Source organism: Cupressus sempervirens, chromosome 10, assembly GCF_028749045.1.
Source record: "Cupressus sempervirens isolate cs-2001-9-10 chromosome 10, ASM2874904v1, whole genome shotgun sequence".
NCBI classification, from domain to species: Eukaryota; Viridiplantae; Streptophyta; class Pinopsida; order Cupressales; family Cupressaceae; genus Cupressus; species Cupressus sempervirens.
Genome location: NC_143127.1, coordinates 341,990,445 through 342,099,246, shown reverse-complemented (window position 1 = coordinate 342,099,246; position 108,802 = coordinate 341,990,445). Strand labels below are relative to the sequence as shown.

The following is a 108,802-nucleotide window of genomic DNA, read 5'->3' as shown; positions in this document are numbered from 1 at the left end:
CTGTGTTTGTCAAGCATTCCAGAGTTTGCCTAGTTCAGAAAACACTATCTATCGAGTTCACTCGGGTGACAAAGGAAAGTTTGCAGAAGTTGAGTGTTAACCGAGCTCACTCGGTTAACAAAGAAAATGTTGGATGGAACTAGTGTTAACTGAGCTCACTTGGTTACCAAAGGAATTTTGTGAATATGTATTGTTAACCGAGTTCATCGGGTTAACATGGAAAAATCATTTTGAGAAAATATCTACCGAGTAGGGTTAGCTATTGAAGAATTTTCTTGTTTTGGCATATTGAGCTTAATTGAATTGTTTGTTGGTTCTAGCCCTCTGAGAAGATGAATATTAATTATTCTAAGTTGTATTTCAGCTGACTTGACAATATGTATGATATAAATATAAGGTCAAGTTGAGGATTGAATGTGTGGAACATAATTGAAGATTTGATGATGCTAAGAGGAAGAAAATTAGAAGAAGAAGCAGGATATCCTTATTGAGATGCAAAGATACATTCGATCAGGAAGGATCAAGTGTACAAGCAAAAATTCAAATCTGTAATCAAAATTTTAGTTGCATCAGAAATTAGGTCATCTCATTATTACTCTCCAACCATTGTAACAGTGATCTAAGCCTCTAAACAGAGTTGGCTTAACAACTATTTGTAAATCCTCTAACAAGGTGGCATTTCTATTGAATTGTCTAAAGACCTCTAACAAGACCACTCCTAACAAGGTGATTAAATCCTCTAACAAGGTCATACATAATAGTGTGTTTTGTAACATTTAATAGGGTTAGCTCCTAATAGAGCTTACTTTAGAAGAGTGAAAATCAGTAACTAGTGCAATTGGTGATTTTTCCCAAATTGGGTTTTCCCGTTAAATCTTGGTGTCAACTGTGTTCATGCTATTTTTCTTATGTGTTTGCAATTAAGTTAAGTAAGATTAACCTCAGATAATATCTTGAATATTTTCATGTTAAGCATTTACAGAGCAATTTCATTGTTTACCGAGTTACAACATTTTTTTTGTGTGTTATTGAGTTATAACAGAGTTTAATTTTGATCTATATTGACATCAAAGGGATCTAGGATTTATTTTAGTGGTAACTGATTCACCCCTCCCCTCTCAGTTACTCCTCTTATATTTCCAACAGATCTATATTGGAATGAAAATAGTTAAGGATAGGGGGATGATGAAGGTATGGTTAAAAGTGCATATATTAACATTGATGATGGTTTAAATGGAAATGTCCCACAAGGTAGACAATTATTACTATTTTATTAAAGATTACAAATTAATGTTGCTTATATTTAAAGAATATAAAATCTACCAAATGTTGCAAGAAGCTAACTATGTGACAAGAAGGCTAGTGAATATTGACATTAAATTTTAAACAAATGATGAATTAGGATATTAACAACAATATCCCTATATCATGCGTAATGATCTTGGAAAGGATGATCTTATAGATGCCTTACTTATTATGAAATGGTTGAGTATTTTGGAAGTGACAATTTTGGTGTTTTGATTTACTTGTCCTATTTTCAAGAGTATGGATGCTTATTCTTATGGAAGAATGAGGCACCATAATAAAATAGAACCCATTGTTTGTGACAAAAAAAAAGAGGACTTAGTCTAGAGTGAGATTTTAGTGGGAGGCCTAAATGGCTACATGGAAAGGCTTCATGGGGTTGATGTATAGGCCACCAAAACATTTATTGAAGGATGGAAGGAGGGTACTCTTAGAGTATATGCCATTGAATCATAAATCAATAAAACATTAATTGCAAATATCTCATGCCCACTAGTAGAGGGTAGGAAGTTTTACATAGATAAGAAGCGTGTCAATGAAATAGTGGATTTTTTTTTAGAATGCTAAAACAGACAATGTAGAAAATAATACTGGTAAGGATTATCATTGATATTCCCCTAAAAGACCATGGGCAAATGTTGTTGAGGTAATTATGCATTATCTCACCCTCGTTTATAAATTTTGTAGTACTTTTATCTTTCATTTTGTTATCCTTAACCATTTCATGCACAACAAGTGTATTTCCTTTTTGTTCTATTTGTTTTTGTTTGTAAATCATTGTCTGTACATGTTCATGCAAAATATTTTTTCCTTTCTTTAATTGCAAAGATCTCATGCCCACTGGTGGAGGGTAGGAAGTTTTACATAGATAAGAAGTGTGTCAATGAAGTAGTGGATTTTTTTTTAGCATGGTGAAAGAGACAAATGTCGAAAATAATACTAGTGAGGGTTGTCATAAACATTCTCTTAAAAGGTCCATGAGCAAATATTTCTAATGCAATTGTGCATTATTTCACCCTCATTTATAAATTTTGTAATATTTTTAACTTTCATTTTGTTATCCTTAACCATTTGATGCACAACAAGTGTATTTCTTTTTTGTTCTATTTGTTTCCATTTATAAATTATAGTCTACATGCTTAAGCAATTTGTTTTCCCCTTCTTCTTCATGAGAGGTTGATTTTACTTGTTATGGAATATGTTAGGGTTTTTCATTTAGGGAGAAATAGTCCATCTAAAATGATAATTTTAGTTAAGAAGAATTCTTTAAAGGTACATTATGGGGCAAATTCCTCATATCAAGAGTTGATTCGAATAAAAGGAAACATCCCTCATCTACCTTCTCTATTCATAACAAAGTTGCTATCTCTTATGGTGATGACTCTAACTACACATCATCAAATGATAATGCTTTTGATTCTTTAGAGCCTAGTGTTGTTGTCAAAGAATATGAGAAAGCTAGTTTTATCTTTTCATAAAACCAAATGAAACAAGAAACCCTCCGAGCCACCAAAATGGCTATGTAGCCAACATAATGACATTTTATTGTAATTTATCAATCATTTAAAATTATAAAAAACTTGTTTTGTGATTTTAATGTAATATTATATAATAAATAAATGCCTAATCACAACAATTTTGTCAACTAGATAGACACTTGCAAAACACTCTATGCTAGGCATACAAGGAAGTTGTCCTATCTTAAAGCCTAATGCTAAATCAAACCCTAGTTCGCTTATTCCTCATTCTCAGGGCCTATTTGGTTCATGGATTTGAACTAAAATTTACAGTTGTAATTTCTAAATATTTCTAATCCGTTGTTTATGTGTGCAAAATCAGAACTAGAATTGAAAAAAATAGTATTTGGATTCCCCATTTACCTTCAAATCCATAATTTGGTTTTCCATCTAAATAGGTGGAATTTCTCCAATTCCCATTTTAATTCCAATTTACCAAAAACTTGGATTACATATTGCTCCAATTCCCATTTTAATTCCAATTTACCAAAAAATTGAATTACATATGAATTGAAATGAAAAACTTTTGAGGTCCACCTGACCTATTGGTCACGTTGCTATGTTTGACACTCTACTCAATTGTCGTGAAACAACAAATACACTAAACAAAAAGAGAGATCATATCCCTCCACAAGTGTTCAATAGAAGAAATATTCTCTGATTTTGCTGTTTCTGAGCAAGCTATTACACTGAATGACATCCCTAGAAAGAAGTTAATTTTAGCCTTTGAAAATGGATGCATCCAACTCCTTTATAGACAACCAAATCAAGCAAAGAAAATGAATAACAAACGGTTCCAAATGACTCTGTGACTATTTCTGCAATCAAATTGAACACTTCTACAGTGTATCAAAATCTTTATTGTCCCTTTTTACAATAGTTGATTATACACATGGTCAAAATGATTTTTTTTTCTCAAAAGTTTTTGGAAATCCTCGATCAAATCAATTTTGTGAATATCTCTTATAAAGTTGATGTCACCTTATTGCACACTTTGGTCAATTTGGACAAAACTTGTCCAAGAATAATCCACATAATCCATAATCCTAGGCATGCAGAAAAACACCAGATTGTAATGAAGATATAAAGATATACTGCAACTTGGGATGAAATTCAGAAAGGTAGGTGCAATTTAGTCTGTCTTTCCATTAATTTTATGTCGCTTTCAAGCATGACGATGAATATTTGACTACCACTCGAAAGAATGGTTGAATGTATTTTATGCGAAAAGGTGTTATTGTCTGTTAAGAAAAGGCAATTTTTAATAAATAACTTATATAAATAGTAAAACATCTAACCCACTTGACTTCAATGTAAATAAATTTAATTGATTCCTGCTTGATTTCATTATACTGTAATGAATGGAAATTTCTCTACTTCATCAAATTCTTTCGTTTCTTTTTCATAATGGAATTTACTATTATGTGACTGTAATAATATATTGATAATATATTTCATGTATGTTTATTTTGGTTGGTATTCTAATTTCAGAACTATACAATCAAACAGAGGAAATGTGTATTCTGATAATGAAATCTTGATCAACCAAACGGTGCGGGAGGATGTTTCTTTGAAATGTTCGGATCTGAGCAGATTGGAGCGACTAGGCATGACAACAAGGTTTTTTGATATTTTTTGGTAGAAATTTGAGATTGCTTCGGTCCTAGTTTAGCATTTTTTTGTCGGGCTCTTATGGCTGCAAGTCGGGCCTCCAGGAGTCTCATTCTTGCTGGAGCCTCTAGTTATGATGGATCTTCTCCTGGGGTGAGGTCACAGGAGAAGGAGCCATTTTATGTTAGCGAGTGCTAGAAGTTAAATAAAGTTAATGGCTACTTTATGTGTAGTCAGGATCAACTTGTGCTGGTTATTCCTTTGTAAGTAGTAATGGAAGATGTGGACTATTTGGCCACACATGCATTGATATGCAAGTTTCTTGGTATCTAGATTTCCCTGTCAGCTTTGGAAGCCTAGATTCGCCATTCATGGCAAGTGGAAGGTGATATGGATATTATGCTGGTTGGTACTTGCTACTTTTTGGTGAATTTCTCTTGCATGTCAGATCAGAACTGGGTCTTTGAGGGAGGCCCATATTTTTATGACAATGTAGTTCTTTTTGTCAAACCCTAGCATACAGGGTTCAATTCTACTGAGGATCTTCCTTCAAGGGTTCCTATTTGGGTCTGCTTGCTGCAGCTTCCTTCGAAGTTCTGACGCAAGGATATCCCAAAACAGATTGCTACTGTGCTTGGAAAGCTGACTGCTAATATGCCCGTATTTGTGTTGAAATCAATTTAAATAATCCTTTGCCAAATTCTTTAGAAATTTTCCTAAGCTCTTCTTCTTGGATCCAACAGCTAGACTATGAATCTATTCCCTTTCGTTGTTGCATTTGTCATGTGTATGGTCATTTACAATGTCAATGCCCTCAAGCCTCCAAAGGTAATGGTACCCCTGCTGGGTTCTCTAGCCCAAGGATGGCCAATTATGGTAAGGGGAATAGTCAAACTGTTAGTACTAGAAAAGGAAATGTTCAAACCGATAGTATAGGTAAAGGGAAAGCTCAAATGAACACTTCAAGTCAGGGGCAAGGGCCATCCAGTACTACTAGTCCTAATAAGGATGGTTTTATCCTTACTTGAAACCATGTTAAGGGGTGGGGTCAGAAGCGATCTCATCTAGATTGGCAAGTGGACTCAGGGTTCAATCATTTTGAGGTTCTCGACAACATGGTCATAGAAGAAGGTATTCCTATAGAGGCTCAGTGTGCAGCTACTGGTTTAGAGGGAAGGAGTTCTATTCTTAGTGGCAACCAGGATGTTGTAGTTCAATAGATGCCAGAGACTTCTGTTGGCCCTGATTTTGGTGCCCATGTGGTTTCTCCTACTCCACAAGAAAAGGATGTTCTTTTGGTAAAAGAAAGGGATCTTCTCTTGCTTTGGGCCCGATGCAAACACCATTTAAGAAAGTCTCTTTTGCTACTCCCTCAAGAGTTGGGCGAAAGCAGGATCAGGAAAAATTAAACTTATAGGAGATTTATTAGTAGAGTCTAGAGTTGTCAGGACCTTGGATGAGCATTTTCCCCACTCTACTCAATGATTATTCTCTCATGGAATGTGCGGGGTTGAATAGCATCCCCAAGCAAAAAGCTATTCACGAGCTGGTGGTTGATCATTCTCTGGATATCCTTTGTATCCAGGAGACCAAGCTTTCAGTGGGCTCCATGTTTAGATGTGCTCCTAAAATTTGGTTTCTAGGCCAATGTTAGTGTGTTAATGCTTTGGGGAGCTTTGGTGGTCTTGCCATTTGTTGGGATCCTACGAAAGTTATGCCACTTTACTGGGTCTCTTGTCTCTCGACTCTCTCAATGGTTGCATCCTTTCTAGAAACTGGAGAGATTATTCTTGTTACTAATGTGTATGCTCCTATTGATCTCCCTGGCAAGCTTAAGCTCTAGGAACATATTAGGCATGTCAAAAGCTGTCATCCTTTCTTGCCTTGGATTGTGGTTGGAGATTTCAACTCTATTCTCACTCTGGAGGACAAGAGGGGTGGGATAGCTCGCTTGGGTCCTTCTAAGCTTCTTCAACAAAATGTTGATCTTTTACATCTCTTTGATGTCAAACCTCTCAATAGGCTCTTTACTTGGAACAATCGAAGGGTTGGAAATGATGCTATGTTAGAATGCTTGGATAGGTTCCTTGTTTCTTGCTTTTGGAATTGTGGCTTTCTTTCTCTCTTTTTTGAAATTCTTGATTGGAGAGGTTCTGACCACTGGCCTATTAAGCTTACAGCTAGTTATGTTGCTATCCCCAAGAAGCCTCCTTTTAAGTTCTAGCTAATGTGGCTTCGAGACTCTTCTCTTCATGATTTAATGGCTCACTAGTGGAGACAAGGAGGCCCTGCCTATGCTACTGCTATGTTCTCCTTCTCTAAAAAAACTTCAATATGTTAAAAGAAAGTTGAATCATTGGAACAGGAATTGTTTTGGTAATCTCCACATTATGAAGAAGAGGGTTCAGGATCGTCTTGATGTTATTATCAGGCAGATTTGGGATCTGGGTTTTTTTGAAGCTCTTGGCATAGCATAATCCTGATCTTTTATTGATTTAGCTAAGTGGGATCTTAGAGAAGAAATTTATTGGAAACAGAAGGCTCGAGTTGACTGGCTTTAGGAAGGGGACAAGAACACTGCATTTTTCCATAAATCTGTTCAGGCTTGATGTAACAGGAGTTACATTTCTTCTCTTGTTACTTCTGATGGGACGCGTCTAACCTCCTCTCAAGCTATATCTAGGGAAGCTATTCAGTTTTACTCTGCTCTCTTTTAAGATGATTTACCTCCAGTAGAGATTGAGGAGAATAGAATCCTATCTTGTATTCCCTCTGTTGTGACCAAGGAGATGAATGAATTTCTTATGAGGCCGATTAGTATGTCTAACTTGGAGGGGGTGATCTTCAGCTTGCGGAAAGGCAAAGCTCTAGGGCCTGATGGGTTCCTTGCTGAATTCTTTCAAGAATTTTGGGATATTATCAGTCATGACCTTTTGGATGTGGTTTAGGAGTCCTATTCCAAAAAAGAAATGCTTCAGGCCTTGAATGTTACTTTCTTAGTCCTTATTCCAAAGAAGGAAATGGATAATCAGATGGACTTCTTTAGGCCCATTGCTCTTTGTAATGTGGTCTATAAAATCATTACTAAGTTCCTAGTAGAGAGGCTTTAAGTTTGGCTTCCCATGGTTATCTCTAAGGAACAAGGGGGGTTTTTTGATAGGAAAACAAATTTTGAATGGGGTGCTTGTTGCTTCCAAAGCTATTCACTCTATGTGTACTTCCAAGGAACGAGCCATGCTCATTAAGCTTGATATGGCTAAGGCTTATGATAGAATCAATTGGGATTTCTTTTGGAAAGTTCTTCTAGCTTTTGGCTTCACTCAGGAATGGGTTAGATGGGTTCTTAGCTATGTTACTACTCCTTCCTTCTTGGTCCTTCTCAATGGTGAACTGTTGGAGCCTTTTGGGGCATCTAGAGGTCTTTGCTAGGGGGATCCCCTCTCTCCTTATTTGTTTATCATTATGGATGAGGGACTTGGTAGACTTATCAAGTTTCATGCTTCCCAAAATCTAATTCAAGGATGACAATGGAGAAATGGTTTGCCCACTCTTTCCTACCTCCAATTTATTGATGATACGACCCTTGTTGGGAGAGCTTGAATTCGAGAAGCTAAAGCCTTTCAGCTCACCTTGGATACTTATTTGGTTGCCTCTAGGCAGAAAATTAATGACCACAAGTCCTCTATTTTTTGCTTCAACACTCCTGAGCCTATCCAGTGAAGGATTGCTAGTATCTTGAGATTTTAGATTAAGTCTCTCCCTCTGACTTACTTGGGGGTCCCTATTGTGGTGGGTAGACAGCCTAGGATTTTCTGGAAAACATTGCTCGACAAACTTCGAAAAAAAGTTAATCATTGGACTCATAGGTAGCTCTCCACTGCTGGTAGGGTGACACTCCTACAATCAGTCATTCAGGCCCTTCCTATATATAAAAGCATGGTTCAGGCTACCTCAGTGTATTTTCTTAAAGAATTTGATGCTCTCTCTTGCCAATTTCTTTGGAGTGGCAATTTGCAAAATGCCAAATGGAGCCTCATCAATTGGGATACCATTTGTAGGCCAAAAAAGGAAGGAGGCCTTGGCCTTCATTCTGCTATCTTTTGTAGTCAAGCTTTTGCTACCAAGCTCTATTGGTGCTGGTGTTCTAGTCAGTCTCAGCTTTGGGCCCGTATCCTGTCACACAAGTATTTACCTAGTGTTGAACCTTTAAATATTTTCAGGTTTTCTCTTGAGGGAAGAGGCTGTATGGTGTGGAATACCCTCAAGATTGGTGCTTTCTTGGTGAAGAGAAGTTTATTTTGGATTTGTAACAGAGGCATTGAGGCTCTATTTTGGAGTGATTCTTGGAATGAGCATCCTCCTCTCTGATCCTCTCATCCACACTTGCAGTCTCTTTGTGATTTATTCCCTTTTGTTTGGATGGAATAAGGTGGCTCATTATAAGGAGGCTTATAACCTAGGCCTTGTTGTGGGTTACAGATGGAAGAATTCTTCTGATTGGCCGCTGGGTGGCTCTCTGGGGGATTGGTTGGAACTATCTCAGATATTGGCTTCTAGGGAGTGTAGCTCTCTACAGGAACCTGATGTTTTGGCTTGGGGAGGTGCTTCTTCTAGCAAGTATTCTATTTCTTCAGGGTACCTTGCGCTGACGAAGAAACTTTTTGGCGAGGTGGAGGTCTCTTGGTGGAAAAAAGTTTGGAATAGTTTTTCATGGCCTAAGTGTGATTTTTTCCTCTAGATTATGGATTACAATCATTGTCTTACTTGAGAGAATCTCTGCAAGCGAGGATTCCAGGAGCCTTCCATTTGTGTTTTATGCCACAATAGTGAAAATACTATTTCTCACCTTTTTTTCCAATGCCCCTTTGCCAAACATACTTGTCACTTCTAGTGGAGTATGTGGGGATGCACATACTGGCATGTTTCCCGTTTGTCTAAATTTTGGGACTATTTAGGCCATCCCCCTTCCAAGACTTCTTTTATTCAGGCTGCTTGGACTATTGGCCCTTCCTTTATTTTATGGCATGTTTGGCTTGAGAGGAATATGAGGATCTTTCATGATGCGCAGTTTGAGATCAGGCACCTATGGGGGAAAATTGTTAATTCTCTTCATGAAACACTCCTAGCTAAATGTGACATTGGTGGAGGTTTGAATCCTAGAGATGCTGGTATTTACTCATGCCTTTCTTTTCCTCTTTAGGGTTGCACTCCCTCAATCCCCCACAACTACTTTGGGAATAGAGCTAGGCAACACTCTCAGTGTGTTAATCGTGAGGGGCATTGGTCTCCTCCTGAGGCGAGCATTCTTAAAATTAACACTGATGGTTCTTCTCAGGAAAATCCTGGTCCGGTTAGTATTGGGGGAGATGGGCATGATAGTTCTGGTGATATTCAATTTTTGTTTTCTATATTCAAGGGTTACCATACTAATAACCTCATGGAAGTCTTGACTATCTTGGTTGCAATGGAGCACTGTTGTTAATGTGGCTGGAAAAGAATTATCTATGAGACTAACTCACAGGTGGTTGTGAATTTATTGAATAGAAGGAACCTTGTGCATGTGGATTGGTATTTGGCTCTGGTTATTCAATAGATCATTCAGTTATGCAATTCTCTGGATGCTATGTCTTTTATGCATATCCCTCATGAGTGGAATGGTGTGGCTGATTGTTTGGCTAAATGGGCCTCTAAGCATGGGCCGGCTTGGAACATTATTGATCATAGGATGCTTCCCCTTGGTTTATCTCAACTGCTTGTTCAACTTGTGGACCAGAATAATGCTCTATAGTTCTCTTTGTTTCCTATGTTGTTCTGCTTTCTTTGGTATTCAATAAAATTTTTACCCCTCTTTTAATATTGATCAACCAAATGGTCCAAACCAAATTCTGAAAAACTAAAATATAGATTTCAAATTCTAGAACTCCAGATCAAGAATTTCAAATTCCAATTTCCATATAAATATGGCTATGGTAATTTACATGGACATCCCTATTGACATGGAGAAAGATAATGCAATTAAGAGGGGTTCATATGTTCATGGAAAATCCTAATATAAATAAAAATGTCAAAAATATGATGGAAACTTACGATTCTATATTTCCATGGATAGTAGCCGAAATAAATGGATTGAATGACAGATCTTCTCCTTCAAACCAGAGCCTTGATAACATCATAGCAAGTGACCAAACTTTAGCCAAGGGTAATAGCGATTTGAGGGAAGACCATGAGTAGTCTATTAACATGCTTGAAGATTCTTTGAAGGTGATTCAGGATAAGCTAAGAGCTGAAACTGCAGTTAGTAAAATGCTCACGGATAATATCACCGAGGGTCTTAAAGAAACTGATTGAACAAGAAGAGGCTTTACAAGTAATGTATAAGGATAACTCTGCTTCGTCATCTGTTAGTGTGAATTTGGTCAAGAAAGTTCACCTCATTACGCCGAGAGGCGTTCTATACAATGGCAGCACAAATGCCCAGCACGAGAATAAGCCAAGATTCCTTGTCAATAAAAAAGAATTGGGAGCAGTTACAAACTTCCAAATTAAATATTAAAAAAGAATTCCTGAAATAATAGCTGGCCGAAATAATAGGAAGCCAAATGGAGGCCGAAATAATAGGCTCGAAAAAGTAGGGCCCGAAAAAATAGGGGCGAAATAATTTCAATATGATTTTTTTTTTTGTTAAATATAATTTTGTATGCACATTCATGCTTTTTTTTTGCGGGGAGTGGGGGAATTTGAAACAAATTCGTGGAATGTGAAGAGACGTCTGTTGGGGGATATGAGGAGCCTCTCAGAAGTTATAAAACCAAGGCTCCTCATTTCATTTTCATTTTATGTTTTTGCAGGAAGGAAGAGGTGGAGGTTATTGGAGGATTAGATTGGAGTTTTTGAATAGGAGTAAATTGAAGTTTTGGAGTAACATTTTTGCAGGTGAGATTTCTATTTTTTATTTACATTTTCATTTAGATTTAGATGTAGAAGTAAATTGAAATTCAAAATTAGTTATAATATTCTACTTTGATTTATATTTCAATTTTAATTAATTTCATTTAGATTTAGAATTATGTTCATATGACCAAAATTGAGGCCACTAGAGGACCTGTGCAGAGTTTTTCGTGGGGATAAGCATGTGGGTACTGAATCAAGGCACATTAGGCCTCTTGGAGATGTAATTGCGGTGACTTCCATGGCTTTTTTAATCGAATAGGGCAATCTAAACAATCTCAAATCTGAAATTCTTTTTTTCCTTTTCAGCCGAAGACAGAACAAAGATTGCTTGCAAGAAATTTTGCAGAGTTTAAGATTTGATTGCTTATGGCCGACTATTCTTGGTAACTAATATTTCTATTGTATATTCCCGTGCCCAGCACGGAAAGTTTTAATCTATACAATTTATTTTGTGCATTTAGTGCACAAACTAAAGAATGCATATGCAATCAATTTTTTTATCAATCTTTATGATAGCTTTTTTTTAAAAATAGAAAATAGAAATTATTCTTTTATGTATGTAGAAAAAAATTAGAAAGATTTTATGTATGTAAAAAATTAAAAGAATTCTATATACATCTAGATTTATTGAAAATAATTCTATTTACATCTAGATATTTTGATTGAAATAACCATAATGTAAAAACAAAATATAAAATAGAAATGTTAATATATGTATGTAGAAAAAATTAGAAAGATTGCATGCATCTAAAAAAATTCTATTTACATCTAGATTTTTTTAGAATGGAAAAAAATGGATTATAGAAATATCAGTTGCATGTTTGTAGAAATAAATTAGAAAAACATGTATCTAGAAATTAAAAAGATTCTATATGTGTCTAATTTTTAGATTTTACTTTATTCTAAACTAATTATTGATGGATATATATTTTAAAATATTTATGTAGTTTAAAGTTTAGATTTTAATTAATTTGTATGCAAATAGGAAAAAGAATAAATATTTTATATATATGTAGATTAATTTCTATTTTTAAAATTTACAAGTAAATGAGTACTTTATTCATTTAAAGTAAACAAGTTTTTAAGTAATATATTTTTATTTTAGAAATATATTAATCATAATGTTCATTTATTATTACTTATTTAATATACTTACTCTCAAATCTAAGACAATAGAAATGATATTTTATTAACTTTGAAATAGGGAAGTGTTAAGCAAGTTCGTTTACAAAAATACCAAAAATATATTTGGTCTTTGATCAAATTGGAGTTAATATTAGAAATATAAATATGATCATTAACAATTAAGCTAAATTCAGTTCAAAACAATAATGTTATTTAAATTTAAATAATTTTTTTTGAAAAGAATTCTATTTACATCTACATATTTTGATTGAAATAACCATAATGTAAAAACAAAATATAAAATAGAAATGTTAATATATGTATGTAGAAAAAATTAGAAAGATTGCATGCATCTAAAAAAATTCTATTTACATCTAGATTTTTTTAGAATGGAAAAAAATGGATAATAGAAATATCAGTTGCATGTTTGTAGAAATAAATTAGAAAAACATGTATATAGAAATTAAAAAGATTCTATATGTGCTAATTTTTAGATTTTACTTTATTCTAAACTATTTATTGATGGATATATATTTTAAAAATATTTATGTAGTTTAAAGTTTAGGTTTTAATTAATTTGTATGCAAATAGGAAAAAGAATAAATATTTTATATATATGTAGATTAATTTCTATTTTTAGTATTTACAAGTAAATGAGTACTTTATTCATTTAAAGTAAACAAGTTTTTAAGTAATATATTTTTATTTTAGAAATATATTAATCATAATGTTCATTTATTATTACTTATTTAATATACTTACTCTCAAATCTAAGACAATAGAAATGATATTTTATTAACTTTGAAATAGGGAAGTGTTAAGCAAGTTCGTTTACAAAAATACCAAAAATATATTTGGTCTTTGATCAAATTGGAGTTAATATTAGAAATATAAATATGATCATTAACAATTAAGCTAAATTCAGTTCAAAACAATAATGTTATTTAAATTTAAATAAATTTTTTTGAAAAGAATTCTATTTACATCTACATATTTTGATTGAAATAACCATAATGTAAAAACAAAATATAAAATAGAAATGTTAATATATGTATGTAGAAAAAATTAGAAAGATTGCATGCATCTAAAAAAATTCTATTTACATCTAGATTTTTTTAGAATGGAAAAAAATGGATAATAGAAATATCAATTGCATGTTTGTAGAAATAAATAGAAAAACATGTATATAGAAATTAAAAAGATTCTATATGTGCTAATTTTTAGATTTTACTTTATTCTAAACTATTTATTGATGGATATATATTTTAAAAATATTTATGTAGTTTAAAGTTTAGGTTTTAATTAATTTGTATGCAAACAGGAAAAAGAATAAATATTTTATATATATGTAGATTAATTTCTATTTTTAAAATTTACAAGTAAATGAGTACTTTATTCATTTAAAGTAAACAAGTTTTTAAGTAATATATTTTTATTTTAGAAATATATTAATCATAATGTTCATTTATTATTACTTATTTAATATACTTACTCTCAAATCTAAGACAATAGAAATGATATTTTATTAACTTTGAAATAGGGAAGTGTTAAGCAAGTTCGTTTACAAAAATACCAAAAATATATTTGGTCTTTGATCAAATTGGAGTTAATGTTAGAAATATAAATATGATCATTAACAATTAAGCTAAATTCAATTCAAAACAATAATATTATTTAAATTTAAATAAAATAAGCCATGTTTACTTTGAAACATCAAACAACTAATTAACTAATACAATAATTAAAATAAATGAATCTATTATGACATAGAAAAATATTTTCGAAGTATAATTTCTTTGTTTTTGAATCAATATGAGTTTTTTTTTCTACTTGAAAAGATAAACCATCCTAATTGTCATCCTTAGTTAACCCTAACAACCCCTACCTTAGCCCTAGCCCCAACAATGATGTACAATATAACTATAATCCAACATTAAACTATAATTATATCACTAAAACATATCCCTATTGATATAACGAAAATCTCAGTCCAAACCATAATCTAAACCAAAAACCTACACACTAATATTGGTTATAGTCCTAACCCTAAAATCTAACCCTTAACCATAATGTAAAAAAAAACTCCAAAATATTGATCAAAATCCTAAACCTACCTATATGGATAACCATGATCAAAATTCTAAACCTACCTATATGGATAACCATGATCAAAATCCTAAACCTACCTATATTGATCAAAATTCTAGGCTTTAGAGTGTTTCGAAGACACTAGCATATAAAGAAACGTTAGAATGGGAATGCATGGCAACATCTTGCACTTTTGGGAAGATGGGAAGATAGCTCGCGAAGAAATAAGAGTTATCGAATCTCGCAGCATGAATCAACCTGACCAAGAAAAAATGATCCAGCGTGGTCAATGAAGAAACCGAGCCAACACAAAATGTTAGCCGCCAACTTTAGCGATGTTAACCCTCTGCAAAGAACCTATCCCATTTAAGGTCTCTCAGATCAGACATCAGTGATGGGTTGAATAGGGGGAAAAAATAGCACACAATGCCCTCCTAAATGAAATTCTAAATGTAACACTAATAACCACAGTCCTACTTCTTTCCCTAACCTTATCCATGAGCGTGGGAATATACATATTATTATATAGGGCACCTTATATAATAATAAATATAATCTAAAATCCCAACCCTTACTCCCCTCCTAACTATAACTGTGACCATAAGAAAACTTCTAAATATAACCCTTCCTCTAACTCTAACCCTAACCCTAACCCTAACTATAATTGTAACCCTATCCCTACCACTAACTGTAACCCTGAATCTAACTCTACCATAATTGGACTTTAACCCTAACTATAACTATAACCCTAAACCTAACTCTAACCTTAACCGTAACCATAATCGTAACCCAAAACCTAACCCTAATCGTAGCTAGGATTCTAATACTCTGTCTACCCGTAACTCAAACTATAGCCCTAACTATACCTCAAACTCTAACCGTAACTCATATTCTAATCCTAAACCTAACCCTAACCTTGACCCTAACCCTAACCCTAACCCTAAGCCTAACCCTTTGTCTACCCCTATCTCTAACCCTAACCCTAACCCTAACCCTACCCCTAACTCTAACCCTAAATCTAACTCTTTCTGCAAATCTAACTCTACCATAATTAGACTCTAACCCTAACCCTAACTTTAATCCTGACTGAAACCCTAACCCTAACCCTAACTCTAACCTTAACCCTGACTCAATCCCCTTACCCTAACCTTAGCATTGATATAACTCTCTCTATATATAACCCTAACTCTAAATATAAACCTAACCCTAACCCTAACCCTAACCCTAAATCTAACTCTAACCCTAAGTGTAAGCGTAACCCTACCCCTACCCATAACTCTAACTGTAAATCTAACTCTACCATAATTGGATTTTAATTTTAACCCTAACCCTAACTCTAACCCTAACCTTGACTCAAAACTCTAACCCTAACCCTAACTCTAACATTAACCCAACTGTAAAATTAACTCTATTGGTAACTCAAACCCTAAAACTAACCCTAATTCTAACCCTAACTCTAACTCTAGCTCTAGCTCTAACCCTAACTCTAACCATAACTCAAACTCAAACCCTAAACCTAACCCTAATCCTAACCCAAATTATAATGCTTTGTCTACCCCTAACTCAAACTATAACCCTAACCCTAACTCAAACTCTAACCCTAACTCATACTCTAACCCTAAACCTGACCCTAGCCCTAACCCTAACCTATAACCTTACCCTAACCCTAACCCTATCTATAACCCTAATCCTAACCCTAACTCTAATCCTAATCTTAACCCTAATTCTAATCCTTACACTAACCTTAACCCTACCCCTAACTCTAACCATAAATCTAACGCTACCATAATTAGAATCTAACCCTAACCCTAACCTTAACCCTAGCTCAAACCCTTACCCTAACTTTGTCCCTAACCATATATCTACGTACGACTATAACATTTTACATTACAATATCCCAAAAATAAAATATATATTTTTATCTAAATTAAACTCCTTATATTAAATTAAAAATAATATTTGACTCAAACCTTAACCGTAACCCTAACCTTAACCATGAGCATTACTCTAACCCTAACCTTAACCATAAATATAACTCTACACCTAACTCTAACCCTAATTCTAACTCTGCCATAATTGGACTCTAATCCTATCCCTAACCCCAACTACAAGCATAACTCTAACCCTAGCCTTAACCATGAGCATAACTCTAACGTTAGCCTTACTATAACCCTAACACTAACCCTAATCATAACCATAACCATAACTCTAACCCTAACCTTAACCATGACCATAACATTAACCCTAACCTTAACCATAAACATAACTCTAATCTAAACCATAACCATAACTCTAACAATAACCATAACCATAACTCTATCCCTAACCTTAACCATAGCTCAAACCCTAACCCTAACTCCAACCCTAACTCTAATGCTAACCCTAACCCTAATTCTATCCCTAAGGTTAACATTAACTATAATGGTAACTTTGTCCCTAACCATATATCTATGTATGACTATAACATTTTACATTACAATATCCCAAAAAAAAAAAAAAAATTTTTAATCTATATTAAACTCCTTACATTAAATTTTTAAAAATATTTTGAAGCATAATTTTATACTAACTTCATACAACTCTAATTAAAAATTAATTAACAATTTTATAGTAACCTTATCAAAATAAAAAATAAAAAGTAAATATTTTTCCTATTGCGCCGCGACTGCCACTAGCTATATATACCTCTATATATATTACGCCGAGAGTAATCGTTCTCGAGGCGCCTATTTTTATTTTCATTAATCCCAACTTCGATTAAAATAACTTTGGGATTAAATAAAAATAGGCGCCTCAAGAACGATTACTCTCGGCGTAATATATATAGAGGTATATATAGCTAGTGGATATAGGTACAGTGTTGAGGATTCAGATGATACCAGTGAGAAGACTGAAAAGGCTTTTATGTTGGGACTGTTAAAATGAGAAATCAATTACAAAAATAAGAAAAAAGACACTACAATTTATGGCTACATCTATACTGAGAGTAGAGCAGCTATTTTTTTCAGTCATAGTAGCTTGAACACAGGGCTTTGCCTCCATATTTGTACATTACTGTTCAATAGAAGACAAAGAGACTAATAAGAAGAAACAAACAGTTAAAAGAGTATCACCCCTATTGATAGCATAGTTAAGGTCTATTTCATGAACCCTGAAATTTTAGAAAAGGGGAAAAAAATGATAGTCCGGTAAAGGGTGTACATGTTTATTTTGGGTTTAGTTACAAAGACTTGGATTTCTGATCTTTGTTAAAACAATTTTCCTTTAATTCTAAACATTTTAATCCATAGTATTGCTACTTACCCACATTCATCGAACTACAATAGATCATATTCATACTCGAGAACAGCAATCATAGCTTAAATCACATGTTCATATATAATTACACTGGATTCCAACCCCAGCACAGTCCGACAGAAGTCCGACGCAATTTAGTAATAGCAGTGTCCAGAGACAACATAATGAAAATAGCACCAAAAGAGATAGGACAGCATTTGAAACATACTGAAATAAAAGACACAGTCCAAGCATCTGCCATTTGTTCCAGAGAACAATCACATTCGTAATGAGAGCCCATTTATATGAAAATTTTGCTCTGTACGAATGAATATGAAATCAGATATATGAGAATCTTTGCCACGGAAATACCGTATCCTTATTTTATCATATGATAAAATCAGAATTAAAATTAAAGATTTAAGTATATTATAGTTTTAATATTTGTGGCAAATTATGTTACCATTCATCTTCGAAAACAGGTATATAAAAACGATTGAATCAGCTTCATAACCAGTTATCAATCAACAAGAGATATGATTGAATCAGAAGCGTTACTAACGAGTGTATGCCGTGTTTCGTGAGGGAATACCAAACCAGGCATCAGATGGACAACCTGTGTTGTAATTATCTTATCAACATTTCAATAATGGCCAATGATTCCTATCAAACAGAATATTAAACGTGTAAATAGCTTACCCCAATTGTAATGAAGTGTCTGAAGCCTCATTGTGTTGAATAATGCTTGTTTTGTGTTGTGTATATATACTTTCAGAAGTCTGAGGATGATCAGGAGTTTTCGAAGGCTCAATCAACAAGAATTCCACTGCAGTATTATTCTCCGAATTGGAGCGCTCTTTCAACTGTTGAACCTGTACACTGTCTTTCGTTATAATCAACCAGAAGAACCAAACCACAACGAAATATAGACGCCAATTCGAGAAAAAAGATACCTTCAGGTGAAGTCCCGCATTCTTCTCCTCAATATGGTTTCCCTGGTTCCATTAATTACAATTGAGCCAAGAAAAATGAGTTTGACTCAAAAACTATACGGTTAATTTCTGATAGCAATATCACAAATGCTATATGAGCTGTGTTTAGATACTTCATGGTGAAAGAGTCTTTAGTAGACAATGAAGTGGAAGATATGATGACAAACATGTGCAATCATTTTAGGCTTCTCTTGTACTGAGATCTACTTATGACTTTTTCAGTGGGTGTTTAATCTTGTGTAAGGTGTTATTTGATATTTTTAGTTGGCTAAGATGGTTTAGAAGACTCATGTGTTACTTTTGGGAAAGATTTTTGGTGTTTGGTGTGTCTTCCAAGAAACTTAGAAACAATGTAAAATTATAAGGAGACATCCAATTAACTTTGTTTACCATTATTTATCATTTGAGTCAATCAAATACAATTAATTTTTGTATGACAATATTTGAAAAGACAATATGTTAATGACTTGTCTTAATTATTCCAAATAATTTTTTTTTTAAACATTAAAAAAATTAAATAGCAAAACATTTTCAATATGAACATATATAATAAGGACATTGTAACTAATTTAATGAAAATGTCCTTTCTCAAATGCAGTTTTTACTTAAAAATTTGGATGCATTTGAAAGGGTCATTTGACATTATGCTGAAGAATCCCTTGGAATTTTGACCAGTGTTTGCGAACTTAGATGTCTCAGGTTGTGTAAAGGAGAAGTTTGGAAGAACGGGGAACTGAGCGCATTCTCATTTCTCGGGTATGTTTGGTTTGCAAATAGATATTAAATTTTACAGGCAATACATAAATTTTGTATGCAGTGCGTGCCAGTGCCAAAAAAGAAGTAAATTTAACATTGAAGTGTGATAGAGTGCACTAAAGATTAAATTTTACAGTGCTGTGCGTGACGGTGAGAATAAAAATAAAATATAATTGTTATTAAATAGCCAAGTCTGAAAACCAACTGATTATAAAAAGATTTCCATGATGATGAGCCTCCCAAAAGATGCCGTAGAGGTTAATAGGAGTCGATTAAACTCTTTGTTAGAGATTTCCATGACAAGTTAAAAGTCGATCGAACTCTTTGCTGGGTATAAAAAAGTTTCTATACAGTGATTGTTCATCTAATGGCAAATTATAAATGTTAAAAGGTGATTAGAGCTCTTTTCTGGAAGGAGTTTTGAGGGACAGGTGTGTTGTTTTCATGACGATCAGAAATTATTTCTGTGTATTGTTCTTACTGAAGAAATTAAATAGAATTTTATTAGGTTCTATTTCTTGTTGTAAAATATTGTCAATTTGAAACTCCCGATGACAGAACAGCGAGCTGAGGTCGATTGCATTGCAAATCGGAAATACAAGACTTCATTAGCTAAACTAATAAGCACATGAAGATAACTTCGAATGATGTTTATGCAAACTGTTTGACATAATGTGGAGTTAATGGAAGTGAAAAAAAAATGGTAATAAACAAGGCTGTCTACTACAAAATACGCATGAATTCCTAAACGAAACAAATACAAAGCACTGGTTTAAAGTGTGACCGATATAGAAACTATAAGAATCATATGCCTCAAAAACCAAAAGATAATGTCCGTGTTTAGGGAGATTTGAAGCACCGAATATGAGCCATTAGCAATGTCAAGTGACAGTCTCATGAGATGCCCACAAAAGGGCGGGTGGCTACAATGAAGGAACGAATTATCGACAAGGGATTGAAGGATAAAAAATACCTAACGTTTACATGCCTTCTACAGAGACCTAGCCAGAAAAAGAAAGTGAGAATAGTAATAAATGTTAATGTACAGCATACTTAATAATTTAGGTCATATCATAATATGGCAGTGAGCATGTCCAAACCCTTAACAGTTGGAAGCAAGAAAGTGGACAGTCATAATGTCTTTGATGGACAACAAGGAATAGGAGTACATCTACTAAAATTTAGCATGCATGAGCTTTGTTATCTTTTGAGAGTGCCACAACAACCTCCAAAAGGGCAGCAGTGAGAGTCCATAAAATATTGGCAAGGGCAGCCAATCGAAATTGCATGATAAAACTTTGTATGAAGTGGAAATGAGGAGACATTCATGAGTAAAGTGCTTAATCACCTTTAATATGAAAGAGTAGAGTAGACCACCATGGTTAAAAAAAGGCTAAGGATCTTAGAAGGATATTATGGAAAAGAAAGTTTCATGACAGAGGTAAATAGTAGAAGATAAACAAAGTTTTTGTTCATAAATATATTTTGGGGAGCATAAAAGTCATGAAGATTGTTAAAAGGAACATCTTTCCTAATCCCTTCTTAACGTAGATTCTCGATGGCAAGGACTATAGTGATGGGGAAAGAATGAAAAAAGTCTTAGATATCAAGAGAGACAAGTAGAAGTGGAAGTTTGAGAAAGGAAAAAGGCCCGATACTTTGTCATGAAAGTATGATAGTTATCATTAAGTATAAATATTGCGCGAGTGGATTCTATCAAGAGACTGTGAGAATATAGTGATATGATTGGCCCAAAAAGACAACTTGAATAGAAGAGTGCCATATCCATAGTTAACCTATGACAGATCTATGCCTGCGTTGACAAACATAGTTAAAGGATGATAGGGATCTTGAGAAACAAAAGAGATTTCCTCGGAAAACTGAATGAGGCACAATGAAGATAGTATAATATGGTATCTTGGAAATAATAGAATCCTTAGGAGGGTTAAAGCTGATAGAAAGGATAATGAAAGCTAAGGATATGGTTAACTTTACAAGGTTGATATGATGATAGATCTAATAAGGGAATCCATGATAGGAAGCCAGCGTAGCAGTCAATGACGAAGATGCCAAGATGAAAGATGACAGTTTTTAGTAAGAAGTTAGATCAGTGACTTGAGGATGCATCTTGAGAATGGATGGCTTAAACATCATATGCTAAGGCTTGATTCATAAGTTAAAAGTGTTAAATAGTCAAAGTTGACTTATTTTTCCAAGCTTAATTTCTTCCTTAGTGTGTGATATTTAAGGGTGGCCTCCTGAGAGGCATGAGGGCAACAATGAGACAAAATAGAATAGTCTCTAATAAAAAAAATACATCATAGCCTTATAGATCATAAAAACATTAATACAAGTCGTAACAAGTTGCAATTAAAGAGCCAGTAAGAGCTCCTTGGCCCCTTTAGGGAGTCCAAACTCTTTCAAGGTGCCTACGACATGTCTTATAAAGGTGGAAGGTAGATTTTGTCAGTTTGGATGACTAATGAACAGGTGCACACTTATAGGACCTAGTTGAATGAGTTGGAAGACACAGAAAGGATATAGGGTAGTTTGAGGCCATTCACAAGCTCAAGGATCTCATTAATAGGGTCTTCACAAAGAAAAGTCACGGTCCAGGTCTTCAACATTCTTTGTGTAATAGTCAAAGAGATCAAAGAAGCAAGAGTAGCAGTTGGGCGCCCAATAGTGCTCACTAGGTCAATAGAACAAACATGAAGTGTCTTTTAATCAACTTTTAAAATGCTATATTTTTAAATTTGATTTAATCAAAAAAATAATAAACTTAAAGTATAAGAACATAACAAATTAAAAGTAAAAACATTAAAGAATAAAATTAAAATATGTTATAATTAAGATTTAGTTAAGTTAATGAGGGGTAAAAATGCATGAAATGAGAAGTTGAGTCTCAAACATTAGATTAAAAGAGAAAATAGAAATTAATTTGAAAGGGGGGAAAGGATGAAAGAGAAAAAGAAAGGTGCGATTCAATAAATAATTAATGGAAGAGATAAGGGAATAAGAAGAAAACAAGAAACTCCTTCAAAAGCTAAATTTATTAAAGGTTTCGACTCTTTCAAAGGGTAGCAATTATGAAGGGTAGTGACTCTTTTAGAAAGGTTGTAATTATAAAGAGTAGAAATTGTGAAGGCTAATGTTTATTTCAAAGTGTGGTGATTGTGAAAGGTTGTTACCATTCAAATGGAAGACATGATGAAGATGTGTGACTCTCCTAAACATTGGAAGATATAAAGGGGAGACAATATCATTCAAGTGAGATTAGTACAGGAAGTGATATATTATTTTCAAAGGTAGCAACAAAAATTTAAGGTAAAGGAAAAGATTAGGGTTTTGGGTTTAGAGAAAACTACAGATGGGAGGAGTCCTTCTGGGTCCTATTTAACGAAGGTCAAGTGTAAATACTCTTGCTTGAAAAAGATCAAACAAATGTCTGAGTTAGTCCCCATATCCCTTGTCCATTCTCCAAAGTGCAAGAAGAATGACATGGAACATGGGTATCCATGTTGAGATTACCATTGAGATGGGAAAAGACACCCCTATCGAGAAGGGTTCCTTTGTTTTAGAAATCCTGAACATTGGCAAGTATATTATGAATTTAACAAAGAGCCATAATGTTGCTCTTTCATGCTAATGTAGTCAAGGAAAGATAATACCCAAATGAGATGTTTAAACTTGTAGCTAGATTAAACCACAATAGAAATGCTCAAAAAAGATAACAATCAATGAATACCAAAGGAAGAAATTTCACTAGATTATCATCAAGTTAGCTTGCAAATGCATATATTACATCACCATTGTCAATATGCAATTACAACTAGACATTTTTCATCCTAAATTATGAAACCCCAAACAAATACTAGTTATCCCACTTGTGTCTACCAAATCTCTTCCTATCCTTCTATCTACTAATAACCTAGCACCCTTGCCATCTAACACTACTCAAACAAGGACCACTAGCATGCACATACATATAAGATTACTAGACACAAGTTGTCTGATCTGATCAGTAATTTCCAAGACAAAGGAAATGTATTACAAATAGATAGGTCAAGACCAAAATCCATTAGAACAACCCCAAACAAGTACATTTTGTCATGCAAATATACAAGAGGGTTGTTGAAATGTATTACAACATAGAACAATGCACCATTGGCATCCCATGTCATGAATCTTTTATCACAAGCGGTAACTTGCCATCATGACCATTAGAAGAGGAAAGTTGGTATAGGAAACATTATAACAACATGCAAAGATATACATAGGATCTCCAAGATGTCTAGACCACACCATAGGGATTTCATGACAAAATGAGTTATCTAGATTGATCACAACCTAAAAAAGTAGGAAAACTCAAAAAAAAAATAGTAACTAGATGAACCAAAAAGAAATATTTTTGGGTGATGCAAGATTGCTAATGACCTAAGAATTATCGTGCATTAAACACCTCAGGTGAATAGAAGATTTTTAATAACTGTAACTTATGAACATCTAATAGGATTTGAAACATAAATCCCATGCTCATTCTTGATCCACATATCTTCTTTATCAGAAAGGACATGACTATGCCAACTCTGCAAATCTACAAATCCCAAAGAATACACTCTCCTTAGGTATCTTATTGCTACTACTTCCATAACCTCTATTTTGATCCATCTTTGTACAATAGGTGTCTCGGTCTCGATCACTTTTGCAAATCCATCACCTTATGATATGAAGTAATTTGATCTCCTAAGGTGTAAGTTCTCGACATGGTTAGGTTCTTATCTTTCATTCCTTCCTCCTTCGAAGGAACTAAAGTAAATCTTCTACCATCTTTAAAGAAAAAATAAAATAAAATTCGGTAAACATGAAAAGACCAACATCACATCGCCAAAGTTTACCCAAAAAAATACAGAAAGAACTCCTGGTAACCACATCATACTATACCTCATCCTAGTAAGGTCCATTGTTGAAATTAAGCCAATACTATTATTTCACTTCCTCTGTCCGATCATCTTGAAACCAACTTATTCCATAAGAACAAGATGTTTGAGTCTCCTCAGTCCTAACTTTGGCATCATTTCCTCTAATACAAGGTTATCAGTATTCCACCATCCATTATAAATTTACGACATTTACCTCCATGATTACAAATAGTTCAAAATAAATGCCTTCTTTGCATAGGCTCTGGATCCTTCTTACTCAATATAACTCTCCTGAACATCAAATTTTCTCTCATTTTAGGTGTAACTTCTCTCTTCACTAGTTCATTGCTATTTTTTCCCCTTATGTGCCACAAGGTTATGTTTTTTCTTTCTAGAACCAATTGAACATTAGAGAGTCCTATGTCCAATATTTCGATATTTGAAATAAGTACCTTCTAATTTTCCATTATGTTTGGCCTTTCCTTGAATCAATTGATCATGTTCTTTTTAATTCACAAGTTTAACTTTGCCTTTATCATCAACTGATTTATCCCTACCTTTAGAGGTAACTTGTCTTCTTCCTTCATGGCATACTGATAAGCTTATTAAATTGTACTAATATTCAACATACTTAACTCATCTTGAACATTAAGTCTTAAACCATTAACATACCTAGCCACCTTTTCCTCATATAACTCTCTATATTTAAATCTAATTGTCATCTCTTAGAGCTCCTGTGTGTACTCCTTAACTGTCAAATCCTTTTTCTTTAAGTTCTAGAATTTCTTCAATAGTTCTAGTTTACAGTCCTCTAGTATGAACTTGGCATGATATATACAAACCATAACTCTCCATCTAGTGATCTTAGGTTCACCATTATCATCTCTATCTTTCTCAATTCTTTCTTCCATAAGGCAACATGACCCTTCAACTTAGTTTGTGCTTACCTAACTCTTTGTTGATCTCAATATCTTCAAGATCAAAGTAATCCTATAGTTCGTTAATATAATACATCAATTCTTCTAGATGTAAAGAACCAAAAAAGCATGCACCGTCAATTCTATGATTCTTACCTATTTGTACCATAACTTATAACAATCTTTCTTCCTTGGTAGGAATATCAAATTACATTGCCTCAATATCTTTAACAACTTCTTCAATTTCATCTTCAATATTAGGATTTCTCCTAGTCCTAACCAGAGAATTATGGATCTCAATCCTTATCTCATTCTTGAAATCCTCCATCATTGTCTCTATAATATTCTAGGATTCATTCTTCTAGGTGGTATGTTTATAAGATTTCCATTCTTCAACTCCTTTGTTTTAATGATCTAATCACAAGTTTTGATTTCCCTAATCCACTCTGACAATATACCAACACCAACAATCTACCTCAAGAAAATAGGTCTAATGGGTAATTGAAAAACTATCAACTTATCAATCAACCAATCCTCCTTGTGTAACCTTGTATAATTATAATTTAGATCCAATCTTCTGCCAACCAACAACTCAGGTTCAACAATTGGAGAGTCCTATGCCCAACATTTTGACATTTGAAATAAGTACCTTCTAATTTTCCATTATGTTTGCCCTTTCCTTGAATCAATTGATCATGTTCTTAAATCACAAGTTTAACTTTTCCTGTATCAAAAACCAATTTATCCCTAACTTTAGAGGTAAGTTGTCATTTTCCTTTACGGCATATTGATAAGAATATTAAATTGTACTAATATTCAACATACTTAACTTATCTTGAATGTTAAGTCTCAAACCATTAACATACCTAGCCACCTTTTCTTTAGATAACTCTCTATATCTGGATCTAATTTTTATCTCTTAGAACTTTTGTGTGTACTTCTTAACTATCAAATCCTTTTTCTTTAAGTTCTAGAATCCCTTAAACAATTCTAGTTCACAATCCTCTAGTATGCACTTGGCATGATGTATAGAAACCATAACTCTCCATCTAGTGATCTTAGGTTCACCATTCTCATCTCTATCTTTCTACAATTCTTTCCTCCATATGGAAACATGACCCTTCAACTTAGTTTGTGCTAACCTAACTCTTTGTTGATCTCAATATCTTCAAGATCAAAGTAATCCTCTAGTTTATTAATCTAATACATCAATTCTTCTAGATGTAAAGAACCAAAAAATCATGCACCATCAATTCTACGATTGTTACCTATTTGTGCCATAACTTTTAACAATCTTTCTTCCTTGGTAGGAATATCAACTTACATTGTCTCAATATCTTTAGCAACTTCTTCAATTTCATCTTCAATATTAGGATTTCTCCTAGCCCCAACGAAAACATTACGGATCTCAATCCTTATCTCATTCTTGAAATCCTCCATCATTTTCTCTATAATATTTTAGGATTCATCCTTCTAGTTGGCATATTTACAAGATTTCCATTCTTCAACTCCCTTGTTTCAATGATCTGGTCATAAATATTGATTTCCCTTATCCACTACAAAAATATACCAACACCAACAATCTACCTCAAGCAATTAGTTCTATTTGATAATTGAAAAACTAGATCAACTTATCAACTTACAAGTTAGATCCAATCTTTTGCCAACCAACAACTCAGGTTCACAAGTGCAATTTCCAATCTCCAAAGCACTCAATACTTCTCTTTCCACCTTGCAATATCCTACAGTTGATGTGGATAAGATCCTCAACTTCTTCCACTCCAAAATAGTAGGGAATGCAAGTCTGAGACACTGGATTCCAAGTTGTTCTTGAACTTTGATGTAAACCACACTTTGATACCACTTGATACAATCAAGGAAAGAGAATCTCCAAAGGAGATGTTTGACCTTGCAACTAGATTAAACCATAGAAAGAATGCCAAAACAATCTAACAAGAAATGAACATCAAAGTGTTGGAAATACAATGTGAAAAGTAAACTTTGAGGGGGGGGGGGGGGGGGGTGGTGGTGAATTAGCACTTAAAACTTCAACTTTAAAATCATTCACCACACATCCATCTCACAATCTATGCATGTAAATTGAAATACCAAATTAAGCATATACATACATTGTATGAAAGTAAATAAACATTCAACACATGTATGACACAAGATATTTGGTTATCCAAAAACCCTCCAAGGAGAAGGTAAAACTAGGGTGGGGATGACACCCAAAAATCTCCACTACTGTAGTAATAAAGTGTATCCAATGAAGGTTACAATGTTTGATCATGATCTACCTTGTGAAAGGTTTTCCCTATTAATTGCTTACAAGACTATTAGATCTTATCCTGTTAAAGGATTTCAACATCCTATTAGAAGTGTGCTCTTAGTTAAGGGATTCGCCTGGGAATGGCCGGATCCAGACTCGGGTCCGATTCGGATCCGGATCCACGTATGGATCTGTGAGGATCTAGGCAGGATTCGTAATCCTGCTCGGATCCACGCGCGGATCTGCGTGAATCCGCAACAATGACAGCCGAAACTTGCAAAAACGTGGGCCCATTATCATTTTTTAATTTTTTTTTTGCCCTAAAGGTCCTAAACCCTAAAAATGACCCTCTAAATCACAATGCAAGTTCATTTGCTCTCTATTTTGCTCTCTCATTTTGCTCTCTCATACTTGCTAGTTTGAAGTGAAGTGCTTGGATTTGAAGGAGATCGGTTGTGGAGCTTCAAATACCTTGCAAGAAGTGTTTAAGGTATGCATTTCAACCATATTCTTGAATTCTTTCATAGATTATTGATTTATTTTTAGTTTTCCAAATTTTCAAGTTTTTGTGCAAGTGTGAAGCATGGTTTTCTTTCACTTTTTTTTTCTAGACTGCAAGAATAGAACAATGAGTAGTCAAGGCTCAGTGGGTGGGGGTGGGGCTGCATCACCAAGCTTCAAAATTGATAAGGGGTCTCCTTTATGGAGACACACAACAAGAGTTGCACAATGTCCTGGGGGTGGGGCATACATATGAAAATGTAATTTTTGCAACATACAACACAGAAGCTCCTATTCCCGAGTGAAACTACATTTTTTGGGCCCTGCGGGTGAAGGAATTCACATGTGTCAAGGTAGTGATAAGAAGGGATTACCAGCTGCACAAATAGCAACATTAGCAAAAGAGCAAGATGATGCTAATAGAGCAGTTGCAAAAGCAAAACGTGGTGCTTCCAAAAAAACAAATATACCAACACCATCATCTGATCAAACAAACACAAGAACACATCCTTTTTTGCCTATGCCAACTACAAATGATGAAGATGAAGACCCATCTCCACTCACCCGCAAGAGAGGCCCACTAGATAGGGCATTCCAAATTGAAAAGAGAGACATTGCTGATCACAAAATTGGACGTTGTTTAATTGCAAATGGTGTTTTGTGTAATTTTGCCAGATCACCTTATTTTAGGGAGATGGTAGAAGCAATAAATGATGCACCCTATGGTTACAAACCGCCTGGTTATGAGAAGTTGCGCACTACCATATTACATGATGAGAGGAGAAATGTAGAGGCTCAACTTCAACCAATAAGAGATTTTTGGTTTCAATCGGGTGTGCCTATTATTTCGGATGGTTGGAAAGATTGTAGAAACCGTCCATTGATCAATGTTATTGCTGTATGCCCTAAGGGGGCAATGTTCTTGAAGGCAGTTGATTGTGAAGGGCAAGTGAAAGATGCAGAATTTATTTCACGCATTCTCATTGATGCCATAGAGTCAATGGGTCCTGATAATGTTGTCCAAGTGGTCACGGACAATGCAAAAGTTTGCAGGGCTGCAGGGATAATTGTAGAGTCTAGATATGATCATATCTTTTGGACACCATGCACCGTCCACTCTCTCAATTTAGTCATGAAAGCAATTGGCACCGAAATAGATTGGGTGAAAAGGATATATGAGGAAGCTGAAGAGATTCAAATGTTTGTGACAAATCACCACATGTCGCAAGCAATTTTTAGGAGTTTCTCGGACTTGGAGTTATTGAAGGTAAATTTTTATATTTAATATATAATTGAATATTATTGGATTCCACAATTATTAATTTTTGTTGTTTTTTACATTAACATGTTTTAATTTTTAAATGTTTTACTAACTTGAGTTTAACATGTTCTTAGGTTGCTGAAACCCGCTTTGCCTCTCACACAATCGTCTTGAGACGACTTGTGAAGGTAAAAGAAGCATTGAAGCATATGGTCATTAGCCCCCAATGGGGCATTTGGAAGAATTCCAATACAGCAAGGGCTTTAAATGTGAGAAGAATGATACTAGATGAGGATTGGTGGGGTCTTGTGAGTTATGTGTTGGAAATCACCGATCCAATAATGGCAATGCTTCGCTTCGCAGATAGGTGATATTTATGATTCCATGGATAGTATGCTGGAAAAAATTAAAATGGTAAGTTTTACGCTCTTTTACAACAATTTTTTATTTGAGAGATATCTAGATTCTAAAGTTTAAATTGATATATTCAATAATTATAATTATTATTCATATTTCATATCTTAGGTCATACAGAGGAGGGAGAATGATCCTGAGGACACCCTTTACAAGAAGGTGGAAAAAATTGTTCATCATCAATGGAACAAGATGACCACACCTTTGCACCTCCTTGCATATGCTCTATCCCCGAGGTACTGTAGTTCTTATCAAATGTTTGTGCTTATTTTATCCAATGTTTGTGCTATTGATATTTGATAGTGTTCAATTGTCTTTTGTTATCCCTAGGTACTATAGTGCAGATGTACTTCGCCTTCCAGGTAGAGTGCCACCATTTAGAGATGCAGAGGTTGCAGATGGGTATAAGAGGGCACTAGCTAAGATATTCCAAGATCCAGAGATTGGGGCAATTGTGAGGAGTGAATTCGCTGCTTTCAACTCAGGTGAGGATTTCGACCCTATTGCCATAGCAGACCAAAGTAGGATGGGTGCCATCAAATGGTGGTACCTTCATGGGAAAGCCTTCACGTACCTCCAACCTCTTGCCATAAAGGTCCTATCCCAAGTAAGTTTGTAAAATTAAGCTTAAGGTTAACATTCTCAATTCCTTGAATTTATTATTTAATTTATTGATCTTGATTGTTGTATTGATAATTTTTAATTTCTCTTTAGGTTGCCAGCTCTTTTGCCGCTAAGCGGAATTGGAGTACTTAATCCTTTATCCACTCAATCAAATGCAACCGGTTGGCTCCAAAAAAATCAGAAGACCTTGTGTTCCTTCACAACAATTTGCGCTTGTTGTCACGGAAGGACCCCAAGTACAAGAAGGGGCCCGGAAAGCTTTGGGATGTAGCACCTGAGACTCCTGATTTAGATATGACCATTCGGGATCTTGCTAGATCCACTTTGATTGATGTGGATGATGTGGAGGAGGATTATGAGTTAACAATCCCCTCTACTACTAGTGGTTTGGGTTCCTCTACTGATACAGATGCAGCACTTGCAGCTCACCAGTACCCCTCTGATGCGGATTTTCTTGAAAATCCATTTGATGATTAAATAAAAAACTTTAGTGTTGACTCTTGACTCTTTTATGAGTAAATCATGTTATAAACTTTAAGTTTAATAATCTATATTTTGAATGTTACAAACTTTCACTTTCAGTAATTCAATGTGAATGTGTTGATTTTCTTTATAATCGTGAAAATAGATTAATTATCAATGTCATTGATCAAGTATACTAGATTCATAGATGCATACTAGAATCATAGATTCATACTATGAAATGATTTAGTTTTAGAATTATGTATATTTCTCTTATTTTTTAGTATATATAATGCATATATATATATATATATATATATATATATATATATATGCACGAATCCTCCATGAATCATAATTGGGAAAAAAAAAATCCCGAATCCACAGATCCGATTCACGTGTCCGAATCGGATTCGTGTCACGAATCGGCAACTAAGAGTGTGCTTGGTAAAAGGAATTTAACTTATAATGAAGTAAGAACCCTATTAAAGGATTTTTAATAGCCTATTAAGACTACTCTGTTAAGAGATTTAATTGATTCACCTGTTAAAATGTCTTAGCAATGATCTTTTAGTTAGCACTCTGCTGCTAGATAACAGATCACCTCTTTCCTTATGTGTACTTGATCCTCACTAATAAGATGTATCTCTGCTATCTTATAATTCCTTTTCTCTATTATCCTCTAATCGATTATGCTATGTATCTCAATTCACAACTCCTAAGTCACCATGAATGCTTTGTTTGCACATTCAAACTTCTCTCTTTTCTCCCTTTACATTCATAAAAAGTTTAGGGTCTATCCTTCTTAAGAAGACCTAGGTGACTTAGGGTTAGGTATGAATCAACAATTATGATTCACTCATATTGCCACTTAAACCTTCAATTTTTCTGATTGGCTGCATATACTGCATAGAGATTCTCAATAAAGATTCATGCTTATCATCTAAGATCGTAAAACAATCCTTAAGTTGGCTCCAAAATGGTTTACATAGTAGTTTGTGCCATTACAAAAAACTATGTCAAAACTGTATTACTCAGCACTTGAAGTCCTTGATGCTCGACATCAACTGCAACTTCGATGTTGTAACTTGGCATTTGAATGACTTAGCATCCATTGATCACTCAGCATCTGAATGACTTGACACTTACTATCTACTCAACACTTGAGTGAGTCGACACTTACTAGTGACTCCGCACATACTATCTGACAACTTATGCTCCACATGTATTACTTGTTCAGCATGAACTAAGTAAATGAATTAAGTATATTGTCACTCATATGCCAAAACTAATATGAGATTAATAATCTCCCCCTTTGACATGAGTGGCAAAATACTTGTTCATGCATGAATAACCTTAGCCCTTCAAGCATAACTCATATAATATCCATTTACATACAAAATTTCAAAAGTTCAAAATTTTGCAAAACTTATGACTCATTAGTCATACCTCAAAATTTAATAGCTCCCCCTAAGTTGATTATTCTATTCTGATTTTGAAACTAAATACTCCTCCTAAGTAGATTCTACATATGCTGACTCTATCTTTGTTTGATCTCTACTTATTATGTATTCTCCCCCTTTCTTCATTCATTTATTTTCCCCCTTTTTGACACTTATGTCATGGGTTGTATACAAATAGTGTGTTTTTCCAAGAAATTTTTGTGGACCTCAAGTATTATCTTTAGAGTTGCATCCCAGTTATCACAAGCTACCTCCAATGATTTGAGTTGGATGGCTAACTCAGCAGCAAGATCAACTAAGCCTTCAAGTGTAGAAAGATGGGGATCTTTCTGCAGTAATGTCTCTGCAAAGGCTAGCTCCTTGTGAAGTATTTCCATGTGAGGGGTCAACATGGATTGGATGCTACTCATTGTAGCTTGAATATTTGGATCTTCAACATGTAGAGCTACTAGCTGACCTTGGGAATTCATTAAATTCCTAAAGTGCTTCTGACTTTGAGATGGAGAATTTGGTAGAGTAGTACCTGTTAGCTTCATATCTCCCTCTAGATTTTCAATATGGTGCTGCACTTCTTTTGTGAATAGAGTTGTATCACACAACTTGGTGTAAATTGAGAGATATTCTCTAAGACATTCTTTACACTTTCAATCTTGGTTGCTAACTCAATGTGACTAAGTGCAATAGCACTTGATATCTTTTCATTGACTTTTCCTTGAAATTTTCTCTTAGAACATTCAAGTAATTTTACATTGGAATCTAGGTCTACATCATTGAACTGTTCTACAATGTTTACCAACTACTCCATGATAGACTTGTCTTCTTCAAGTGTTGGTAGGATGAATGCATCAATAAATATATCCTTGATGTCTTGCAATGCTTGCTAATTCCTATGCTCCCTTCTAAGTAGTTCTTGATGCCTTTTCTTTTCAAGTGCATCCTGTAGTATGCTCATTTGGTCAATAGTGATTGTTGCAATGTCAAACTTCGGTAAAATAATCACTTCATCCAAGCTGACATCACCAAATGATGTAACCTCATCTACCTTGGATATATTAGGACTAGGCCTTGATGTCTACAGTGGTGTAGCTTCTACACTCAGCCTGTGAAGTGCTTGACTTGGAGGAGTAGCAGTTGCTGGCAAAGTAACTAGTGTTTATATTACTAATTGCTCCTCAAGATTTGTAGTCAAGTCTAACTCTTCAATCCTCTCCTCATCTTTCCTTATAAATTCAATCGCACATTGAACTTGTGTTCCAATCTATTGATCTATAGCAACTTTTGGTACTGACACATTGTGCACCAATCTATTGATGTTGGTCATGGATGTCTCTTTTCTTTGATACACTACAACGGGTAATGTAAGTTGTATCATAGTAAATTAAGGGGGTTTTGATATGTCTTGTGCTCCCACCTCTGCAGATGTCTTCTCTGCCTTCTTAAGTTCATCTACACTCACCAATATAGGATGAGTACATAGTTGTGCCTTGGTGGTGGTGTCTAGCAATATATTATTCATGTCCTCCTCTATTAGGGGATTGATGTTCTGAGGCACATTGTTAGAAACATCCTTAATCTAGATAATTTAAGTGTTTAATTTTATCCCATGTTGTGGACTAGCACTCGACATCTGTATATCTAGTATACTCTATTCTATTTGCTACTCATTTTCAATTGTTGCCTGTGTATCTGCATTTTTCTTAGTGCCTTCCATATGTGCATCTTTCCCATAATCAACTATAGTAACCTCAGTTACTTCTTTTTCACCTTTTTCATCACCTACCTCAATAGGTGTTTGCTCAATTGCCTTGGGTGTTTTCAACCCATAAGTTGCCTTCCATGCTTGGGTACTCTGTTGAACAACATCTTCAATTTTATTCTACAAAATTTTGAATTCTTGGTACTTTGGAGAAAATCTTCCTACGTACTTCTTAATGGCCTTTGTCATCTTAGATTTATCTAAATCTGGCATCACTCTTGCAAGTGTAGTTTCTCTTATATTTCTCTCTATTGTGAGACTATATTTCCATCTTTGCTCAACTCTATCATATAAGTTATTTGGTAGAGAGTTGGAAATATCAATTGGAGTCATCATAAATGTTGCCATCATGGCATATACTAACTCCTCTACCTTGTCTATTTCTAGCTTTCCAAGCTTATCAAATTCAATATGTGAAAATCAACTTAAATCTACATTAGTCTTTATATTTTCACATAGATTATCCAAATCAAAAGGACTATGACATACCACTTTGAATTGGCTATTATCATCAAATTCTATCCTCTCCTTAGCTAATTTGGTTGGAGCAATGTACTTTTTCCTTTGTCTCTTCTTAGACTCATCATCTTGTATGCTTTCCTGGCCTTTGGTTCTTTTGACTTTGCCACTTCTTGAGCTTTCTTAGCAATACCTCTTGTGTTGGTTCTAGTAGCTAGAACTGTAGGCTTAGGTTTCACAACCTTCTTTGGTTTGTTGGATGCTGGTGCTATAGCTTTCCTCTTCATTTTCTTTGTGGCTATAGGTGCTTCATTGCTTCTTCTCCCTCAACACCTTCTTCAAGCTTGACTTCCTCTTCACCTTGATCTTCTCCTTGACCTTGGGTTAGGGCCAGTGGTGCTTGAGCAGGGACACCTTCTTCTTCACTTCCTCTGCTCCTTCACCAAATTTTTCTTTAAGATTCTTAACTATTTTGTTCTTCTTTCTTAATACTGATGCTATCTTTAAGTCCATAGTTATCTTTCATTTTGCAACATCATAATTAAGAAAGGTAGTAGACTTATTATCTACTTCTTTTGCAAGCAAATCTATAATTGTTGCAGATGCCTCATCTACATTAATCTCATATCCTAGAGGTCTTAACCATCTTACCCTTAGAATTGCAGCATGTACATATGTGAAATCAGTATCATCTAGAATGAAAACATCATTAAAAATTTTCTTAACTAATGACATTGGAATCCTGTGTCTTTGTTTCATTGACTTCTTAAAGTCCTCAAAAGTAACTAGTCATAATAAACTCAAAATTCTCTCCCATTTGCTCAATGAATTCACCTATTTGTACTGCAATAGATTTGTTTGTCTTCCATTCAAATTTATCGAAGGAAGGAAATGTGTTCTACACAGAGAAAAATATACATACAAGTATTGATCCAAACTTGCATTGTGCACTCTTGATTTTCCTTATGGCTCCCAAGCTTTCTGATAATTGTTGCAACTATAGCTTGGTAAAGTCATAAGAATGATCCTTCTTCACTATCTTGTATCCTATGTCAATAAAAATACAAGGTACACTTTTCAACCTGCTTGATTGAAAGAATTGTGTGAAATAATCCTTACTGCAAAAAAAATTAGGGGATTTGTGATGGTGTCAATCGTCATTCCTCTCTTATTCCACACTGCCCCTATGTTTTTCTCAATGACCTCTTTTGCTTCACTTCTTATGGTTTTGGGACTGTCTAGGGTTGGATACCCTATTACCCTATGCACAATCTTCTTAGTAATCTTGATGGGTCCATTTTCTAATCATACAATATTGTCATGAATTTTGCTAAGAACAATCTTAAGCCATTCTATCTTAAAAATGTTTGGAAAATCTAGGGCACGAGTTAACCCTTTTCTCTCTATAATCTTGTATTCCTCCTTCAATACACCATTCTCACACAGCTTTCCATATAGTTCTTTCATTTCCATATCACTTGTGCTACCCACCTTGCATGTGTAATGCCATCTCACATCTTGAATCATTAAGACTTGTGGTGGTATCATGGATAACACACTAGACGGGTCTTGTTTATAAGCAATATCAGGAATTGCCTTGAAATTCAGTTGTCTAATCTCATTGCTGATTAATTGAACAATTAAAACTTCCTTTCCCTCTTTGACCTTAGTAGCAGAAGAACTAGACACCATGTTTAATACCTAGGGTTTGCACAAATTCAAATAGCATAGCTCGACATATGATAAATACTTTCACAAATTTGATGAATGGTATCAAACAGTGGTTGAATTTACTCTGCAAATACTTGGAATGATCTCTTCAAGTCACCTTTATCTCTTCGTGCTCTCTCTATTTTTGAGTGATGTAAAATGAGTCAAAAATAGATAATATAGACCTTAAAACTTTGCAATTCATGCTCAATGCTTACACAGTTGTAAGCTCGGCTCTTATAGAAATTCTGACTCACTTGGCTTCCATGTAGTTTTCTTTAAGCTCAGCAACCATTATGAGCTCGGTCAACACTATCACTTACGATAGCTCGACATTAACTAGATTTCACTTGGCAACTTAAGTAAAACTTTTCGTGCTTGATAGTAACATGAAAAATGACAAAACTTAAAGATTTCTTCCAAATTCTAAACAACAGTTTGCATATTTCTTCATGCAAATATAATCTTTTCAGAGCTAAACCCTTGGAATTGATGTATAGTATATTTATTAAATATCAGTCCCACACACACCTCTTGATTTCTTAATTGGAGGTGGTGTGATCAACTGACCCATTGGGTGAACTGATCCCATCTTAACTTGATGTGCTGCAATCTTCTTTTCTCTTTCATGTCTTGTTCATCTCATCTCTAACATTCTCAACATCTATCTTTCCTTTGCCTTTGTTGAACTCACTGCTTGGTGCTCTTGACATTGTTGGACAATTCCTACTTATGTGACCAGTCTTCAAATAGCTAAAACATGTAGTTTCACTCATCCATCTTTTGTATTCACTTCTCAAATGTGTTCTTATGCAATTTTAATCAACATGTCCATACTCTTGACAATAGTGACAACTATACCTAGTACTATAATCCCAATTATAAGAGTTGCCATTGTGTCTTACCTTTGTCTACTTGTTTGATGACCATTTGGGCTTGGATTTGCATTCATATGCTCTGTGTCAATACTTCTGATAGTTATAGCAGTATCCTTCAACTCTTTGTGTGCTTATAGTCTTGGTTCTACATTCATGTGCCTGATGTCCTTGTTTGTTACATTTGTGGTAGTGACCCATGAACTTCTGCCTAGGATTCTAATTTGCAGTCTTGCTTCTGCAAACATTGGCAGCATGACCTATCTTACCACAATTATAACAAGTAGGTTTGGAGTTCTTACCATTGGCATTCCTTTGTTCACCACTTTTAGATGATTTTCCTTCTTCAGTACTAGTGTAACCTAATCCAGTAGTATCATTGTTGGATCTAGGAGATCTCATCAATTGCTCAAATACTTGATGGATTTACTAGGTTTGTTGAAACTTTCAACAAATTCTTTTTATTTTTTAAGATCATTTCTCAGTTTTTCATTATGCAACATTTGTGTTGTGATCTCAATATCTTTTCCATTCAATTCATTATTTATGTAAGAATTTGGCTTAGGCCACAATTCACCCAAGAACTAAAGAACTCAACACAAGCGCACAATAGACCAAAATAGGCAGAGTATGATCAGAATGATGATATTCATTCAATAATTGGATGCAAGAGTACACTAGGAGTGCTTGAATATAAAGGCCTCAGGAGAGCTTCTAGAATGCATAGAAGTCAACACTATGATATGTCATACAACCAGGCACATGTCTTGTAAGGAAACTTGGCAATAAAGAATATAAACGTTTCCACATAACCCATAATAAATCTGAAATAAACACGGAATTAAAATCCACATGCAAGAGAATAGACAACATACCCACAAAATTGTGACACAAGATATACCCTGGGAAACCCTCATTGAGAGAAAAAACCCAGCCTCCAAAAGCATCCATCATCATGTATTATTCAGCAAAAAATACCATTTCCATACAACCATGGAAGCCTTCATGGCCATAGCCACAACCGAGCAAACTATGTGAACAAGCATGAATCCACACATCCCATGCCATGCTTTCAACCTTCATAAATGCTCCCTTGGCTAACCTGTCAAGCCTTGTCCCGCTCGACTCTTGCCTTTCTTTCTCTTACTCTCTCTACAACAACTACCTTTGTGGCTGCTTATATAGTAGAAAGTCCCACAAAACCACCAAGTGGTATTACATAAACCATGTGCTAAAACCATGTGCTACCTAATCCACTGACCCCACATTTAATATTGGGCATTTAATTCTTTTCCCCAATATTAAATAATTACATGAAATATTATCACAATGTTACAATACAACTCATCAAGAATATTCCATGGGAATCCTTACATGTTGCACATCCATCTAGGTACAACATTACATAATAAAAAATAAAAAAATAAAAAAACTATATTATGCAATGTGTGCAACACCCATTAACTCAACAATCTCCCACTTGTTGTATACATTGCATAGGGTCAATCTGTAGCCACATAAATGAACAAGGGAACAATCCCTCCCAGCACATCCACCATCATGGATCAAAATACACCAAGTGGTCCATCCTGGTACCTGCAACAAAATCAAAGTATCCAGCATCTCAAACATGAATGATCTCACCTCCTATTATGCCACTCCCACTGGACATACATAGAAGCCATCCAAAGAGAAAACCACCCAACCTGTCGCATTAGAAGATCATAAAATCTTCTACCAACTGAAATTCCAAGCACAAAAACCTGATCGAAAGGTAATCACATGTATCCGTAGTTGTCAAAATATCCATAGCTAAAATAGCACCCACAGCAAGTGCCAAACCCATCCAACTATCCATACCTCAAAAGTATAACAAGTGAATCTCATATCACGGACATATCCAATCTATAACTTGCAATCACAAGCCTCAAGAGCAATACCTGCCACATATATACCAAGAAGCTCCCACTGCAAAAGATAATGTCAAATCTATAACCAATCCACTCAACACATCTCAAAGAAGTGAATCCATGTAGTATCAAGGACATCCACAATACATAAACTGATATCCTGCAAGAACAACTCTCATAACAAGTCTCCAATAGTCTTCCAAATTCTCCACAACCAACAGAGGAAAGAGATAAAGGAATAACCATGTCATCTCTCACATGACATACATGAACACAAACCAGTGATCACAATCTCTAAGCAATCTCAAATCCAATGTAGGAAAAACTAAACATCCAAGAAAATAACCAAGACTAGAGAAACCATGCAAATGATAACCTGTATCATGTCCTTCTACACACACCTCTAGATGTAAACTGTGCAAGTATGATCTCCTCCATAAAACCCCAACAAGAAGCCTCAACAACACCCAAACCATAACATATAACTCATCATAGATGTAAGCCTCTCACAAGAAAATCAAACTCAATAAAACCATTCCTAAACCAAATAATAACCATTCCTAATCCAAGGAAAATGCCCAATATAAAACCATCTCCCAAACTCAACCAGCATAACAACATATGCACATGGAGATAACCAATGCTAAACCATCTCTCAAATGAACCCTCTAGAACTAACTCATGTACCATAGCTCAAGATCCATACCCATGAAAGACAAGCATAAATATAATGCAACTGGGAGAAAATAATGGGCTATACCTCTCAAGTAGCAAACCGCCGAGTAGACCAAGAGTGGGGAATGAGAATGCTCATCAAGATACCCAAGTCTCCAACCAAGACTCATCTAAGAACAATCTCCTCTCAAGTCCATATCAAGTGACTGCCCTTCGGACTTCCTGCTGAAACCATCAACCATCCCAACAAATACTTCTCTAATCCAAGAGAAATCAGCGTCACCACCGTCTCTAAGTATCCATGAGCACCTGTAACCAATCAATCCATGCCAACTCCAAATGCAACATAGAAATATCATGAAGTATCCAGCTTATGATCAATGTACTCAATACCAAGAAATTAAACCAAGATCAATGTCAAAGTTCCAACCATGGCCTCAAGAACATAAACATGACAACATGATCTTACCATCTCAACTAAAGAGATAACATGCACCATATGAACACACCATAACTTGTCACAACTCTAAACGTGTATCAAGAGTATACCATGAAATAATAATGAAACCATCCTCATACCAAGGATAACATGCCAAATAAAAGCATAAACCACACCTTTGCCAAGAACCCTGTGAGTCCTCAAGATGCAACCATCTCCACACACCATGAAAAAAAACCATCTCCACATACCAGGAAGAACCATCTCCACATACCATGAAGATAACCAAGAACTCCATGAGTCCTCAAGTTCTAACCATCTTCACACACCATGAAGATAGCAAGTGCACTATGCAAATGTCAAAGACGCTTCTGCAACAACAGGATCTAAGACAAACCTCCAACATCTGCAAACACTCAATAAATATATCAATGCCAACAAAAACTCCCACTCAACCATGGTACCAAGTCACCTATGGCATCATAGAATCCATCCTCTCCAAACCAAGAAGATATAAACCAAACCAGGAACTAATCCTGCACTGTCACCCCATCACTGTCACAAGCTCCCACTAAACCGTGTATCCAAGCTATCCATGACATCATGATGAAAACCCATCCTCTAACCATGAGAATCAACCAAGGCATCAAACCATCAAAGAACTCAAAGTGCACATCATGAGCTCCTCAAAAGAAACCAAATAACCATTATCCTCAACCAAGAAGATATACCACCATAACTGAATCAGAAATCCAAACTAATGAACATCAAGGATGTACCTGTATAACCAATCATGTCATGCCAAAATTCATGACACCATGATCACATCCATGAACTGAGCATCTAGCTCTCAAAGTGTCCAACCTGTTAGCATAAAATAATCAACCACAATCCTCCACCATGACTGTACCTAGTAACAACATCTCATCCCTTCTACATGAAGAATAAAATCAGAAAATAATGTAACTTAGGGCATAGACAACACAAATCCAAGCCACCAATTTGAATATGCATCAATAATGAAAGATCAATGGGGAAAGACAACCCATAACCAAGCTATAAATGCAACCTGTAAGTATAGACCGCTTACAACACTGCACAACTTGTAGACCCAACAAGTCATCATGCATATCCAAACCAAACACTAATAACCATATCATCATGAGACCAATTTGAATATGAACTGAGTATACAATGACATCAAAACTTAAATCTCCAATGTCATAAACTCACAATGTTACCATAGTCAAAATATATACCATAAACTGTTCAGATCAATATATCAACAAACAAATCATGCCAAACCTGCAACAAACCTGAACCAATGTGTAGAGCTCTCGAAGAGCTTTTCGTTGACTACTCGAAGTCCAAAATCTAACTTTGTATGCCCAAGTTATGCCCTAATTCATGCTCCAAATAAACAACATCTGACTTTAGGGCTCTGAAAACCTGACAAAATTTTAAAATCACAGAACCAAACCTACACCATGTTGTAGTGCTCTGAATTAGCTTTCCAACGCCTGTAAGAACTTTGAAATCCGATATTCTGAGAGAAAGTTATGGCCATTTTACTAAGTCTTTTTACCATTTTCAGTATGATTTTTCATTTTTTAATTTTTCAGTGACGAAAATTCCGACGGGATTAAATTTGACGGCCATCATGGGCTGAAACCAAAAAACTCTTTCATTTCCTCTGAACATGGCCAAACTAGGGCATATTATATATCAAAATTTATGGAAATGTCGACCCGGATCCAATGGTGAGGTTTGTTTTTACCCAGGAGGTCATTTATGCAAGCTACCCCCCAAAACCTTCATTTAAATGAAACATCCGAAAAAATATTTTTCTCCAACAATTTCACATGCCCAAATCTTTTAACATCCCATCATAACAGAAAACCCAAAACCCTTAGATCTGCAATAAATCATTCATATATCTTGCCCTTTTCTTTTATCCTCTCATGCATTCCCATGGATTCAATCTAGGGTTACAATAATAAAACCATAGCTCTGATACCACTTGTAAGGAAACTTGGCAATAAAGAATATAACCGTTTCCACATAATCCATAATAAATCTGAAATAAACACGGAATTAAAATCCACATGCAAGAGAATAGACAACATACCCACAAAATTGTGACACAAGATATACCCTGGGAAACCCTCATTGAGGGAAAAAACCCAGCCTCCAAAAGCATCCATCATCATGTATTATTCAGCAAAAAATACCATTGCCATACAACCATGGAAGCCTTCATGGCCATAGCCACAACTGAGCAAACTATGTGAACAAGTATGAATCCACACATCCCATGCCATGCTTTCAACCTTCACAAATGCTCCCTTGGCTAACCTGTCAAGCCTTGTCCCGCTCGACTCTTGCTTTTCTTTCTCTTACTCTCTCTACAACAACTACCCTTGTGGCTGCTTATATAGTAGAAAGTCCCACAAAACCACCAAGTGGTATTACATAAACCATGTGCTACCTAACCCACTGACCCCACATTTAATATTGGGCATTTAATTCTTTTCCCCAATATTAAATAATTACATGAAATATTATCACAATGTGACAATACAACTCATCAAGAATATTCCATGGGAATCTTTACATGTTGCACATCCATCTAGGTACAACATTACATAATAAAAAATAAAATAATAAAATAACTATATTATGCAATGTGTGCAACACCCATTAACTCAACATGTCCACCATATATGGATTATCCTCTATTAGGCATGGGATTAAGTGCGATGATGTGGGGATAAGCCTACAATGGTGTAGCACGTAAATCAATGGAGTAGACAACATGTGCTAAATGAGGAGTGTTGATAACTATGTTCTAGACACCATGCACATAATTAGAGTTGCGTAACTCAATGAGAGTTCACAAACTCCTAAGTGTCTCACCTAAAATAATAATTAAATAATGCAAAATAATTAAATAATGCATTAACCTACGTAAAACTTAAGAAAGTGTAATAAGTAAATAATTATTTACACCAACACCCCCCCTTAAGTGCAAGTTAGGGGAATGCCCTTAAGCTTACGCAATCTAGGATAAAATGCAATATGGGTCCTTGCTACTAGGCCATGTTAGGTACCCATGTACATAATGATATACAATCTCCCATAAAGCGGGGAAAGAGGGAAAACCTCATGGGAAAAACCCTCCCCCAAAATGAGAGATAAAGTAGGATGCATTGATGGATGGAGTAATCAAGACCCCCCCATTATGACATACATCCTGTATATACATAAGAGAATGATGAGAAGAGAAAGAGAGACAGGATGGGCTCCCCCCCCAAAGAAGAATGCCAAAAAATGACTACTCCAATGAAGAAGCTGATCCAAGACTGTAGAATGGTGTTCCTCCCCTTAGGAAAAAACAATGCCAAGGGTACAAATGAGATGCTTCCGCTGTGCGTGGAAAGAATCCCATGGATAAGTGATGTCTCTGAAACCTGCTCAACTGGCTGAAGAACCTGTCCCAAAGAACTGTTTGTCCCTGTAACTGATGAAGAACCCTGCTGCAACTGTTGATCATAAATATCCACAATCACTTCAACCTGTGACGATTGATCAAGTAGAGAATGAACAAGAGAGTTTGGAACCCTCGTGACAACTGAAGAAGGTAATTTTGCATCAAGAAGAAGAGTCAGATCATCAATAATATCCCCAAAATCTGTCATTGAACCTGTATTTGGAAGACTGAATGTACCCTGCTATTTTGGACCTATCACTGTGGCAATGTATGCATGCGGACTGAATTGATAAAGTGACCTCTCACTGTATCTGCCGACAGAACTCCACGTGTCTGAATCTGTTGAAGAATGATCGCTGGTGTCACTATTAGTATCCACACTGTATGATGTGTGAAGAGGAAGAGAGGACAAGCTCAGAGAACTTTCCTCAAAATGTACATCCTTCTCCACAAAAATCTGATGTGTCTCAAGATCTAGAAGTCTATATGCCTTCACACTGTCTTCATAACCAATGAAAGTACAAGGCCGAGATGACTGTGCCTTGCATCCCTTGGAAGATCTCTTTGCCCATGCAGGACAACCAAAGACTCTAAAGTGTGTCACAATAGGTTTTCTGCCACACCATGCCTCAAAAGGAGTTTTGCCATCTAAGGCTGGATGAGGAGAACGATTAAGAATGTGAGTGGCACTAGAGATTGGTTCGACTTCTAATGATGGATCTAGAGACTTGGCATGTATCATGCAACTTGCCATAGACTTAATAGTGTGAATCCTCAAAGCTGTAACATCTGTCTTATGCGGATTGAATGCTAAAGGAGTCTGAAGATCAATTCCCTCATGTCTACAAAAGTCCTTAAGTCTTCTATTCACATCCATGTTTCCATTGTCCATTCAGAGTATTTTGATGGCCTTTCTGGATTTTTGTTCTACTTGAGCCTTGAAGTCTAGAAATATGTCCAACACTTCACTCTTACTATGTAGAAAGTAGACCCAAGTGAACCTTGAAAAGTCATAAACTAAGGTAAGTATATAGCGACCTTGGCTGAATGCAAAAGGACCTGCTAATACCATGTGAACTATTTGAAGAACACTTGTTGCTGTAGAAGACTTACCTCTTAGTAACTTCCCCTCTGAATGCATATCCATTGAATCTGATGAACATTTACCCTTAGAAAAGTTGATTTGAGGTAGACCTTTGACCATTTGGTATGTGCAAAGTTGTTGAAGATAGCGATAGTCAAGATGACCATACCGCTCATGCCATAATTGCATGTTTGAATTTGATTGAGTTAACAAGGCCTTTGAAGGAGACTTGGGTACAAAATGCAAGAAAGAGTACACTTTCCCTACTGCAACCAAGGAATCATCTTTAAGACTGTGCACTTTTACTGAGTCAGGAAGGAACTCAACTCTATGTCCATCTCCAAAGTGAGTGACTTGGTAGATTGATAGGAGATTTGAACTTAGGTTTGGAACATAAAGAATCTCTTGAAACTCTACATTTTCCATTTCCACGTTACCTTTTCCTTCAACTTCCATTTTACTATCATTCCCCATGAAGATGTGTGGTACCTTGGACTGCTTCATTGAAGAAAAATCCTCTCTTGAAGAACCCATGTGATATGAGGCACCTGAGTCAAATATCCATTACTTTGAAGAGTTTGCATTAGCCATGAATGCTTTCCCTTTGCCCTTTGAATCTGAAGAAGATCCCTTCTCCTTATAAGCATTAGGCAATGGAACATTATGCTTCTTCATGATGTTGGTCAATTCATCAATTTGTTTAAGATAGCAATCATGCTCTTCATGACCCATTTTGTTGCAATAAGCACACTTATTCTTCTCCTTATTATTGTTGTCCCCTTTCTTGTTGGAATTCGAGGACTTTCCTTGTTGATTAGATTGAGATGTTGTCTTTTCTGCATCCTCAGATTTGCTCTTCCATTTCTTCTTACCCTTTCCTTTATTTGAAGATTGTCTAGCTGAATGTTGAGAACCCTCATTGGCCACCAATGCTTTGGATTGAGGTGATTTGAGAATCCCCATTGTTTTCAACTTCTTTTCTTCATCATCCAACATTTTAGCGTATTTGTCAAAAGTGACTTTCTTGTAGGTAGACCCTAAGGTAGTCTTTGAGGTGTTAAAAGAAGATACAAATGTGGAATATTCAGATGGCAGCTTGTTATGGATGAGATAGACCAGTCTGTCATCTTTGATAGAATTTCCACAATCAGTAAGCTTTGTCCTTAATTCATTCACCTTAATGATGAAGTCCTATATTGAGTCATATGACTTAGGATCTAAGGAAACTAGCTCATCTTCAATTTTAAACACATCCTCTTCAGACACTGTACCATAAAGGCTTTCGAGGGTATCCCAAGCTTCCTTGGATGTAGTACATTTCTTAATTCCCAAACATATATCACCTAGGGCTTTCCTATCCATGGCTACCCAATCTGAAATTTCACTTATTGATACATTATCACCTGTTGGTTTAGGAAGAGTACCATCTACATATTGTGAAACTCCATTATGCATTAAGTGATACAACATTTTGATAGACCATGTAGCATAGTTATGAGGAGTTAATTTAGGAAACTTAAAGTTGCCCATAATGCAGAAAATGAAAAAAAATTGTAGAAAAGAGAGAACACAACAACAAGAACACCCCCCCTTTTCACTAAATCAAGAAACCCCCTCAAAATAGATGCTTTGGGCACTTTATCAGTAGTGCGATTACAATGGGCCACTTGCCAATTTTGGTCTTTGTGGAATTCTGATTTTGCTTGTTACAACCTCTTAATAGAGTAAAAATCTGAATCTTTACAATGTGCTACAATTCTGAAGCATTAGAAAGCAATGAAAGGCCCTATTGCTGAAAGTGACAATTTTGTCTACACAACACTATAATTTGATGTCAGATCTGGAAAGTAGATGAAAAATAATGCACTTTAAAAAAAAATGGAACCTATTTTGACTCCAGATGTGCCCATACAGAGCATTTGAAGTTGCAAAATGCAGGATTATCAAGGTACAATCACCAAAAAATGCAATTTTTGAACAATCCGTGCACCAAAACCAGAAAATAGCTACACCACTAAAAAATTTGGAAAATTTTACCCAATTTAAAAAAAAAATTGCACATGATTTGGAGTCCCGATGTGCGAGTTATGGCCTCTTGAAGTCGGATTGCAAAAACCAAAATCAATTTGGTGAGGGGTTGCACCAGAAAAAGATAGGGTTAATTTTGATGGTCATTCGGCCCTCGCAGTAGTTCAAAAATGGCCTGGGATGACGTCTAGAAGGGTATCAAATTTAGGCTCGCAGAATGATGACGTCAGCAAAAAAATTGCCCACTGGATGACTTGGTGGTCCGTATTGTACGAATTTGTACGGATCGTACAAAAATTGCTGCTATGTATAGGCCATGTGTGTACGGATTGTTGACGTTTGTTGACACCGTGGATGGCATGGCTGTTACTTAGACGCCACGTGTCGCAAGGGTGACTGTACTGATCGAGCGAATTAATTATCACTACGTGGTAGGATGATGGCCATAGATGGATCACTGGATCTGGGCGAGGTTCCTGGAAATGCTACAGCGACCACCGGTTTTTTGATTTCATCACCTGAGGTTTGGGCGAATGCCAGGTTTTCGTTGTTTAGTCCCACATGCGTGGGCACAGAGCAATATGCGCTCTTTAAAAACAAACTTCTGCGCAATAGAAATCAAAGATTCGAGCCACCGGTGTATGAATCGGCTGCCGAAAACTGACTGCCGGTGGAATGTGGTATGTTCTGCCGGATTGTGATGCCGCTGCTAGATATTGCCGATTAGAATATGTGATGCCTGTGTAAGCTTAGCCTCGGATTTGGTAGCAGAGTTCGCAGATATTAATTAAATAAAACCTATGAATATGTAAAATAATACCACCAAAAAATAATGCACCGAGCTGGGGTGTCACTACCTGGTTTGGCGAAATAAATTTTCTTTGTCTAGGCGATAATTCTGAAAATAATTATAATTTCGAAAATGCCAAATAATGCAAAGAAATAGAAATAATTTAGATTTGAAATTAATGAAATATAGATCCGAAAATGACCATACTCAATTGCAAATCGGTGCCTTCGGGTGCCGGTTTGCAAAAATTTTTTGCCTCACAATCAACTTTCATCCAAGATAGGTGAATTTATAGTCAATCTTCACCGAATCAACGCTTCGGACGTAACAAAGAGGTCAGATCTGGCTCTAGACGCTCCCAATTTCTGCGGATCCTCCGAAATCGAGATGCTGAAGCATGAACGGTCTTGAACGGCTACGTGATGAGAATCCTCCTCAGCTCTGATACCATGTAAGAATTTGGCTTAGGCCAGAATTCACCCAAGAACTAAAGAACTCAACACAACCACACAGTAGACCAAAATAGGCAGAGTATGATCAGAATGATGATATTCATTCAATAATTGGATGCAAGAGTACACTAGGAGTGCCTGAATATAAAGGCCTCAGCAGAGCTTCTAGAATGCATAGAAGTCAGCACTATGATATGTAATACAACTAGGCACATGTCCACCAGATATGGATTATCCTCCATTAAGCACGGGATTAAGTGCGATGATGTGGGGATAAGCCTACAATGGTGTAGCACGTAAATCAGTGGAGTAGACAACATGTGCTAAATGAGGAGTGTTGATAACTGTGTTGTAGACACCATGTTCATAATTAGAGTTGCGTAACTCAATGAGAGTACACAAACTCCTAAGTGTCTCACCTAAAATAATAATTAAATAATGCAAAATAATTAAATAATGCATTAACCTACATAAAACTTAAGTGTAATAAGTAAATACTTATTTACACCAACAATTTACAATCATCATTTGATTCAATGTTTCCAATTGCATGTGAGCAATCATATTCACCTATGACGTCTTTTCTTCTAGTCTGTTGGTTAGTATCCTTTTCTCATCTTCAATCATGACTTTATCTTCTTCAACTTTCTTCTTCTGCTTGGTCACTTCACATAGATATACTGATTGGACTTCTTGTTCTATCTTGAGATTTCTAACCTCTTTAGTTAGGGCTCCATTCTTTTCCATTAGCTCTGCAACTACTACATCAAATTCACTCATGTTTCCATTTGCAAATAATTCAGTAGTGTCAATCTCTTGGCAATGTGTGTCATTCTCTTCAATAGCTATCTCTTCCCTTCTTTTCAATGATCGCTTTAACTCATCTCTTGCTTCATTTAGCTAATGTAGGGCAAGTTATATTTCAATCTTCTGGTTCTCAATAGTCTTTCCCAACTTGTAGACTTCCATCGTCAAGGTCTTTCCTCAAAGCTGCAAAGATTTCCTTTTCCAAAGAACTAAGCTTTGATACAAATTGTTGGAAATAAAATGGGAAAATTAATCTCCAAGAGAGGGTGGGGAGGGGGGGGGGGGGGGGGGGGGGTGAATCAACATTTAAAACTTCAACCTTAAAATCATTCACCACACATCCATCTCACAATCTATGCATGTATATTGAAATATGAATTAAGCGTATACATCTATAGTATGAAAGTAAATAAACAGTCAACACCTGTATGACACAAGATATTTGGATACCCAAAAACCCTCCAAAGAGAAGGTAAAACTAAGGTGGGGATGACACCCACAATCTCCACTATTGCAGTAATAAAGTGTATCCAATGAAGGCTACAATGTTTGATCATGAAACATGATCTACCTTATGAAAGGTCTACCTTGTTAAAGACTTACAAGACTGTTAGATCTCACCCTGTTAAAGGATTTCAACACCATGTTAGAAGTGTTCCTGGTAAAAGGACTTTAACTTACAATGAAGTAAGCACCTCGTTAAAGGATTTACAATAGTCTGTTAAGACTACTCTATTAAGAGATTTAACTGATACACCTGTTAAAATGTCTCAACAATGATCCTACGGTTAGCACTTTGATGCTAGATAATAGATCACCTCTTTCCTGATGTGTACTTGATCCTCACTGATCAGATGTATCTCTGCTATCTTCTAATTCCTTTCCTTCGTTCTCCTCTAAACGATTCAATGTATCTCAATTCACAATTCTTTAGTCACCACAAATGATCTATTTGTCCTCCTTAAGAAGACCTAGGTGACTTAGGGTTAGGTATGAATCAATGATTGTGATTCACCCATATTACTGCTTAAACCTTCCATTTTTCTGATTGGCTGCATGTACTACATAGGGATTCTCAATAAAGCTTCATCCTTATCATCTAAGATCGCAAAACAATCCTGAAGTCGGCTCCAAAATAATTTACATAGTAGTTTGTGCCATTACAAATAACTATGTCAAAATTGTATCACTTAGCACTTGAAGTCCCAGATGCTTGGCATCAACTGCAACTTCAATGCTGTAACTTAGCCTTTGAATGACTCAACATCCATTGATCACTCAACATCTGAATGACTTGACACTTACTATTTTCTCAACACTTGAGTGACTTGGCACATACTATTTGACAACTTATGCTCGACATGTATTACTTGTTCGACATGAACTAAGTAAATGACTAAGTATATTGTCACTCACATGTCAAAATCAATCTGAGATTAACACAAAGAAATAAATTTCATGAGATTATAATCAAGTTGTCTTGCAAATAAAAATATTACATCACCATTCTCAATATAAAATTGCAAGTAGATATTCTAGCCTAAATTGTGAAACATCAAATAGACACTAGTTATCCTAATTGCTTGTACATAATATCTTCCTATCCTTCTATCTTCTAATCACTTAGCACCCTTTCCATCTAGCACTAATCAAACAAGCAATACTACCCTACTTATAAAAGAGACTACCAGCCACAAGTTGACATGTTTGGTCATTGATTACAAGACAAAAGAAACGTATTAAAAATAGATAGGTCGGGCCCAAATTCATAAGAACAACCCCAAATAGATACATTGTATTGTGCAAACATAGTCGATGAAATGCATTACAACATAGAACATCATGCCATTGGCATCACATGTTGTGAATCTTCATCGCAAGCTCAAACTTGCCATCCTAACTATTAGTATAGAGAGGCCACTATAGGGTTGGATCAATCTTAAGATAAGTTCATATGGAAACATTGGTATAAGATGTAAGGCTAGACATAAGATATCCAAGATGCCTAGACCATTCCATAAGGACCGTTTAAGAAAGTGAGCCAATTGGATCATCACAACCTAAAATAATAGGGGACATTTCCAAATTAAAAGTAAACAGATAAACTAGAAGGAAATATTTTTGGGTGATGTAAGATTTCCAGTTACCCAAGGATGCTCCCACATCATATGCTTAGTGGAAAAAATCAATGATGCAAAGGAGAAAACCTCCCTTGCTAGAGCAAAATTAGATAGTATCATGGCAAGTACTTAAACCCTTGCTTAGGGTATCTTTGATCTCAAGGAAGACCATGGGTAATTTGTTAATGAATTGTAGGACATCTTAAACAATATCCAAAATAAATTGAAGGAAATGGTTGATGTTAGTAAGAAAATGATGAACAACACAATCAAATGTCTAATGAAACTAAATGTAAAGTTAGAGGCTATTTCAAGATTGCTTCTACTTTAGAAGGATTTATATTTAGGTTTCCATGGAGATGCCAAAGCCAAAATATATCAATTCCTCTTTCATGAATTCAAATGTTTTTAGATTAATCATCAATCTCCTATCATGTAGCCTTTTTAATACTAGATCTAAGTGTTTGATGTACTCCTCTTTAGTCCTTTAAACAAAAGAATATCATCAAGATAAACAAGCACAAATTTGCCAATAAATTCTACCAATACCTCACTCATCAAATGTAAGGTACTTTGTATTACTAAGGGTAAATGACATGACTATATATTTATAAAGACCTTCATTGATCTTAAAGGTATCTTTCCATTTACCCCTGCATGATTCTAATTTGATGGTAACGAGACTTCAAATCAATCTTGGAAAAGTAACAAGCTCCTCCCAAATAGTTCAAAAGATTCTCAATCCTAGGCATTGGGAACCTATACCTAGTTGAGATTTTTTTATGGCTGTTGAGTCACTATATAATCTCTATTTTCCATCCTTTTTTAGGGGCTATGATTTTGGGGACTACACAAGGAGATTAATCTCTTCTTAATCAATGCCTTATCTAAGAGTTCTTGTATATAATTAGCAATCTCTATATTTTGGGCTAGTGTTGTTTTATATGACAACTTATTTGGTAGGGTTGCACTAGGGATGAAATCTAGTTGACGACTAATATCTCTGATGGGTGGTAAGGTTTTAGGCAATTCCTCCTCCACTCTACACTTATACTTGTCCAAAAAATGTGATGCAATGGGACCAGGTAGTGGGAATGGAAAAGGTTCCTAGAATCCTCTTCACTGAAGGTTAAGGAGCAATGAGTGTCCTTGTTAAGCCAATCAGCCCCAAAATTCCTATCACAAGTGATTGACAAGATGGTAATGGTTATCACAACCTAACCACTCCTAGGAATCCCCAATCACAAGGAAAACCGATCACAAAGATAACTAATCACTAGTTGCTCTTAAGGGCATCACAAGGCTTATTTGACAAAAAACCCCCCAAACACAAATAAGGACTAGGAGTGACTTACAAGCATGGAAAGGGTCTATTTAGGTCCAAACTAACATGAATCCAATATTAGATTCAAAATATGCAACTTTCAGTGGCTAGTTGCTTCACAAACTCAAGACTAGGCTAGTAGCTTTGAACATGGAAAATCACAAACATATCCTCACAACCCAAAGAAAATAATCACTAATTTTTATACCCTTTTGGGGTTTATACAACTTACTAAAACCTTGGGATCTCAAGAGAAGTATGCAGCAACTGAGTTTTCTCATTTAGGAATGTAGGCAATTAGGCCTCCATTAACAAAGGAAGTACCCTATCCTTTGAGCACAACTTCAATCCATAAATTGAAACATGAAGGGGATCATGTAAGATGATCACACACCAATTTTCAAGCCTTGAAACATTCTTTGTAACAAGTTATGGGAGATGTTGCTACAGATTTCTAGCATGCACATGGATCTTGCATGTTTAGGGCATCAAGTTTCTCTCTCCAGCCTGCTTCTTTTGACCTAAAACCAAAAGGAACATAAAAAAAATTGTCCTACCTTGAATTCCACCCAGGTCTATTAATTTCACATGGTGGAATCTCAAGATATGGGAGAAAATAGATGAAACCCTAAGCAATGGCACAAAATGGGGACAAGAGTTAGTAAAATGGGAATATCTTGAGTTGTAGATAAAATTAGAACCTCATTCAAAGTGTAACAAAAAGATTATTCACCAAGCTATCCAACCATATTAGATATCCATACTTATATGTCAAAGGGCATCCATACAACACATTTCAGCAACAAATTTTGCAGGAAAACTTGATATTTTTATTGATTTGAAGGAAAAATTACATATCTCTACCTACCAACCACCTAAAAGGGCTAATTTAGGCCTTCCCAATAGTTATAAAAACTATTTGAACCATATATAACCGTTGGGGTTCAATTTGCAACATTTAGCAAAAAGTTGCTAAAAAGTTGCTTGACAACTTTTAACAACTTCACAATTTTAGTGCATTTTTTCCAAAGTTAACCAAATTGGTTTCTAACTAATCCAATATAGAGAAAAACATGTTGAAACATGAGAAACTAATCTATCCTAAGATTCTAGGCTGTTTGACACCTTTGACCATAGTTGACCAAGGGCTTATAGTACACCAATCTTAGAACTAGGTCTCACAAATGGGTCCAATGAAATAGCCAATATTCCTAAGAAATCCTAAGGATTCAGAAGACTTCAAAATTAGTCTTTCCATTTCATTTCATTAACATTTATTGTGGTGCTCTTGTACCAAAATTCTTCTACATCTTTAGGAATGCCATCCTTCTTTAATCCGCTGCATAAAACTAGTTTTTGGGTTTTAAAGAAAGGAATACCCTTGACTATCTTCTTCCCTCATCATATTGAAGAACTACTTACCATCCACCAAGATGAAACTTGACCCTGCTTTCTTTTCTATCTCCTCTTCTGGTAGTTACCCCATCCTAAAATTCCTATCATTCTTGGTAAGTAGATAGATATTTTGTTTCCAATTGTAATGAGTATCCACACCATATTCCACGAATTCACCAATAATAGATGGAAAGCATCCATAGAAATTACATCACAAAACAATCAATCTTTATAATTAACTATTTCAAAATTAACCTACACTTTCTCATCAACCAAGACATTTCATCCCTTATTCAAACAAGAAACATTGTAGAGTTTAGGATGTGGCAATCTTATTAACTTTAATTTTTCTATCATCTCTACTAAAACTATATTTTTAGTTAATCTATAATCTATTATAATCTATTATAGCCTTACATGCCCTTCAATATGCCTTTATCGAGTCTTGAGAAGTGTCTTCCTCAGTGGTGGTTTTGGCCTTTGTGTCACCTTCAATAAGGCCCTTCACATCATCAATGTTTCTCCATCTTAAACAAGTCCTTTATTTCCAATGGTGGATTTGAAATTTTGGTATTCTTATTCAATCATCAATTTATTTCTTCTCTCTCCTCCATGACTTTTTGAGGCCTTCTCTAGACACTTACACATGGTGTGTCCTACCTGGTTATAATATAGAATCTTTCTATGAAGACACCAAGACCTCTCCCCAGTCCACCATTCTTACCCCTTCCATTGGGTTTGCTACCTCTATATTGACCTCCTCTAGAAACTACACTTGATTTTCTTTCTTGATGACTAGATTCATTATTTCTATTAGATTTGTTTCTCCCTACGAAGTTCTATCTTCCTTTGAAGTTTCTTCTCCCTTTTCCTCTATTAATTTTTCTCCTTCCTTCTAAGTTTCTCCTCATCCCTTGATTCTAACTAGAAGCATTCATCATAAAGGTCCTTCCATTTCAGACTACAAAGCTTCTTGTTGTTTTAAATTTCTAATCTTCTGGCACAAAATTCCCCTTCAATTGACTCATCATTCTACTCCATTTACTAATCACACTCTTCCCCAATCTTTTCCTCTCACCTTGTATGAAATTCCACCACACCAAGTTGGATCCCTTTAGTCTATTATTTTACAAACTTGACCTTATTATAAATTTCTACCTCCTTTTTTCTAAAATAGTTCTCCAAGGATTCAATCTTATCAACAAGTTTGTACACATCCATCTTTCCACTGAATGCGGGACCTTCCACTTTATCTTCTACACTCTATGGGTGTTTCTTTGATGGTATTTATGAAAGGTTTCTCATCTATAGAAATTTATAGGTTAGGAGGATTTCCTTCCTCTATGTCGTCTATCTCCTCATCAGAGTTGTCTAGATCTTTCCTTGCCTTTCTTTTCTCTTTAAAATTTTCAATATATCCTTCAATTTGGCTTTCTCCTTCTCAACTATCCTTTGATCCATCTCTTCCAAGTCTTGATTTTCATTATTTTAGGAGGCATTGTATTAGTATTTTCTCAATCTCATTCCTCTAACATACACCAATGCTACAAATTAGACTTGATAACAATATGACATGGAGATTCTTAGATTTCTCAAGTTTCTCTTAGGGTTTCAACACTTTAGGCTACATATTGGCACACCATCCAATGGTCCAAAATACTTGCCCTTCCCCAAAGCTTCAAAATACTTGACCTTTCTCTTGGCCCTTCCCCTTATGACCAATTCATTGATCAATTCGATCTCCCTCTAGGTGATACAACTTCTCACATCAAGCCCAACCCTATGAATGACATAATGTAACCTAAAACCCTAGCATGTTATGATATTTTCACTGTATCTTGCAACTAGATTTGTGTTGGCGTTATTTTTCCTCCTAACACCTAAACAAAGCAAGTTGACCATTTAGAAATACCCCTAATGGCCCTAAAGCCCTTAATTTCCTCATGCCTTGGTAGATGCAATTTCCTCAAATGTATTGAATTGGCTATCAAAGACTTTAATCACTTCTTTAGCTTTCTCCTTAGGATTTGATTCTATGACCTTTAACTAAATGATATCCTACAATTTTTTTGTCACTTTATTAAGAATTTATTGTGTCCTATTTATGCCTTTGGTCTTCTCCATGATTCTCCTGGTGGCTATTATTTGACTGAATATGTCAATTTTAGGATCTCCAATAGGTGTCAAAGGTGCACTTTCTTACATCCCAAATTTTGACCTAATTTTAATTTATTATAGCCATTGAATTGAATGGATTTTCTTTCATAATCATTTGAAAAGGGTAGTTAAAGATATCTGTTGCATTCATTATTTGTTTAACTGTTTAATTCTCACATTTGCACTTCTCACAAACTCATCAATTCTCAAATTTGCATTGCCCAACATTTTGTTAGTAATTTTGTTCAAATATTTATATGCTTTTCTTCTAGTGAAATCACCTAGGAATATACCTTCATCACATTCTAAATCAAAATTTCCATTTCTATCATCTTTTAGAACATAGAACCTACTTCCAAAGATTGTGAAATAACTAACATTTGGTGCATGTCCATACTAGAGTTCATAAGGTATTTTGTTTGTACCTTTCTTTAGTTGTACTTGATTTAGTGTATAAAAAGTAGCACTGATAACTTCTCTCTAGAATATTTGTGCAACCTCCTTCTCAATCAACAATGTTCTAGCACAATGAACAATAGATATGTTCCTCCTTTGAATAATTCCATTCTATTGTGGAGTCCTGGATGGAGAAAGTTGTCTCTTTATTCCATTCTCATTACTAAAGATAGTAAACTCATTGGACATGAATTCTCCTCTATTAGATCTCAAACATTTCAATGACTTACATATTTCTTTCTCAACTACCATTTGAACTTTTGAAATGCATCAGATTTTTTTTTTTTTTAAGAACATCACAAATATCATTCTTGAATAGTAATCAACAAATAATATGAAATATCTATCACCATAATAACTTTGAACTTTCATAGGACCATAAAGATCTGTATGAACCAACTGTAGCACATCATTATAAAAATATTCTTTTCTCTTAAAACTTGACTTAGTCATTTTAGCAATCTAACATTGCTTACACATCACTTTATTAGGTTTTCTTAATCTCGTTAAACCTCACCCTTTTCTTCCTACTAACCTTGATTATGTTGTTAAAATTCACATGACATAACCTTTTATGCTAAATCTATATATCTTTAATGCTTACAATCAAACATGTATTCTCAATAGAATCTAGGTAGAATAGGTTACCTCTTGTTTATCATTTAGTACCAATCAAGTTTCCAACATCATCATAGATTTTCATCTTTTTTATTTTGAAACTCTAGTTAGTGACCTGAGTTATTGAACCGAGCCACACTCAATAGATTATATTTTAGTTGTTGCACCTAATAAGTATTTTCACATATAATCATCTCATTTAACATAATAATTTATTTTCTTTCACAAGACATGGAATATCATTTACAATTTTGACAATTTTTCCATCATAATGTTCAAACTTATCAATATCACCAGTCATATGACATGAACAACCACTATCAATAATCCACGTATCATTCTTACTAACATGTGAAATAAGAGACTTTTCATGTTCATACCTTTCATCATTAGAATCCTCTTTTATTGCAACACATACAAATTCTTCAACATCAACTTGATTAGCAGTTTCATACTTGGTGTCCTATTCCTCTGCTACGTAATGAGACTTCTTTCCTTTGTCCTTGTAGTGTCTATTTCCATAGTATTTGTTCTCCCTTTTGTCGTCCTTTCATATTTTTTTGTGTTAGAACATCTATCTGCAATGTGACCATATTTATTACATTTAAAACATATCAAAGGTAGTTTACCTTTATACTTTCCTTTTCTACTTGGTAATATCCTTGCCAATAGTCACTCAAGATCATCTAGATCTTTATCCTCTAATTCATAGTCACTTTCATCTTGTTTTTAATATGAACTCTTTTCTTTTCTTGAACTATCAATGACTAGTGATGACCTAAAATATGTTTTAATCTTAGGCAAATAATTATCAAAGTTATTCAACTCAAATACAATCAATCTACCAACCAAGGCATCAAGTTTAATGCCATTACCAAGTATAGATCTCAACTCTTGAATAATAAATACTCTAATAGCATAGACACATAATAGAGTCATAAGAACTTTGCTTACCACAACTTCTTCACTTATGGTTCCTCCAATTACTTTGATATCATTAATCACTTCCTTGATTTGTTTACTGCATTGCTCAATATTTTCACCTTCTTGAATTCTCATATCATCAAACATTTCTCTGAAAATTTTAGCTTTCACTGTCAATACATTCTAATCTCCTCCATGCACTAGTGTAAGTTTGTCCCACATTTCCTTTGTAGTATAATAGTCTTTAATAATATCAAATTCAACATCATTCAAGAAAGAAGCAATCTCTATCACCATGCAATTGTGTTCTTTCTTTTCTCTCCTCTACACAATTGTCATGGGTCCATGAGGCGACAATGTGTACTGATCATCTAGGTAATGCAATGTAGAGTCTCCAATTCTAGATAGATACAATCTCATCCTGATTTTCCATGATGAGAAGTTCTCCTTGTTCAACTTTGGTACCTCTCTCTTATACATCTTCAAATCTTACCTCAATTCTTTCAAACATTTTCCTCGAAGCACTAAAGCTTTGATACCAATTATTAGGTAAATAAGAGGGGGGTGACTCAACAGGGACTTTCAAACATTTCACCATACTCATAAAACTTTAACTTATTAGGAAATCAACTCGACAAACTCATAAACTTCATCAACCTTAAACTAGTAAAAAAAATTGTAGTTCCTAATGAGTATCAAGTTCATTAAATGACTCACAACAATTTAATAATTTGACATGCATAAAGAAAATAACATGCAAAACATTCATCCATAGATTGACAGAAGTATTTTGACCATGGAAACCCGATAAGGGTTAAAACCATCTGGGATTAGTCACCCAAAATAATTTCACTCTTTTGAAGTGAGTTTGGTTAAGAGCCAATTCTATTGAAGGTTACAAGCACACTGCTAAGAGTGACCCTGTTAGGGGATTTTCACCAAACATCATCTAGAGCTTATCACCCTTCATTGAGTGGTCTATTCAAAGGTATTAAAAATATTCAATGGAATTTCACCAATCAAATGGATTTATAAATAAAGACTTTTAAGTCCACTTAGTTAAAAGATTTTCTTCTAGAATGGTCAGTGAGTAACAATAAAATAATCTGTTTGAAATAACAACTACCTTTGTTTGATCAGATCTCCATTCTGCACATCACTTTCCTTAATTGACTAGCCATTAAAATATCATCATCACTCCTCTCCACTTTGCACTTTTAATCTTCTTGGTATGATCAATTCATTCAACAACTTTATCACCAACTAATCAACAAATAAACTAGACACATTTACCTTTTGGTCTCTTCCTTATATAGATAAATTTTTGTCACTTCAACTCCTTTATAGATTTTGTCACTTAATCACAATCATTGATCAATCTTCCCAGCCTAGATACATTGAATTTAGACACTCAAGAAATGTTGTAGCCTTTAACTTTGTGCATTCCCTTGGATCGCTAAACATGCCTCAAATCTTCACCATAGATCATGCCTTGTTTATCCCAATCGTTGATATTGCTAACTAACTTTGATCTTATCTGATAATATTCTAGAATAGTCTAGATTGTCTCTCTATGTCATCCTTTACTCAATCTTTCACTTACTATTCATCTTTTACTGAACTGTGTTCAAGCTTCACCAAACACCACTTTACTTAGTCAATACTAAATTTGGTAATCTATTCTCTTGCTGGGTTAACACTGACTTCTTACTTAACCTTTTGACTTCATTGACTAACCACCATTTCTAACTCAATGTACCTTACTAATTCTTTCTCTTTTCTCTTTGCAACATCATTCCTTTCTTTACTGAAATAACTTTCTTGTACATCATCTCAACTCTTCATAAGATCATGTAAAACTATCAAATCAACAATATCTTGCCATAGACCAATTCATCAATCGTTTAGTTAATATCACATGCTCAACATCACTTCATCATCTCAACTTCTAACTTTATTGCAACTTACATGAATTAGTACAGTGAAACAAGTTGACATCAATGACATTATAACAAGTAATATAACTCTTATGCATGCAACCCATGGCTTTGTTCTGATCTTGTTAATGATCAACATCTCTTATATCTAACAATCCCTCCCTTTTATTTATCAGCACTAGTTATGTCAAACATCTTGTTGCATTCTTCTCTCCTATAGCCTCAAAGGAGTTGTGAACTCTTTGGTTTGGATTGGGTGTTTCTTGTGGGTACTATCTTGATGTTAGAATTGTTTTATCTTTGTTCATCACTTCCTTAAGATGCCAAAATGAGAACTTATTTTTCCATTTCATGGGTGCATACATGGTTCCAATATTTTCATGTTTTTGTTCATTTCAAGCAAAACATTTAGAGTATACAAGCATAACAAAAATTTCTAGGGTCTCTCCCTTTTTACATTTCCTAGATTGGTGACTAGCATGCCACATACACTTTCTAGACCATTTGGCCTATCTTGACACATACATAATCCATCTTTAAGATATAGGAGTAATATATCACAAGGGTGTGCATATACAAATGCACCAAAAGTTTTAAGTATTGAAGGATTGACTATCCAACACACAAACATGCTAGACCATTTGATATTTCCCTTTTGTTTTTTCTATGAGATTGACTACTGAGCATACAAACCTTCTATACTATTCAATCCTATCCGCTTAGTGTGGTTTACAATAAGCAACAAAAACCTTAATGGATGAGTTGACCTCTCTCTCTTTTCTGAATAAAACATCTCTTTTTATGATTTTGGATATGATAAAGACTCAAGTCCATTGGGGGTTTGGTAGTTTATTTGTCTCCTTAGTCATGATAGAACTAGTTTTTATTTTGATCTACTTTATCATGTGATGTAGAAGCATCCTGAGTGTAAGAGATATCTTGCATCACCCAAAAATATTTTCTTTTCAGTTTTTTCTATTTTCATAAGGACTAGTAGATAGGGGGTTGCTATTTTTTGGGAGCTTGCTATTTTTAGTGAGTTTTTCATAGGAGCTCAGAATCTTTTCATTTTCTACAGGAAGGTTCAATTTAGAGTTGTAAGCCTACCATAAAATCCCATTGCTCAAGCATAAGTATTAGAGAAGTTATTGCTGATTTTTAGTTGAAAATTTGCATTAAAATTTTCAGGCTCACCTTTGAAGGCCTTAGAGTGCCTGGATGATGTCCAAAAACTCGAGAGATAGGCACTTCAATGGCTTCAAGCCCATAGATCATGAGCTAGTGTTTCTGAAAAGTGGTTATAATAGCCAATCAGAGCAATGGTTTGTGAGTTATGGCCTTTCTAAGTTGGACTACTCGAAATATCTAAAATAATTGTCAAAGATGTATTTGGCTGACTCTATATGTATTGCTAGGGTCTGTCAGCCCTAGGTATTAAATTTTAATGTTTAGAACCTCCTCGGGCGACATAAAATTGTCTATTTAAGAAAGGCCCAAACATTGTTTAAAACAACTCTAGGTGAAGTTTGCAACATTGCCTAGCAGATTGCTATAATGAAGGCATCCATGTGGGTTAGTATATTGTACTTGTGAATTCTGTAATTTCGCATTTGTGGCGCAAATAAGAAATCCATATTTTATTTTTGCATTTTCTATTGTTTCTTTGTTTCTATTATGTGTTTATGGTATTAAGGGGAGCATCCTTCATCGAGTGGTATTAGAGCTAGAGTTCTTGAGTGTGTGGACAGATCGTTGATTGTGAGGTAGTTCGCACCAGGACCATGGTTTGGGCTGAACATGTAGATAGATCGCTGATTGTGAGATAGTTTGCACTAGGGCTTCAGTGAAAGTGCAAAAATGCCTCCACGAAGAGAGCATGGCAGAAGAGTTGTAGGTGTTACACCTAAGGGTTTTAGATCCCTCCAAACACAAAGGAAAGCATTGGAAGAACAAATGTGTAGAGGAATGAGCTTTCCCATAAGAGACGAAAGCAAGAATGAGGATGAAGTAGAAGAAAATGCCAAAGCAAAGGCAGTTCTAAACCCAAAGGAAGAGATGATTTTTGGGGTCATCTCGAAGATGGGAAAAAGACTTAAGTTTGAGGTTCCCACATTTTCAGGAAATCTTAACCTAGGGGAGCTGATTGATTAGATAAATGAACTAGAGGAGTACTTTGAGTATGAAGATATTGATGATCCTAATAAGGTCAAGTCTGTGAAGGCAAAACTGAAGGGACATGCAAAAATCTGGTGGCAATAGGTTCAGTAAGATTGAAATAGAAACGGAAAGGAAAAAATCACTAGATGGGATCAGATGATAGCTAAATTGAAGTGACAATTCATTCCCATGGATTATGAGCTTGATTTGTTGAGAAGATGCAAGGGTTGAAGTAAGCGAGAAAATCTATTCAAGAGTATATTGAAGAGTTCTATTGAGTTCTCATTAGAACCAACCATGCAGAAGCTAATAAGGAGAAAGTGGCTCGCTATCTTAATGGCTTAAGGCCAAGCATTCAGGATGAGATGAGTCTAGTTTGGATAAACAATATTGAGGCATACCAGTTTGCCCTAAGAGTTGAGAAAAATTTGAGCAAGAAATTTGACAACATGAATAGTTGAAGTGATCACGATGGAAGATTTGGCAGATGATCTTATAGTGGTCGTAATGATGATTAGAAGAACAAGGATGAGGCTGGAAGTAGCAGTCATAACCAGAGGGGAAACAATTCCAATCATTTCAATGATTAGAACAATAGAGATTAGAGAGGACGAGGCAGAGGACAACGACCTGGAAGAGGAGGTTTCCATGGGAAATGTTTCAATTGTGGAGAAGAAGGGCATAGAGCATTTGAATGTACCCAGTGCCAAGGAAGGAAAAACCAAAGAATAGAAGGCTAGCTAGAGTTGCACATGTTGATGAAGATGCCTGTTATCTCCAAAAACCTTCACCCTGAGATTTTTTCTTTAAGTCCTAAAACTCGCAGCGATTCTGGAGAAACATGGGATCATCCAAAAGTTGTGGGTAACTTAAAACTTGGCTGAACCTCCGGACTCTAGGCCGCTTCCTATATGATATATCTTATACCTTACTTCTACTAATGGAGAATTGAAACTTTTAGATGGAAAAGGGTAAAAAGATAACCTGGAACACGAAAAATTTAAAGAAATAAGGCGATACACCAATATTGATAACACAGATTACTGCTATACCCAAGACACAATGAAAGTTTTTGACAAGATAATCACAAGAAACCTTATTTGAAGATCTGCTAATTCATATTAATAATTCAAGAGAAGGTTTATGAACTTGAAAACACAACTCAAAACCTATGAACAACTATTTGGATAAAGAAGGTACAAGATAAGACATCATTCAGAAAGGCCTATTATTAAAACACAATTTGAATAACATCAATCACCTTAACGCACACAACTAAATTTGTCAACTCCAAAACTGGTTCCAATGAAAACTTTATTTCCATCCAAGGCCCTCAAAATAGTACATCTGCATAATGGATCAGAATCATAAAAAAATACACTTAAGGATGAAATCACATAAGTGTCCTCCCTCAAAATCTGAACCCCTTCCTCAAAAATAAGAGGAGTATATATCAACAATACAACTGTCCCAAAACAGGAGAGCTGGGTCAAAATAATAAGTTAACTCATTATTAAGAACCTCTAGAAAGCCCAAAAACATGCTCAAAATATCTTTAACTGAGGTTCCACCAACCATGCATAAGAAAAGTGTAAAAAAGTCTCCCAAACTGCCATAACTCCATAATGCACTCTGAAGTCTTCAATCTAAACTGGGCCTCTAAAAATATTAACTGAAGCTGTCCCCATGAATTTTGGCATTTGCAAAGTCCCGACTCCTCCTTGAACTCGCTTTGACCTTTAGACTTTATTATTTATTTCCTTAATTGCATGAATGTTATTATTTTAATAATTGATTTATAGATTATCAATTATAAAAATAATAATTACAATCTTTTAATACTAATGCAATTAAAGAATAAAAATAGAATAAAGGTAAGACTTAAATAAGATTCTATCCCTTTTTTACTTGCATTATTGTTATAAATTGCATTTTTAAAATTCATTATCTTTGAGTTGATCAAATGAATCAACTAAAGTATAATAACATAAAATATATGCATGCAAAAATAATAACAAATAATGCAATCGCATTATAACAAGCCCATGCAAAAAAAAAAAATTTCTAACTCCCAAAACGCATGCAACGGGCCCAAAATTCTCTTAAATGGCATTAAGGAATTCATAAAAAGACAGATTTGAGAGTATTATGTTGTCATTTGGCATTGGGAAACTTTGCAAGCGACTTGCATAGGGTTATGGTGAAACCCTAGCTGACTGTTACACTCCTCTGCGACTTCTTCTGCTGTTCAGATGCCATTTTGCAGGTATATTTGCTAATTAGTCTCTGTTATTGCCTAACCCTGACTGTGTCATGAAAATGCATGATTTTTTGAAGAGAGCAGAGTGGTATCTATTGTTACTTGGATGCCATTTTCATTTTGATTGCCGGCATGAGGTATACGTATATTCTTAAAGGTTTGACTGAGAAGTTTTATGTTATATCCGGCCAAAAATTGCTCCTTCTGTTATGGGTTTTGGACATCTAGAGGTTATGCATTCGTGACATGCAATGTGGAGGCTTTTTCCTTTAGCTGATTGGTATTTGGCTTGAAAATCTGCTCCTCCTGTTAGTTGTCATCTGTTCTTTACTGAGTTCTATGTTGGCATGTTCAACCCAATTTTCCTCTTGTTCTTGGCTACGGGCTATAGTAGACCGAAACGACACTCCTTTCTTGCATTTGAAAATGAGAAAGGCACCTCTCCATTTTCGTTTTCTATTGTAAATAATCAGTAACAAACTGCTTTGATTCTTCTTTATGAATTTTTCCTCTTTGATTTGACTGTATACTTGATGTTTGATAAGGCTGAAAGTAACCCTCTCATGAAATTTTTTTTAATAAAAAAGATAATCACACTTTTGTAGATGAGGGTTGCTTTGCTGGAAGTAGTTATATTGATTTCTGTGTTTCTTCTTGAACTTCTTTGATTTCTTTCATGACTACTATAGTAGTTTTTCGTTTCATTTAAAGACACCATGTTCAATTTTAAAATGGACTTACAGCACTGTTACTGGTCTTTGCTTATTTCTTTACGAGAATGATTTGAAGAATGCTCCAGAGCTCCAAGAGTTTTACACTCCCTATCTTTCACCAAATGTGAAGAACCAACACCTTTGAAAATTGCTAGAAAGTGAAAAAGAAAATCTGCCAGTCAACAAAATCCTTCCAAGAAGCCTTTCGTACCCTAGAATGACTGCCATCTTCAGCTTTAGTCACATTTCCTTTGTGTTGACCTTTGGAACTGGCATCACCATTGATTTCTATTCCAAAGCCGATGCTTAAGTTACCCCTTGCCTCACTGTACTGGAATAAACTGCACTCGCCATCTTCAACTTTCAAACTTTTGCTCTCTTTTAGTTCAAGAACTTTAGGTTGGCCATCGTTGTCTTCTTCATGATATCTAACTCTTTCTCAGTTACACCTTGTGTTTCAGGCATAGCTTTATTCATGTCTGCATCAATTTCATTATTTTCATTTTGTTCAAATATGTAGTTTGTGTTCCTCACAACCACAGAGCGAAAGTTGAGTCACTGGCACACTTTCAACTTGCTGAAAATTGTATTTGTGTTTGCTTGTTTCCATTTTGGCAAAACTTTGACCTTATTATTGTGGCTCCAAACTGATATTCTACCTGTGCTTCTTCTGCTGTATACATCTTTCATTTTGCAAATTTTTAGGCTTACTCCTCCATTTTTCTTCCTTCTTAACTGTGGTTATGAATTTTGAGGACGTGAAAACCCATGCATCTAATCTGTGAGTTTCTTGCATAAAAAAAATGACTCCACATTTGGAGTGGTTCAAAATAGTGTTCAGCAGTTGTCAACATCTTTGTTTGTCTTCTCACTATTGTATCATATTGATCATATGCTGTGCTTTTCTTGTTAGCTGAAAATGGTTATTTTTATTGCAATAGGTAGCCTCTTACTATAGCTTTAATGTTTCCTTTGCTATTACTTATATGCAAACCAATCTCGCCTGCTATACTTCTCTCCTTTTCACCAGTTTTATTAGTAAAAAGGTTTCCAAACAAAAATGAATTATCCCTTTAATACTTTTGTACTTCATGATCGACCTCTCTATTTGCTGGTGTATGTCTGTATCTTACTGAGATGAATAGCCTGTAGGTTGGTAAATGTGAGATTTGAGTGAGTCATCAGCATTGCTTAGATCCATTGGATCTAAACCATTCTCTTCTTTGTAAATACAGGGATTGGAAGCACAGAACGGGCAATGTCTTGAGCAACGAGAGGATGGATGCAGTTGGATGCCACATCACCAGTCATTACAGGCAATGACTGGTGCCCATGAACCTTTCTCCTTTTACTTCTCTATTTAGTTATTGATTTCAGTAGGATATAGATGTATGTCAGCATGTAGAGACTACTCTCACAGTCAGATGTGTGGGAGAAATTTACTTTCAGCATTTGATTTGTGTTATGGTTTGCTTCATCATGCAAATACTGAACATTATTTCAAAATGAATAAAATACTTTTCTTTGATGTATTTTCTGAAAATTACTTTGAAAGTAATAAGCATGTATTTTACTTCATTTGAACGTATGTGAAAAATGAACAACATTTTTGGCGACCTTTGCTAATTGTCTGCCTGCTAGACACTTGATCAGTTGCTTTTGACATCCATTGGGCATTAGAGTCTAAAATTATGAATTCTTTGAACCTAAACCAGACTTGACACGACCCCTAAAGTTGCTGGTATGAGCTGGGATGTATGCAAATGAGTATAATGATAACTGACAGGTTATTATTAGACTGATTTTTATGCATGATCAGACTATAGCATCAACTTTAGAAGTCGAATTCATAGTTATCCATCTCAATCATGCATAAAAATGTGTGAATTGGATGGATGCAGGCGATTAGTATACGTGTGTGTGTGTGTGTATGGTCACGACTGCCAGGTATGTATGAAAGTGGGATTGAAAATGTCATGAAAAATTCAGCCCTAGGCGTATGCATATGCATGCATGTACTAACCTATATGTATGCATTCAATCCATGCATTAGTGTGCATGATTGAGGTGGGTGAGTATGATATGAAACAACCAGACCAGCAACTTGACACCCTTAAAACCTAAGGAACAAAACAGGAAACTATTCTAGGAAAGGAAACTAAAAACGACATGTGCTTGGACAACACTTAGGGAAAACTTAAACAAATATGTAGATGCATTTATTGAAAGCATGAAACCTAACCTAGAAAACAAACAGAATTAGAATCATACCTCAAAGCAAGCCTTGAGGTGAATCCCATTAACAGGAATCGGTAGAACATCTCCTTGAATAGTGGCAAGCTGGAAAGCATTGTGTTCCTTGCACTCAACAATTTGAAAAGGGCCTTCCCAAAAGTGATCAAACTTAGCATGCTGCCCTGGTCTTGTCTTAAGTACATCCCACTTCAGCACCATATCTCCTTCTTTGAAATGACGATCTTTTGCCTTTTTATCAAATGTTCTCTTCACCTGTAGCTATTGGTATTCCATTTCCTACAGTGCCTTGCTCCTTTTCTCCTCTAAATCCATTAATTTAGCAAACCTTAGCTTAAGAGGATCCTATTCTTCAAACAATATCAGTTGATCAGCGAGCTATAATGCAAGAAATTTAGTAGTAACAGGTAACTTGGCCTCCTTCCCGTATACTAGAACGTAAGGAGATGTTCCAATGATTTTCTTAAGAGTAATCCTATCCAACCATAAGGCAAATTTCAAATTTGCATGCCAATCTCTCTTATTCTCCTCTAATGTTCTTTTAATAATCCTTAAAAGGGTCTTATTTTTACTTTCAGCCAAACCATTACCCTGAGGGTAATAGTTCGATTAGGGATTTAGATATATACTTTCTTTAGCGCCCATTCAGACACTCTTGCTCCCACAAAGGCTACTGCGTTATCAAAAATGATCGAATCAGGAACACCAAACCTTGTAGTCAAATCATCATAAAAATTAAGTACAGTTGATTGATTTGCCTCTCTTAACGCTACTGCTTTAGTCCATCTTGTAAAATAATCCGTAGCTGTAAGAATCCACTTGTGACCTGAACTAGAGCTTGGATTAATTGGGCCTATGAAATCAATACTCCACTTCATGAATGGCTGCTAAACCAAAATCGGTTTCAAGGGTAAGGCTGCCAGCCTTTCCTTACCAGCAAATAATGCACATTTTTGGCATTTTCTTGACCAACTATGGGCATCTTTGAATAGATCAGGCCAATAGAATCCTACCCTCAACACTTTATAAGCTGTCGTCTTTGGGGAAAAGTGACCCCTTCATCATGAAACTGTTCCAAGATCTTGCTGGTCTGATCAACACTTATACAACGTAATAACATGCCACTATGGTCCTCTCTAAACAAAACATCATGAACCAAGACATAAGGAATTGATTGAAGTCTGAAATACCTATGTTTCACTCTATCCAACCTCAAAGGACACTCCCTTGTTTGCAGAAAATGTGTCATTTCAGTCAACCAGTAGTCTGATTGATTACCTTCAGCTTGATTATTATCAACCAGCAACAAATTTTGGTTGATTTCTACCTCTTGAAAGCTGTTTTCTGCCAACTGTTCACATAATCCCTTGCCCCTAACCAGTTTGGTGATATGGATATCAACATCATACTCCATCACCCGAGTAATCCAGCCTGCTCTTTTTTCATTTAAATCTTTGCTTAACAAAAATTCCTTCACACTTGGATGAGAAACCATTAGATGAATTTTGCTGTTGGAAACCTGGGGTTTGAATTTTTTAAGACTTTTAATGACAGCAAAAACATGCTTTTCAAAAAAGTTGTACCTTTGTTCAAAATCTTGCAAACCTTTGCTGAAAAACGCAACAGGTTGCTCCAAACCTTCATCATTTTTTTGCACCAGCATTGCTAAGATGGCGTCAAAACTGCCATAGGCATACAATATAAAATCTTTAGTAAAATCTGGATTAATCAAGGCAGGGGCAACAGACAAGGCCTCTTTAATTGCTCCAAACCAACGCTTTCTCTCTTTTGTCCAGCTAAAAACTATATTTTTCTTTAACATTGCTGTTAAAGGCTTCAAAAGATTAGCAACATCAGGTATGAAACATCTCACAAAATTTATCCTACCAAGAAAACTTTGTAAACCTTTCTTGTGGCTGGGTAGTGGTAACTCTAAAATCGCTTGAACTCTCTCGGGATCTATAGTAGTACCATGCTTTGAAACAATATAACTGAGAAGTTTACCTTCATGAACAACAAATACAGATTTCTATGGATTAAGAGAAACACCGAACTCCCTGCATCTTTCTAACACTTGTCTAAGATGAAAAATGTGATCCTTAGCCTCCTTGCTGAAAATAGTAATGTCATCCAGATATACCAGCACTATCTTGTACATTAAATTTCGAAACGCCATGTCCATAGCCTTTTGAAATGTAGCTCCAGCATTCGATAGCCCAAAAGGCATCCTTTTGTAAGCCATGGTTCCCCATTTGGTGATGAATGCTGTCTTGAACTGATCTTCATCTTTTACCAGCACTTGATTATAACTAGAATAACCATCTAACAAAGAAAACCTTTCAGAACCTAAAACATATTGTAAAATCTGTTCCATAGATGGTAAGGGGTGCCTGTCTTTTAATGAAGCCCTGTTTAAGTCTCTAAAATCTATGCACAAGCGTATTTCTCCATTTTTCTTTTTTAAAGGTACTAAATTAGAGACCCAAGAAGTATGCTTGATAGGAAAGACAATCCCTCCTTCTAAAAGTTTGTTTAACTCTTTCAGCATTAGAGGTTCTAGTTTAGGATTGACAGGTCTCTGTTTTTGCCTTATAGGTTTGGTGTTGGGCTCAAGCTCAATAGTATGCTGGGTTAATTTAGGGTCAAAGCCTTTTAAATTAGAATAATCCCACGCAAAAACATCATTAAACTCTTGAAATAATTCAATAAACAACTATTTTTCTTGCGGTGAGTTTATCTTACCAACTTTCAACCTTTTTCTTTCAGAAATTTCCAGCTCCTCGTAATGCTCTTCTTTCACCAGAAAACTAGTTTTATCTTTTTTCACTTGATCATCTAGATCAAAGATAGTTTCTAAAGTGACCAAACCTTTAGGCAACTTGTTTGTTTTCTGCTGAATAACTTGATCTCCATATTGCTAACTGAATCTATCTCGATTAGCCACTGAAAACACATCTTCTTGTAACAAAAACGTTTAAAATCTGTTCATCTGAATCAAAAACCTGCCAATTTATATTGTCATCTGGTATTGAAGTTTTGACCACCACCTTAACATGATGTTGTTCGTTCTTTTTTGAGACATTTTCAACAATATCAAACTGCGTGCCTACTGCTGCCAGCCTATCAGCAAACTGATTCTTTGCTCTAGGTATAGATATTATATTAAAAGCTTCAAATTCTTCTATAATATCCCATACCCTATTCTTGTACAGCTTTAAAGTGTCATTCTTAACAGAAAGCAGACCTCTAACCTAGTTTACAATGAGTTCGTTGTCCCCAAAAACCTACAAGAAGGTTATGTTTCTCTTTCTTGCTCATTCCAAACCTTGCACCAGTCCTTCATATTTAGTCACATTGTTAGAACATGCAAATGAAAAACGAAAAGCAGCAAAATACTTATCCTCCTGAGGTGATACCAGCATTACTCCCCCTCTAGCACCATTCTTGCTTCGGGAGCCATCAAAATACATCTTCCATATCTAATTTTCTTGTTCGCTGATCTGATTTGTATCTTTGATCAGGTTTGGAATTTCTGAACTTTGATCTAAAATCATATAATTTCCAAAACCAACATCATGAACAATGCTGTTTTGACTATTAGAAACATTTTCAGCAGCCCATTCATCAAGCAAAATATCCGGGATACCAGTAAGGGGTGTTTTAGAATCTACTACCTCAGGTTCATCAGTATCAAGTGACATTAGATTTGCATTTATATCAGTAGGAACGTAAGGCTCTATATGGTCTTTTCCTAACTTTTCAGATTTAATAGTGATCTTTGTACCATATCTTGAGCTAAAGAGCATATGAGACCAATCTGATGAAAAATAGCCACCTATCTTTGCAGTGAAATATCTAGATAAGCATAATGCAAAAAATGGCGGAAGATCTATGACATAAACATCTTGAGGTATTGAAAAATTTGGACAAGCATGCAAGGTAAGACTAGCATCCTTAATGACACCTATTGTGTTAATAGCTGACCCATCTAATTGGACTACACCTTTCCTTAGAGGTTGATATTTCAGCCCTAGTTGATCTGCTACCTTTTTAGGCATAACTGAACTTGTGGCTCCACTATCAATCATGCAATTGTGAACCAAATTATTGCCTATGATCAAAGACACATAGAAAGGGGGAGGTTTGACAGCTGGAACTGTTGTTTTGTTGTTACCTTGTTCATTATTCACAAATACAGCACTTGGCATATTTTCACCAGTATTACCTCTTTTTGATAGTTCAGATTGCAACATATCAACTTGACCAGGTATTGCCAAAGAATCCCACATACTGATAGATACATTCATTTTCTTCATATTTTCAACAACATTAAAAGGAATTGATGCATGTACCTTAGGCTGCGATTTTGTAACAGCAGGTTGTGCTTGCTGTTCTATGTTGGCATGTGGATTAGTTGGCTTATCTAATCCTGCAGTGGCTGTATTACTAGTATTGCTGTTGTTACTATTTTTCTGGTCCTCTAAAGCCCTTTTTTTATTCTTAGAATAAACAACAATATTAGGATCAGCGTTATTTATACCACAAAATTCATCTACCTGCCAATTTAGGAATGAAGCATTTGCAGGGGGTACATCTTGCGATTGTTCCATTTCAGCCTCCGCTGCATGCTGCATATACATAGCATTTTGTACCATCAAAGCTTGCTGAATGATGCCATTTGAACAGGTAGCTTGACTATGAGCTTGATTACATGGAAAACACCAGTCATATTCAGCAGCCATATTATTTTGCATTGGTACAGATACGATGTCTCTTACCGGGTTCGCAACATTTAAGGGTGCTGGATTATAAGGCCTATATGGTCTTTGATTTATGTTCTTCTTATTTCCAGCATTGTACCCTTGAAAATTTTGCCTATTTTGGGGCTGTCCTTGGTTTTGCGATTGATATCCTTGATTATTCTGCTACTGGTAACCTTGATTTGCAGCGAAATTTTGTGATTGGAAGGGTTGCCTTGGCTGAAACTGCTGCTTTTTTAGATTAACCAATTCATTTCCAAAAGTTTGCATTAAGCTCTCAATCTTTTGCTGACCTTGTTTAATCTCTTGCAGCTCCTAAGAAGGTCCTGCAACAGCTATTTCTTGGCTGGAAACCACTGGTAATGGGGTGAAAGATGGCATTTGCAAAGGTATATCTGGTTGTATATTCGAAAAAATAGGCAAAGGAGGTCCTGGAGCAATTTTACCTGCCTGTATGAGGCTATTTTCTGCCCTTACTGATATAGAAAATGCTTGTGGCAGCGTATTACCTCCCATAGACTGAATCATAACAGAAATGTCGCTGTTCAAACTCTTAAGATAGTATAAAAATGCATGATCAACACTTGGTCTAACAGCAATAGGTATCCTATTCCATGTCTTTTGAAAACGTGTATTGAAATCAATCATCTGTTCTTGTGGAGCCCTTTTTATGGTTGTTAGCTATTCTACTAATGACAAATGATCAGATTTGTCTTCAAAAAACTTGGTGAATGCATCACCCAATTCATCCCATGTGCCTATTGAAGCCACTGGTAAACTTCTGAACCATTCCAACACTCTCCCCTTGAATGAGGCAGCCAGTAACCTAATTGCTACATTCTCTTGCGTGACATGATGAACGTTGCATAAAGTTGCTATATCCCTAACATGCTCAAAGGCTGTAGTTTGACTTTCTCCGGTAAAATATGGCACTCCTTTCAAAGCTGCTAAAGGGATGTCATTATGCTGCTGGAGATTCAAAGGACTCCCTTGATGAAAGGGAACAAAAGTGAAATTTCTTGGCTAAGCCATTACTGGTAGCTGATAACTTATCTGTTGTTGATGTATTAATGATACAGCTGGTCTAAAAAATAAATTTGCAGCCGAACTCGAGCTTGCTGTTGTATCTGCAAAAAATGTAGAAAATTTTGATTCCAAAGGCTCAGTTCTCCAATTGGGACTTACTAAAAATGTGCTATGAGTTTTTCTTTGATAAACTCGAGTACCCTGTGTTGATTTCTAATTTCTCTTTGTTGGCTTTGTCCTAACAAGGGTTCTACCACGCCTTTTGGGTGTTTCAAGCTGTAAATATTCAAATGTATTTGAACTTCTGGTTTGTACCTTTCTCATTAACAACACTGATCTGTACCTTTCTTTCCACCAGAGTCACTAGATATGCAGAAAAATTATAACTCTGCTGTTTGCACATCAAAAACAGCAACAACTTCCTTAAAAAATAAGGCAAGGGTCCCACTGGGCATGCCAAAAATTGTTATCTCCAAAAACTTGCACTCTGAAAATTTTGCTTTAAGTCCTAAAACTCGCAGCGATTCTGGAGAAACATGGGATCAGTCAAAAGTTGTGGGTAACTTAAAACTTAGCTGAACCTTCGGATTCTAGGCCGGTTCCTGTATGATATATCTTATACCTTACTCATACTAATGGAGAATTGAAACTTTCAGATGGAAAAGGGTAAAAAGATAACCTAGAACACGAAAAATTTAAAGAAATAAGGCGATACACCAATATTGATAACATAGATTACCGCTATACCCGAGAAACAATGAAATTTTTTGACAAAATAATCACAAGAAACCTTATTTGAAGATCTGCTAATTCATATTAATAATTCAAGAGAAGGTTTATGAACTTGAAAACACAACTCAAAACCTATGAACAACTATTTGGATAAAGAAGGTACAAGATAAGACATCATTCAGAAAGGCCTATTATTAAAACACAATTTGAATAACATCAATCACCTTAATGCACACAACTAAATCTGTCAACTCCAAAACTGGTTCTAATGAAAACTTTATTTCCATCCAAGGCCCTCAAAACAATACATCTGCATAATGGATCAGAATCATAAAAAAATACACTTAAGGATGAAATCACATAAGCGTCTTCCCTCAAAATCTGAACCCCTTCCTAAAAAATAAGAGGAGTATATATCAAAAATACAACTGTCCCAAAATAGGAGAGCTGGGTTAAAATAATTGAGTTAACTCATTATTAAGAACCTCTAGAAAGCCCAAAAACATGCTCAAAATATCTTTAACTGAGGTTCCACCAACCATGCATAAGAAAAGTGTAAAAATGTCTCCCAAACTACCATAACTCCATAATGCACTCTGAAGTCTTCAATCTAAACTGGGCCTCTAAAAATATTAACTGAAGCTGTCCCCTTGAATTTTGGCATTTGCAAAGTCCCGACTCCTCCTTGAACTCGCTTTGACCTTTAGACTTTATTATTTATTTCCTTAATTGCATGAATGTTATTACTTTAATAATTGATTTATAGATTATCAATTATAAAAATAATAATTACAATCTTTTAATACTAATGCAATTAAAGAATAAAAATAGAATAAAGGTAAGACTTAAATAAGATTCTATCCCTTTTTTACTTGCATTATTGTTATAAATTGCATTTTTAAAATTCATTATCTTTGAGTTGATCAAATGAATCAACTAAAGTATACTAACATAAAATATATGCATGCAAAAATAATAACAAATAATGCAATCGCATTATAACAAGCCCATGCAAAAAATAAATATTCCTAACTCCCAAAACACATGCAACAGACCCGAAATTCTCTTAAATGGCATTAAGGAATTCATAAAAAGACAGATTTGAGAGTATTATGTTGTTATTTGGCGTTGGGAAACTTTGCAAGTGACTTGCATAGGGTTATGGTGAAACCCTAGCTGACTATTACACTCCTTTGCGACTTCTTCTGCTATTCGGATGCCATTTTGCAAGTATATTGCTAATTAGTCTCTGTTATTGCCTAACCCTAACTGTGTCATGAAAATGCATGATTTTTTGAAGAGAGCATAGTGGTATCTATTGTTACTTGGACGCCATTTTTGTTTTGACTGCCGGCATGAGGTATATGTATATTCTTAAAGGTTTGACTGAGAAATTTTATGTTATATCCGGCCAAAATTTTTTCCTTCTGTTATGGGTTTTGGACATCTAGAGGTTATGTATTCGTGACATGCAATGTGGAGGCTTTTTCCTTTAGCCGACTGGTATTTGGCTTCGAAATTTGCTCCTCCTGTTAGCTGTCATCTGTGTTTTGCTGAGTTCTACGTTGGCATGTTCAACCTAGTTTTCTTCTTGTTCTTGGCCATGGGCTACAGTAGACTGAAATGGCACTCATTTCTTGCATTTGAAAATGAGAAAGACACCTCTCCATTTTCATTTTCTGTTGTAAATAATCAGTAACAAACTACTTTGATTCTTCTTTATGAATTTTTCCTCTTTGATCTGACTGTATACTTGATGTTTGATAAGGCTGAAAGTAACCCTCTCATGAATTTTTTTTTAATAAAAAAGATAATCACACTTTTGTAGATGAGGGTTGCTTTGCTGGAAGTAGTTATATAGATTTCTGTATTTCTTCTTGAACTTCTTTGATTTCTTTCATGACTACTGTAGTAGTTTTTTGTTTCATTTAGAGACACCATGTTCAGTTTTAAAATGGATTTACAACATTGTTACTGGTCTTTGATTATTTCTTTACAAGAATGATTTGAAGAATCCTCCAGAGCTCCAAGAGTTTTACACTCCCTATCTTTCACCAAATGTGAAGAACCAACACCTTTGAAAATTGCTAGAAAGTGAAAAAGAAAATCTGCCAGTCAACAAAATCCTTCCAAGAAGCCTTTCGTACCCTAGAATGACTGCCATCTTCAGCTTTAGTCACATTTCCTTTGTGTTGACCTTTGGAACTAGCATCACCATTGATTTCTATTCCAAAGCCGATGCTTAAGTTACCCCTTGCCTCACTGTACTGGAATAAACTGCACTCGCCATCTTCAACTTTTAAACTTTTGCTCTCTTTTAGTTCAAGAACTTCAGGCTGGCCATCGTTGTCTTCTTCATGATATCTAGCTCTTTCTTAGTTACACCTTGTGTTTCAGGCATAGCTTTATTCATGTCTGCATCAATTTCATTATTTTCATTTTGTTCAAATATGTAGTTTGTGTTCCTCACAGCCACAGAGCGGAAGTTGAGTCACTGACACACTTTCAACTTGCTGAAAACTGTATTTGTGTTTGCCCGTTTTCATTTTGGCAAAACTTTGACCTTATTATTGTGGCTCCAAACTGATATTCTACCTGTGCTTCTTCTGCTGTATACATCTTTCATTTTGCAATTTTTTAGGCTTACTCCTCCATTTGTCTTCCTTTTTAACTGTGGTTATGAATTTTGAGGACGTGAAAACCCATGCATCTAATCTGTGAGTTTCCTTCATAAAATAAATGACTCCACATTTGGAGTGGTTCAAAATAGTGTTCAGTAGTTGTCAACATCTTTGTTTGTCTTCTCACTATTGTATCATATTGATCATATGCTGTGCTTTTCTTGTTAGTTGAAAATGGTTATTTTTATTGCAATAGGTAGCCTCTTACTATAGCTTTAATGTTTCCTTTGCTGTTACTTATATGCAAACCAATCTCGCCTGCTATACTTCTCTCCTTTTCACCAATTTTATCAGTAAAAAGGTTTCCAAACAAAAATGAATTATCCCTTTAATACTTTTGTACTTCATGATTGACCGGTCTATTTGCTGGTGTATGTCTGTATCTTACTGAGATGAATAGCCTGTAGGTTGGTAAATGTGAGATTTGAGTGAGTCATCAGCATTGCTTAGATCCATTGGATCTAAACCATTCTCTTCTTTGTAAATACAGTGATTGGAAGCACGGAACAGGCAATGTCTTGAGCAGCGAGAGGATGGATGCAGTTGGATGCCACATCACCAGTCATTACAGGCAATGACTAGTGCCCATGAACCTTTCTCCTTTTACTCCGCTATTTATTTATTGATTTCAGTAGGATATAGATGTATGTCAGCATGTAGAGACTACTCGCACAGTCAGATGTGTGGGAGAAATTTACTTTCAGCATTTAATTTGTGTTATGGTTTGCTTCATCATGCAAATACTGAACATTATTTCAAAATGAATAAAATACTTTTCTTTGATGTATTTTCTGAAAATTACTTTGAAAGTAATAAGCATGTATTTTACTTCATTTGAACATATGTGAAAAATGAACAACAATGCCAGATCCTCACATTCTAAAGATGCTGAAAGAGGAGAAGTCCTAGTTAACAGAAGAGTCCTACTAAGTGGTGAGAATGAACCTGATCAAAGAAGGAGCTTGTTTTGCGCAAGGTGCCGATGTGAAGATTAGTGCTGTGATGAGTTCATTGATGGTGGGAGTACTGAGAATCTAGTGTTAGAAATGATGGTCACCAAGTTGAATCTGAAGAGACAGAAACACATGCATCCATACCGTATTGCTTGGTTGCAAGATGACCACAAGGTCATTGGTCAATGAGTAGTGCTCTGTGAAGTTCAAGATTGGAAGCTAGCAAGATGAGGTACTTTGTGATATCAAACCTATGGACATATGTCATATGTTGCTAGGTAGGTCATGACAATTTGACAGGCATGTTGTACACGATGGTCAAGCAAATACCTACACTGTGACCAAGGATGGAGTTAAACATAAGTTGAAGTCGTTGAAGGAGAAAGAAGAAAAAGTATATAGCACTATAAGAATATGTTTTGTTGATGGAAAAGAATTTTCCAAAGGTATGAAGTGTGAGTGCTATAATTCCAAAAGATAGTAAAGAAGTAGAGGTGGTACTTGTAGAAGTTGTAGATATGTTGGGAGAGTTTTCTGATATTGTATTAGATAATGTACCTGATGGATTGCCCCCAATGAGGAAGATTAGTCACCAAAAGAATTTGGTTCTAAGAGCTAATTTTACAAACAAGGTAGTGCACAAAATGACACCAACAGAAAGTGAAGAGTTGAACATACAAGTTCATGAGTTTTTACAGAAGGGGTTGACTCGAGAGAGTCTAAGTCCATGTGTTGTACCAGCAATATTAGCACCAAAGAATAATGGAGAATGGAGGATGTGCACAGATTCTCATGCTATCAACAAGATCACAATCAAATATAGATTTCCATTGCCAAGGATGGATGATATTAAGGACTGTTTGAGTGAGGTTGAGTATTTCACAAATATAGATCTAAAGAGTAGATACCATCAAATTTGTATTAGAGAAGGTGATGAGTGAAAGATTGCTTTCAAAACAAAAGGAGGACTGTATGAGTGGTTAGTCATGCCTTTTGGGCTAACCAATGCACCGAGCATTTAATTGCGGCTCATGAATGAGGTACTGAAGGAGTTTCTAGGTAAGTTTGTCATTGTTTACCTAGATGATATATTGATCTTTAGTAAGACATTGGAGGAGCATTTGATTCATATTCACAAGATGTTTGATAATTTAAGGGAAGAAAAGTTGTTGATAAACCTAAATAAGTGCAATTTTGTAAAGGAGTTGGTGTACTTGGGATTTGTAGTCTCAGCAAAAGGTCTGAAAATGGATCCAGAGAAAGTGAAGGCTATCCTTGAATGGGCTACTCCAAGGAGTGCGACAGAGGTAAGATATTTGCATGGATTGGCTAGTATTTATAGAAAGTTTGTAAGAGGTTTTAGCAGTATTTGTGGACTCTTGACTGAAACAATGAGAGGGGATAGGAAAGAAATTAAGCGAACTGTAGGAGCAGATAAGAATTTTAATCTGTTGAAACAAAAAGTTATTGAACAAACTTTTTTAATACTTCCATATTTTAACAAGGTGTTTCAAGTAGATCGTGATGCTAGTGGTACTGCAATAGGAGTTGTTATGAGCCAAGAAGGTAGACCTGTTGCTTATTATAGTGAGAAATTGAATGATGGAAAAAGAAAATATTCTATTTATGATCAAGAATTTTAAGTTATAGTTCAGGCATTGAAGAAGTGGAGACATTATCTTCTTCTTAAAGAGTTTATTTTGTATACTGATCATTAAGCTTTGCAATATTTGAATATTCAAGGAAAATTAAACCAAAGGTATTTTAAGTGGGTTGAATTTTTGCAGAGTTATACATTTTTTTTGAAACACAGGAGTAAGAAGTCTAACAGAGTTGCATATGCTCTTTGTAGAAGAAAAATTTTGCTAACATAAATGCAGATAGAGGTGGTTGGATTCAAGGAACTGAATACTTTGTATCCAGATGATCCTGATTTTGGTGAAGCATGGAAGGCTTCTACAGGACCTGTTACACTTAATAGGATAAAGTGGTTGGATTTCATGATCTAGGATAGTATGTTGTTCAAAGGAAGCCAGTTGTGCATTCCTAGAAGTTCAATGAGAGAATCTCATCAAGCAGAAGCATAGTGGAGGATTGGCCAAACATTTTGGTAGGGATAAAACCATAGTTTTGGTTGTTGAGAATTATTACTGGCCATAGTTGTAGCAAGATATGAAGAAGTTTGTACAAATTTGTAGAGTATGTTAGATGGTGAAAGGAGTGAAGCAGAATACAAGACTGTATCAACTATTACCTATACCAGAGAAGCCGTGGGAGGATGTCAGCATGGATTTTGTTCTTGGATTCTATTTTTGTGGTGGTTGAAAAATTTTCAAAGATGACACATTTTATTCCTCACAAGAAGACTAGTGATGTTGTTCATGTGGCAGAGTTGTTTTTCAGAGAAGTGGTGAGACTACATGGTTTACCAAAGAGTATAGTTTCAGATCGAGATACAAAATTTGTTGGGTATTTTTGGTATACCTTGTGGAAGAAGTTGAAGATGGATTTGAAGTTTAGTTCATCACATCATCCATAGGCTAATGGACAGATAGAAGTTGTGAACCACAATTTGAGAAACTTGCTAAGATGTTTGGTTGGAGACAAGCTAAAAGGATGGGATATGATTTTACCACAAGCAGAATTTGCATATAATAATTCTATCAATAGGAGTATTAGTAAATCACGATTGCATATTGTATATGAGAATAGTCCCAAAAAATGCTTTTGAATTAAGGTAGTTGGATAAAGGAGAGATAAGTAGAGCTAGACTAGAAGAATTTGTTGAATATTTGAAGAACATCCATGAGGAGGCGAGGAAACACCTCATAAAGATGAATACATAGTACAAGGGTAAGGCAGATGAGAAAAAGAGGTATAAGGAATTTCAAATTGGAGATGAAGTCATGGTTCATTTGAGAAAGGAGCGCTTTCCACTGGGTACATATAATAAGCTGAAGATGAAGAAGTTTGGACCATGCAAGGTAGTGAAACGGTATGATTCTGGAAATGCTTATGAAGTGGAGTTGCTTGCTGAGTTGAATGTTTCACCAATGTTTAACATTTCAGATTTGATAGAATATTATGAAGGAGGTGATAGAGATGAAGTCGTAAAAGAGCAATGGAGTATTCTAGCAACTAGTTCAGCTACAAAGGATTTTGAGGAAATATTGGATAGTCGTGTTGGAAAAAGTACAAGGAACAAAACTTATGAGGAATAACTAATCAAATGGAAAAAGAGGCTAGTAGAGGATTCATCATGGCTAGCAAGGGAGGAAGTTCACTGTCTTGGGTTCCCTCTGAACACCTGAGACGTGATGGAGTCACTTCTCAAATTACCTTGGGAATCAAATGTAGGAGCATCCTACATGTAACAGCATCCTACATGTAAGAGCAATCTTGCATCACCCAAAAATATTTTCTATTTTAATAAACACTAGTAGATATGGGGGTTGCTATTCCTGGGAGCTTGCTATTTTTAGTAAGTTTTTCATACAAGCTCGAAATGTTCTCATTTTCTACAATAAGGTTCATTTTAGAGTTGTAAGCCTACCATAAAAATCTCATTGCTTAAGCATAAGTATCGGAAAGTTATTGCATATTTTCGGTGGAAAAAATTGTAGAAAAATCTTCAGGTTTACCGCTGGAAGCCTTAGAGTGCTCGAATGAAGTCTAAAAACTTGATAGAAGGGCACTTGTGTGGTTCAAAGCCTATAGATTAGGAGCTGACATTTTTGAAAAGTGGTTATAATAGCTAATTAGAGCAAAGGTTCGTGAGTTATGGCCTTTCAAAGTTGGGCCACCTGAAATATCTAAAATATTTTTCAAAGATGTATTTCGCTGATTCTATATGTATTATTAGGGTCTCTCGGCCCTAGGTATTAAGTTCCAATGTGTAGAACCTCCCTGAGCAGCACAAAATTGCCTATTTAAGAAAGGCCCGAACATTGTCTAGAATAACTCTAGGTGTAGTTTGCAGCATTGCCTTGCAGATTGCTGTAATGAAGGCACTCATGTGGGTTAGCAATTGTATTTGTGAATTGTATAATTCCACATTTGTGATGCAAATAAAAAATCTATATTTTGTTGTTGCATTTGCTGCTATTTCTTTTTTTCTGTTATGTGTTTATGGTGTTAAGGGGAGCATCCTTTATCATCATGAGTATGAGGTAGGCTCATACTCCTACTAAAGTGGGTGTTAAATGTACTATCTTTAAATTGAAGAAACCATCATTTAAGACCTTTTACCTTCTGCATTTTAATGATTTTGTCGACCATAGATTTATTTGTGCTTAATCTTCTCTCTCTCACAATGTTATCTCTTTTGCAGTTACATCTATGTACATTCTAAGACCTTAGGATTACTCCTTCTCAAGATAATCCTAGTATAGGTTAGCCTAGTAAACCTATACTAGTATAGGTCGGCTAGGTCAATTTGCATCCTAGGTAGTTTTGGTTCTCAGACTAGTTTTATACTACAGAGTTAATGTACAAAATTCATGGGCTTTGTAGGCTTGCCTTGTTTCCAATACTAAAAACTAGTATATAAGGAATCTTGTTAATCAAATTTTCTAATGAAAAAAACATCTATACACACATGAAAGAATTTAAAACTATCATATTTAAGGCATTCATCAATTTCTAAGGAAATTTGCTAAGCATTCAAGGTGTTCTCGAGATTTAAAGTTCCTTTTTAAGCGTTTCCTCTTCAAGATCTTGTATTTTTTTGGTCATCAAGAGAGGAGATCTACATTGAGGCATTAATCATCTTCTTCTTTTGTGCACATCTATATCCACAGCTCCATAATTTGGTATTGGTTAGGTCGACTGCATTTGTGGAGATTTTCTACATCCTTCTTTCCAGATTCAACATCAACTATATTATAGCATTGCACAATCTTTATTAACAAGGGGTTTATCAAGTAAGGTGAATATTTACATTTGTCTTACTTCCATACATGGTTTTTTATACTTATCTCTTTAAAGGATAATTCCTATATGGGAGCTTGATAAAGGAAAGAGACTCCCCCCTGCTCCAAAAAACACAAGAAAATAATTTTTTTTCTTGTGTGATGGAACATGGTGTCGAAATTACAAAATAAAATTTGGAATCTATCAATCACAAACTTAAGGAAAAAATTGGTTTGACTTTGTTTCTATGCTGTAGGAATATGTTTGCCATCTCATAAACCTACCAATATATGTCATCCAAATTGAGCTATACCTAGAGATCTGAGATTATTAAGGTTTTTTAGGTTCTCATTTTTTATCACATACGCACATTATTTTTTTCTATAACACTTGTAGATCTATAGTTCATAATTAAAATGCCCTTCCCTTTGCATATTTCAAGGTCATATTTCCACCCTTTGTTTCTGATTGAAGAGCATCCTATTGGAATACTTTAGAATAACTAAGAGGGGTAGTGAATCAATTATCCAAGATCCAAATGTACAAATAAAACTTTTCATTACTGCAACTTATCCTTATGCATGCATTGACCATTCAATATCTTAAACATGTGCATATTACAGTCATATGTCAAAATAACTTTGCAGAAATGTAAACATGCAAAACTAGAAAATCAATCAGACATTTTGACACATGGATTTTATGTGGAAACTTAATTTGAGAAAAACTAGTAGTAACATGCTACCAATTTTCACACTCCTGAAGTGAGCTTTTCGAGGAGCCAACCCTATTTAAGGTTACAATGCACATTGTTAAATGTGACCTGGTTAAAGGATATCAATCACCCTATTAAGAGTGAGCCTTGTTAGAGGACTTTAAAACACTCCATTAGAATGTTACCCTGTTAAAGGATTTACTAATGACTGTTAGGTCAACCTTAATCCAAAGGATTTATCTAGACTGATACAATTATTAGAGAGTAACAGTAGGACTTGATCTGATAACAATAACAACTCACTTGTAGATTACAGATCTCACATTCAGTCTTCTATTCTACTTGGAATTCATCTTATTCGTCTCTGATGGCTTGTTCACCCTTCAAGCATTCATCCCCTTAAGTCTTCTTTCTTTGTATGCCAATTGCAAACTCTTCTATTTGGCCACCATATGAAGCAACACCCTAGACTTCTTGTCTTCCTTAGGTTCTTGCACATAACAACTATTTCTTCTGACTTGCTATCTCTAGAAATACAGAATTTAGGTCTTTTGATGCTTAACCACAATTGTCCATTCTAGGGTAAGGTAAGATTCAATGAATCTACCCACTTTTCCATTTTGGCCCTTCTAAAAACTTCCTCTACAATCCTATTTGAAATTACCTCAAAACAATTTATCTTGAATTTTGTGCCACAAAATTATCATAGCAATCTTCCACATGCTTCACACAATTCAAGAAATCAACTTTGTTGGCTTAGATTCGTTAAATCTTCAATCTAACACATTTTACTGGCACTCAGCAATAATAATTTGTTTGATTGGCAAACACTATGTTCTAATGCTCGAACAACATTGGGTTGCTCGATATCCACTAGGTCTTTACTGGTGCTCTACACATACTAACTGTCTCCTCTCAACACCAACTAGATCTATCTTACTTGGCTCATATTGAATTTCTTAACTCAAGACATATTAAACTTCACTTGGCTTCTATGATTTTCTACTTGGCCTACACTAACTTTGCTCGGTTTGCACTGTTTGCTCGGTCAGGCTTGCTAAACACTTTTCTTTTCTTAGCCTCCTTCAAATCTTTTCTCAAGTATCCTTTCATTATAGCTTTAAGTAGATAAACAATACACTATATCATCAATGTCTTGCTTGGTATTAGTGCTCCTTTTATACACCAAATAACTCAACCTTCCTCTAGGTTCTCTTGTTATCCTTTCTTTTCAAATCCTCTTCATCAATCAAACAAATGATAGAATTCAAACCAAAGTAAGCAATTATCTCACCAAAAAGTAGTAGGTTTGACATCAGTGACAAAATAATGATTGTTCCATGATAGGTTTAATCAATCTTCTTCACTTCAACAATCTCAACACATCCTGGGTTGCCTTGTAATCCTACCTATTTTTGTTCATTTCACCAGTTACTTTCGAGTTCTAGTTATTGTAGATTTCTTGTGTTGACTGAGTTCTCTAGTATTGGACAAGTGTTACTTCATGTGTTGAGTATGTTGGAGTTGATGAAATCCAACTCTGAAGATGCCCAAGATCACCTGCATGCAATAACCTATCAAAGGAAAGCCAAGGAGAGAAGAGCGTAGAGCTAGGGAAAAACCCTAAACGGACATGAGAGACAACAAGTATGCAAACACAAGAAAATATGTATTTACAACATGTAAGAATGAGATATGAAATACAACGAGAGAGCTCAAATATAAAGAGCGCGAGGAATCTCCTAGAACAAGCTAGAAGACGCTAGCAGATAAGTGTGACAACTAAGCATACATCCACATGAGGTGAAAAGTCCTCGAACAAGGTGAGAGGATAAGTATGACTTAGGAGAGAACAAACTCTCATATTGTCAACAACTTATAACTAACTCCTAGACTACAACTAATAAATGAAATGCATTTACCTAAGTAAGCTTAAGTAAATAGAATAAATAATAAATAAATAATTATTTACTCTAACACCCCCCCTTAAGTGCAACTTAGGGAAATGCCTTAAGCTCACAAAACTAAGAAATGCAGAAATGGGTCCCAACAACAAGGCTATGTTAGGTACCCATGTACAAATGCAAAAGATGCAACCTCTGAAAATGGGGAATGAGAGAAAACCATGTGGGAAAAACCCTCCCCCAAAAAGAGGTAAAAACCTACTAAAGAACTGAAGAAGCCTCCAACTAGGGGAATGTCCCCTGAAACAAGAACAAAAAGTGATCATGTAAAGCAGCATCACTAAAGCATGAAGAAGCCACAAAATTTCCAAACTGTTGATCTAAAGAACCACCAAGGAAGAAGATGGCACGGACCGAGCATGTCTATATGGTAGATGATCCATCTCATGTAAATGCATAGATAGCCAACCACTACAATTGCCTTGTATATAGGATCAACCACTGAATACACAGTGCACACTATCGAACCATCAAACCACGGATGCATTAGAACAAAAGCATAACCCCTCCTTAATATAGACGGGGTGAGATGACAAGCAACATAAAAGGTGGGCTAAACTCTCCTGCAAAAAAACCAAGAATGACGAGAAAGGGAAAGAGGTGCAAACACCCATAAAGACACGGTCAACCTGACTCTGCATGGGGCTAATGTCGTGGAAGGGATACTCACTTGACAAAGGGAGAAGGCCTACAATAGAAAACAACTATCCCCCCATGGTGCTTTATAAAAGTAGTGCAAGTACAACTGACTCAAAAACAACATTCATGACCCCAAAATGCAAAAGTGACACTTTATCTCAGTGCGTATATAAAAGTTCTTACAAATGATGTCTACAAGGATCAAAATAGGAAAAAAGTTGACACAAAAGATAGGACAGCCCAAAATGAAACAAACCATGCTAGGAAAAGGATCCTCGGACTTGAAACACCCAAGATATCCACCATAGATCAAAAATGCCAAACAAATGATAGAAAGAGCATGGGGCAGAATCTAAAGGAAATGATAGCATTTTTGAAAAGTAGACAGAACAAGCTTTCCAGAAATATAACTTATTCAAGAAACGGACATGAGACGCAAAAGAAAAGCTTGCCAGAGTTAAAAAAAAAAGACTTCGGACTTTGACTGCAATTTTTTTTTACAAAACTGCATCAAAATTTGAAAATACCTGCACCAATGTCTCCGTCTCAGAACTAGCTTTCTGACGCTTGTTTCAGATTGGAAAAATACCTTCGTATGCTCAAGTTATGGCCAAAAAATTGAAGGTAGGTCAAAAAGGACGTTGGAGATGTGCAAGAGGGTGATGTAGTGCTGATGTCATGCTGATGCCAACAATCTACTGCATTAAAATTGATGGCCTAGCAGCCATCGCAAAAAAAGAAGAAGCCACGTGGCAAAATCTGACATGGCAGGGGTGACGTGGTGGGGTGGCCCACTGGTGGCGGATGGGCCAAGGCAGCTTTGTGGCGGCTCAGCCAGCTGCAGTTGTCGGTGAGTTGAGTGTGGGTGGCCACTCGGTGGTGTAGTGGCAGCTAGTCATTTTTTAATTTTTAAAATTTTTTGTCACTTTGCACGTTCGTATGATCGTACGGAAAGCCTTGCAAGCAAAATTCTTTTGCCTCCTGAAGCTTTGTCTCCAAAATTGACAAGTTTTATATGAATCCTAACTGCAAATGGCCTTCTGGATCCAATGGTAGCATTCGTTTGGGCCCAATGTGCTTCAAAAAATTACTGTTCCCCCGATTTGAAGAAAAATGCATAAACAAACTAGGGTTTGTGACTTCAAATCACGGCTTCAAAAATTCTTCAATGAAGCAGCGACAAGAAGGATCTAATACCATATTAGAGTTGATGAAATTCAACTCCAAAGATGCCCAAGAACAGGTACATGCAATAGCCTATCAAAGGGAAGCCAAGGAGAGAAGAGTGTGGAGCCGGGGAAAAACTCTAAATGGACATGAGAGACAACAAGTATGCAAACACAAGAAAATATGTATTTACAACATGCAAGAATGAGATATGAAATACAATGAGGAAGCTCAATTATAAAGAGCTCAAGGAATCTCCTAGAACAAGTTAGAAGATGCTAGGAGATAAGTGTGACAACTAAGAATACATCCACATGAGGTGGAAGGTCCTCGAACAAGGTGAGAGGATAAGTATGACTGAGGAGAGAACAAACTCCCATATTGTCAACAACTTATAACTCCTAGACTACAATTAATAAATGAAATGCATTTACTTAAGTAAGCTTAAGTAAATAGAATAAATAATTAATAATTTACTCTAATAGAATGAACCCGATATTTGTTGATGTTCAGTTCCTTCTTTGATTGAGTTTGTCTATGATTAGATCTTAGTTTGAGCTACCTTAAGTATTTAATTTGGATTGTGAATTTAACATTAGGATCTTGTGTTGGGATGTGTGTAGTCCATTTTAAGGTCGACCTTTCTATTATGTAATGATCTAGAATCTTTTGTAAGTCATTTTGGCAAGTATAAATAGAGGTATTTAGATTTAGGTTACATAGGACTTAGAGTTTTCAAAGAAGATGTTCCTGGAGGAGTGAATTTGAAGCTAGATCCTAGATTTTTAAGTTGTATTTTGTATTTGGCTATAACCCATAAAGGCCTCACAACTAGACATGTATGCTTATAATTGGATAAATCAATAAAAAGGTTTACTATTCTCTCTCTCCTTGGTGTTGTTCTCTGCATTGTTTGCTTTCGTTATGTTACTTAGCAAGGTGGTTAGATAGTTAGGTGTTCCTTTGGCCCTAGTTATTCATATCTCTCCTTGAATCAGGTTGCATCGGAGCTTGAGGTTCTTCCTTGTAGAGATTGGATTGTGAAGAACCCCAAGTTGAATTTGGTTGTAGGGTAGCCAATCTCTGGATTTGACCTATAACTTGTAGAGGGTTTCAATCTTGGATGAACCTATTTGTAAAGATGGTTTGAGGCAAAGCAAATGTTGATACTACTATTATGGGCATGTTGAGATAAATTTTCACCAAGTTAGATGCTATGGAGATAACCCAAAGGAGAGGAGCGCATGTGGATAATGTGAGTGATGATGAAGCAATGACATCAAACCCTAATCCAAAACTTGAGGAAGGTTAGGATGAGGAAGGATTGTTGAGAGTATTGTCTAGGGAACATTCAAAGCTTGTTGTGGAAGTTGTTTCTTGTGATGGAAAATTGGACACTAATGTTGTGTTGGATTGGATCTCTAATATGGAGATTTTTTTGAATTTGAAGGTACTATTGATAATAGCAAGGTAAAGATTGCAGTCATTAGGTTGAAAGGTCATGCCTCACTATGGTGGGAACATTTACAAACTGATAGACAAAGAAGAGGAAAAGAGAAGATCAAGAACTAGTTGAAAATAATGAACAAAGTAAAGAAGAAGTTCCTGCCGATTACCAAGTTAGCTTGTTGAGAAAGATACAAAATTTGAGACAAAAGGACATGATTGTGAGAGAGTATATTGATGAGGAATTCTATAGATTGGACATTATATGTAGACATGTGGATGATGAGGTTGAGGACATTGCAAGCTATTCAAATGGATTGAGATCTGAGATTCAAGATGAAATAAGTTTTTTAAAATTGAAAAGTGTGGAAGAAGCATATCAATATGACTTGAAAGTTGAAGAGATCTTGAAAAAGAAGCATGAACAAAGACAAAGAGCTAGATGTGGTAGATTATAGAGAGGTAGAGGTAGATCTCATGGAGAAAGTGACAAATCTGATAATTCTATGCAAGATATGATGACAAAGGCAAGACTGAATCAAACGGTGGTAATTCTTATCGAGGCGGTACTAGTTCTTACTAAGGAAGAGGTAATTATTATTCTAGAAGAGGTTTTCATGGTAATTGTTTTAGATGTGGCAAAGAAGAGCATAGATCCTTTGAATGTAGATACTTTGGTGAAAATAAAAGTGGTAGCAAGACAAGATGAATCTCTGTACTCTTAGAGTGATCCTGAGGTTGGATAAAATTTGATGTTGAGAAGAACTTCATGCAATGAGAAAATTGAGGATAAAGAACCTATTCATAGAAGAAGTCTTTTAAAGACCAGATGTAAGATAGCTGAGAAATGTTGCAAAGTGATCATTGGCACTAGGAAGTTCAACAAATTTGGCATCTAAGGAGCTGGTTACAAAGTTGCAGTTGCTGAGGTTGAAGCATCCTAAACCTTATCATGTTTCATGGATCAAGGATGAGGATAAGATATTGGTAAGTGAATAATGTGTTGTGAAATTAAAAATTGGATATTACTCTGACGAAGTTCTATGTGATATTATACCTATGGATTGTTGTCATATTTTTTTGGGTAGACCTTGGCAATATGATAGACATGTTGTGTATGATGGAAGATTGAATCAATATACTATTTGGATGAATGGAGTTATGGATACATTGATGCCTTTGATTGAGTCTCCCAATGAGATAAACTATACTATTGTTAGAGCTTGATTGGTTAATTGAAAGCAATTTGAGAAGGAAATGAAAAAGAACCAAGTTTATTTTGTTATAATTCCTAGAGGGCCAAGTTGTGCTAGTAATGTCTGAGTGACAGAGTATAGTAATGACCGAGCAACTGATAAAGATTGAGTGACAACATAAGAAGACAATGGAAGTTGAGTGCTAATAGAAATTGAAAGCTTGTTGAATGAGTACAAAGAGATTGTTGTAGAGGGTATACCTGCTACTTTACCACCAGTAAGACATATAAGTCATTATATGGATTTGATTCTTGGAGCTATTTTTCTGAATAAAGCACCATATAGGTTGACACCGACAGAGAATGAAGAACTCAACAGACAAGTGCAAGAGTTGTGAAAATGTTTGATCAGAGAAAGTTTGAGTCCATGTGTTGTACCTGCTATATTGGCACCTAAGAAGAATGGAGAATGGAGAATGTGTATTGATTCCTCCATAGCCCCCCCAAAATGGTAGAACTCCTCTGTCGATGAACAAAGCAATGTGGCTCCGATATGAAAGAAACAAAGGGAGTGGACAAGGAGGGTGAAACCCTTGAATGTAAGGTAAAGTTGGAAGTCCTAGTTGATGCTTAAAGGATAATGCATGAGAATTCACAATGGAATCTCCAATAGAGGTGAGATAATTGGTGTACTAAATCTGTCATCTGAGAGGAGATGTGTGTCCCCTGATATATCCTTAACAACTGCATTAGGTGGCTCAATGACTAGAGCTGCAATAATAGGAAATGCTGAAGAGTAATCTTGTGCAATGGATGGAATCTAAATAGTGGGTGGAGGTGTAGAAGTCACAAAAATGGTCTTAGTAACAACACATAAGTTCAAGTGACCCAACTTCACCTCAGTAGTCTCTCGTAAAGAAGGAGAGTGAGTCTTTGATAGTGGAGATGGTGGACCAAAATAACATAAAAGTATAGGTGGGAATAATGATCAAATATCCTTGTAGCAAAAATATTGCATGTCTCACTATCTTTGATATGCACCAAATCTTGTGCAAACTCAATTGTCTTCCCTATTCCACTATGTGTAATCTGATAAATAGAGAGAAGGTTAGAGGATAAAGATGGAACACAAAGTAAATCATGAAATGTACCATCATCAATGCCAATATAACCTTTCTCACATATAGCCATAACAATGTTCCCCATCAAAATGTGTGGAGTAGGAGAAGCCTCAAAAGAAGAGAACAAATATTGAGAAGATGTCATATGATGTGAAGAACCTGAATCCAATAACCATCTAGAAGAGTGTGGAGTAGTAGTTGCACATAGTGCATGACCCTTTCCTATATCTTTAACATTTGACTGAAATGATGATCATGAAAAAGATCTATGAGAAGTAGAAGGAATAACAATGTTTCTCTTCTGAAGGAGAGTTGTCAAATCTGAAATTTGTTTGGCATAGCCATCTAACTTCTTCTCATAGCAATGTAACTCATCATGAATGGGCTTATTATAATAAGTACACTTTGGTCTTTCGAGCTTTGATTTATCTCCCTTAGGAGGAGGTGGGCCTGATGTGATGTGAGGGCTAGAATCAATTTGAGGCTCTATATAATGTGACTTCTACATCTTCTCCTTCATCCCAAAAGATGGCCGAGCTACCAATGCATAAGTTTGTGAGTGTGTGAGAGTATCCAACTGAGAGAGCATAACTTTCTCTTGAGTTAAATGATCACAAAAAGCTTCAAAAGATGGCATGGTAAATCTATTACCCAAGGCATCCTTGGTGGAATAAAAGGTAGAAGAAAAAATCTAAAAGTTTCCATGAAGCTTAGAAAGAATCAAGAAAATGCACTTAGTGTCAGTCTTGGTTTTTCCACAACCCTAGAATAAGATGTCTTTTGTTTTAACTTCATCAAGAAGTTCTCAATGGAAGGAAAAGAATTTGGCACAAGAGAGGTAAGCTTTTCCTTAATTTGAAGTGCCCTAAACTCATTCATAGTACCAAACAAGCCATCAAACTTGGTCCACATAGCTAGAGAGGTATTGCACCCATCAAGACGAAACTGTAGACTATCAGATACTTGTAAAGAAATCAACCCCATTGCCTCATCCATCTTGTTCTTGTATTACATGACCTCAAAAGGCCTCTATAAAATTGGCTACATTGCATCTAAACAAGACCACAACCCTTTTGATCAGAGAAATTGTGTCATTAGGGAATTCCATGTGTGATAGTTATGAGGGTTAGAAGTTCTAGATAAGAAGAGGTCTCGACCATTGTTTTAGAAGGTTTTGGATTTTTTTTTATAAAAAAGTTCTGGTTTACTAATGTAAATAACATAAATAATAATAGAAAACACCCCCCACAATCCAAAAAAATTGAACCCTAGCTGCTAGAAGGAATGTGTAAACAAAAAGAGAGCATCAGTTTCAGAATCACATACCTTTGAGAAATACTGATGACAATAAAACAAAATTTGGATAGGGCTCAAGAAGGTCGACACTTCTTTGAGATTGAAAAAAAAGCTAAAAAGAGCAAGTTATGTCCCCTGGAATGCAAGAAGAATCATCTAACTTCATTGGAAAAAATAGGTAACCAAACAAAACCAAATACCAAAATATCCTCCATTAATGCATGGGTCTCAGAATCAAATTTCCAATGATATTTTTTTCATGAAAAAAGACACTATATGCTCAAGATATAGCCCGTAAACCAACTCTTGCTATTTTAACCAAAAAATAAATTTGTTGATGGGTGCATGGATGTCAAATTAAAGGTCGTTTGAATGATGTCACCCTCTGCATTTGCAAGTACTTGCGTGCACCATTTGTACTTTTCCAAGTACATATGCTCTTGAGTTTGTCTTCCAAAAAAACTTTATTAAAGTTTAATATAGACAACTTTTTTTTTTCAAAAAAAATCTACAAATTTTTTTTTTGAAAATATCACCTCAGGAAGTTTGCACAGGGTTGTACAACCTTGTTGGGTGAATGTTTTTTTTCACATAATGCAACATTGGCCAAAAAAGATGTGCTTTATATGAAAATGGGGGGTTTTGACATCTTCTGAATTCAATTGTAATGTCTATTTGGGCTCAAAGTGCCCCCAATTTCAAAGACCCCATATTTTCACAGAAAAATAAAAAAATCACAAGATTTGTTTGAAAAAAACTGTGCACCTTCTGTACTCCAAACAAGAATAGGTAGCCAGAGGCAAAGCTCTGATATCATGTAGGATTTGATAATGAACAAATCCACAGATCCCTGGATATCTTTCATGGAAATAACCTGTTACGAGGAAGTAAGAAACACAAAGAGGGAAGGGTTTTCTCAATAAACAAGAAGTTTGTATTTACTTGTGGAAAAAAAAATGAATAATTTACAACGGATCAATCCTTATGAAGGAGATAGAAAACCTAAAAGGGAAACCCTAAGAGGTAAATGGCATTTAATAATTACTGATTAATTATTTAATGGAAATGCAAGTGCATAAATGAAATCTTAAGAAGGGAGTAAAGGTAATTTAATTAATGAAATTAAATTAACCTTTTACTCTAACAATAGTCTGGATTAGTGTGTAACCTATCCACATCTTCGGCTAACATTTCTTTCTTTTATCTGAGTGCTTTCCAAATCCATGAAAAACAATATTGGAACACATATTCCATCAAAGAAAGATCACATAGGAAGTTTCCTTAAATAATTTGAAGCCTATTTTTAATGCAATTTATTTTTCCTCATGATAATAAAACTACATTATAAAAATTATTAACACATGGGTAAATCAAAATTTCCCCTTCAACAAGTTTTTATTTTAGAAACACTAGTAGAAATTTTGGCCAAATCTATGTAAATTGACATATTAGGGTATGATCCTACAAAAATCCTATAAAGTTGTGAACAAAATATGAAAGCATACCACAATGATTAGAGATGATGGGAAGATAGAAGGTGAGGACACCATTTAGTGGAATCACAAAACTTGGGGGAGACTAGTGCAATTGAGGAGCCATTCTATCCCATTGTAACCATGGATACCAAAACTTAGTGCCTCCTTAAAAATCATGTTAGCCATTTATGATGTATGCATATTTTCTATCACACTGGAAGGGATATTTTTAGTCTAAATGATGTAAAATTTAGTATGGTACATGGACACCAAGGACCTTTGGATGATACAAGTAGAAAACCCTTGCCATAGCAAGTTCTAACATCCTAATTCAACATCTTCTTGAAGAATTCAAACAATACAAGCCCTATTGAAGCTTCTATAAATTTTAAAATGAGTGAGGAATGTGAGCATCTATGACATTAAGAAAAACCAAATATGTGGTTAGTGAAGAGCTCATGAAAGTGAAGTAAGTAGAGAAATTGTGAACCATTTTTGATAAAGTAATAAATTATTTATCTTTTCAAAAATTCTTTATTATTGATGTGAAACATGCTAATTTACCTTATAATAAAATACAATAAAATGATACCTTTTTTGATCGAATCCTATGTAACCCAAGTTCCAACGTTTGTTCTAATTCTTGTAACTCTTTTATGGTTAGCTCTTGAAGGTCCTCTCCATCCATATGCCTATGAAAAACAATAGAAAAATCCTTTGTTAGAAGAACCAATTACTTAAAATAAATAATAATAACTTCACAGTTCCAAATAATATTGACTTATATGGTTTACCTCAAAATATGGTTGACACTTTCCATTTCTTCTCTTATCCTTCCAAAATCTTGATTATCAAACAGCAAGTACCTTGAAAAAGATTAGTAAAGTAATCAATACTAGTATACCTTTAAGCTTTGCAAAATGTTACATCATAAATTATACTAAATATCAATTATAAATATATTTAAATTAAATAAAATGAATAAAAATCAAATTATTAGTAAAATATTATATTTAAATTTATACTATTAATAAAATATGATAATAATTTTGTTTGACAAGTAATCGACCAAAGCCTAGATTATTTATTATTCATTATTATTGTTAGGATTAATTATTATTATGTGCTAATCATAGACTTGAACCCAAGACCTCCTTGATGAGAGACTCACAATTTACCATTCCATAGTAGGCCCTTGCCTTTTTTTAGAAAAATATTCAATTTGAAAATGATTATAGAATATTATTTTTGATAAAAATTATTATAATGAATTTAGAGTATACTTTTATTGCATCATTTATTAAAATTATTCCTAAAATACAAAATTACATGAATAAAAATAAAATATAGAAATTGTATATTTAAAACCTTCATTTTTTCTTGAATGATGCATTTACTTTCAATTATTTTGTTTGAAAATTATTGAAATGGTTCCTTGTATAATATTTGGCACATAAATACATCTCAGTATTGTAGTATATTTACATTTACTTACTTTTGTATAAAAAGACTCCCAAGTATACATCTTCCTAATATATGTCCACCTTAGACATTACTAAGTTTTTAGCAGTGTTCCTTACATACAATTGTAAGTTGTAGCATTTGCATCTTTCTAGAGACATTTTTTTTTCATTTTAATGTTATAAATTTTACTCTAATTAGCATATGTATCCTTTCCCATGTCTAAAGGAATAATTTGGGTTATTATGTAAATGTCGCTATTTTGTAACATGTGATATATTTTATTGATAGTTGACTGTGTTGAGGAAGTGTGTTATTTATCATTGTAAAATGTAATATCTCTATTGGAACTTGTGGGAACATTATTCTATTATTTTTAATAATGCTTATGAAAGCACGTATGCCTTAACATAGATCTATGTAATTAAATGTACAGGGAAAGCTCTAATAAGTCAGCCTAATTAGTTATTTATAACATGTATAATGGAAAGCTGTTTTCCTTAGTTGGGTATTCCATATATGAGATCAACTGATGTGGATGCATATTATGGATAATCAGAGCATACTAATGTTAATATTGGATGATTAAGGGGAGCTTTTAAAGGAACTATTTTGGAAAGTAAGTTGCAGACTTGCCAATTCATGATTTTGGACATGTTATCTTGAAATATTGTCTTTCACACTTGCTAGAGCATTTAGGCAGTGGGTCTACTTATTTTCTTTCTACCCTTTAATAGGTTTAGAATCTTCTAAAAAGGATTCAACAAGTATCCATCCTCTAAAAGCACTATTGAACTAAATGTACTGTATTTGACTCCTAATAGGGTCACATTCATTTACAAAGAACTTATATATTAGCACATTATCTTCTAGGTGCTATCCCCACTAGGGTTTTTCCCCTTGATCAAGGCTTTCCCTAGTCAAAAAATCCTTGTGTTATGGTGCATGGTTTATTTTTGTTGTGCATCATTATTTTAATTATTAGAGATCACATTTATAAGTTTGGTTTTAATTATATTTGGTCATAACAAATTCACCCCAAGCCCCCCACCCCCTCCTTTGTTGTGTGTGGACTCTACTTCTTACTAATTGGAATCAAAGAATCAGGTCCTCTTTGAGAAAGAAGCTTAACAACTTGATGGGATCTATGGCTTAAAGGAAAGAGAGTCCTAAATTTAATGGTGATAATTATGAAAGTTGGAAGAATAAGATGCAAACACATCTGATCTATATGGGAATTAACAATTGGTTTATCACAAGAGGTCAATTTTTTATAAAGACTGAGAAAGATCTATCTTGATGTATAGATTAGGACAAGAAGATATTATAGTAGAACATGATTACAAGAGAAGCACTCATAGGAACTTGACCTCGCACATGACATTTTGATTAAGCTAGAGAATTTATGGGAAGGTAATGAATTTATAAAGGAAGAAACGTTGTGAAATTGGAAAACTAAGTCAGAAAGGGGAATAATGCAAGAAGATGGAATTGTTAGAGCATATGTATAATGAATTACAAGAATTACTATAGGGATAAAAAGTTCAAGTTGTTCACAAGATTCTTCGATCCTTAGTACCAACTTATGAGAACAAGGTTAATTCAATTGAACTAAGTTATTCCTCTTATTAAATGTTTTAATAGAGAAGCATTTATTGGTAAAATAAAATATTTTGAAATGGGAAGATTGAAAGATTCTTTGCCTAGAGTTGAGAGTGATTTTAGAGCTAGTGCATATAAAGATAAAAGAGTACTAACCAAGAGTACAAGTAAAAGCATAAGACATATTGGAGAATATGCAAGTGAATGAATAGAAATTCATGAAGAAGAATGAAAGATAGATGATCATGAAGCCTTGATAGCAAAAAGAGAGAAAAGAGGTATATGAGTATTCATGGGTAAGTTGCCTATATAGAAGTATTCAAGGGTAAGTTTTTCAAGAACTGAGATAGTACATATTTTCCCCACAGATCACTAAGATCTATTAGGGTCTATAATCACCCAAAAATGGTCATCTAGACTATGAGCCCCCTTTCTACCATTTTTTTATTAATTTATCCATCACTTATCTTTGATCAAATCATCATTTTATTAATTATCCGATTATAACCTATCGTTTGATTGCCTTATCCTAAGTCTTTTATTTAATTCAAAGAACTTTCTCCCTTTTAATTATATAAAAATCTCAAAAATCCCACTAATCCTAAGTGTGCAAATGAAAAACATTATTCCCATTTTAAAAATAAAAGAAAAACATTTTTGTCTCACATGATAGGCATACTTTTCAATGATGTAGTGCAAGACAAGAGAATCCCCAAAGGAGAAATCCAAACCCTTAGCAAACAACCACATAGCGGAAATACAACAAAAAAGAAACAATAATGCAAGATCTAATACCGAATCAAAACTCTTTATTTATAGATATAACTGATTACATGCAATATGCCTTGCTATAAGGCCTTCTAGGTTAGGGCCAAATACCAACAACAATTACAAAATCAGTTCTGCAAGATCCAACAAGATCCACTTACACACTTGATTCCAGCTAGTCCAGATACACAACTGGATAAGAACACCAAGAAGAATCCACACTTGTAGCCTGAGGTCCACCAAGCAATCCTCTAGTTTCTAAGCTATAGCCCTAGCTCTTCAAAAATCACATCTACACTTCATCCACTTCTCCAAGCTGGAATGATAACTTTTTAAAGACTCCACAATACCCCTTACTTATACTCAACTAAGCCACAAGTTGGCCCAACCCATTGCAAAATAAATTGAATCCCTTACATTAAATATAGGTCAAGCCACAAGTCGGCTATGACACTAAATTAAATACCCATACATAAATTAAATGCAAAAAGTTGGCTAATAGACACCTCAGCATGAACATAACCAAAACCAATATTGGCACTCAACACATATAGGAACACTCAACATCCATTAGAAAACTGGGCACCAACAAGTTCACTTGGCACATGAAGGCACACTCGGTCAACATAAGATTTCTATAGTAACTCAACATCCACTAAGAGCTATAGTAACTCAACATCCACTAAGAGCTACAGTAACTTGACATCCACTAGGAGCTACAATAACTTGGCATCCACTAAGAGCTACAGTAACTCAACATCCAGTAGAGCTACAGTAACTCAGCATCCATTGGAGCTACAGTAACTCGGCATCCACTAGAGCTATAGTAACTCAACATGTACTAGAGCTATAGTAACTTGGCATACACTAAACAACTTGATAGAAATAGAGAATTGGAAACCACTGGCACTTGACTCCAATATATAGGATTGCAAGAAAGCCTAGGATGCTCCTGCATTAGACACCCCAGCTTTGAAAAGATGTTCTAGTAATTAGAAGAACATCTTCTGAGATTCAACACAAATTCTAAATTGTTTCTTCCCATACATATCCTCCAAATCTTCAACTTGTACACTCTTTCCCTTATTTTTCTTGTGCTTCTTCACATCCATTTGAGGTGTGCTATAGGTCTGCTTTCCACATTAATCTCCAACCTTCTTAAAATCAACCAACTCAACTCAGCTGCCAATACTCAGGTTCCTCCTATCGAGATCTTCATTCTGCAAAGAAATCAAGGAAAACTTTCTGCCACCTTTCTCAATAGTAAACTCATTCTTGACACAATCATGCACAGCCTTGCAATCATATTGTCGAGGCCTACCAAGTGAGACATGACAACTATTCATGTCCACAATATCACACAACACTTGATCCTTATACTGCCTAATCTGGAAATCAACAAGGTATTTCTCCCTCACTTCTGAAGCATGTTCACCTTGCAACCAACTGATCCTATAAGGATAAGGATGTCTCACTCTCTTTAAACCAATTTTTGAACCATCTCCTCAGTAACAAGGTTATTAGTACTACCACCATCTACAATCGGCTTGCAAAATTTACCACTATACTTATAATGAGTCATGAAAAAACTAGTCCTCTAACAAGGATCCAATGTCCTCTCACCAACTAGTACTCGCGGAGCTAGAAAACTTTCTCCTTGCTCAGGCCATCTGTCTTGAACTACAACTTCAGTCACAATAGTAGCTATCCTACCAATCGGACATTCAAAAGATCTATGCCCTTCTTCCCCAAATCTAAAATAATTACCTCTAAACTCACCTCTACCTATCCTCCTTTTCTAATCAACAAGTTTTGGTTCACTTTCGGCACTTGGTTTAGCTTGTGCCAAGCTATCTTGCTTCTCCTTCCCTCTATCATTACCTTGACTTTTCCTTTTCAACTTATCCTCTGCCTTTAGGGCATACTGATAAGCATCCTCAATTGAAGAAATATTCAACATACCAACCTCATCCCAAATATTGAATCTCAAACCATTAATGTACCGAGCTACCTTTTCCTTTGACAATTCTCTATAACTAGACCAAATAGTCAACTTGTAGAGCTCCTCAATATAATCATAGACATATCTTTTTATTTTATATTCTATAGTCTTTTAAAAAACTCATGTTCATAATCAATAGGAATGAACTTAGCCTTCAACTTAATCACCATCAATCTCCATCTAGTGATCTTCATTTCACCTTCCTCTTCTCTGTCTCTTTGCAATTCTTTCCACTAGAGTGTAGCATGTCCTTTCAACTTAGTTTGTGCCAACCTCACTCTGAGTGGATCCTCAATATCCTCAAGCTCAAAGTAGTCTTCCAATTCACTAATCCAATCAATCAGGTCTTCAGGAGTCAAAGTACCTGAGAAATTAGAAACCTCCATCTTATGCTTCAGCTTCAATTGAGACCCAGGTCTAGCAAACTGACCATCCCTAGTTCTAATAGGTCTCTCCACACAATTAGTTTTGTCCTCACCACTAGATCCAGTAGCTTCAAAGTCTTTAGCAACTTCCTCATAATTACCTTCAGTACCCACATGCCTAGTTACACCACCTAAAACACTTACAATTTCAGTGATCATGTCACTCTTCATCAATGTAATCTCATATCTGAACTCTACTCTTATCTTATTTGAGATTTTTTCTTCCACATCATCACTAAGATCATCAATTGCCCTAGGGTCCAATCTTCTTGGAGGCATCTTCCAAAATTTTAGCAAATCGTAAGTAATAGATCCACCAATCCAAAAGATCAATCAGCCACAAGATCAACCTTCTCTGCAAGTGCTGGTATAAACTGCCACAACTTCGGCAATTTGTCCACACACTTAGAAAAACCTTCATTCTGATACCATTTGATGTAGTGCAAGTTAGGAGAATCCCAAAAGGAGATGTCCAAACCCTCAACAAACAACCACAAAGTGGAAATACAACAAAAAAACAACAATAATGCAAGATTTGATACGAAATCATAACTCTTTATTCATAGATATAATTGATTACATGCAATATGTCTAGCTGTAAGGCCTTATGGGATATGGCCAACTACTAAAAACAATTACAAAATCAATTCTGCAAGATCCAACAAGATCCGCTTACAAACTTGATTCCAACTAGTCCAGATACACAATTGGATAAGAACACCAAGGAGAATCCACAATTATACCCTCAAGTCCACCAAGCAATCCTCTAGTTTCTAAGCCGTAACCCTAGCTCTTCAAAATTCACATCTACACTTCATCCCCTTCTCCAAGCTGGAATGATAAATTTTTAAAGACTCCAAAAAACCCCTTACTTATACCCAACTAAGCCACAAGTCAGCCCAACTAATTACAAACTAAATTAAATCCCTTACATTAAATATAGGTCAAGTCACAAGTTAGATATGACACTAAATTAAATACTTATACATAAATTAAATGCAAAAAGTTGGCTTATAGACAACTTGGCACAAATAGAACCAAAACCAATACTAGCACTTGACACATACAGGAACACTCAACATCCACCAGAAAACTCGGCACCAACAAGTTCACTCAGCACATGGAGGAACACTCAGTCAATATAAGATTGCTACACTAACTCGACATCCACTAGGAGCTACAGTAACTCAACATCCATTAGGAGCTACAATAACTCAACATCCATTCAGAGCTACAGTAACTCGAAATCCACTAGCGCTACAATAACTCGACATCCACTAGAGCTACAATAACTTGACATCCACTAGACATGTACTAGAGCTATAGTAACTCTACATACACTAAACAACTTGACAGCAACAAAAAATTGGAAACCATTGGCACTCCACTCTAGTATGCAAGATTGCAAGAAAGCCTAGGATGCTCCTACATCATTCAAGGTGAGTGGAATCTTCATTCTCTTCTACACATCATTTGCCACTTAAACACCACCATTTATCTTAATTAGTTGAGATTCTTGTGTGCATGGTGAGGGGCCTCCAAAAGGCCATCTTTCTAAGTTCTTTTTATCTTATTTTCAAATAGTTATCTTGCAAACAATTATGACTTTATGGTTTCAAGCATATGAACTTATGGTTATATATATATATATATATATATATATATATATATATATATATATATATATATATATATATATATATATATATAGTAGGAATATGAATAGTTTAAAGATGCTATATTTTCTTGAATCCATGGACATAAATGGTACAATGAAATAGTATTACGCGTTGATAAATATTTCCCCATCTATGCTATGTTTTGGGTAGTTTTCCTCCTGTAGCCATAGGATTTGCAAGAGTAGTAATTTGAACTTTACACTTTTTTCTCTAATATTGATGATGAAAATAAATATATGTATGTGGAGTTTGTGTGTGCATTGATTGTTTTGCAGGCATTTGCCATGGATATTCCAAGATCAAAATTTCAGTGCTAAAGAATTTAAAGCCAATTGGATTGCTAGACCTTCGAAAGTGAATCAAATCATTTATTGCTTTCTATTGTTGCAGTGCATGAAAGTAGCTTCCACAACTTGCTATATTCCTGAAGGATTTATTCATTGTTAATGTTGTTTTTGTTTCAAACTTTATGAATCTGAAATTGATCCTCATTAATGAAGTCATCTTAGATTTAGGAAGTAGTGGTAGTTTCCCTTTAAAATAATGACTATTGTAGCTTTTAGTGCAATGGTGAGTGAACTATTTCGTTAGAATAGATTTCATTTCCTTGTTGTTTCTAAGTAAGGTAAAACTATGTTGCTCCTGCAACCATTGATAACATAATTAGTGAACTATTCTTGCAGCATAGGTGCATAGATAGGTTTACCATTTGCAATATTATCTTAATCTTTAAGTTGTCATTTTAGTTTCTAGCATAGGTTTCCTTCAGCATTGCCTTTGCTTTAGTTGTAATGACCTAAAGAATAATTAGAGCATATACTTTGCAGTCACCATTTCAAGTTTATGCTCCCAGATTGATAAATTAAATGAAGTCAGTATACTATTTTAAGTAAAATAGATGATGATGTCTGACTATAGAATCATTGTGGAAGGATGTCCAATGCTTCATTACTAAGGTATTAAGCTAACTAGTCATTTTTGGCACTATTTCTGGGGATGGTGTCAATCTAGTTCAACCTTGGAGTCATTATGTTAGTTCAAATTCTGCATTATTTTGCATGCATAGAAGAAGAGCTCCTTGGGAAATTTCTTCCTCGTAATAATCAGTAAGATATTTTTAATCCCAAGCTTGAAGAACCTCATAGCGAGAACAAAGAAGAAGAACCTTTTGAAAAGCCATTCACTTATACTCAAGAATGAGTACACTCATCCTCTGAAGAATCCTTGCATTTGAATGATCTTTTTGTAGAACCTGAATACCAAGACAATCTTATCCCTCCTCAGCTAGGTAATTAAAAATTGACAAACATACCTTTTTCTGCACTTCCTAAGTTCTATGGCCTAATTACTAAAGACCCTAAAACCTTCCTCTTTGAGTTTGATATCCTCTGCAGAAGTTATGACTATAAAACTAATGCTCACAAGTTGAAGTTGTTTCCATCCACCCTCAAGGAAGCTTCTCTGAGATGGTTCATGGGGTTGGGTGCTAACGCTATAGTAGATTGGCTTGCAATGAGCAATTTTTTTCTTACAAAGTATAAAGAATATTGCAGGGGTTGAGATTTAAAAGGGGATGACATTTTAAAAATGTCCCAAAAAGAAGATGAAACCTTAGAAGACTATGTCTCATGGTTCACGTTCAACCTATAGCGTAACACACAACACTAGCTGGACGAGGAATCAAAGAAACATTTTTTTTGAGAGGTGTAAATGATGGAAGTATTGAGGATCTAGATTTTATGGCGGGAGGAGATATCACTCAAAAAAATTGGACAAATATACAATCCATATGTCTAAATTATTCCAAGACCACTGTTAAGAAAGGTAGGGAACTTAGAGACCTACCACATAAGTCTCATGGCGGTTTAGGAGTATCAAAGATGGAGCTATCCAATTTGCTGTCATATTTCAAACAAGACATCATTAATGATGTAGCCACTCAGTTAGATACCATGCAAGTGAGAAGGAAGAAGGACAAAAATGATGCCATGTTAGTTGAATATTGTCCACATTGTAGGGAGAAGAAAAGGAATTTTAGATGCAAGTCTGGAGACACAACCAATGTCTAATGAGTTTAACGCCAATGATGAAAATGGAGAGGTGCTCTACATTGCTCAATGAAGGATATGGGCTCAAATATAAGGTATGCCACAAGATCCTCTTCAAAATTATAATAGTAACAATCAATGGAAAAATTCTTAGAATACTGGTTTTAGTGGGCATAATAATTGGCAACAACCTCAACAAGGTTGTTGGCAACCCCAAAATTGGAATACCCAACATAGTCAACAAGCTTTAATGCCACCACCTCAACAGTAAACTCTAATGCCTCCTCCTACAACCACTAATCCCCCCCTAAGAAAACTCAACTACCAGTTCAACCTAATCCTAATCCCAATAATACCAAACAACCAACACAACAACAAAGTTATGCTATTTCCTTGAATGATATCCACTTAAGGTCAGGCACTACTCTTCCTTCACCCCAAAAGCCTATAACAATTGAAGCTGAAGATTTCCCAACTGAACAAGTGGATGTGTTAGTTCAACAGACCTCTCCTATAGCCAAAGAGCCTTCATTTCCTCATAGGTTAGTAGAACAAGGCCAACATGTAAAAAACCAAGGAGTAATTGATTTGCTTAATCGATTTAAGTAGATGATGGTGAAAATACCATTACTTAATGCTATTAAGGAAGTTCCTATCTATAATAAAGTCATCAAGGAAGCATGTATCAAGCAGCCAGGAAGAAAGAAGAAGGATCCAAAAGCTATTCATGTCTTAGGACAATTGTCTAATTTAATGTTGGAGAAATTAACTGTACCCAAATATTCTTACCCTGGGAGTCTTGTGGTTACTGTTACCATTCATGGGATGCGAGTTCAAAATGCTTTAGTTGACCTAGGAGCATCCATCAATGTCATATCAAAGGAGGTATTGTCTCAATTACATATCATTGGTCTTAGAGAAACACCTATCTTACTTCAGCTTGCTGATAGTTCGACTATCAAGCTAGATGGGATGATAGAAGATGTCATAGCCACCTTAAACTCTTGGAAGTATCTAGTAGACTTTGTTGTTCTTTCGCCAAAGACTAACATGGGTGGATATCTTTTAATTTTAGGCCCACCATGGTTAGATACTTCAGATGCCTATATAGCTTGCCGATCTAGGAAGATAATAATATCTAATGGTATCCATACTAAGTACTTGACTTTATACTCCCCTGCTCAGCCACATTGCTAGATGACAAAGTAATCTGGCCAAACTTGGGTGATGATGATCCATGATTTAATTCCATCCAACAACTAATAATGATAGGTCGAGAGTCATTTGTAGCCTCTCAAGAAGAAGATGTGATAATTTCTTCCATTATCATGAATGAGTATGCAGTAGAGCCTCAAGTGTGTCCTCAAGAAGAATGTATCCTAGAAACCATATTACCACCTTTGAACACACCTCAACATTTAGAAGCTTCCTAATTGCTTCACTCATTATTACCTCATGAGGTGGATTCTTCTCCTGTTGTCCACTTATTCATGATAGATAAAGTTATTAAGATGGAAGTTGGTCCAGGAAAGGAATTGAACGTAAACAATGCCTTATCACCTTCCCATCAAAAAATTATGTTGCAACTACTATAGGAAAATAAAAAAGAATTTTCTTTGAACTACATGGACATGAAAGGATTAGATCCTATGCTCTGCACTCATAAGCTATACATCAGTCCTGACTTCAAACCTGTTTGATAGCCTTAGGGGAGAGTTAACCTTGTTTTAAGGGATATAGTTAAAAATAAGCTCTAGAAACTATTACGTGTTGGTCTTATCTACCCTATCTCTGATAGCCAATGGGTATCACCCCTCGTTATAGTACCAAAGAAGTGGGGAAAATGAAGAGTTTTTATAGATTACAGGAGCTCAATTCAGCCACTAAGAAAGACCACTTTCCCTTGCTGTTTATAGATCAGGTCCTTGACAAGCTAGCTGGCAACAAATATTTTTCTTTTCTAGATGGTTTTAGTGGTTACAATCGGACACAAATAGCTCAAGAGGACCAAGAAAAAACAACTTTCACATGCTCGTGGGGAACGTTTGTCTACTCAGTTTTACCTTTTGACTTGTGCAATGCCCTAGCCACATTCCAACAAGCTATCATAAGTATATTTTCTGATATATCTGCTAACTATATGGAGATCTACATGGATGCTTTTACTATTTATGGGACTACTTTTGAGAAAGCAAAAACAAACTTAGAGAAGGTACTCAAGAGATCACAAGACTATAACCTTTCCCTAAATAGTGAAAAAAAATTTATGATGATGGAAGGAGTAGTACTAGGTCATTTCATTTCATCACAAGTCATCGAAGTAGATCCAACAATGATTGAGGTTATTAGTACCTTGCTTATGCTAGAGAAGCAAAAGGATGTGCATAGTTTCCTTGGACATGCCGAGTATTATAGAAGATTCATCAAGAATTTTAGTAAACTTGTAGCACCCCTTTATAACTTGTTAAAAAAGGATTTTGAATTATCTTGGGAGTTTGAGTGTGCTACATGTTTTCTACAGCTTAAAGAAGTTCTCACCACAACACCAGTTTTTAGAGGGCCCAATTGGGGATTGCCTTTTCAGATTCATATAGATGCCTTAGACTATGCTATAGGTGCAGTGCTAGGTCAGAAGGTAGACTCAGTTGAACATGCTATTTATTTCATTAGTAATAATTTGCAAGGTGCATAGTTTAACTACATAGTCACTGAAAAAGAGTTACTTGCAGTTATCTATGCATTGAATAAGTTCAGGCACTATATTACTGGAAATGCAATATTTGTTCATAGTGACCACTTTGCTATAAAGTATCTGATGAATAAGCATGCAATATCAGGAAGATTGGCTTATTGGCTACTACTTATGCAGAAATTTGATATCACAATAGTAGATAAGCCCAACAAAGCCAATGTGGTAGTTGACTTTCTCTCTTGGTTGCATGTCCCTGATGATCTTGCAACCATAGATGATAGTTTTCCAGACAAACATCTCTTTTTGGTTTCCCACACAAAATCCATGGTATGTAGATATTGTGAATTACCTAACCACGGGAAAGATGTTAGTTCACTTCTCTGCTAAAGAAAGGAAGCTATTTGTTGAAATGTGCTTTAACTATTCTTTGATTTATGTTTTATACTAGTCTTGATCAATTAATGTGTTAGTGCATAAGGGAGGATGAAACATATGATATCTTGAGGGCATGCCATGATGAGCCCCGTGGAGGTCATTCTGTAACCAGGCAGACAACCTTGACAATCAAGTACTATTGGCCAAGTTTAATCAAGGATGCAACTAGATACACAAAGAATTGTGATAAACATCAATGCGTGGGGAGACCCACTAAATCAGATGAAATTCCTTTGTAGCCTTAGGTAGTTGTTGCAACCTTTGATAAATGGGGGATTGACTTTGTAGATTCAATTGAATCCTATTCACAAGGAAAATCCTATATTTTAGTTTGCACTAATTGTGTAACTAAGTGGGCAGAGCCCAAACCCATGAAACATCCAAGGGATAACAATGTTTCCAAGTTCTTGTATGAATCCATCTTCTTGGCCAAAGAAAGGGATCAAAATATTACAACAATGGACTGCTTAATCCAGGATTGGACATCCTGAGTGTTTCTAACTCGACTCATTTGGACTCATTTAATTTATCAATCAAGGATGTAAGCTTGAAATGGTGTCTGTAAAGTATATGCTTCAAACTTCTCTCATCTTAAGAATTATTTTATAGAAATTCAAATGATTATGCTATAGGAAACCTACGTTAAAGCTAAGAATCAAATCTATTTTAACAAAGCATGAAAATACAACTAAGAACTACTTCAACTGCCTATGCTGTAGGAACAATCCAACAATTCTGCTATCAATGGCTACAGGAACAACAAAGTCTACTCTAGTTCTATGAACTGAAGGTAAATTCTATGCTAATTAATTAGTTCACTTCCTGTGTGGGCTTCCACAAAGAAGTGAAGTAGAACTACTCAAAGATGGAAACCTAAAATGATCTTTTTATTGATAACAACAGTAAATGTACATATTGATAAATAGCAAGATTACATTCAATACTCAAAAAGTCAGAAAACTTCTTCCTTCTACCAAAAACATTTAATTAATTATTATATCTGGAACAAAGGCTTCTAGTTATTTAAGCACAAACTAGGAACATAATTCCTAGATTTTAGACCCCATCAACTATTGAAACAATGGACAACATTGAATATTGCAAGAGATGTATTAACTTTGGTGCCAAATGAAACGTGAATTTAGGAGCTCATGACCTCTGGATTTCTTGCTTTGACTCCCGCTTTCTTGAAAATAGGTACTGGCTATTATGGACGAAACAATTGGTGATGTGGGAGGTCATTAATGAAATTTACCACTATTTGTTTGGGCCGCTGACTTTGCTTAGCTGAGTTAACTTCACCTTTGAATCTGTATAATATTAGTGCCTCCAAAGTAATAACATACATCAAGACTAATTCAAAATATGTCATCTAAATTAGTTTACCCTATGTCACATTGTCGCAGGAGAACTACCCAATCTAGCCAAGGAAGGAAACATCATTCTCACTATTTTGTAATCAAATGACATATCATTTCATAGCATATTCATTTTAGTCTTGGAAAATAATTATGCACACATTTGTTTCAAATTATCATAAACATCATGTTCTTAAACATGAAAGTTTTTTAGAAAGTTTGCAAATTCAACTAAAAATGAAATGATAAAATAGACCGTATTCTGGTCTCATCATTCCCCCCAACTGAAACTTTGACTTGTCCTCAAGGAAACATGAAATTTTTGACCCTTGTAGCCATCCTAAAATCTAAGGGAACACTTTGTCCTTTACCTCTTGTAGCGTAGTTCCAATGAAAGCCTTTACTCTTCTTGTACCCTTCCTATCTATGAAGCTCTTCTGTCATATCAAATTTCTCTAAATCTTGTTTATTAGCAAGTAATGGGGACAATAGCAGTGGAGGCTAAAAAGTTAAAGGAATCTAATCACTTTTTCTTTCTTCCCCTAGCTTAATGTACCAGGGTGCTCGTGGAGTAACCATGATAAAATTCAAAAAAGAATGAGGTTCCTTCTTCTCCAGGTTTTCACTCAATCCTATCCAGCACCATTGATTTCCTTGCTTTGTTGCAGGAAGATCTATTTCTGCCATAGCCTTATATTCTTGATACGCTAATTCCCTTAAAGGAGAAATAATCCAATTTCTGGATTTTGATTGAGCAACTTTCAACCAATCATAGTACATTATTCTAACATCCTTGGCTTCATGCCTAAGAAAAAGTGGAATCTCATACTCTAATTCTTTGTACTGGTGGGCCTGATTTTCTCTGCTAAGACATCAATGCCCTGAGTTGAATATCACCCACATAAAGTAGAGGGTTCCAATCTCTGTTTTCAAGGACCACTAAATTATGTAAAAAGAGTTCATAGAGTAAATTTTATGGCTACAGGGGCAGTATGAAAAGCTTGG

At 35.3% G+C, this 108,802-nt stretch overlaps 2 protein-coding genes across 2 annotated transcripts; one reads left to right on the top strand and one right to left on the bottom strand.

Annotated features, from left to right (window-relative positions):
• Window positions 1-18,265: 18,265 nt before the first annotated feature.
• On the bottom strand, window positions 18,266-108,577 carry LOC149533985 (MADS-box transcription factor 22-like). Its single transcript, XM_089805950.1, has 6 exons — window positions 108,354-108,577; window positions 94,122-94,193; window positions 93,920-94,019; window positions 18,827-18,868; window positions 18,573-18,745; window positions 18,266-18,489 (listed from the first exon to the last, which is right to left on the bottom strand). Exons 1-6 carry the CDS (start codon window positions 108,575-108,577, stop codon window positions 18,477-18,479), a joined length of 624 nt encoding a protein of 207 aa, XP_089662076.1. The 3' UTR covers window positions 18,266-18,476.
• LOC149533986 (uncharacterized) lies at window positions 30,025-30,664 on the top strand. Its single transcript, XM_089803332.1, has 3 exons — window positions 30,025-30,144; window positions 30,239-30,503; window positions 30,623-30,664. The coding sequence occupies exons 1-3, from the start codon at window positions 30,101-30,103 to the stop codon at window positions 30,662-30,664; spliced, it is 351 nt and encodes a 116-aa protein (XP_089659458.1). The 5' UTR covers window positions 30,025-30,100.
• Window positions 108,578-108,802: the final 225 nt, after the last annotated feature.

What these genes read in the sequence shown, in the direction of transcription:
- LOC149533985 (XM_089805950.1), bottom strand. Translation starts at nt 108,577, where the DNA reads ATGTACTATGATTGGTTGAAAGTTGCTCAATCAAAATCCAGAAATTGG. An exon ending in AGTGTCAACCATATTTTGAG is followed by an intron (nt 94,020 to 94,121) that starts GTAAACCATATA and finishes TGTTTTTCATAG; the next exon opens with GCATATGGATGGAGAGGACC. An exon ending in ATAGGATTCGATCAAAAAAG is followed by an intron (nt 18,869 to 93,919) that starts GTATCATTTTAT and finishes TAATGGAACCAG; the next exon opens with GGAAACCATATTGAGGAGAA.
- LOC149533986 (XM_089803332.1), top strand. Translation starts at nt 30,101, where the DNA reads ATGACCACACCTTTGCACCTCCTTGCATATGCTCTATCCCCGAG. An exon ending in GCATATGCTCTATCCCCGAG is followed by an intron (nt 30,145 to 30,238) that starts GTACTGTAGTTC and finishes TGTTATCCCTAG; the next exon opens with GTACTATAGTGCAGATGTAC. An exon ending in TCCAACCTCTTGCCATAAAG is followed by an intron (nt 30,504 to 30,622) that starts GTCCTATCCCAA and finishes ATTTCTCTTTAG; the next exon opens with GTTGCCAGCTCTTTTGCCGC.